The sequence below is a fragment of the Haliotis asinina genome, chromosome 3 (assembly GCF_037392515.1).
Source record: "Haliotis asinina isolate JCU_RB_2024 chromosome 3, JCU_Hal_asi_v2, whole genome shotgun sequence".
Classification (NCBI taxonomy): domain Eukaryota; kingdom Metazoa; phylum Mollusca; class Gastropoda; order Lepetellida; family Haliotidae; genus Haliotis; species Haliotis asinina.
In genome coordinates, this window is record NC_090282.1 from 69,998,453 (window position 1) to 70,102,116 (window position 103,664).

A 103,664-nucleotide genomic window follows, 5' to 3' on the forward strand; every position below is an offset into this window, starting at 1 on the left:
TTTTCAAGTTTATATGGAGGACAAAACTGACAAAATTTAGTGCGAAGAATGTGGTCTTAGAATGGTCGACGTGAAAACCTTTGTCGACTCGTTAAAACTTTCACGTTCGAAGAGATAAATCTCTAATTCAAAGAACTATGATCTTGCTGGTTTCCCTTTGCAAAATCTTCTTCTCCTAAGAGCCAATATTTTTACACACTATAAAGTCAAAAATCCATTTTGGAAAGACTCTCTAGATGCTTGGCATAGATATGTTAAAAGATAGTGAGTAAGTGGGTTAATATTAAACGTCACATCGGCAATATTGTGACGACAACATCCGTGACATAAAAACGAAATATATATGCATATTATGAAAACCAGTTGACAAAGGACAGTACAACCACTAGACCATCACAGTTAGTATTTAATACTAGCGTGAAAACTTAAAAATAGTATCACTATTTGGACAATACAATATAAAAACAGGGCATAGATCGCCAACAACTGAAGGTAGATCACCATACTAGAGGCCATGGGGACTTACGGTACTTCTGCTCCCTGCATGGTCCCTAGCTGGATTTACACCATCCCCTCAGCTGCTGGCGACTGTATGCAAGAGTAGCCACAAATTAAAATGACAGAAATACTACGGCTAAAAAGAAGGAAGATTAAATTTGACTTCAAATGTTTTGGCACTTACGTACCCTCTCGGGAGGACAATAATTTTACGGTACTTCAACCCCCCTCGAGGATACAGCCACTAACAATCACAGTTACTAATTTAACTTCCAATCATAAAATACTTATCTATTTACGAGTCGCTCAACACATCTAATTCTTTTAAAAATGCAATACTTAAATGAGAACTGATGTTGCTAAAAAATGTCCTTCATAGTTCGTGATTTGAAATAATTATCCCTTGTGATGGAATATTCGACACAGTCAAGCAAGACATGCTTGACTGTGATTATTTCATTACAAGGGATGCAGAACGGAGGATCCTCACCTTTCAATAAGTATTCATGAGTATATTTCGTGTGGCCATCGTATGGCCAATACGACATCGTCGCATGATGACCTCTTCAAATCTGGACTGACAGCCCAAGTAGGTATAACCAATATAAGGTTTTATTTCATGTAATTTATTTATACCTACTTGGGTGTCCCACTTCTTCTCCATCAGATCACGGATGTAAGTTCTAATGCTAGCTTTGTAATCAGTATAGGGAATAAGAAGTGGTGTCACAGATTTCTTGACTGCTGCCTTGGCAGCAAGATCGGCCATCATGTTACCGGAAATGCCAACGTGGCTGGATAGCCAACAAAAGACGATATCGTACTGGCCAGTAGCAAGATCATTATACAGTTCAATAATTTCTATTAAAAGTGGATGTTTACATGATAAGTTTTTGATAGCCTGAAGGCAAGAAAGAGAGTCTGAATAAAGTATATACTGTTTATGTTTAGGATGTTTCTTAATATATTTAAGAGCCATTAATATGGCATTGGCTTCTGCAGTGAAAATAGAGCTATATTATCCGGTAATCTAGAAGATATTGTTTTGGATCCAATGACAGTGGCACAAGCCACTGCGCGCCACCGCTCTTGGACCCATCGGTAAATACGGACTTGTAATTGCTATAGTTATGTTTTAATTGATTATATTCTTGTTTGTATTCTATATCATTTATTTCTGATTTCTTTAAAAGTAGTTAAAGTCAAATCGACTTGTGGCCGAACCAATTGCCAAGGAGGAGAAGAAAGAAGACGGGAAGGAGATATATTTTCCAGATGAATGCCGGCAGCAATAATAAATGGCTTAATCCTGAGCCCAAGAGGAGCAACTAGAGAAGATTTCTTATTGTACACATCCTCATAGAGAGGATTGAAAACACATTCATATGCATGGTTTGACTCATTGGAACATAATGTTTTCATATATTGCAAAGATAACTTTATACGGCGTTGGTCAAGAGATGGCTCATCAGCCTCGACATAAAGGCTGTCAACAGGTGAAGTTCTGAAACATCCAAGACAGAGTCTTAGACTTTGGTGGTGGACAGAATCTAATAGTATTAGGCTGCTTTTGCAGGCTCAACCATAGACGATGGAGCCATAATCCAGTTTAGACCGTACCAGTGATCTGTATAAGTGAATTTTGAAACAACCTTTAACAAATCCAGTGCTTTCAGGTTTAAAACCTTGAATAAACTGCTGATCTTAATACTAACTAATGTGACAGACAAAATACTGCCTTGTGTAACACCTTGATTCTAGTTGCCCGAACACCTATTAAAACTTAAATTATCTATCTATCTATCTGATTATAATGGTCAGACAGGGTTGAACCCACTCGGACTTGACATTGTCTGTCTTTTAAAAACTGTGATATAAGAAGAGGCAAACGGCCTCTCAACCCATAGTCATGGAAATCCTTCAAAATACTATGCTTCCATGTCGTGTCATAAGCTTTCACGAGATCAAAGAAAATCGACACAGCATGTTGTTTATTTACTATAGCATTTTTAACGAAGGACTCTAAACGTACCAGATGCTCAATAGTTCTATTCTTCCGAAAACCACATTGAATATTTGTAATGAGGTTATTGGTTTCCAGATACCAAATTAATCTGTTATTTACCATTCGCTCCATGGTTTTACAGACACAGCTGGTTAAAGATATCGGTCTGTAATTGGAAGGATCAGTAGGATCCTTACCAGGTTTGGGTATAGGGACCACAATGGCATTACGCCATGAAGGAGGAAAGTTTCCAGATGTCCATATTTTGTCAAATATATCCAAAAGTGTAACCAGACATGGTTCAGACAAGTGTTTCAACAGCTGATAATGAATATTGTCATCACCCGCTGCTGTGTCATGAGCTTGCTCAAGAGCAGTATATAGCTCATGTAATGAGAACACTTCCTTATAGTTTTCACCGTTATCTGATTCAAATTTAAGTTTTGTCTTCTCCTGTTGTTTCTGATATCTCTGAAACTCAGGGACGTAATTTGTTGATGAAGATTATCACCATCTTTGAAATGGTGAACTGCAGATTTTGAAACTTTGCCTTTAATTCTTTGAACCATGTTCCATACTTTGGACACTGGCGTGCGTGAATTAATTTTGGAGATATAGTTCCACCAAGATTGTCACTTACTTTGTTTAAAGGTACGACACGCCTTTGCATTCAGTATTTTAAATCTGTTTAAGTTATGGACAGTTGGGTGATGACGGAAATATTTCTCTGCCTTTTTCCCTGCTTTTCTAGCACTTTTACAGTCTGTCCTAAACCATGGCTTTCGTACATGTGGAGTTGTAGAGGATCTTGGTATGCACTCATCAGCAATTACATTTAAAACGTCAGAACATACCTGAATAGGATCAGCAATATCACCGAAACATTCGGGTCTTAGTTGGGATGTGCATTGAGTTTGAAATAAGCACCAATCCGCCTTGGAAAAATTCCATCTTGTATAAGATGAAGAATCAGTCGGAGAAGATTCAGATAATATCGTCGGAAAATGATCACTTCCACAGAGGTCGTTGTGAACCGACCAATCGAATTCATTAAGTAGATTAGAGTGTGCAAGAGACAAATCTAGAGAAGAGTAGGTGCCGGTTGCAGGATAAGTGCTTGAATCATCATTAAAAATGCAAAGGTCATTATTTGAGATGAAATCTTCCAGTATTTTACCTTTAGTGTTAGTATTTGTACCACCCCAGAGTGGATTGTGACCATTAAGATCACCCATTATAATACAAGGTTTCGGAAGTTGATCATAGAGAGCTTGTAGATCAGTGAGGTGAAGTGTTGAAGAAGGCGGAATATAGAGTGAGCATAGTGTAAGGACAACATAAAGTGTGAGTCTCACTGCAACTGCTTGGAGATTAGTTGTAAGTGGTACATGGCTGTGGATAACATTCTGACTAACACGGATTGAGCACCCACCAGTGGCCCTATCACCCGAAGGTGAGAAATAATGATATGCATCCTACTGACGTAAATTGAAAGTATCTGTCTGTCTCAGATGAGTTTCCTGCAGACAGAATGATGATAGTGCCAGATCTTGGACTAACAGATGTAACTCATTATAATTAGTCTTCAGTCCTCTACAGTTCCATTATACTATATGTTTGGAAGACATTATCTTTTGGTGGATTGATTGGTGATCTACCCCTCGCTTTCTTGGAGGGCGACAAGCTCTGTGCCCTGTGGTGGATGTTTTCTGACACATTCATGTCCTCGAGTGAACCATATTTATTGAATAATTTTATGCGATTATCTGAACCCTTGAGTTGTCTACCAGTCTTTTTCCCATTATCTGTTCTCGGTTTGACAGTACTTTTAAACTTTGAATTTGTTTCAGAATGAGTCTGTTCTGTAGATCGTTGTTCTTCAGACTCAACTGTAGGAAGCACACGGGCGTTCACATTTGTTTCTGAAGTCTGAGTAGATTGTTAGGGTGTGGAAAGTTTCGGGTTATCAGTTTTAACCCAAGTCAGGTCTGTTTGACACACAATCGATGAAGTGGAAACTTTAGGCAGGGTTTCAGAAGATAATCTGACCACTGATGCATAGGTTGCATTAGGTATTGTTGATTCCACAATCTTTTTAGCATCAGCAAAGTTACCGTTTTGAGTGAATTTTACTTTGTTTATTTCCATTTGCTTATGCCATATTTCACATTCTTTGGAAAACGAAGAATGATTGCCTGAACAATTTGTGCATTTTTTGAAAGTGCATATGCAGTCTTCCGTTACATGAGATGGCTGTGTACAGGCTGTGTACAGGTGTTAACTCCATGACCATATTTTTGGCATCGAAAACACCTCAACGAATTTTGGATATAGACTGCAACTGCGATATTACAGTATCCCACTTTAACAGACTGGGGGAGACTTGGAGATGAGAATGAGAAGAGGTATGTGTTTGTGTTCATCAGTTCGTTATTTTCCGGGTAGTAAAACATGTGACATATGTCACAGCTTGATCTTTCATTTCAGACGCAATGTCCAGCTCCGACATGTCAGCTAACAAATGGTCTCTGTCTCTTATGATGCCTTTAGAAGTGTTCAAGGTTCTATGGGCAGTGACTGAAACAGGAATGCCAGCCGGTTTGCAGTGCCAATAGGTTGGAGGCCTGCTGTTTTCAATTACATTCAATCAGTAGGGAGACTGAACGCAAGCGTTTGATGTTCTTAACGTCGCCCGCAATGCCATATATCTCCTTAGAAATAAGGAAAGGATTCAATTTGAGTGCATTCTTGTCAACAGTGTCAAGAACGAGGAAACGTGGCCAGTTTTCTGTTACAGTGGATTCATTCTCTTCATTGTCGTTGTCAAGTTGTCGCTTGGTCTTTTTGGAGGGAGTTTGGTAAGCCATGGTGAGCTTATAATTGTTTCATCATCCGAGCTACCCACCCACCACGGAGTGTCACAAGGACAATGCTAAAAACAAACGGATCTCCAGTTTGCAGCACCACCAAGGATACCGGGATGATATGCTCCAGCAGAAAAAATAAATGTGTAATCATTCCACCAGATTGGCCCATGAGCAACCGCCTTCTGGGCATACGACTCTAGGCAAAAACATGAAAGTGTATAGTTGAAAGGAAGAAGGTCCAAACATTCGCCAAGACTTAAAAAGATACAATTTTCAATTTTGTAACATTACATAATGTAATGCTCAGGGCTTGGCGTGACCAGCCGATTGGTTGAATCGGGCCCATTCAACCACCCGTCAAGGTGAAGTCAGGGCCGAAGTGGTGTATTAGGAAACAGGAACACGGTTGCTGGCCCCTATTGCCCTCAACCACCAGGATCCCCTCCTCCACCGACACAGGGCCGCAACCCATGGCAAACGGGATGGTGGACCAAATATCCCCCTGGGTCCACAACGGCGGTGTCGGCGAGTTCTTCGCGTTACCCAGCACCCACCACGAGGAGATGGCTCGCCACAGGTGTCTGTTGTATCCCTGCTACTTGAAGAATTTATCCGCCATATTGGATTCATGACGTCATCAACACCTGGACACCTGGTGTGTGTATTTTTAGAAAATGAGTAACTCCTCTCTATTGTATATGGAGATCTATTGTGTGAACACCTGGTGTGTCTATATGTAGACCATGAGTCACTCCTCTCTATTGTATATGGAGATCTATTATATCAACACCCGGTGTGTTTATTTTTAGACCTTCAGTCATTGTCTCAGGCCTGCATTGTGATCTTTAGTGCCATCGCTTGGTGTGCCTGCATTTAGAACATGATATACCTCCACACATTGGTGCAAACAACATCTAAGGAAGAATAAATAGCTTCACATACATGTTCCCGAGTGTCCGTGTTAATCCTGGTATCTTTCTTTTAATGTGCGACAGCCTCCGCGTGAGGTGCATTCGCCCATAACATTGAATTTCAAGTACCTATGCTCAGTGAACCGTGAAGCATGACGGCCCTCGTGCCCAACGTGAAACCAGGTCCCCTAGCCGCCATGTTGAAACCCAATGACACTTTTCATATTATAAAAATGAAAATTTTGAAAATCATAGTTATTATCGTTATCGTTATAATGCAGAATACTGTTTATTAGAATCCCTGTAGAATCGCTATGATGAACGGAAACGCACTCCGAATGAATATAGACATCCTTTCAAACGCTGAGACTCACTAAAGCACTCACTATGTATTATGTATATTTATGATGTAAAATATAAGAATTTACCAGTTTTCACTAAGTTTTATCATGACGATAATCTGTTTCAATTTTACGGATTTACTATACAATGCATTAGTTCATGTGTAACTTTATCTTTAAACAGAATGGAATATTTTGCAAAATCTAGTTTAGAACAGATGACTGGGTGAGCATTCAATAATGTAATTTATGTGAGCTTCAACAAGTGTATTCAGCATACCGTCTGTTGTGAACTGACTGTATAACGAGATGATCGAGTTCCAATTATCGGAAATGTGCTCTGCCTCTTTGATTGTTATTGTCTCTGGATGAGTTGTATGCTTTTTCTGTTATATTTTGTATTCTGTTTGTTGCTTTGTTTTGGTATATCTTAGTGAGTAACGCATATTCTAGTATCACGAGCCAAGTCAACCAGTACTGTTAAGCTAAATATAATTGATTTTTATATACAGTAATGTTCACTATGTTAAACGTTTCTAGCTTTTCCCTACTGATTTTCTTTTCATTTTGGGGGGGGGGGAAATTGTTTTCTTTTTTTCTTACACAAATAAACAATATGACAATTCTCTGCATTCCAACAGAAACGTGTGTTTCTAAAGGAAGAAAGCAAGTCAATGTTCAAACATGATTCAGCTTCAGATTAATTTCTTCCATCTGTTGTTGCTGTCTTCTCATTGATCCACATATCCTACAGACTACCTGGAATATGTGTATATAGGTAGGTCTCCCATTCTCTTCCTATTTTCACTGCAGACACGTTTTCTGCCGAGATCACAGATGGGAAACACTTGACGGTTGTTTACATCATCACGTTTTAACTAGGAAGGGGCCAAAGTCTGCGAAAATCTTGCAGTGTTACGAATTTTGGTGAGTTCAATAACTCTTCCCGTAGTTTCTGGCAGGATTCCTCTTCCATAACCCTACTTACTCGTTATACCGTGAAAATGGGAGAAGGCTGGTATAGTTAATGGCGGCTGGCATTGTTTATCACCGAGCTCACGAATGGTAAGTCACCTGATGGATCTAACAGCTGAAAGATGCAAATGGTAGAGGCGAAGATCCTGCATTAAACACAACAAGCATTCATACGGGAAGAACCATTTGTGATATTTTTCAGCCGGTATCCGCAAGTACCGTGAGAATAGGAAACGCCCTGATATACACGTTTGATAGATAGATGGATAGACAGATAGATAATGTATGTGATTAAATAAATGTAACCACCCTTTTAGCTCAGAGGGGACTCGCGGCTCGTCGACTTATAGGGCTGTTCAATGGGGTGAGGGAGATACCCTTGGTCTCATAGTCTGTATATTTGAATGACTTTTGAGTATCATGCTTGGTGAGAAATCTATTCCACGCAAAACTAAGAGAGAATATTCTGAGTAAAGGAAGTGCAATAATTGTTTGTGTTGAGGCTAACGTGAATATTTGAGATGAGATGTGGTTGAGTGAAGTGGTGAAGTGATTTGATTCAGCTGTGCTTGCAACAGTTTTTTTCACTTACTGGTACATCGAATTGTACATGATTTCATGACATTTACTCCTAACAGCAAGTAATACCATAAGATATAAAATCATCCCTGAGTCAGTCTCAAGTCTTTGGCACCCATAAAGAGCCACCTCCTCGTGGTGGGTGCTGGGTAACGCTAAGTGCTCTTCTCCCGTGTGGACTCGGGACTGAATGTGTCCACAGCACCCCATTGCTTGTCGTAAGAGGCGACTAAATTGGGCAACCTGTTTGCCGTGGGTTGCGTCCCGTGTCGATGGAGGACGGGATCCTGGTGGTTGAGGGCAGTTAAGCTTTTAACTGCATTCCATTTGCCCAACACACCACTTTGGCCCTTACTTCACCTAGACGGGTGGTTGAATTGGCCCGAGTCAACCAATCGGCTGGTCATGCCAAGCCCTGTGCATGGACTGTGTATGTGTCATTGCACAAATTTGATTTGGAATTGCTTTGAATTTCGGCCTTGGCACTACTGGTGATCTGTAACTTTTTTTTATTGTGAATTATGATAACATGAACTTTGCCTAGAGTCTTATGCCAGAAGGCGATGGCTCATGGGCTCATCTGGTTGATTAATTATTTATAATTCCTCAACTGGAGTATCCGGGTATCCTTGGTGCTGCAAGCTGGAGGCCCGCTTGCTTTAGCATTGTCCTTGTGATACTCCGTGGGGAGCTCGGATGATGAAACATATGACACCAATCATGGCTTATGAAATCCACCCCCACCCCACCCACCCCACAAAAAAAAAGAAAAGAAATAAAGAAAGAAGGAAAAAAATAAATAAATAAAAAACAAAACAAAACGTCCACTTGAAATTGATCCTGTTGATACTGACCACAGACCGTCTCTATCGATTGAGTATTGGCCACGCTTCCTTGTTATTGAGACTCCGGACAAGACACCATTAAAGCTGAACCCTTTCGCAGTATCTAAGGGTATTCAAGGTATTGCAGGAGATGTTAAGAACATTAGACGCTTACGTGCGGGTGCGCTACTAGTTGAGTGCGGCAAGAAACAACAAGCAACCAACCTGATGAGTATTGAATCTTTTGTGGGTATTCCGGTCTCTGCTCACAAGACCTTGAGCACGAGGAAAGGTATCATCAGAGATCGTGATCGACTGTTTGCTGACATGACCGAAGTTGACATAGTACCAGAGATGAAAGATCAAGGTGTGCTGTATGTTCAGCGCTTTTCAACCCGGAAAAATAATGAAACAACCCAAACAAATACCTATCTGTTTTTGTTTTGATCGCCAAATGCTCCCAAATCAGTTAAGGCAGGTTACCGCAACATCCAAGTTGAAACCTACATCCCCAACCCACTTAGGTGTTTAAATGCAAGAAATATGGACATGATGTAAATACCTGAAAATTGTCTGTTGTGTGTGCTCACTGTGGTGAGAAGACACACACAACAGAAGATTGTGACGGTGATTTAAAAAAATGCACCAACTGCTCAGGCGACCATTCTTCTTCTTCGAAACAATGTCCAATCTGGAAAGAGCAAATGGCAATAAACAGACTAAAGTTTACCCAAAACATCTCTTTTTCTGGGGCAAAAAAAACTGGTGCAGAGATCTGACCTTACAAAAAGTTATGCTACAGTAGCAAACACATCCTCTGTGCGCAACTCTAAAATAACAAAATCAAGTACAAGCTGCCTTCACTTGGGTCAAATTGCGACACTCCTCAACTTCTATACCCAGCTATGTCACCCCAGACTGAGGAATCACTTGCTGGAACATCGACGTCTTCTTTTGATTATAAATCATCTTCGCAGTCACGCACTGAGTCTCAATCGACAGCTAATAGACAACAAACCGCTAAAGTTAAACCTAAGCCTAAGCCTGATGCTTCAAAACAACAAAGTGGCAGAGTGTCACAAAATAAAATTCAGTTGCTCAATAAAACGTTCTGAAAACGTCCATTCTAGGGCACATAGCTTGTCGCCCTCCAAAAGAGTGCGGGGTAGATCCCCAATAAATCCCCCCAAAAGATAGTATATTCCAATAATATTGTGCAGTGGAACTGCAGAGGACTGAGGACTAATTTACATGAAGTACAGCTATTAGTGGAAGATTTTACACCTTCAGCAATGTCTCCAACATACATACTTAAAACGAACAGATACATTTGACCTTCGTCATTTAATGCATATCATTGTTTTTCCCCTCCGGGTGATAAGGTCACTGGCGGATCATCCATTCTAGTCAGACAAAACGTTATTCAAAGCCCTGTTCCACTTATTACTAATATGCAGGCTGTTGCAGTGAGAATTACTTTACATGTAGCGCTTACGACTATGCTGTCTCTATATTTCGCCGTCTTCGGCTTTTGCCAAAACTGATCTTCAAGCTCTATATGGCCAACTCCCGAAGCCCGGTATTATAAACGGGCACAACCCACTCTGGGGTAGAGTAAATACAAACACTAAAGGTAAATTGTTGGAGGACTTTTGTTCTGACAACGATTTATGTATTTATAATGATGGCTCAAGCACATATTTACACCCTGGTACACGGCTTTATTCTGCTCTCGACTTGTCACTGACAAATTCAGAACTACTAAATGAATTCGAATGGTCAGTCCACGATGACCTCTGTGGAAGTTACCATTTTCTATACCTAAATTACAGCAATATCAAAAACAAGAAAAGAAAACTATTAATTTCAATTCTGATAATGGGGAAGATTATAATGAAACGTTTTCTTTTCATGAACTACATACTGCTCTTGATCAAGCTCATGACACTGCTACAGGAGCTGATGACGTACATTATCAACTCGTGAAACATCCATTTTTGATAATATTTGGACTTCCGGGAAATTTCCATCTTTAAGGCGTGATGCTATAGTAGTACCAATACCTAAACCTGGACGTGATCATACGGATTCATCCAATTATCGACCGATTTCATTAAGAAGCTGTGTTTGCAAGACCATGGAACGCATGATAAATAATCGACTTGTTTGGTATTTGGAAACAAATAACCTTATAACAGATATACAATGTGGTTTCCGTAAAAACAAAAGTACTGTCGATCACTTAGTGCGTTTAGAATCATTTGTGAAAAACGCGCTGATGAAAAAACAACACGCTGTGTCTATCTTTTTTGATCTTGAGAAGGCATATGACACAACCTGGAAATATGGCATTTTGAGAGGTTTACATGATTTCGGTTTGCGAGGTCGTTTGCCTGAATTCATAGCCTAATTTTTAAATAACAGATAATTTAAAGTCCGAGTGGGTTCTACGGCAACTGCAGCTGTGTTTAAACAAAATAGATAAAAACTTTCCACGCTAGTTTTAATTCAAATTGTGATATTCTAGTTGTTTTACTGTCCTTCGCCGACAGAGTTTGCATTATACATATAGTCATTTTCTTTGTATGGCTGAGATATTGCCGATATTAACTCACTCACTAACTCACTCTCAAGTCTTTTCCTTGGCAAAATTTTAAGACGGTTGATAAACATGCATGAACCACCTACTATTAAATATTTGAAATACTTAAAGTATTTGTCCTTTAGTAATATCCGTTTGAAAATACCGAAGTACTTTAATGACATCACTGGCAGAAAAAACACCGTACTGTGTTCGATCAAAACCTTTCTATAACTTTTAACAAGTAGCCTATCACTAGATCCAGATCCAGGTTAGAACTGACATTCACTAACCCACGCTTGTTGTAAGACGAACGGGATGGGATGGTCAGGCTAACTGACTTGGTTCACACGTCATTGTGTCCCAGTAGCTCATGATATTGATCACTGGATTGTCTGGTCCCTACTCGATCATTTACAGACCCCCGCCTTAAAGTTAATGCCATTGAATATTTTCGATTAGAAATATGTATTATAGATCCACCTTATGTGAAACATGAAACTGTTTGTCGTGTTTTGGGTTCGTTGTTTCAGTCTTGGTGAGATTTCAAATCGCATAAAACATAACAGTTATACTATAAATATTTGCTAGGGTTTACCTAATGCCGATAAAAGAGAACAGGCGTATCCTTCAAACACCTTTTGAAACTGTTTTAAAATTAACAGCATAGAAAATAAGGTCTTTGTGTATATCATATCCATTGCTGCTACATTACCAACTGGTGCCACTCATACGAAGGCAAATGAACTAGCCCCATTCACAAATTAGTTGTAAGTTACTATACTATACGAACAGCACGAAGGATATGACTTCATATTGCATACATTTATATGCTCCATATTCTGGTATGTATGGAATACTGTAATGGACATTCTCGCGATCTCGACCTTTGGAAACAGCCTAAAAAGCCCAAAGTGCGAGAATGCAAGAACGCGAGATTTGGCCAAAATCTCGCGTTCTTATCGGCAATGTAGGTTCCACTTTGGACTCGTTGCTTCTGTGAGATGCTCAAGTTGACACTGATGTCTGACGGCCGTAAGGTTATTTTTCTCGGCATAGTCATTGGGCATTGTCATTCGCAGAGGCCCGATGTCTTTCAAGAACTCCCCGATGAAGGAGTGCATTTGAAAATTCTATCCATTTTAGCTAAGATAACTTTAACGCTATTTTCAAGGTATTATCATTTGCAGAAGCACGAGGTCTCTCAAGAACTGCGGCACCCGTGGCGAGCCACCTCCTCGTGGTGGGTGCTGGGTAACGCCAAGAGCTCGCCGACACCCCCGTAGTGGACCCGGGGGGATATTTGGTCCACCAACCCGTTTGCCGTGGGTTGCGGCCCTGTGTCGGCGGAGGAAGGGATCCTGGTGGTTGAGGGCAATAGGAGCTTGCAACCGTGTTCCTGTTGCTCAATACACCACTTTGGCCCTTACTTCGCCTAGACGGGTGGTCGAATGGGCCCGGTTCGACCAATCGGCTGGTCATGCCAAGCCCTGTGCATGGGGTATTATTATATTTATCAATGCACATACACCATTTGGAATTGTTGTAAATTTGGACTTGGCTTTATAATCTAAAACATTTTTGAATTTAAAATATTTTGCTCTGTATTTTGCCTAGAGTCCTATGCCAGAAGGCGATGGCTCATGGGCCAATCTGGTAGAATTATTAATCTTTTAATTCTTCTGCTGGAGTATATCATCCGGGTATCCTTGGTGCTGCAAGCTGGAGGCCCGCTTGCTTTAGCATTGTCCTTGTGATACTCCGTGGTGGGTGGGGAGCTCGGATGATGAACCATATTACCTTAACCATGGCCTACGAAATACCACTTAAAAAAACAAAACGTCCACTTGATATTGACCCTGTTGATACTGACCTGAGACCATCTGCATCGATTGAATATTGGCCACGATTCATTGTGATTGAGACACCTGACAAGACACCGTTAAAACTGAACCCCTTTGCTGTGTCCAAGGGTATTCAGGGTATTGCAGGGGAGGTGAAAAACATTAGACGCTTGCGTTCGGGTGCCCTGCTAGTTGAATGCGGGAAAAAACAACAAGCAACGAACCTCATGAACATAAAATCTTTCGTGGGCATTCCGGTCACGGTCTCTGCTCACAAGACCTTGAATACAAGTAAAGGTATTGTGAGAGATCGTGATCGATTGTTGGATGATATGTCGGAACTTGATATAGGATCTGAAATGAAGGATCAAGGTGTGCTCTATGTCAAGCGCTTTTCAACGCGGAGAAACAACGAAACCATCAAAACGAATACGTACCTGTTTACTTTTTCATCTCCAAATGCACCCAAATCAGTGAAGGCAGGCTACTGTAACATTCCAGTAGATACGTACATCCCCAACCCGCTCAGGTGTTTTAAATGCCAGAAATATGGACACGGTGTGAATACTTGCACATTGTCTGTTGTGTGTGCTCACTGTGGTGAGAAGACACACACAACAGAAGATTGTGACAGTGATTATAAAAAATGCACCAATTGCTCAGGCGACCATTCGTCCTTTTCTAAACAGTGTCCTATTTGGAAAGAGCAAATGGAGATCAATAAAATAAAATTTACACAAAATATCTCCTTTTCTGAGGCCAAAAAACTGGTAAAGAGATCTGAACTTTCAGAAAGTTATGCTACAGTAGCAAAAACATCATTGGGGTCTAGTTCTAAAACAACGTCAACCACAGGCTGTCAAACTACCTTGACTTGGGTCAATTGCGACTCTCCACAACATTTGTGCACTGCTATATCATCACAGACTGAGGAATCACTTCCTAATACCTCAAAGACTTCGTCTGATCATAAATCAGCATCTCAGTCACACTCAAAGTCTCAATCTACAGCTGAGAGTCAACAAACGGTGAAAAGTAAACCGAAGCCAAAGCCTGATGCTTCAAAACAACAAAGTGGCAGAGCTCCTAAAGGATCACAAAATAAAATTCAATTGTACAATAAATATGGGTCTCTTGAAGAAATGGACGTTTCTGAAAATGTCCATTCTAGGGCACATAGCTTGTCGCCCTCCAAAAGAGTGCGGGGTAGATCCCCAATAAATCCCCCCAAAAGATAGTTTATTCCAATAATATTGTACAGTGGAACTGCAGAGGATTGAGGACTAATTTACATGAATTACAGCTATTAGTCCAAGATTTTACACCTTCAGCGATCTGTCTGCAGGAGACTTATTTAAAACAAACAGATACATTTAATTTTCGTCAGTTTAACACATATCATTGTTTTGCACCTCCGGGTGATCGGGCCACTGGCGGATCATCCATTCTAGTCAGACAAAACGTTATTCAAAGCCCTGTTTCACTTAATACTAATATGCAGGCTGTTGCAGTGAGAATTACGTTACATGTAGCGTTTACGCTATGCTCTCTTTATATTTCTCCGTCTTCGACGTTTGCTAAAACTGATCTTCAAGCTCTATATGATCAGCTCCCGAAGCCCTGTATTATAATGGGAGATTTAAATGGGCACAACCCACTCTGGGGTAGTATAACTACTAACACTAAAGGGAAATTGTTGGAGGACTTTTGTTCTGACAATGATTTGTGTATTTATAATGATGGTTCCAGCACATATTTACATCCTGGTACAGGGACCTATTCTGCTCTTGACTTGTCTCTGACAACTTCCGAACTACTAAACGAATTCGAATGGTCAGTCCACGATGATCTCTGTGGAAGTGACCATTTTCCTACTATGTTAAAAGCTGTAACTCCATCCGATGTTCCTCCGTCATCAAGACGAAATTTTAAAAAGGCTAACTGGGCTTTATATGAAACACTGTGTGCTGAAAAACTTAAACCTGAACGTTTTATTGACGTTCCCGATGCTATTAAATGCTTTTCGGATGAACTGAATTCCATAGCTGATGAGTGTATACCAAAGTCCTCTGTAGTTCCACACATAAGAAAACCATGGTTCAACGATGACTGCAAACAAGCTAGGAAGGCAAGGAAAAAAGCAGAACATTATTTCCGTCGCCATCCTATGGTGCATAATTTAAATAAATTTAAAATTTTAAATGCTAAAGCACGGCGTACTTTTAAACAGAACAAACGCCAATCTTGGCAAAATTATGTATCTAAAATAAATTCTCGGACACCCATGTCCAAGGTATGGAACATGGTCCAGAAAATCAAAGGTAAAGGTACTAAATCTACTGTCCATCATCTTAAAGATGGAGATCAATTACTTACTGATAAATCAGATATCGCAAATAAATTGGGCGAAACACTCGCTAAACACTCTTCCTCTTCTAATTATTTACCTAAATTCCAGCAGTATCAAAAACAACAAGAAAAGAAAACTATTAATTTCAATTCTGATAATGGGGAAGATTATAATGAAACGTTTTCTATTCATGAACTCCATACTGCTCTTGATCAGGCTCATGACACTGCTACTGGAGCTGATAACATACATAATCAACTCCTGAAGCACTTACCAGAATCCTGCCTAGAAACTCTCCTAAATATTTTTGATGATATTTGGACATTGGGTAACTTTCCTCCGTCATGGCGTGATGCCATAGTAGTACCAATACCTAAACCTGGACGTGATCATACGGATCCATCCAATTATCGTCCGATTTCATTAACAAGCTGTGTTTGCAAGACCATGGAACGCATGATAAATAATCGACTTGTTTGGTACTTGGAAACTAATAACCTTATCACAGATATACAATGTGGTTTCCGCAAAAACAGAAGTACTGTCGATCACTTAGTGCGTTTAGAATCATTTGTTAAAAATGCACTGATTAACAAACAACACGCTGTGTCTATCTTTTTTGATCTTGAAAAAGCATATGACACTACTTGGAAATATGGCATTTTACGAGATTTACATGACTTCGGCTTGCGAGGTCGTTTGCCTGAATTTATTGCCAAGTTTTTAAATAACAGACAATTCCAGGTCCGCGTGGGCTCTACCCTGTCTGATCATTACAATCAGGATCAGGGTGTTCCACAAGGCAGTATTTTGTCAGTCACTCTTTTTAGCATCAAGATCAACAGTTTATCTAAAGTTTTAAACGATTCAATTGATGGGTCGTTATTTGTGGATGATTTTAATATTTCTTGTCGTGGTAAAAATATGCATACCATTGAACGGCAATTGCAGTTGTGTTTAAACAGGATTAATAAATGGTGTCTAGAAAACGGCTTTAAATTTTCTAAATCAAAAACTAACTGCATACATTTTTGTCGAAAATACAAACCACATAAAGACCCTGAACTGTCTCTAGATGGGACGCCCATTAAGGTTGTGAAGGAAGCCAAGTTCTTGGGTCTAATCTTTGATTCACACTTAACGTTTTTACCACATATTAAATCACTTAAAAGTAAATGCCTGAAAGCTCTTGACTTGTTGAAAGTGGTTTCAAATTCAAAATGGGGAGGGGATCAAGCTACCCTTCTCCATTTATATCGATCACTCGTTCGTTCTAAACTTGATTATGGCTCCATCGTCTATGGTGGAGCCTGCAAAAGCAATCTTAAACTTCTTGATCCTGTCCATCACCAAGGTCTAAGACTTTGTCTTGGGTCCTTCAGAACTTCACCTATTGACAGTCTTTACGTTGAGGCCGATGAGCCATCTCTTGCACAACGCCGTATCAAATTATCTTTACAATATATCATAAAACTATACTCTAACGAATCTAACCCTGCATATAACTGTGTCTTCAATCCCCTTTATGAGGATTTGTATAGCAAAAAGTCTTCTCTTGTTCCACCTCTTGGGCTCAGAATAAAGCCGTTTATTGCTGCTGCTGGTATTGAGCTGAACAATATAGCTCCTTCCCATCTTCTTTCCTCTCCCCCATGGCAGTTGGTTAGGCCACAGGTTGACCTAACATTAACTACATTTAAAAAATCAGAAACTAATGAATTACAGTAAAAACAAGAATATAATCAATTGAAACATACATATAACAATTACAAATCCTTATTTACAGATGGGTCCAAGGACGGTGGTGCAGTAGCTTGTGCTACTGTCATTGGATCCAGAACAATATCTTCTAGATTACCAGATAATAGTTCTATTTTTACAGCAGAAGCTAACGCCATATTAACAGCTCTTAAATATATTCAAAGACACCCTAAACGTAAACAGTATATAATATATTCCGACTCTCTTTCTTGTCTTCAGGCTATTAAAAACATTTCTTGTAAACATCCGCTTTTAATTGAAATTATTGAATTGTATAATACTCTTGCTACTGGCCAATACGACATCGTCTTTTGTTGGTTACCCAGTCACGTAGGTATTTCTGGGAATGTGATGGCCGATCTTGCTGCCAAGGCAGCACTCAACAAATCTGTGACACCACTTCTTATTCCATACTCTGATTATAAAGCCAGCATTAGAACTTACATCCATGATCTGATGCAGAAGAAGTGGGACACCCAAGTGGGCATAAATAAATTACATGCAATAAAACCCTATATTGGTTACACCTACTTGGGTTGTCAGTCCAGATTTGAAGAGGTCATCATGCGACGATGTCGTATTGGCCACACACGATACACACATGAATATTTGCTTAAAGGTGAAGATCCTCCGTTTTGTATCCCTTGTGATGAAAGAATCACAGTCAAGCATGTCTTGCTTGACTGTGTGGAATATTCCAGCACAAGGGATAACTTTTTTAAATCAAGAACTATGAAGGATCTTTTTAGTAATGTTAGTGCTCATTTAATCATTGCATTTTTAAAAGAATTAGAACTGTTACATGACTTGTAAATAGATTACTATTTTATAATTGGAAGTTGAATTATCAACTTAAGATTGTTAGTGGCTGTATCCTCGAAGGGGGTTGAAGTACCGTAAAATTATTGTCCTCCTGAGAGGGTACGTAAGTCCAAAAACAGTATAAGTCAGATTTAATCTTCCACTTTTTAATCGTAGAATATATGTCATTTTAAATTGTGGCTAATCTTGGATACAGTCGCCAGCAGCTGAGGGGATGGTGTAAACCCAGCTAGGGACCATGCAGGTAGCAAACGTACTGTAAGTCCCCATGGCCCCTAGTATGGTGATCTACCTTCAGTTGTTGGCGATCTATAGCCTGTTTTTATGTTGTATTGTCCGAATAGTGATATTAGTTTTATCTTTCCACACTAGTTTTAATCCAAATTGTGATATTCTAGTTGTTTTACTGTCCCTCGTTGACAGGTTTTTTTAGTATCCATATATTTCATTTCAGTATTTAACGTTCTCGTCACGATATGGCTGAGATATTGCCGATGTGACGTTAAATATTAACTCACTCACTCAAGAACTGCCCGTAGAAGACTATCGTATGCGTTTCTCCAACAGTCACCAAAAGTTACGCACAGGTCCTCATTTTGTTGGGAGGTGAAGTTGAAACAGCACCTCTCTACACAGTGATAAAAACAACCTTCTGCCATTGCCTTGGCATTGCTTTAAATGCACACTTTAGTGACATCAAACACTTTCACTCCCAAGATGCTTACGTGTCCGTGTAGTAACGATTATTCTGATTTCATTTTCGCGGCAAGCAGACGTAAGTTTGGCGGGCTCTTCACAATCCACCTCAATGCTGTCAATTATGCCGCAACAAGGTGGCCAATAATCCTGTCAATGCTGCCCCAATCAAGGGGGGCGATTAAATTGAAAGGCGAAGTCACTCCTGCTAGGACAAGTCAACAAATATAGACAATTTTCTGACATTTAAAATGAAACACAGACGAAACTATATGTATTGATAATATGGAGGAGACCCTGCCGACCGCCATATTTGGAAAACTGTCGACTACAGAGAATGAGGATATGAAAACATTTATTTCAGACTCAAACTTAAATCACAAGTACAAGAAATTACTGAATCCATGATACGAACAGATAAGAACGCCCTGTCGGAGAAAATAGCAGATATAGCCAAAAGCGTTGATCTCAACTTTTACAATGATTGAGGCGAACAAGAAAAACATTAAGAAAATCTGAACTCGAAAAGAGTACTGCATCAAGAGAGAGTGAGTGAGTTAAAATTTAACGTCACATCGGCAATATTTCAGCTATATCATGACGGGAACGTAACATTAAAATGGAATATATGAGTATTGTAAAAATCTGTCGACAAAGGGCAGTAAAACAACTAGAACATCACAGAAAAGAATGTAAAACTAGTAATAATGCCTAAAACAATTTATCTATAGAGGACAATACAATATAAAACTGGATTGCTAACAACTGAAGGTAGATCACCATACTAGGGACCATGGGAACTTACAGTACCTTTGCTACCTGCATGGACCCTAGCTGGATTTACATCATCCCCTCAGTCGTCAGCAATTTCGGAAATCTAGCCATACAATAAAAAAACACTTATACCACGATTAAAAACGTGGAAATTTAGAATTTTCTTTGAATGTTTGTGGACTTACGTACCTTCTCAGGAGGACAATAATTTTTCGATACTTCAACCCCCTTTGAGGGTACAGCCACTAACAATGCAAGTCACGAATCTAAATTACCAATAATTAAAATACATCTATTTATAGATAATATTATTCAAAATTCAATCAAGAAATCAATATCCTTTAAAAAACCAATGATTAAATGAGAATTAACAGTGTTAAAAAGATCCTTGACAGTTTTGACATTGAAATATTTATCCCTTTTGATGGAGAATTCAACACAGTCAAGCAGGATATGCTTGACCGTGACTCGCTCATCACAAGGGATACAAAACGGAGGATCCTCACCTTTCAATAGATATGCATGAGTATATCTAGTATGGCCAATACGACTTCGTCTTAAAATAACCTCTTCAAATCTGGACTGACAACCCAAGTAGGTGTAACCAACATACGGTTTTATTTCATGTAATTTATTTATATCTACTTGGGTGTCCCACTTCTTCTGCATCAGATCACGGATGTAAGTTCTAATGCTCGCTTTATAATCAGAGTATGGAATAGGAAGTGATGTCACAGATTTGTTGAGTGCTGCCTTGGCAGAAAGATCGGCCATTGCGTTACCGGAAATGCCAACATGGCTGGGTAACCAACAGAAGACGATGTCGTATTGGCCAGTGGCAAGATTATTATACAATCCAAGAATGTCAATTAAAAGAGGATGTTTACAAGAGATATTTTTAATAGCCTGAAGACAAGAAAGAGAGTCGGAATATATTATATACTGTTTACGTTTCGGGTGTCTTTGAATATATTTAAGAGCTGTTAGTTTGGCGTTAGCTTCTGCTGTAAAAATAGAACTCTTATCTGGTAATCTAGACGATATTGTTCTGGATCCAATGACAGTGGCACAAGCTACTGCGCCACCATCCTTGGACCCATCTGTAAATAAGGATTTATAATTGCTATATTTATGTTGTAATTGATTATATTCTTGCTTATATTGTAATTCATTAGTTTCTGATTTTTTAAATGTGGTCTATGTCAGGTCTATTTGGGGCTTGACCAACTGCCAAGGAGGAGAAGAAATAAGACGGGAGGGAGCTATGTTTTTCAGCTGAATGCCGGCAGCAGAAAGAAAGGGTTTTATTCTTAAACCAAGAGGTAGAACAAGAGAAGATTTCTTATTGTATAAATCCTCATACAGGGGATTGAAAACACAGTTATATGCAGGGTTTGACTCATTTGAATATAGTTTTGTTACATACTGTAAAGTTAATTTTATACGTCGCTGCCCAAGAGATGGTTCATCAGCCTCGACATACAGGCTGTCAACAGGTGAAGTTGTAAAGGAGCCAAGACAAAGTCTTAGACCTTGATGATGTACTGAATCTAATAGTTTTCAAGTTGCTTTTGAAGGCTCCACCATAGACAATGAGCCATAATCAAGTTTAGAACGCAAGAGAGATCGATATAGATGGAGAAGGGTAGCTTGATCCCCTCCCCATTTAGAATTTGAAACCTCTTTCAACAAGTCAAGTGCTTTCAGGCATTTAGTTTTAAGTGATTTAATATGCGGTAAAAACGTTAAGTGTGAGTCAAAAATGAGACCCAAGAACTTAGCTTCCTTCACAACTTTAATTGGTGTGCCATCTAGAGATAGTTCAGGGTCTTTATGTGGTTTATATTTACGACAAAAATGTATACAGTTAGTTTTCGATTTAGAAAATTTAAAGCCGTTTTCAAGACACCATTTATTAATCTTGTTTAAACACAACTGTAGTAGTTGTCGTTCAATGGAATACATATTTTTACCACGACAAGAAATATTAAAATCATCCACAAATAACGATCCAGCAATTGAATCGTTTAAAACTTTTGATAAACTGTTTATCTTTATACTAAAAAGTGTGACTGACAAAATACTGCCTTGTGGAACACCCTGATCCTGATTGTAATGATCAGACAGGGTAGAACCCACGCGGACTTGAAATTGTCTGTTATTTAAAAATTTGCCTATGAATTCAGGCAAACGACCTCGCAAACCGAAATCATGTAAATCTCTCAGAATGCCATACTTCCAGGTTGTGTCATATGCCTTCTCAAGATCAAAAAAGATAGACACAGCATGTTGTTTATTAATCAGCGCGTTTTTCACAAATGATTCTAAACGCACTAAGTGATCGACAGTACTTCTGTTTTTACGGAAACCACATTGTATATCTGTTATAAGGTTATTTGTTTCCAAATACCAAACTAGTCGATTATTTATCATGCGTTCCATGGTCTTGCAAACACAGCTAGTTAATGAAATCGGACGATAATTGGATAGATCCGTATGATCACGTCCAGGTTTAGGTATTGGTACTACTATAGCATCACGCCATGAAGTCCAAATATCATCAAAAATTGACAAGAGCGTCTCTAAACAGGATTCTGGTAAGTGCTTCAGGAGCTGATAATGGATGTTATCAGCTCCAGTAGCAGTGTCATGAACTTGATCAAGAGCAGTATGGAGTTCATGAATAGAAAACGTTTCATTATAATCTTCCCCATTAACAGAATTGAAATTAATAGTTTTCTTGTTGTTTTTGATATTGCTGAAATTTAGGTGTATAATTCGAAGAGGAAGAGTGTTTAGCGAGAGTTTCGCCCAGTTTATTCGCAATATCTGATTTATCAGTAAGTAATTGAGCTCCATGTTTAAGATGATGGACAGTAGATTTAGTACCTTTACCTTTGATTTTCTGGACCATGTTCCATACCTTGGACATGGGTGTCCGAGAATTTATTTTGGATACATAATTTTGCCAAGATTGGCGTTTGTTCTGTTTAAAAGTACGCCGCGCTGTAGCATTTAAAATTTTAAATTTATTTAAATTATGCACCATGGGATGGCGACGGAAATAATGTTCTGCCTTTTTCCTTGCCTTCCTAGCTTGTTTGCACTCATCGTTGAACCATGGTTTTCTTATGTGTGGAACTGCAGAGGACTTTGGTATACACTCATCAGCTATAGAGTTCAATTCATCAGAAAAACATTTAATAGAATCAGGAACGTCAATGAAACGTTCAGGTTTAAGTTTCTCCGTACACAGTGTTTCATACAAAGCCCAGTTAGCCTTTTTAAAATTCCGCCTTGATGATGGAGGAACATCAGATGGATTTTAGTATAGTAGGAAAATGGTCACTTCCACAGAGGTCATCGTGGACTGAATTCGAATTCATTTAGTAGTTCTGAATTTGTGAGTGACAAGTTAAGAGCAGAATAGGTCCCTGACCCTAGGGTGTAAATATGTGCTGGAACCATCATTATAAATACATAAATCATTGTCAGAACAAAAGTCCCCCAACAATTTACCTTTAGTGTTTGTAGTTACACTACCCCAGAGTGGGTTGTGCCCATTTAAATCTCCCATTATAATACAGGGCTTCGGGAGTTGGTCATATAGAGCTTGAAGATCAGTTTTAGTGAACGTCGAAGACGGCGAAATATAAAGAGAGCATAGCGTAAACGCTACATGTAAACAAATTCTCACTGCAACAGCCTGCATATTAGTATTAAGTGAAACAGGGCTTTGAATAACGTTTTGTCTGACTAAAACGGATGACCCGCCAGTAGCTCTATCACCCGGAGGTGAAAAAGAATGATATGCATTAAAATGACGAAGGTCAAATGTATCTGTTTGTTTTAAATATGTCTCTTGGAGACATATCGCTGAAGGTGTAAAATCTTGGACTAATAGCTGTAATTCATGTAAATTAGTCCTCAATCCTCTGCAGTTCCACTGTACAATATTATTGGAATAAACTATCTTTTGGGGGGATTTATTGGGGATCTACCCCGCACTCTTTTGGAGGGCGACAAGCTATGTGCCCTAGAATGGACGTTTTCAGAAACGTCCATGTCTACAAGAGACCCGTATTTATTAAACAATTGAACTTTATTTTTTGACCCCTTGGGAGCTCTGCCACTTTGTTGTTTTGAAACATCAGGCTTAGGCTTAGATTTACCTTTAGCTGTTCGTTGTCTATCAGTTGTAGATTGAGACTCAGTGCGTGACTGCAAAAATGATTTATGATCAGAAGAAGACTTTGATGTTCCAGGAAGTGATTCTTCAGTCTGTGATGACATAGCTGGGTATAGAAGTTGTGGAGAGTCACTGTTGACCCAAGTCAAGGTAGTTTGGCAGCTTGTAGATGACTTTGATATTTTAGAGCTGCGCACAGATGATGCATTTGCTACTGTAGCATAACTTTCTGTAAGGTCAGATCTCTGCACCAGTTTTTTTGCTTCAGAAAAAGAGATGTTTTGGGTATATTTTATTCTGTTTATTTCCATTTGCTCTCTCCAGATTGGACACTGTTTCGATGAAGATGAATGGTCACCTGAGCAGTTGGTGCATTTTTTAAAATCACTGTCACAATCTTCTGTTGTGTGTGTCTTCTCACCACAGTGAGCGCACACAACAGACAATGTGCAAGTATTTACGCCATGCCCATACTTTTGGCACTTGAAGCGTCTCAATGGATTTGGAATGTACGTTTCCACTTTGAGTTGACAGTAACCAGCCTTTATTGATGTAGGAGCAGTCGGAGTAGAAAAAGAGAACAAATATGTGTTTGTTTGTTGGATCTCATTGTTTTTCCGGGTAGTGAAACGTTTTACATATAGCACACCTTGTTCCTTCATTTCTGAGGCAATATCAATCTCCAGCATATCAGCAAAAATGCAGTTTCGGTCTCTCACTATGCCTTTGCTGGTGTTAAGTGTTCGGTGGGCAGAGACTGATACGGGAATGCCGACAAAAGATTTAGTTGACAGGAGATTAGTTGCTTGTTCTCTCTTACTACATTCAATAAGAAGAGACCCTGAACGCAAACGTCTAACGTTTTTAACATCTCCTGCTATGCCTTGTGAAATGGCAAAAGTGTTCAGCTTCAAGGGTGTCTTGTCAACAGTCTCAAGTACTATGAAACGTGGCCAATGGTCAATAGATGTGGAGGGTCTTAGTTCATTAATATCAGGTTCTGTGTCAAGAGGACGTTTTTTCTTGGTGACAGGGGTTTCGAAAGCAATGGCTAGTGCTTTAAGGTTCATCATCCGAGCTCCCCACCCACCACGGAGTATCACAAGGACAATGCTAATAACAAGTGGGTCTCCAACTTGCCGCACCAAGGATACTCGGATGATCTACTCCAGCAGAAGAGTTATAAATAACAAATTCACCAGATTGGCCCATGAGCCACCACCTTCTGGGCAAAAGTCTCTAGGCAAAGTTCAAAACATCAGTTTGAAAAATCGTGAACATTTGATGTAAACAAATGTACCAAGTCCAAAAGTAAAACATTTGCAAATTAAATGTGCGTAATGACATACAAGTCCATACACAGGGCTTGGCGTGACCAGCCGATTGATAGAATCGGGCCGATTCTACCACCCGTCTAGGTGAAGTAAGGGCCAAAGTGGTGTGTTGAGCAGCAGGAACACGGTTCAGGCTCCCACTGCCCTCCACCGACACGGGACGCAACCCACGGCAAACAGGTTGCCCAATTCGGTCACTCCTTGCGACCAGCAATGGGGTGCTATGGACCTAGTTGACCCGGGTCCACACGGGGGTTTGAACGGCTCTTGGCGTAACCCAGCACCCACCACGAGGAGGTGGCCGTTCACGGGTGCCCTGTTTCAAGAAGTTGATTTACATAAAGCCAACCTTCTGATTTACGGTGTGCAGGATGGTGTTGATGCCGAACAAGCTGAAAGAAATCTGCTCTTGGCCATTGGCATTACAAACGCCGAAAAATGTCACTTTGCCAACGTACACCGTTTGCCACACTTATCAACAAGGTCATCACAGCAGCCGAAATCGATAGTCGTCAACTTTGCGGAAGATATCTGACAGGCAAACTATTCTGAAGGCAAGTTGTAAATCTTGTGGATATCTGGCGTGACCTCATTATTGATACAAAGAAATACACCTGGTGGAAAAAGAATCCTAGAGAGCAAGCCAGATTTTATTTTTTCTGATCTCTCAAGATATTTCTCGTACTGCCGTAGACATTGCTATTCTACCAGGATACAAATCAGATCTTTAACCATTACATTAACGTTGTCTTCAAATAGGAAACCTAGGGGAAAGGGCTACTGTAAGTTTAACAAATCGCTTTTGAGAGACAAAGAATATGTTACACTAGTGAAAAACGAAATCTAGGTAACTAAGAGACGATATTCAATGAACTCTCAGACCGATGACATGAACGATGTCGATTATAATCATGATTTGAAACATGATTAATTATATGATGATTAGTTCGAAATCTAAATACAAAAAGAAAGCCTTCTATTGTTGATCGATTTTGACAAAAAGCCGTTCATACCCTTTCAAATTCATTTGTAAATAATATGTTAGAAAAATTTGGATCTGGCCCATAGATCTTGAGACGGATACCCCCACTTTTTAAATTGTCAGGGTTAAAAATTAACGTCGACAAAACTGAAGCTTTATGGATTGGTGCTAAGGCAAATAGCCAAGATGTGATTCGCAGTGGTTTAGTTTGGCTCATAGAAATCTTTGGGGCCTTAGGGATAATCTTAAATGTTACCCAGAGTAACTTCTTGGAAACTTGAGAAAAAGGAAATAGTTAACCATTCTTAGGAAGATTACTGTTATAAAACCTTTGGCTGTACCTGCACAAGTTCATATCTTTACACCCTCCCCCCCCCCCCCCCCCCCCCCCTTCCAAAAGGTTTCATCGACTGATTTTTCTTTCCATTTATGTGGAATGGTAAACCGAATAAAATAAAAAGAGTAACTAAAAGGATTATGGGAGCAGTCTTATTAGAGTGATTGATATAAAGTCCTTTACTGATGCATTGAAGATATCCTCCATAAAGGGATGTTCTAACAATGTAAGTTATAGTAACCCGTTTAATGTTCCCATCAAAGATCTTGCGAGAATTGGGGCTAACATAGACCAAGATTGTAATGTGGACAACCCATTTGGAAAGATGCCCTGCAAGCATGGATGAAACACAGAGGTCTTTACATAACCGATCAGAATATTTCCAAAATACTTTCTGAACCACTCTGGTTCAACCATCAGCTTTCGGAACCATCTCTGTTTATAAAAGAGCGGTTTGATAACGGAATTACAGACATAAAGGACCTCTGTAACTCTAACGGTGGTTTGATGATTTCAGGACAAGATATCCAGTTAGAGGTACGTTTTTGGATTGTAACAGGGTGATAAGAATATTCCATTGGAAAGATGCCGCCAGTAGTCATAAATTCGTACACCAAAATCTGGCGATCAACGATGCAGTATATTTTCTTCTTGTATCATGCAAAGGATGCAGAATGTCTTATTGCAAACTGACAAAAACTGATACATTACCGAAGGTGTGGATCAAATAGAATAATTTAATTACTATCTCAGTACCATGGAGTGATATTTGCACTAACTATAGGAAAGGTACACATCATATAAAGCTATTGGATTTCCAGTCCAGGTTTATTCATAGGCTTATACACACCAATACAGAATTAATGAAATTGAAACTAGTACATGAAAATGTTCGTACATTTTGTAAAGAGGAACCTGAACATACTGTCCATGTTTTTTTATTTCCTGTGAATGTGTACAGGCGTTTTGGAATGGTTTGAGGGTGTTTCTTGGAAACATTCTTAACTGTGATTTAGTATTGATCAATTTAACAATCCTGTTGGTACTTAATTTTGGCTATGATTTTATCAACAACATTATACTGGCTGGTGAAAGATTTATATTTACTTCTAACATTAATAATAAACCTCTATTTGCAGCAGAATTCGTGAAGATATTTACAGTATAGTTTTATAGTCAAACGACACATAGCGAGGACAAACAACAGCATTGGCTAATTTTACAAAAAATGGCTAAACAGATTAATTGTATACCTGTAGTAGAATACTGTCACGCAGCATGCTTTTCCTGTGTTGTGTCAATGCTGTAATGTCAATCTTCACTCCACCTACCATGTACACCTGAAATGAACTGAATAGGAAGAATTGAAAAAATATATATTATTCTCAGTTGGTATATTGTAATTCTAGTTGACAGGGAGAAAAGAAAGTTGGCCATTGAAACTCAAGGGATCACGTCTATCACAACAACTTAGCTCACATACTCCCTGACAAATAGGGTAGTCCTATCTCGTCGAACAGGTACGCAGAATATGCAGCTACGTGACATTCAAGACGAGAAAGTGAAATGATCACTGAATAAACAGTGTAGTGAAAGAGGCTGGTTAAGCAATTTATTTTGTCGAATTGTGATTCACACTATGACATACCGCACAAGGTATATTTTACAATTAAGACAATTTGTAGCTTAGTGGGTAAAGCGGATGTCCTAGGAGACGATTGAAGGACGGTGTTTGGACCCCGAATTTGTTATGCGTCAAAAGGCCTCAGACGAAAATGGGACGAATATTAACATTGTAATTGACATAATGATTGTAAATATAACAATAAATTGACAAAACACCACTCTTTGTCTTCTATTTTGACGGCTTCTAACTGCAACAGCACTACGTTGTATAAATATACTTCACGGTATATTCAGGAGACCCTAGCACCTAGCTATAGAGATGTCCGCATCACGGGATTCAAATTCGAACCAAAGGCTACCTAAAATCGTCGCCACATAATTAGCGACTGGTTGCGTGCACTATAGACAAAAACAAGCAGAGGTAATGATAAAAATGAAAATACACTCAATAATTTTGTTGATAGTTCCATACTGCTTTTACAGTACTGAATTAAAGATGGGCTTTGTACATGGGCTTACCTCCCTCGAAACGAAGCCCTCGGGAGACCGAACCCAGTCATAAGGGGTAGGGTGCACTCAAGTGTAACGGCGGCTTCAGATTGGCTGGTTCATCTGCTGATACACTGAGGGCTGATTGTGTGTACAGAAAGATGATCTGTTTGATAGGGCATTTTAGAAATATGGCCAGTCACAAGAAAGTAAGATTCTTTATGGATGATAACTTCTTTTATTGTACTTGATGCGTCGTTTCAGTATGGATTCATATACCGTTGTCAAACAAAATCATATACACTAGAAGAAGTTGTTATCCATAAAGAACGTATACAGAGATGTGGGTTTTGTAAATACATGTTCTCTGAATTTGTGTTCGATCAAATAAAAAATCATCTCAGTAGAGATTGTGAACTACTGCTTGGCTGGAAACTGTCATTCGTCCAAGTACAGAGTTTGCACCAGTTTCAGATAGATCCATGATGCAGTTTGTTTGCAACCCACAGACATAAAAAACATGTCATTTGTACAAGTATCACACCTGCCTAATTACATAATGTGCAGACAGGACTCGGGTGCACGAGTCATAAATCAATTTGTTTTGTTTATGGCGTCTAGCCTGAAAGGTGTTAAGTTCAAATTGCATGTCGGAAATGATTGAAGCTGTGTATTTCATATTGTCATGAGCAGCAGACAAACAGGCAGACATATAGGTGTCAATAAACCAGACATTGAGCTTTCTCTGTGGTAGAGGCTGCTTTCCACAACTAGCCGTTTTTATGTAACGAATAGATTATTTACTTGTTTGTGTACACAACCAAGATTAGACTACTGCTCACGACCTCATACTCCGGGCATGCATACTGTTTTAAGCTATTCACTGCGCAGGAGTTATGGGCGCAGCGTAGCACAGCTGCTGAAACCACGTTTTCTCCCAGCGCTGGGGAAATTTAGTGAGTCGTTTGAACTCCGATTTCGCGGCATTTTTCTTCATCGCGTTTTTTTCAACTTCATAGTTTGAATTGGCATTTTTGATGATTTGTTTCGGTAAGTGCATAACAAAAGGTATCAGAATGTGCAAAGTTGTGTTTTACGTTTCACGTGACCTTTAAGGATAACAACTGCTTATATTGTACTTGATGCGTCGTTTCATTTTGGATTCATATACCGTTGTCACACTAAATCATGATTATACACTAGAAGAAGTCGTTATCCATAAAGAATGTGTATAGAGATGTTGGGTTTTGTAAATACATGTTCTCTGAATTTGCGTTCGATCAAATAAAAAAATCTCAGTAGAGATGGTGAACCACTGCGTGGCTGGAAACTGTCATTCGTCCAAGTACAGAGCAGGACTTGAAACTGACAAGAGTTTGCACCAGTTTCCGTCAGATCCAGGCATCCGAGAAAAATGGTTGTAGTTTGTTTGCAACCCACACACATAAAAACATGTCATGTGTACAAGTATCACACCTGCCTAATTACATAATGTGGCAGAGACAAGACTCGGGTGCACGAGTCATAAATCAATTTATTTTTTTATGGCGTATAGCCTGGTAGGTGTTAAGTTCAAATTGCACGTGGTCAATGATTGAAGCTGTGCATTGCATATTGTCTTTAGTGAGTCGTTTGAACTCCGATTTCGCGGGATTTTTTTTCTATCTCGTTGTTTTTCAACTTTATAGGTTGAATTTGGCATTTTTGATGATTTGTTTCGGTAAGTGCATACCGAAAGGTACCAGAATCTGCAAAGTTGTGGTATACGTTGCATGTGACCTTTAAGGATCAACTCGGCAAATCGGTATTCAAGGAGGGACCATCTGTACAACGACCGCATCAAGTTTATCGGCAGTCCTGTCAGATGAACCACCATGCAGCTGCCTCCGCTTGGATGAACTTGTCTGACCTGTAAAGTGAACCCAAAGGCTCTCCCTTTGTTGTTCAGTAGTGGTCACATTCATCTCGAAGCAGTGGACAGTTATATAAAATAGAACATTTGACTTGCCTAAACTCATGTTTGGGAAGACCTGGTGTCATTTTTGTGGTGGTTTGTGGTCATGTACATGTACTCAGGTCGCAGATCAGTTGAAGTTAAGGAATGTTGGGTACGAAAAGTCCCTTGATGGGTGGCCGTTTTTGGCACCTTGACTCCTGAGAGTTTGGAGGACTTCAGTAGTGTACAACACATACGAAAATGGGTACCCGATGAAATATGTCGTGAGACTATTAACCTTAACAGCCAGCTTGGATTATCAGGGATGATCATGATGTTATGCACTTTGAGCAGGATGTCTAGGATGAAAAAGGCGCGTTATAAATTTTCTGATTATTATTATTATTACCAAAGTTCAAAGATTGATAATTCACAAAACTATTTCCATGTACTATTGTAGGCGATTGTATGAAACATAGTTATGTTCATGAATCACAATGAAATTGCGATACCAGATGCTCTCCCGAGAAAGGTGAATATTTCATGTTTTATCGGTGGCCCTTACAAAGGTTGGTCATACGTACCTTTGAGAGACTCCACCCCCCTCCCCGAAAAACAGGAACATAGACTACAGATAACAACAGAGTTCAAAGTACAATTCTTTGTGTACACTGTAAGCACACGACCCATCCGGACTCTGCTGTCAAAACGAGACACAAGGAAGTGTATTTGGGTGGTGCGTGTATACAAATATATTCACGAATATTCTGCGTCAACTGGTCAGAAGCATGGCATTCTCATACAATTTCCTGTTTGGAATTGTGTGCCTTCTTCCCCAGGTGGCTGCACAAGGTAAGCGTGATGTGATTTATGTAACAGGTTTGAAAATCTTGAAAATAAAACCACCAATCGCTCTTTTCATAATGAATATGCCCCATATCTATATAAAAACAAGAAATGTCTCCTTGCACCTGTATACCTGTACCTGTCGATTTCGATGTGTTTTCACTGGCCAAATGCCCTCCATTTGTTGCTAATTGCTTGCATTAATTAGTGAATGAGCCAAACAGTATTACCTGTTAAAAAATGTACGGTAGTTTAATATGTAGTCATAGTGCGTCAGAGAAGATGTGCGCATATTTGAGGTTTTACTGTGCTATATTTGCTCAGAGAATATATCCAATTCAGAGAGAATTGTTTAGCAAATCCGTTTAATTCTCGTCCATGTGGTTAAATAAGCTTGAGACAGATATATATCCCACACATATATATGTGCTACTCACTGAACACTGGTACACACGATTTTGTGCTTACCATCTTCAGTCTCTGTCAGTTGAACTTGACACATCTCGATAGCAATAAAATCCTTTTGTTGAATTATTATTGGGTTGAAATCGTGAGGCTACAGGAAAACGTTTTGTAAGAAAAGAATAAGATCAACACATTTACATCTGTCATATGAAGTACTTATCAGCAGCTCAGGTTATGGAATAAACGAAGATACAGAAGCTACATGTTACTCACACTACAACATTCATACCTGTCCCATAGTTCAAAGGAAAACAATGTTACTTCCTTGACTGCCATTCAAGAATATGACTATTTATAAGGATATACAACTTCCTTATTCTTTATGGGCGACCTTTCGATATGGATTCTAATGTCGATGTCTAGCAAGTGATACTTGAGAAGTAATTTGGGCGACATCTACCTATCTCTCCATCTGTCTGTCTGTCTGTCTGTCTGTCTGATACATAGATGTTTGAACAAGAGATGAGGGGTGATGCTTGTTTATACAATAGAAGATGTTGTTAACACAGATTGTATATGTTGATGGAAGCCAGTAAGGATTATATGGGATTAAGGATGCCGATTGGCAGCCAGTAGGGAGCGATGTACATGGGCGTTAACACAGATGATATGGTACTTTGAGGTGTTCCATGTGACGTTGTCCATATGAAAACAATGTTGCATGTTATGAGGCAGTGATTTTCATTGTAAAATAGTGAGTGATTGTGTTACATAATGATTGTTGTTCTTGGTAAAGACTGGTTTGGAGGCTTCTTGAGTATACAGAATATCCCAGCGTATTGCAGAAACATCCAGAACAGAACATTTTCAAACGGACACGAAGAACCACGTCACCTTACGAATCCACATGTGTCTGACCTTTGGGACCGCGTGTAACGGGGATTAGATTCAATCTCCACTTGTATCCACGAAGTAAAGGTCATATATACACTGACAGAATTTATGAAACGTTTGGTGACAACATACGTCCTTTGTGTCCTGATCAGAAATTACGCCATCATTGGTTACAAAATGCTTGTCTTCACTTTGGAAAGAGGTAGAAATGTGACGGCACCTAATCAGGTGAATACGAGTGATATTTAATTACGTCAGTAGGAAGGTCATGCGAGATGGTTTTGTAAAGGTACACTTGTTCAGGTAGAATAGCACTGCAGTGCAATCCCACAGCCACCATCTTGACAGCTAACAGAACTCATAATGCAAGATTTTAGTCCAAGACTTAGAGCTGCGATACCAATACTGATGGTCTCATATCATTAAGAAAACTTTGGATGTTTTGTTTCACACAATTTAAATTTTCACGAGAGACACACACCTGGGGCATTTCCAGTGAGGGTTCCGAAGTCTCAAACTACGTCGAGATGAAAAGTTAGGTTCAGTTCATGCCTCATTATATTCCCGTATATACCCAAGGTATTGGCTATGTGACGTGTGGCGTATTGGCGATCATCTAAAATGGTACATATCTATTCATCATTTACTCTAGTCGCCCGAGCTATGAATGTTTTTCTTGGCTTTCTTTTCCATGTCACCCGTGAGCTCTTTAATCAAAATACTTCCGACCCGTGAAGAGGCGGATTCAGTAGCCCACGTTTGTCTAAAGGTTACCTCTACACCCGTTTATAATCCAAAGGACATAAACTGGCATTGTATGCTAGCCACATAAAGAAATTGTGCATTGTCAAATATTATCCCAGACGATAAGTGCGATTAAAATGTCAAAGGTACCTATAACCTTTAATGGAGGGATCATGAGACCATAACAAGTCTGGAGAATTTCGGTTGAAAAGTCAATGACAATGACGTCACGAGTCCACAAGCGGGGCAGGGGTAAAATGAACATGTCACAAGCTCAATAACAGGTATGTCCACCATCGGCATTGAGAACAGCAGTCCATCGACGACGCACAGAGCCTATCAAACGTGCAAGGAAGGCTTGTCGGATGTCACGCCAGATACTCTCAAGTTCTGTTGCAAGGTCAAGGACGTTATCTGGCGGATGAGGATGACGGCGTAGACATCGATCCATCTCGTCCCAAACATGATCAATCGGGGAGAGATCCGGTGAATTTGCAGGCCAAGTCAGAAAGTCAAGGTTGTGGTGTTGCACGTAATCTGTAGCAACCCTTGCTGTAAGAGAGAGGGCATTGTCCTGTTGGAATGTTAAATAAGGGCCATGACGTTGCTAAAAAGGAATTGCCATAGGTCGAAGAATCTGATCCCTGTAGCCCACGTTACGTTGACCTAAACAGTCACCAAAGGAGTTCTTTGGCGTCCTGCTATTCCACCCACCCCAAATCATCACGGAAGCACAACTAAAACGATTCCTCTCTAAGACACAGGTCTGTGCATAACGTTCTACCAAGCGTCTATAGGCACGTTGACGTCCATCACTATGGACTCTTCTGTCAAAAACAACATTTCTCCACCAAAACAAGCTTTTGAGGTTCTTTTAAGGTGGCCGATCAATGACGTCATTTGTGTTCTTGTACCGTCTCACCAGTTCAGAAATGATGTTCCAGTGGCAGTGGAATTGTGCAGATACTTGTCGTGGAGACATACCCCCATGGACCATCCCAATGGACTCATGATGTTGTACAGACGTTAGCCTTGGCATGCAATGCGTTTAATTTTGGTTATTTTGGTTGGTTACGATCGCAAGAGCAGGGCTTGAGCTTCCCTAAGTGATAGTATTGTGTGGCATTCGTTTGCTCTGTTACCCTTTCCCGGAATGCACGTGCAACAACGTCTCAAGGACAAAACCACTGACGTAACGGAATGTGGCACGTGCATGCATGTTGGATACATGTCACTTATCTCTGAGTTTAAATCCTTATGTGTCTACCCAGGTTTGGCAAATTTAGATTTTAAAAGTTTTGTATGCATAGTTTCTCTATGTGCCTAGTATAAGTAATGCATATGACACCTACAGAGAGGGGCGTTAGAGACATTAACGGTTAACGTATTAATCTGGTAGTGAATTACTTGTATGCATTCAAGAATACATCTTTTCATAACATGCATTTTGTTTAATGTTTAGCATTCTGGATACTGCGATTGTGATAATTCCATTCCTACTCAAACAACTCTGTTGCAGTTCAGGGGTTACAATGTATCAGTAAGATCTATAAACAGATACGTTTAAACAGGGCCACTGTATGAAACAGAACCTAAACCGGCCTGTATTCAACTTCAACCGACCGTGTATGTTACAAGGCTGGTCACACTGACATGACATGTTTATTTTTCTTTCATGTCATGTCGTATCATTTTACGCATCTGTTTGAGGAGACGTTAGACACTTTAGGATTTAGCGAATTACCGTGCAAGCGTGTGAAGGAGGACACCACTGTAAAGGTACAAGAGTACATTCACGTCAACGGGCATGTACGAGTAGATTTTCACGGCTCTAAGAATTCAAATGACGCTTCTTTGAATCAAGCCGATTTAGCAATTGCTTATCTGTAACGTTTTGCCCATAGTATTCTGCAGCCACGCTAAAAAGACTTTACTCTTAAAATGCAAGAACGGTCCAAATAACCCATACCAAAGATTCATGGTTGCGAAAATACGACTATGCGATGGGACAGCCTAGTGGCTAAAGCGTTCGTTCGTCACGCCGAAAACCCAGGTTCTATTCCCCTCGTATAATGTCAACACTGACTAAAATTCCTATTTACTTTTGCGTTGTATACATTTTCCATTTTCCCAACCCATAGGGTATTTATGCATTAAGTTTTTTAATCACATGTTTAAAGCTATTTTTTGGTAAGGCATGCTTACGATTCAGTTTGTTGTTTCTCTGTTGTTAAACGCAGCACTCAGCAATATTCTAGATAGAGTGAACGACGGTTATCACGAACTCAGTGGGACAACTTATTTTCGCTAGTAGTACCCGTAGTTCGTGCAGAGAATTTCCACGAAAGTATGCAGCAAATGTCCCGAAGTGAAACACAGCTTATCATGTCCCTCAGTTTGTTATAAACGTGTCCGTAAAAACCGTATTTTACCATACAATGTTCTGAAAATAATGCACCAGACAATTCGATGTTTGACACCGGAGATCTTGGCAGCAAGGATGCGAGGACACGCATCGAACAAGTCAGCGAGCCTGACTCTTCCGACAAGCACGGAATCCTGGAGACTAATTCTTCCCTGAATTTAAACTTTGGCAATATTGGTTACAATCAAGAGCCGATCAAATGGGTAGCCCGAAAATAATAACTACGTCAGTTGATATGGGTTTCACACACTGTCACCACATGATAAACTTTACAAGTAGATTATATGATTCATTCGGGAAACACAACAAATTGTTTAACAAGATTTTAAAATGAAAAAATGAGTAGGTTGTATACACGTGCAAAGTACAACGCAATTGATATCGTTGTAGCCAAGTAGCAATTACGTTTCACCGATGTTTCCATTGTAGCCAAGTAGCAATTACGTTTCACCGATGTTTCCATCTGAGGTGGGGCGTGGCCTTATTGTTTAAAGCAGCCATCGTCAAGTTGAAGACCCGTTTCGATTCTCCACATGGGTACAATGTGCGAAGAACATTTGTGGTCTGATATTGCTGGAATATTGCGAAAAGAAATGTATTCATTTATTCACTCACTCCTGGTGAGGTAGAACTGAAAGTTTCTTGTGAAACTGCCTAATCTATTTCATGTGTATATGACACATGATGATCTTGTTTAGTATTAATCAGCAACACATGCATGTTGTACGAGTAGACTAACAGGATCGGGTGGTCATGCAGTGGCTGCAGTGGCTGACAAACGCCATCAAACCCCAGTTGAGTCGATAGATGCTTATACTGTTGATGACTAGTTGTGTGGTCCATACTCGACTAACTACACACCATGGTCAATGTATCCCACTTACAAACGACGTACATTGCTATGTACCCCGCTGCCAATGGCAACTCATTCGGTATTTCGTGGTAGTACTTCTTTAACTCTGAATTTGGTTTTCTTCTGTCGTCTGCAAAATCTAGCGGGGACTACGAAAAGATCTGCCTCGCATTCTAATGAATAAATAGTAAGAAGTTGAATTACATCGCGGCGATTTTACAAATACAATACTTGCGGGGAAAACAACAAAATGCAAGGTTCGAATCGTTTGATTCACACAGGTTTGCTGAAGTGTACGGTCGTATACCCAGGCTTCAAGCAGTTTACAATTAACACTGAGGTGTTTGGTAAGAATACGTTGTTTACTGGTAACGTGGGGGTATATTGGTTGATGTACCCTCGTCAAGTAAACACATTGATTACACAACAGTCTCATTTCCTATTGACTTGGTTCAGTCCTATTGCGCAAACACGCCGCACTGCGTTCGCTATTCTATTCTTCGCCATAAAATATAGACAAAACGGTGTTACTAGACTTCAAATAATTCATTTGTAAATACCATCTTCTGTTTCAACAAGGAATTGCAATTTATTGTAACCGGAGTTGTTAATGCGCTCCATATTCACTTTCACCCGAGAATTCGGATCTGCTGAATAGAATGATGAGTCTCATATTTCGGTACGTCCTTCGGGCTCAGGGAACATAAATAAACATCGACGGTACACCAACCTATGTCTCCCCCGTGGCCAGTGAGCAACTTAAAATGTCAACGATGTCAGCGGCCTGGCCACCGGGTCCCGTCAGTTGAATCATACGACAAGCAGGAGTCCCTGAAGACCAATTCTAACAAGGATCATTGAAAAGGTGACCAGTGACTCAATGAAAACCTGATTATAATCAAAGCATCATTCCAACTGTGTGAGGTTTTTGCAGAATCTTTGTTCCAGTAATAAAAAAAAAGTTGTTAAAGAAACTGTCATTAAAATATTGACACAGCTTACTGTTTATTACGAGGGATGAGTGCCGAGAAAGGCACATTAAGTATGTTGTGATTATCAGTTTTCGAACTGACTGTAATTCATCGGTTCGCTTTTCAGCCAAATGGACTATATATGTAAGAAAAACACCGACATGATGTGATAGAGACTGATTTTTGGCTGCTGATGGTGTAATAATGAATGTTATCAAACTTGGCAAAGAGCACTTTCAACCAAAAGATTTTGCAACAAATATTTTAGACATATATCTAGTTTCTCAAAATAGTCTTGCTTCCAAATCCAGTGCAATGCCCATACTTGGGTTAACCTCAGTTGACCAAATGTTGGAACTGTCTCATTGGCTTTATAGTTATTATGTGTCATGAGATCGTTCATATAAAGCAGTCTGTAGGTGATTAAAAGACGTCTACTGTTGAGTCCAAGCATTGTCTTTTATGTTATCCATTGTTTTCACACGCTTTGAGTTCTTGAATTGAACGTTTGTTATGTTGTGTTTGTATATCATGACCATGTGATTGCTGAAATTCAAATAAAGATAATGAATCTCTTGACAGGTGATCCTGAACTGACTATACTAGTTGGAAACTGGAATCCTGGGCAAATATTTCAGGTCAAGTTACCAGCATCCACCATACAAAGTGTCGTCGTAAGCAACCGCCCTGTGGCCATGGACTTCGACCCTGTAGGGAATACAATGTACTGGATGTTCAACTCAAGCAGATTAGTGCCACAGATCTCACCACAATGGCATCACGGATCATCTTGTCTTTGAATTCAAGTATGTTCTATCTAGTCATATTTAAATATCAAGAGAAAACACATTCATATGAATTAAAATGTTCAGTGCTGTTTTGCCGTTTTCGCCAATTGAGTCTGTATTAGGTGATAGTTGAGAATCTGTTGTAAACATACTACAGTGCCCATAGTTATATATGTATGTTTGTAACAGGTGCGGTTCCTGATGGGATCTGCGTCGATTCAGCTGCAAGAATGATATTTTTCACGGACGCTGGAAATGATATAATCGCTGTCATGGGCATGAATAGCACTTACCACGAAATCATCCTCACTGAGGATCTTCACGAACCCAGGGACATTGTTGTTGATGAGGCAAGAAGGTAGGTTACAATGTCTTGTTATTTCCAATCGTCTTGTAAAGCAACAGAAATAAATGTAACATTTACATGTATTATTTCCAGGAAGATGTACTGGACAGACTGGGGAGCAAGCCCTCATATTTCAACAGCTGATTATGACGGAAGTAACATCAGAAAGATAGTCACAACCGGTCTGGGGTGGCCAAATGGGCTAACAATTGATAAGGAAAGTTAGTTCTACTTTTATTCACTATGCAGCTGATGTGTTTCTAATTAATGTGTTTAATGGTCACATGCCACGTAAAACACAACTTTGCACATTCTGATACCTTTCGGTATGCGCGTACCGAAACAAATCATACAAAAATGCCAATTCAACATATAATGTTGAAAAAAACCGCGATGAATAAAAGTTTTCAAACGATTAACTAATTTTTACCCAGTGCTGGGGAAAAAGTGGTTTCAACAGCTATGCTGCGCTGCACGCATAACGCATGCGCAGTGAGTAGGTTCGCGGAGCGTGAAGCATGATGCCTGCCCCTTAGTCTGAGGTCGTGAGCAGCAGTCTAATATTGATTGTGTACACAAACAAGTAAATATTCTACTCGTTATGTGTTGACTGTGATAAGCAGACACTGTGGCAGAGAAAACTCAATGTTCTTTTTGACACCTGCCTGGCTGTCCGCTAGAGACAAAATATTTTGCACAACTTCAGTTACTGACCATGTGCAATTTGAAAGTAACATCTATCGGGCCTGTTTGCCACAAACAAAGTGCCGGCTAAACGTTTCGACAAATGAACCGGTGTCCAACGACAAGGCATCGTTACACAAGAGTGCACACCCACACGACCAAATTGGGTTCGGTATCGCGGATGCTTCCGAGGGAGGTAAACCCAAGTACAAAATATTGTATTTTGATATGCGATTACACGCTTATAATTTTGTTTATTTGGGTTTTTTTCCACAATCACCAGTGCATTTTATATACCATGAACAAGTGATAACTGTGTTTTAATTATGTTTTAATTTTTGGTTTCATGTGACATTTAAGCTCAACATGAAATGTTTATTATCCAATAAATTCACAAACACAATCCAACACCCTTTAAGCGGATGTGCTTCCTTGGCACAAATAGCATATCATATCATGTTGGTTTGTTTCGTTGGTGCTATATATTACTACACCCGCCTTGTCCTGTCTGTGGCTTTGTCTCAGAAGTACGGTACATAACATGTTCTGGTCAGTGACTGGATAGATTCAAGAAAAAGATGCTAAATTTGCGGACCTCTTCTTTGAAGGGTCTCGCTTGCATACCAATTACACTGTCATCAGACTCCATATTAATATCCATGCCATTTGTACGCCTCCTGATCTTTTGATCAAAGGTGTGCCTGGATTCTTGACTGGGGGCACAACACATCGTAAACTGAAGGCTGGGATATTGGGGAGGCTTCATATTCTTTGTTCTTGTTGGCTTTGAGTAGGCGACTATTCCCCGGAGAAGTCCACTTCGCTGTCTTGGTTGCTTGCAGAGGAGCCCTGAGCTGATGATGATCCTTATCACACTGACTGTGCAAGGATCATTCGAATCCTCTGTACAATATTTGATAATAATAATTTAATATCTGTAAAACATAATGACGGAACTCATCTCCTGTTTGCACCGACTTTACGTGCAGTGGGATGCGCAATCACTGATCAGCTGTTCACGTTTCTCTTTCCACGTCAGATGGAATTCTGTACTGGTGCGACGCCAAGACTCACAAGGTAGAGTCCGTGTATGTGGATGGAACACAGAGAAAAGTACTGCTGTCTGAACCTGGTGCTCACTACTTTGGTATTTCATACCATGATGGAGCACTCTACTTCACTGACTGGAGGAGAAGGTAAAAAAAGCAGTTTGCATCAACGATTTTGGAGTATTAGCATTAGGAAAACCGTTATATGTTCTTTCACAATCAGCTTTGCTACCAAAGAGAATAAATATCATCATAAAGTATTAACATTGAATAGGGTACATAAACTTGTTTCCCTTAATGTTGGCGTTTCTTTCCCACAGAGCAGTCCTCAATATGCCTGCAACAGGAGGTAACGTTGGCGCAATTAACACAGTTTCTTTCACACAGCTTGCTGGAATCCATGTCTTTTCTAACAGAAATTTCACAGGTAATACTCTCTTTGGCTTTTTGGAATTATTGTACATGTGAATTTTGATATGAAGTTTCAAAGCATGCAAGTCATTACAAATGTCAAATCATGTTCCATCGAACAGCAAAACCAACACTGATATTATCATTCCACATACATTGATATGGAATCACTACAAACACCATGGTTATTTATTAACTTTGAGGGGGATTTGGATGGCTGAGGGGAGTGCTGAGGTAACAGGTAAGCTTTTTAAAACTGTTTTATCTTGTTGTTGTTGCATTTTGAGGTGTGGGGTACGTGTCTTCTTGTTGAGTGAAACATTCACTATGGTACTATGGTAGGTGTTTTCATACAGGAGAGTTCACACAACCGAGTATTTTCGTTTGTTCAACAAAGCCATTGGAGTAAGTTAAGTTATTGCACGATCGTCGATCTTCACCGCCGGATGAAGGTCAGTCTGTGTGTGTTGATCCATAACGTTCTAAGGCAACATTTGTGTCATCGTAATGCGTATGACGTATGACAAAAACGTAGGGTGCGTTGAAAAGCAATGCAATTCGCCCAGCAACTTCAGATACTTTGGTCAAAGTAACAAGTAACGTCGCATGTGTTAGGTCCATCGACGTACATCGAGGTGTGTTCAGTTTTTCGCCGCACTGAGCAATATTCCAGCTTTATGGTTGGGGTTTGTAAATAATCGAGACTGGGCCAGTGTTCAACAGATCTGTACATCGAGGTAACTTAGTACAACCTGAAATCATTATTTTATAAGGATTTATTTTGTGCTATGTTTATTGTACTACGGAATGTAGGTGAGCATACTGAGATTGGTTTATGGTTACTTGTATTTTGGTGGATTTGTTTCAAAAGAAGCATCAGAAGGACTCTTTTAAATACCATCCTCTTAACTACCATCCTCTTTATAAAGGCTTTGACGTCATCCCACGTCTCAGAAACTACTTCACAAATGCTGTGAAGTATAAATGATGGCTAAACAATTTTATTAAATTTCAGCGGCGGTAGCACGTATTTGTACATGGTAAGTTAACAGTGCCTCAAAGCTGAATGTCTGTTACAGGATGTCCTTCGGGTCAGTACGGAGAGGACTGTAGGGATTGTGGAAACTGTAGGGAAAGGTCTGTATGTGAAAAGACCAGTGGCTTTTGTATCGGTGGATGTGACCCTGGTTACCAAGGGAAGAAGTGCTTGCAAGGTAGAAACTTTTATAATAATTTTGATTTTCCAAGAAAACCTGCCATTCAGTGGATATTTACCGAGGTGGAACAGAATGAAAAACCCAAGAGGTCCAAAACTCAAATTAATTATATCCATAGCCAGAATAATTTTGATACTCACAACACGTGTTCCATGTTTACAAATATATACATGTGGCTCTACATTCATCATGACACAATGTTCCACTAACTTTAATTCAGTTAACCAGTGGAGTTTTTAAGATATCTTGTCATTTACCTTTCATTTTGGGAGATTGCAGATGAAGGACAGTATCCCAGCAAGTAGCATCATAATACTACCTATTTCAACTATAGTCTTAATTCTGCTAATTAATTTATTTTCCATTGTTTAATGTTCAAGTGTTTTTTTGTTTGTTTGTTTGTTTGTTTTTTCAAATGAATTAAAATGTACCTACACGCGTCACATAGTTATATCAACTTACTAACTTTATTTAAACCCATTTACATTACATCGTTATCAAATTAGCACGGCCATGGAAGAAAGTACAGTTTGGGACAATTGACGAGGGTATTTTCATAAGCTCAAACTGCTTGATTGGCTTTAGTATGGAAGTTAAATACAAGCAAGCAGCATGACATATACTTCAACTTATAAATTACATCGAAATGAAAACGTGTTCGCGGGACCTCGACCACGCTTTACAGTGTAGCAGTGTCTTTTTCGTTTGTAAACTAGTTCATCACCACCCATCAGGCAATATCCATGTTCTCCAAACTTTGAAATGTTTTGAGGAGTTTCTATATTTTGCGTTGTGTTCGTACACGAAGGTAGCTGACGAATACCACGCTTCAAAACTAAACCTGAGGATTATATTGGGGGAAAGAAAAGAAAAGAAAAGAGACTCGCGAAGGGAGGTTTATCTGAAAAGGCATCCAGTTGATGAGCACAGATTTGGATGAACTCTACCCAGACCCAAACACAATAAATCTTTAGCGTCGAATTGATAGGCCAGATCTTTGAAATTGAAGCCATTCGAATGAGCTCGTTAGTGTGGCGGGCAAACTGAAGGTTTGCAAAACTCATTCATTTTCCTTTTCAAAATGTCTTGCTTCGTATGCCTATCTTTGGAACAACAAACCAGTCGTACATCCAGAAACTGCGGTTTATAAAGTGCTAGTATTTCCAGAGGAGACGTGTCTGTACCAGTAACTTGGGGCGTGGCTACATAGTTTTACACATTGTATATTATGCTCGTTCTTTGTACGACTGTCATGACACAGATGAAATGAGTTACCATGTTAAGTTACATCGACAATACTTCAACCACACAAGAACGACAGAAAATCATGCATTATCATAAATATATCTACACCATAAACGTTGTCATGTATGAACAGTAAACTAACTAGATTATATTTAAACATGTTTATATCCTTTTAAAATACTAAGTCATTCTTCAACGACTCATTATTAAAAGCGGGGCACGGATCGCCAGGAACACAATTTAGGCTACAATATGGGCGTTTGTAGGGACTTACAATACTTCTGTTTCTTTACTGTTCACCAGTATGATTTGCATCTTTCCCATTTGGCTGTGAAATGTACTCAAGTTAAGCCATCAACCAAAATTCACTAATGTAATGCAAAAAAAAACAACAGTGGAGGGTATAACATTCCTTCAAATAATGCTTTTACGGTGACCAATATCTTTAAAATGCCTCAACCCCTTTGTGGATACATACACAAACTGTCGTTTATTATATACAATCAATTTATAGGGAACCAAATGAGTATGTATCTCAAAAGATATCAATGAGACCAATTTGCTCTGACAAAACAATAAGAAAAGAATAACTAATAATTTATAATAAGTAATAGTTAAAAGATCCCACTCAGATGATTTCTTGATATATGATCTCTTTAGAAGGCAATTTTGATGCAGTCAAGCAGGACATGCTTGACCGTAATTCTTTCATCACAAGGGATCGAAAATAGAGGGTTCTCATCCTTTAGTAAATATTCATCAGTATGTTGTGAATGGCACAGGGGATATCGTCTTAATGCGCCTTCAAATCTGGACTGACAACACCTACAACAAGTAGGTGAAACGGTAGTTGGTTTCACTGGATGTCATGAATTAGAATCTACTTGGGTGTTGACGACTTTCGCATCAGATCATGGATTTATAGATCTAATCGGTGTATGGAAGGGGAAGTGGCGTCAAAGATTTGTTGAGAGCTGCTTTGGCTGCAGCACTACCATTCTGTTTCTAACGACTCAAACATAACTTACCGAACAAAAGACGATGTCGTATTTGCCAGTGGCAAGGGTGTTCTGTAATCCGATGATGTCGAGCAAAACTGGATGGTGAAACGAATCAATGTTAGAATTCTGGAGACAGAAGGTTTTTTTCTGAAAACATAATGTATTCCCAATGTTCAGACTGCTTGCTTACATTACTCTGCTTCCCTCTCCCTAAGTTTTCTCAGTGGCCCTTCATGTCAGTTTATCGTTGCATTGTGGTCAGTTTGTTCTCCGGGAACCTACGGCGAAGGATGTGCGTTGACGTGCGGCAATTGTACAAGAGCAACGTGCAACCACGTCAATGGTACCTGTCCACTGGGTTGTATCGCCGGGAGCACTGGACACGACTGTAAATCAGGTTTGCGCATTCTGTACGAGAGCTAACTGAAACACTGAGTTACTTATTAAGCCAACTGAAATATTCATAAACGACCCAATTGTTAACGTTGACACACAAGAGTGAGTGAGTGAGTTTTACGCCGCATTCAGCAATATTCCAGCCATATTGCGGCGCTCTGTAAGTAATCGAGTCTGCACCAGACACTCCAGTGATCAACAACATGAGCATCGATCTGCGGAATTGGGAACCGATGACATGAGTCAACCAAGTCAGCGAGCCTGACCACTCGATCCCGTTAGTGGCCTCTTACGACAAGCATAGTCGCCGTTTATGGTAAGCATGGGTTGCTGAAGACCTGTTCTACCCTGGGACCTTCACGGGTGTGACACACAAGACGATCATGAATATCTATAAAATGAATAATCAAAACTATATTTGTATAAAGAATTTCAGTTACCACATAATAGTTCTCATGCACTTATATAGCACACAGTTTCTTTAGATTGAGAAAACGGTTATTGTACACGTGTTTGACTGTCCACTGTTGCCAGTCTGCCCGACCAATACCTATGGCCCCGGGTGTTGTGGGAAGTGCGCCGGAGGCGTCTCTTGTAACCGGTTGTCAGGTGTATGTCCAGCTGGATGTGAGTCAGGTTGGACAGGGGACAAGTGTGATAGAGGTAAATCACCTGCACAATTCAATCCCGCCATTTTCCCGTGTTCTGTTATCGATTAACAAATAGGTTTATTGACTTTAACGTAACGAGGACATTTCTTTACGTGTTTTTCTAAACTTCGTTGATGTGGATTTTGATTGTTTTTCCTTGTGCTTCTTTTTCTTCAAAATACAATTTTTCTGTTTGCTTTGCTTAATACTCTTTTTTTTGTTAGCCTGTCTTCCAAATACCTACGGCGCATCTTGCGAGTCTTGTGGTCTGTGTGCATCTGGTGTACCATGTGACAAAAGCTCCGGGCTTTGTCCGGCTGGATGTCAAGATGGCTGGACAGGATCCCTGTGCAAAATAAGTAGGTTATCATTTTGCAAACGTCTACTCTGTATTTGGATAGGCTGTTGTATTTTACATGCAATATCACTCATTGTAAAGATCAGCTGACATTGTGCGGCTTACACACTGGATATCGAGACTTGATTAGAATTTATTATCACAAAGCCATACTTGGTCCTCATAGACCATTCTTAATTTTTATGCATGTGACCTTTGACCGATATCAAAACGAGGTTATACCCGCGAAATCTGCGAATCGTGATGGCGACGAAATCTGGAAGCGATCTGACAGCTGTACCGTCTCTCACTTTTTCCTTCGTGGAGACTTATATTCAGATGAACAGCAGAAGTGCCGGTACTTCCCAACTGAACAAAGGATTCAAATATTACAGTGAAGGTTTCATTTTCAATTTGCGAAGTAAGTTTCATTCATCAATTTCCATCTGTAAATGGTAACTATCGCACTGGCTGTCAGTGTCATTATGTCATTGCCGATTTATGACTGAAGATGTTTTTATTTTCACATAACATGTTATCGTATAAATACGGAACACGCGTTAATTATTATGATGTGCAACGCAGAAGCTCTTTTGGGACTTCTTTTAGTTAGATTAATGACATTTACAATGTTTACATGTTACTGTGACCTACATTCAAGCATGTCAATAATCAAGGTCGTAATTGTCAGATCATATTACGTTAAATTCATATAAAATTATTCCAAGTAATTTCTATTTTCTTGTCTTGTATCCTTTTTCACTTGTAATCGTTTTTTTGCAGCATTATGTGATGACACATCTTGTGTAATAACAGCTGGCTGTCACCGTTCCATGAAGAAAAATGAATCGCCACATAAAGTGACTAAGTTGGGTACATGATATTGTCTGGAAACAGTGTGTGTGTGTGTGTGTGTGTGTGTGTGTGTGTGTGTGTGTGTGTGTGTGTGTGTGTGTGTGTGTGAGTGTGAGAGTGAGTGTGTGTGTGTGAGTGTGTGTGTGTGTGTGTGTGAGTGAGAGAATGCATATTTTGTTAAATGTCTCACTTGTGCTTATTAATTGTGATAGCCTAGTTGATTCATTTCATAAAAGTACATGTACTATTAAATGCAGGTCACCTTAGAGATCAGTCCAGTGGTCAGAGTGGTCAGTGCCAGCTGCAACTGTGCTATAGGTCAGAGCCAGTGCTGTGGTCATGTGACAGGTATGTCATGAGCCTATTTCTATCAGGGATGGCAATTTTCCACGGAAATCAGGTCCTCCTGTTTCCTTTCGTGTTCTATGTATAATATTAATATATGTCTGGGTATTTTTAACTCAGGATCTGATTCTGTCATTCCTATTGTTTGAAAATATGTTTTTTCTTCCACAGGTGTTTTATACCTGATGGCCCACTATAAGCAGCAGGATTGAAGTCCATCCCACGGGATGTTGCCAAGACCTCCATGCCACAGACATGGCACATCCCTCGGCTGGATAAAATTGCCGGTATGTCTGTACCAGAGATAAAGGTGTCTGGTTACAAGAATGATGGAGAGGACCGGCCTGTGAAATCAACCCTCTACAACCCCATTAGGTCTGCCCTTGCACTGTTGGAACCGTTTTTGTCATCTCTCAAGTTAAATTATCCTGATTTGTCATTATTAACAACAGTTCCACAGACTGATGAGCCTGAACCACTTCTTGTAAGAACCAATTTTGGACTGTTTCTTAAGGGCAGTACCATCAGCCATCAACAGAAGTTATCTGGGAATTGTCTGATAAACATTGTAGATGGATTTTATCCTGACTTACCCCTTAGTGTTGGGCAGATTGGGGACAACAACTACAGCAATGTGCTGACAGCCAGCCAGACAACCCTGCTAGACTCCCTCAGTGTCAGTCAGGAGGATGCTGTGGAGATAGAGAGAGCCACCAGACTACAGGCACAGGACAAGAAGTGGGTGCGTCTCAGACATCACAGGGTCACAGTTTCCAAAGTTGGAGAAATTTCAAAGCGTAGGAAAGGTAAACACAGAAAAACCTTACTTACATCAGGTTTTCTGTCTTTAGTTTCATTAACAGAAAAGTTTTGACCCAAATCCCCAATGTGTGTAATATTTCAGAACCTGAGAAGTTTGCAGAGAGGCTGAGATCTTCTTCAAGGACCGTCCTCACAGAGGCAATGAGAGAGGGTGTTGCTAATGAACCTGTTGCAGTAGAGACATATGGGAAGGTAAATATTTCCAACTGATTAACTCATATGTGTTAATGGATCAACTAAAGTAATGTGCATGTGTACATGTACTTCAAATTGTATGTTAATATTTCAGATAAGGAGGCTAATATCAACATACATAATAATGAGGTGTACACGTATAGTGGTATTTAAAAATAGTGTGTTGATGTTTCAGGTAAAGGAGGGCAATGTGAATATATATTCCTGTGGGATTGTGATAAGTCCCAGAGCAGCATGGATGGCTGCTTCTCCAGACCGAAAGGTGCTAGACCCCAGGTCCAACCCTCCTTTTGGCCTACTGGAGGTGAAGTGTCCAGACCTGCGGAACAAGGACCTCCATGATCTGCCCTACCTCAGCCGGAAGACAATGGCCAGCTTGCTCTTAAGATAACATCAAACTACTATCATCAGATCCAGATGCAGCTGGCAGTGACTGGTTTGAAGTGGTGTGATTTGTTTGTATGGTCTGAAAGGCAACACCATCTTGAGAGAATCGACTTTTGTCCTGAGAGTTGGCAAAGTGTGAAAGACAAGGCAGATAAATTCTACTTTGATTACATTCTCTCTTAGGGTCTGTATCACTCTGTTACCAGTCATTTCTCTGTCTATTTTAATTACCTATATAATCAGCATTATTCTCAACATCAAGACAGATGAAATTAGATCATGTTTAATGCATTCAGAAAAATACAACAAAGGTAAACCTCTTTCATTGTTTAATTGTGAGGTAAGCATGTCACATATACATAAGACATATTACCTTTTCATTTTGATATTGTAATTTATCCTTTTTGAAACAAAACCTTACAATAGTATGGTATGGGCTAAGGGGAGATAATCACAGTTCCAGGAAATAATTTTGTGCATTTGTACTGAAGCTGTTATGATACATTCGCATATTCGGCGAATTGAACCATAGCCTTTCATGAATTCAGTTCATTATTCAGTCCCCAGTACCAAATATGAATGATTTACATTTGTTTTAATGGAGCATGTTTTACTTGAGCCCTTATGTCTATTTTCAAAGTGAAATATGCAAAAATGTAATATGTACTAGCCTTGCAGAAGTGCAAGTTATGTTGGTTTGCAATTGTTGCACTTAGTACTGTGGACTATGTCAGATCACTGGTTATTACTACAACAGTTAGTATTGGGGTTCCGTATTATTCATTAATCACTTAATCAGGGCTACAGATAAGGAGCGTACAGGCGTAATGTACGCCTAAAACTCAATGACATACGACATAATATAAGATTTCAAGCGTATCATGTATGCACATAAATACCTTTCTATGTCAAACATAAATGAAGTTTAATGAAGTTTAAGATGAAAAGTTGTTTAATATTATAAATAACAAACTATTTCTCCGGCTTGGTGACTCAAAAATATATCAATACTCTTTCAAATGTCTCAGTACACTTCCACTTGCAGCATGAGGGGTAATTACACACACACACCGAAAAGTTTTCTAGAGCCCAGCTTAACTAAATTATTGCATTCATGAATAATAATTTGTTACCAAATAGTTGTGATACATGTCATATTCAGCACTTAGAGTATCCATTGCAATCCTTACTTTTACCATCTTCTGTTTCCATTACAATATACTGACACCTATAAGCCTATAAAATTTAATAGATCTGTATATTCAGAAATTTTACATTTTATGAATATTACATATTTCACCATTTGTCAAAAAAGTTTTCTTATATTACTGCAGCACTGATTCAACGAAATGTAATTATGACATATTTTTAAGGTTTGAAAAAAGATATGTAAAACCACAGCATATCATCTGTAAGTACAAATTTCCGCTGTCACTATAGTTTCATTATGTGCACTGAATCTATTACAGACTGATGAAAACTAACACTGTACATAAATACTCTCTTATAGCATTAATGTAAATATGATGTATATTTTTTTATCTCATAAAAATAAATTGCACATTTCTATTAATGAACATGAACACTCAATCAGTTTTTATTCATTTCTTTTTTATCAATGGTCCTTGAAAACTTGAAGTAATGCAAGCTACAGTCCACAGCTGATTGATGCTGCCCAGCTCTGCAAGAGATATTGTAGAATCAAACAGGTGATTCTCTTTAACTCTTCTGATCAATCTTTCCACATGAATCTTAAGTGATGCAATGGACTGGGTCTCCTCTACTTCACTAGGTGTGAACTGCCCAGAGGAATACAGAAATGGAGGAATGTTAAGACCAACACCTCTCTCACTCAGTATACTGGCAATAGTAAAACCTTTGTCAGTCATAACACTGTCCCCTGGCTCCAGCAAATCTAGAATGCCAGACAATTTTGTTATTTCAACATCTGACATGACACCTGTGTATAGATTAGATACAAAGGTAATAGCACCATTTGGAGCAATGCCAATCAAGCCTTTCAGAGTGCAGGAGCTTTTGTAATGGGAATAAAACATGGAATTTAACACCAAAGCTGAGGGAATTTGGATCCTGAGCTCCGTACAGTCTAAAATGACTCTAGTAGATGGGTATGTTATCTGAAACTCAGGAGGCATGTATCTGTCTACTGTCACTCTGGAGGGCCAGATAGGAATTGATCCTAGAACAAAATACAGAAACTTTGACCAGGTGATAATTTTTCGACTAACAGTCGAAATGTGGCAATTAAAACGAACAGCAAGATCCTGCTCTGGTAAGCCAAGCCTCAGACGTACAAAAAACATGAACATTTCATCAATAAGGGCCATGTTTCTTGGCCTACCTGCAAGAGAAATGGCATTTGCACATGCGTAATACATACTGCACATATTGGAGGCACTTGGCTTTACAAATTCAAAAAACTGTCTGAACAATTTATAAGAACGAAATGATGTGTAGTACTGGATGAGATCATCATTTCCAGCGAATCTTTCTAATCCAAATCTCCCAATGGTGAGCTGTTGTTTTAACAAATCTTTCTCCTTCTCCAGCTCCAGAATTCTTTTTAGAAGAAGCTGTGTATCTGGCAGGCTGACATCTGTCTGGGTCTGAGCTGACAAACTGTCCTCCTCTTCTTCATGGGGGTCACAGTCTAACAGGGAGCTTGTAGGACTGGAAAAATAAAGAATTTTACATACAGTGGAAATCAAGAAATGTGTGTGTGCATGTTAATGTGTTTGCTCATTTCTTAATATCATGAAACACAGACGTCCAATTAATGTTTCTTTCAAAGGAATCAATGATTATGATTATCAATGAGGTGTTGCAGATACTAATCAGATTTAATGCTTTAAAATTAAACAATGCTACTCCAAAAAAACAGACTTTGGTTTGAAGAGCATTTGAACTGAAGTAGAGCTTAAAATAAGAATGCTTTCTTATCTACAAACATGTTTCTAACTTTAAACCGACCTTTCTGATGAATTTGGATTTTTCGGCATAAGTGGATGACGGATGGCTGGTGCTTTCCTCAACTTCATATTTTCCAAGTTCCAAGGAAATATGGATGGCACAGATCCTTGCTCGAGGGTCCTCCTTACTGGTGTGTACTTGTAGTCCTCGGGCCGGAAATGCTTCGAGCATACAACACTCTTCCTTGTTATCTAAATACAAGTGAATTTAAAATAAGCCCATTGCCATTATAAAAATTTATCAAAGCTGTAAAAAGAAGCAAGTCTTTTTTCCGAATGGTTACAATAAATAGTTGTAACCTCGCGCACGCAACACACTTGCTTCTTTGAGTATATAATCATTGTTCTTGCGGTCTATCTGCCACTTTTTTAACTTTTTCAATTACAGCACCACACTGAGCAATCGTTACCATGTGTTGTTAATTAACTTAATTTATCGTTTAGGCACCATGACATGTTGTTAAGGAATAAATATTATTTTTCTGTTGTATGCGCTGCTTGACAGCTGCAGCTCCGATAGATTGATTGCAGTTTGAATTTGGCGCCTCAAATAACTCGAGATTTAATTCAGAAAATTCTGAATGAAAATTATAGCCTACCGTAAAGAAGGGTCCTTCGTCTCGTCGAATAGCAACTTTCCACCTCTTTCGAAGAGCTTCGGGCTTTGGAAACGTGTGAAATGACAGTGAACCGTCGTTTCGTGCGTCGGATGTACACAGAGGTACACAACAATGGTCAGCAGCCATCGTTGCGGGTATAACCTCGTTTTGGAATCGGTCAAAGGTCACATGCATAAATATTAAGAATCGGCTATACTTCACGTCTGTAAATTGCATTTGTCCTGGTCTTTCGCTCTGGGAAGTTGTCTCCCTTGATTCGTCTCCTGACAACTTCTCTCTCACTCAGCTCAGTTAAACAGCAGACGCGTTTATGGCATATGGTACATAATGATACGTGACGGTTTGAAACAGTTACTTTATGCAACAAAGTAATAGCTATTGTTTGACTTAGGTTCAAGAAATCCATGAAACGGACCACCGATCTTTGGAACGATTCGCTGCGGTGTTGTTTACACGTATCAAACCCCGCATTGGTGTCACAGCGTTTGATAATGTTTCCTCTGCTTCTGTACTGAATACTAATAATAAACGATGAACGTTAAAAACATAGATCGATGTATTATGCCAGTGATGGGTTTTTTTCATAGTTTTCACTGGATACTGTTTTGTGCACAAGCCACTTAGACATCTGACGGTAACTTAATGTCAAGGCTGCATTTTGCCCAAAACTGTATAATGAATAGAGTGTTTCATCATGCTAGTTAAACACGATGTTTTCGTTAGAGCTGAAAACCCAGCATAAGGTTTTGCAGTTGGGTCCTCAAAGTTTTCAGCTGCATTTACATGACACCTATTTGCCCCCGGGGTATTTCACCTACCCAGGGCTAATTTACCCACATGGAGAAAGGCAAAAGAACCTGCGTTTACATGGGTTTTGAGACGGGTGGGTATTCATCATTCTCATTTCAATCTGACCATTTACAAGTACAGGTAGACTAATGTTTAGTCTCTGAATATATATAATCTGGATAGTAACAAGCTAACACATATAAATGACAATGAGCCCCAGGGACATTCAGAACCTGAGGAAATCTAGACTTCACTGATGTCTGCATAGGGTGGCCAGGTCGAGTTCACGATGCAAGGCTGATCTCAGACTCTAAGCTTCAAGACTTTGGCAGACAGTGGTGAGGTATTACCACAGACTGCACAGATGATCAGAAAGTGGCTATCCCCGTTGTAATCATCGCAGACCCTGCGTATTCCTGGCTAACGAAACCATAACCACAAAGGGCTTCTGTCAGAGGAACAGTCTTACTTCAATTACAGACTGAGCAGTACACACATAACTATTGAACACACATTTAGCATTCATAAGGGGCGTTGATGTGGATGTGGAGTTTGTGCCAGTACTCACTGTTACCTTGCAGTGAGCACATAAGTCACAGGTTATAAAAACAGCTGCCATCAGTGTTGTGGATAGATAACACCACAGCTTCTCCTGGGATCTTGGATGGGGGGTATTTCTACCTCTGAGTAATCTGAGTCGCCTGGTGGAATCTATATGCAGAAATAAGACATAGTGAGTGCATTAAGGGAAATTAATCTTTTGCAATGTAATATATATGAAAGAGATATATAAAATATACAACATATTTGTCGTTGTTATTTGTTTTGAAGGTCAGACAATGATAGGATAAGATAATGACAGATGTCCCGTTCGTTGCATACATTACTCACCATTATCTCTTTGTGGAACGTCTTCACCCTTTTCATACATTCATATTCATATTCAGGGATCCATTCATACAACTGTCACCACTGTTTGCCATCTCCGTCTAGTGTCTTGTGTTTTGGCTGATAGATGGAAAATTCTAAGTTTACATTTTATACTCATTCAACAATACTATTCCACATTTTATTTAAATTTCAGAACTGAAGAATGACGAAAATGAAGGAAAATCCAATGACACTCATCTTGGTTCGTTTTTTTGTGTTAACTACACTTCATATGGTCCTGTGCTTTGTAAATACCCAGCAATTTTACATTTTAAGCCTACAAAGGTTTCTAATAGTTTCTACAATAAATATGCGGAATATGTACAATCAATCTAACTGGCATGCTGATGTTCGCGTTGTAAGTGATTTAAGATTAACTCCTGAAACTTACACAATTTCCTTGATATGAAGAGTACAAAAACAACCTTGTGGCGTTCGTGTTCAACAAGCCTTCAGAGAAACGTGATCCCTCTGGCCATATTAACTGAATTATTACTTGAAATATTTGTGAAAATAGCATATGATTAGTTTGTAGTCTATACAGCCAAACAAATGTGGCTTTGTAAATATATTTCTATCATATCTTATTTCAGTTATTATTGGAGCTTCCGTTGGGGTTGCCCTGCTGTTGATAGTTGTCATCGTGGTCGTTGTTGCAGTTGTGCTTGTCAGGTGATTACCGTGCACATACCCGGAATACATGGCACGTTGTTAAGGATAACAACTTGTCTGTATTTTTTATTCGACGTTTCAGAGCTAATTCTTGCCCCATCATCAGGTGACGGACTGTCGGATGGTCAGATTCACCTGATGCATCAGCTCTGAAACATCATTTAAAGAATAAAAAGAATCTGTTATTCACTGAAAAACGTCTCCTGTATTCATGTGGTTCGTCCATCTACTAACCGTCTTTCAAGAACTTTGTACTTTGTACCTCACTAACATTACTAGCTTCAAGTTTGACCTTTAAATAGCATTTTCGTCATTTTCATTTTAAAGTGAGACGTTTCAAATTAATAAAGACATGACTTAGAACACGGACCTGCAAATTTAAAACGGGTCTCTCTGTAACACAATCAAGTGACAGAATATGTAAGTTATATGGGTCTCAATGTTGTTGTAGGTGACATGTTATATTGCTTACTTGTTCCTTTCCTGCATTGTCCCAGAAGCCATAAACACCAACAAATACCACGTACATAAAGTGTACACTAACTGAACAGACGCCATGTGCATGGAATGTACACTATCTGAACATTTACCTCGTGTATAGAGGTATAGAGAGTGCACTAACTGAACATATACCACGGCCATACATATAAGTTATATGAGTGTCAAGGTTCCTGTAGATGAGATATTATGTTATTTACTTGTACCCTTCTTGCATTGTCCAAGAAACCCTGACCACCAATTAACCCTGTACATTAGGTGAATAGATACCACGTCTATAGAGAGTACACTGAACAGATAGCACGGACATGGAGTGAACAACCGAATTATTCTTGGATAACACCGTATGTTGCTCCTCTGGTATTGTGCTACTTTATATTATTCTGAATACAATAATTCGTATTATTGTATTATTTCCAGGCGGAGAAGACGTCCTCGTGTCAAGAATACCGGCCCATACGATACACTCCAGATGGTCAACCAAGCCATCTATTCTGTGGCGACAAATGTCCCTTCAGATTTTGCTACTGTCGCCGACGCTCACGCTCTCAACTACACTACACTTAGACGACTAGGGGTCCCCATGGACCAAGACACCGATGGGGAACACGTCTATGCCAGACCATTGTCATTCACTGACAACGGCGAGAGCATAGATTAATCAACACACAGAAACTTATACACTATCCATGCTTGAGATGTGTTTGATATATCCTAGGTTACAAATTCTAATCTTCTACAATTTCTAACCACCATAGTTAACTCTTTCGTTAGACAGATGTTAAGCCTAGAACATTGCTTTTTCTCCTTGTGCGTACTGTATGTATTGTGTATTGTATTACTCCAAATGATGATATGGTGAAATAGGTGGACTGACCAATTTAATAGGACATCGATATTACCGCTAACTATCAGGTAGATTGAAATCCACAAGGAAATAAATCTGAAAACATGCTTTCTAAGTCACTGGGAGTCCCCGTTTAATCACCAAAATCTTCAAACAGCCCGATTTCAGTCCTTTCAAGGTTTAGATGTGCCTGGAATGATATGATGCAATATCACCAAAGTACAGTTTAAAATGAAATAACAATTCCAAATCCTAGGATCCTTCGAATGTTATATAGATACAAATCATGCCTTGTCATATATAATCTTTCTTGTATACCCCTGAGAGTATATCACAACCAACAGCTACTCAGACCCAAACTCACAATCCTATGCTAACCGGACGTCAATTCTAACAGCCTACACCCATCGGATTCCCATCCCTGGCAGCCCGTAGTCACCTCTTTCCCATCCTTAGCAACCTATCCTCAGCCCTCTCCCATCCCTAGCAACCTGTACCCATGCCCTTCTCATCTATAGCAGGCCTATACCCATCGGATTCCCATCCCTAGCAGCCCGTAGTCACCTCTTTCCCATCCCTAGCAACCTATCCTCAGCCCTCTCCCATCCCTAGCAACCTGTACCCATGCCCTTCTCATCTACAGCAGTCATCGCCAATCCCTTGTAGCCAACAGTCAACCCACCCCCATTCCCAGCAGCTTATACGCAGTCCAGACCATTCACACTGGAACATCGTCATCGCTCAGTCGCACTCTAACCTGTGGGTTCCCCCATGGATTAGCTCTTGGACTCATTCTGTTCTGCCTGTATACTCAACCGCGTGGATAACTGTCTGCTTACCATGTGCACCATCATTTCTATGCGGACGACAGCCGACTGTTTGACAGTTTGAAGTCCTCAGAACATAGTCAGCTATAGCTAGAGTACAAGTCCAACCTCGAAGCATGCCGCACCAGCACAAGATCATGGATGTCTGCTAACAAGCAGAAACTTAACGATGAAAACAACCGAAACAATGATCATCTCCGCAGTCTCAAGACAACAGAAATTTGTCAACACAGATATTTCCAATGGGCAGTCTTCGATTCCTTTTTATTCTCCTGTGAAAAACCTTCTTTTGGATTCAAACCCCAGTATGGACAAGCAGATAAATCATCTAGTATAGACCCGCCACTACCATCTGAAGAGCATTGGCAGCATCCGCAAAGTTCTGACAAAAGATGCCACTGCCACCCTAGTGCAGACATTGATTTTATCCCGCCTGGATTACTGCAACAGCTTACTGTTTGGCATCTCCTCGTCTCAACTCCATCGTCTTCAGAAAATCCAGAACAAAGCTGCACGCATTATCACTCTCACCAGTACACGCTGCCACATCTCTCCTATTCTGAAGTCTCTACACTGGCTCCGTATTCGGGAAAAGATTGATTTCAAGATTCTCTGCCTCACCTATCAGCTTTTCTATAACTCAGGACCTTCCTACCTTCAGGACCTCCTTACACATTACTCTCCAGAAAGAACTCTGCGTTCTTCACAACAACTGTTACTTGCTGTCCCAAGCTATAATCTAAAATCATTTGGCTCAAAAACCTTTTCATATGCATCAGCGTCTCTGTGGAACTCTCTCCCACTTGAGTCAAAATCATCTCCTTCCCTAAGTACATTCAAATCACGACTCATGACTCATTTATTTCTCCGTTACAAGTGACTTACAACCATTTGTACCTGCCAGCTCTGTATATTTCAAATGGAGCTCAGGACGCGCTTTGAGCATATCCTTGTGACGTGGAAAGGCGCGATATAAATAGCCTGTTATTATTATACTCATATGTTTTCTCGTGCAAAGAGGTCATGACTTTCCCATCCCTTGCAGCCTGTACTCATCCTCCTCTTATCTCCTCTTATGCCTTCAGCAACCCATGTTTGCCATAAAAGGCTTGAATGTTGTAAGATGCGACTAACGGGATTGGGTGCTCCAACTCGTGGACCTGGTTCACACATGTCATCGGTTCCCAACTGCGCAGATCGATACTCATGTTTTTGGTCACTGGATTGTCTGGTCCCGAGTCGATCTTTTACAGACCGCCTCCATATACCTGGAACGTTGCTATCTCACATTATACACATGAGTATAACTTTTTTATATATTCTTTATATACATACCTCAGTTTAATCCCCATCTATCACATTCTCCCTAGAATTATATAGATACAATATGTATAGCATATAGTAAAACATATAGCAGTTTCACTAAGACTAACTGTGACTTAATATTTTGTTTCGATTTTTGTTTAGTTTCTAACACGGAACACTTACAGAGACTAACTCCATAAACCTATCTCGAGATAATGTCCACAATACCTTCGATAACAGGCATCTTCACTTCAAATCAGCACAAAATTGAAGTTCCGTAAAACAACTGTTTTCCAATCATAAAACGAATGCGCTCCTTCATATGCCTTCGCAATTTACGATGAACTTTTGTTAAATAATGTCATGTGACACTATTCCAACTAGTCACAGTTGGAAGAGTGGATTTGATTTGAGTACCTTTATTTGCCAGGTTCCCGTTATCAGTTGTTCCTATCTTGTACTGCCTATACGTCTACATAAACCAACTATACGTCTACAAAAGCACATACTTTCTTCGACGCTTTGGGGTTTCTTTTCTTCATTACATCCAAAAAAAAGAAATTGGGTTATAAAATTAACATTACATCATACATGTAACTTATGCACGTGCATATGTTTCCAGTATTTTTAAGACAATGATTGTTTTATGCGCCTACGTGTAGAGAAGAATGTATACAAATAGTAATAATTATTGTTTTATGACAGGCTTCGTGATTTGTTATTTTTTTTAAAAGCTGTGTTGAGGCTTTCTCTCCAGAAAATTTCCTGATGCGCGTTGAACTGAATACTTGTTTCCACTGTGATTTTTTTGTGTTGTGTTTTGTTTTTGCCTGTTTTTGTTTGTTTGTTTGTTTTGGGTTTTGTTAGGGTTTTATAGTATATTTTGTTCAGCTTTGATTTTAATCTTACTACGTGATACAAACTAACATTATTAAAGTATCTTTCTCTCACGCTTACACGATATTTCCACATGCTTACATGTATGTCCACGTATTTCATATCAGATATTTACCTTTTCTATAATACACCGATACATTTGAAAAGGTTGTTACCATTCTCAAGACCAGGATCTACTCGAATTCTAGGTCAACAGTATTGCAACACATGAAAGTTGTTTTGTTTGAAGTGAAACATTATGAGTGTTTGACGTCACATTGTTTGACGTCACAGCATATCTGCTTGGTGTTTTCAGTCCATGAAGTTGAAAACACATGGCTAAATATATCAGCTCGTAGCGCATCGGCATTGTTAACATGTGACTGAGTGAGTTTGTGATTACACCACACCCAGCAATATTTCAGCCCCCTGAAAATAAGTGAGTCGGGTCTAGACAATCCAGTGATCAATATCATTAGCATCGATCTATGGCATTGGAATACGATGATATTTGTCGATCAAGTCAGCAAGTCTGACTGCCCTCTTACGATAACCATGGATTGATGAATATCCGTTCTTACCCGGGTGTTCACTGGTTCATCATAAGGCTCTTCAAGGAAAGGAGGTTACAATATAGTGGATTGTCTTTACAAAAGGGCTTTTGCTGACACAATCATATAAATTCAGTCGTTATTCTGCCCTTCGCACTTAATGGAATCTGTTTCAATGAGATACTGTTTTTATCAAGAAGACTCTGATGGTGTTATTGATCATTTGATTCCCGGATATAGATTCGCTTATGAAACGATTATGTGACCCGAATGAGTTATTTATTTATGTGATTAACTAAAGCCAACTAAACAGTATAAATAAACTGTATGTTGTCTTGATAATGTATGTGATTCCATATCCAGGTTCCTAAGCGGGAGGACCGGTGGTGGCCTAATGGTTAAAGTGTTCGCTTGTCACGCCGACTCGGGTTGTATTCCCCACATGGGTACAATGCGTGAAACCCATTTCATGTGTTTCCCAGCAGTGACATTGCTGGAATATTGCTAAGAGTGGCGCAAAACTGAACTTACTCACTCTCCATCCATGAACTCACATAAAACATGGTGTCATTCGGCAATACTCCGACATTACCATGGACTACAATGACTCCATGATGCAGTGTTAATTAACAAACCCTGTAACACAACAGGAAATGCGGACTTAGATAGATCTTTATCAGATTTAATATTCATTTGTATGGTATAGATTATAGCGAACGGCACATATCCCATCTATCAATGTTTTCTGCCAATCAATGTACTGCACCATCATTCATTGACAAAAACAAATCACCTTACACATCTTGTGCACTCACTCTTTTTGCGTTTCTGTACATTAAATAATAGGCGATCTTCTGGGAGTAATGGATGTAATCATCTCCATTGTAAACAAAAAAGTAAACCAAAGGGTGTTACTGTCTGCACTCGTTTACATCGAGTGCGGGTGCAGCAGTGAAGTGTCATCAACTGGCCGTTTCAGCTGGCTCCAATGGTCGCATCTGGAATTGCTCATTTGTGACGTCATTCTAACTTTACGTCACAATATGACTTGAATGACGTCACCACTTTTGATGACACAACAAAACAATTGTTTGCGGTGTTTCTACGTGTCAATACGCAACGAATAGTCTTACAGATTCCGGGAATAAAAAAAACAGTTGATCATGTTTTTTAACCAATCAGATTACAGAACACATTGACTTTTGGTTTACAATGAAGGCTACAGGCATTTTTTGCACGAAGTTACACAGGTGCACATCATTTTGGGCAAAGAATCATTTGTGAGGTGTTTTTCGACTCTCTGCAAACATGTACGTCTAAACAGGCCCATCGGATCTCTTTCACTTTTATTGTAGCCACTGGATATATATGGTTGCCTGTAAACTTTATTCGCTGCATGTTCGAACTGCTCATTCCCAGATGCTTCTGAATGACGTTGTTGTAAACAAATATTTGATACCAAGTGGAACTTACCCTTTTTTAATTCAGACAAGGTTTCTTTGCTACGTTCCTCGGTTTAAGTAAATGAGACTTTACCTAGATGTCTGATGACAGATTGTCGACGGGCGCTCGTGTGGTGTATATATCCTTTTAGATACAGACGAATAGCAAAGTCTATACATAATACACGTATTCGTTTTGTCTTCGGTTGGGCAGTTATTGAGTAATCGCGACTGAGTTGAATAAATAGCCTCCACTCTCTTTCACGGAACCCTGAAAAGATAGCAAGGAAACGTATCCGTCATATTTCCCCAATCCTTGTCGGTAATGGCAGTCTGCTGACGAGGGTTGTTACATGCATGTCAGTTATCACTTCAATTATTGTTTCTCCTTGTACAAGTCACCTATCGACTGACACTAACATGCACTCTCCCAACATGGTTATAGTAGATAACATGTTCCAAAATGGTTACTTTTATTTCTGCTATGAACAGCGCGTTACAACCAGACTGTGACACTCTTGCCAAGATTTATTCACACACTGATACCTGCAGCATGTGCTATTAAAGGACCTGACCCCCACTCAAAGAAACAAATTAAGATAACATCTCCAGTGTAGTATCAATGTAATATTAACCACAGCAATGGGACTTTGCCCAAACCGTAATCTAACTTACTTTCCAGATAACCTGACCCGTAAGGAGTAATTTCATAGTTGCAAATCTTCTTTGGGTAACATTTTTAGAAGCTGGAGAGTCAGATACAGACAAACTTTATAGATAAAGAACTTGTTTACTCTTGTAATGCGACGTTTCGATACAAATTCTTTGTTCTTGCACTTGAATTGTACAAGAATTTGTATCGAAACGTCGCATCACCCGAATAAGGGTATTGTTTATCATAAAGTATGTCCTTACATGCCATCATTACATGAAGCACAACAGTATATTCAGAGATGCAAACTTGGCATAAAATGTACTCCTAGTGTAATGCTGATACGTGAGTTCATATGGTGGCTGTTTCATCCATACAATCTGAGATGACAATACAATTATGGATATGCTTGAAAACAGTATAAGAATTTGTACCGAAACGTCCCCATTGTTAAAACATAGAACTGAAGTTAATCATCCATAAGTCTTGTCTTCCCTATACCAGTAATTTCTAGGATGCTACTCAAAAAGTTAAATACGAGTAACCTAACATAATGTCAGTATCTGGTGTAAACCAATATTCCTTCTCTGCATTGACTGTATCTGAATTTGGCTGTAAAATTGATGTTTAAAAACTGCATTCCATTCCTCATGGGGGACACGCACTGGAGAATATGTTTGGCGTATTCTGTGACTCGTCATGTCAAGGTCTGGACTCTGGGCACGCCAAGCAAGGTCCCTACTACCTCCTTCCGTTCATCAACGAGGCAGACAAAATGTGACAGTTCACAGTCGTCCTTGAAACCTGCTATTGAGGTCAGACATGTGATGCAAAAATCTATCTAGGATGTCAGTGATGTACCTATGACCATTCACGTTTTATCTGAGGTCAAGGCCAGATTGTAGTCATGTGAAAGGCAACCCCACACCGTCAGTGAAACCCCACCAAACGACACTTGCTCCAAGACATTCTTTGCCCATATGCAATGTTTCTGTGAACTGAACTATCAGTCATGAAGGAAATAAATCGACCGTAACTTTCGACCGCGCACTTGTCCCTTCCCTATGAAATAGTGACGTGTGATAGGTCGCCTGGTTCTATATTAGGCAAGTGTGTTAGCCACTCTGTTTTAACCTACAACTTGAACAAAAGAAGAGTTGGTACTGTGTAATGGGCTGAGTCCAAGGAGTTAATTGTCCTGATCGTCCTTCGTGTGCTGATGCTTTCTGGACACTCGACTAATAGTTGATGGGTCAACAGTTTTCGCAATAGCCCTCGTTGGCTTGCCAGCATTCTGTATACCATTAATGTCGAGTCACTGACCACTTTTTCAGCTGAGGACCCCTTATTCTGTAATCAAAAAGCAAACGTCGTTACTTATGCATACATACAGATCAATGCATGCTGTACCCGAATCGTCAATATAGTCCTACAGACAAACTTAATTATGGAATGAATATGAATGTCACAAACTGTAACATGATACCAGTGCATATGTAACATGTAACCAGTGAGTTACATGTCCCCGTGGTGCAAGTTCAAGATCACGTTTATTTCTGGGCAAAAACAAAACAGAGCATAGTGAGTGAGTGAGTTAATATGTAACATCACATCGGCAGTATTGCAGCCATATCGTGACAGAGCAGTCTAAAACAGAGTATAATGTTTCAAATCACAACTGTGGGTTGCTGGTGTGTTTAGATATTTCAATAGCCCAGGCACATTGTGTTACATTTTGTTTCTGTAATCTCATGAGGTGGTACACACACACACACTTTGACAAACTGGATGGGTGGATGAATTATTCATCAACATCAAATAGTGGGCATACTAATAACACATGGTACCCCTCTTCAACGTCATTATTACAGTAATGACAGAGTCGCCTGTGAAGGGGAAGTTTCATATTACTTCATGTTACACAAGCTTCAAATATTTTTGAAAGCTAATGATTGATTCACGGCAAGTTTCAGTGTGGGAATTCCGATAGAATCGCCAGGAGGAATCTGATACCTGCATATCCATAAAAGGACATATTGGGTACTTGTTGTTTCACTGTGGGAAATGAAACATCAAAAAAGAAGGATATATGAATGCATATGTCACTCACAATACTTTTGTATACTTGACTGGGTTACAGAATTATGCCTGACTGTTTGATCAGAATGGGATTAAGACGTTATTACATAATTACTGCTTTTGTCACCCTTTACATCTCCGGTGAGTATAACGGTCTATTCACAAAGATTGTTTATCATATCACACTCAGTTTCACTGGTGACCACTGTCAATGACCCAGAGTGTAGTGCTTATAAACCTGATATCACTATGATATGACTAAGACCAGTCTGAGAAAGGGCATTTTGTTTAAGTTTGTTTAACTTAGTGAAATACACATTCTACGCTAGGCGTGAGGGAGACCTCGTATCGAACAGAAACATTCTTCAAAATATGGCAACAGCCGTACTGATTCTAAAGAACGTTTCTACATATCGAACGAATATTTCACGTCCTGAGTGGAAGCTGTGGTATTTTCACATCACGTGATCGATACGTTTCCCAGACAGTGTCATACGGAGAAGACATAAAGTCAGTGGTTTATGCTGTTAAAGCCCTTGCAAAGGAACGGTACATGATCATTTTTAACAAACGGTGTACAGTAATGATACTGGGATGCTCACAGCCACCCAGCTATTTATTCGCATACTTTTCACCGTTTTTGCGTATCCTCGCAACATACTAAATTTCGGTAGATAACCGAGACTGATTATTTCCGTGATGTTTACTGTTCAAGTTCATCGCATTGACCTACACGGAAGTATTCCTGAAGGTCACATGAGCTTTCTGTTTCCACAGTATCGCTATTCATATACAGTGGTAGCTGTCTAAACCGGCATTCATTGGGGCTGGAGAAATATTCCGGTTGAGACAATGTCCCGGATCATAGAGATAAATGTACACGCCAAGGATGGGACTGAGATTATATGTTGGTGTTCACAACTTGCCGGATTGGGCAGATGCCGGTTTTGACAGCTTACACTGTACTGAACAGCAAAACAAAAGCAACTTTGTGTTTTTGTCAACTTTTTAAATAGAAGGCACAAACATGACAGCTTACTTTCGTGAGATTTCATATTTTTGAGACCTAACCCTAATCCCGTTTCTTTAGCTGTTCAGTATATGAGTCACAGAAAATTAGAAATGATCAAGATAGAACCCTCAAGGTATCGTATCTTAATACTATGACTATCGTAAGCCTAGGCTAAAGAGACCCGTGAAGATCCCACTGTAGAATAGGCCTTCAGCAACCCATGCTTGCCATAAAAGGCGACTATGCTTGCCGTAAGTGGCGACGAACGGGATCGGGTGGCCGGGCTCACTGACTTGGTTGACACATGTCATCGGTTCCCAATTGCGTAGATCGATGCTCATGTTGTTGGTCACTGGATTGTCTGGTGCAGACTCGATTATTTAGATAGCGACCGTATGGTTGGAATATCGCCGAGTGCGGCGTAAAACTAAACTCACCCTCACCCTAGGTTAAAGAATGGGAGTTACAATCGTTGTAGCGCAAAGATCGCTTTGTGCAAGTGAACCCTGATCCGTATGTCCTGCCTCAGTCATAAAATGTTTCTGAGACCATTTGTCAAGTTCCACAAAACCAACGCATCTGATTTCTGTTAAGGGAGGAAATCACCCACGTCATAAAACTACTAATCCATGTACTTTCTTGGTCTGTAGGACAATTCTATTCGTCCTGATCAGTTGAGAGAGTATACGATAGTTTGTATACACTTTTACAATGTTTGTAAACAACATGTTTGTGTGGCAAGGAATACTAATGGGTGAATGAGTTTAGTTGCACGCCGTTTTTATAGTAATATTCCAGCAATATCACGACGGGAGACGCCAGAAATGGGCTTGACGCATTGTACCCATGTGGGGAATTCCAGTGTTCAAAATGACGAGCAAACACTTTAATGACGAGCGAACACTTTAACCACTTGGTTACCCAAACGGTCCTACAACTCGTGGATAACATACTGCATAGCAAGTTACTACTATTTGTGGTACGTACATCACGTCAGGCTGCCTAAAGCTTTCAGAGGATCGAGTATTAAAGGGGCAAGAGTTCTCCTGCTATGCTATGAAGATATTTTTGATAAGTTGTTCTTTTCAAATCCATTTTGCAAATATTTTCTGTCATGTTTACGCATCTTGTGAACAAACGTTTTTTTCATGTCGTGACCAATCCAATAAAGAAATGTTATTATATGAGACGTGGAAAAAACTAAAGCACTCGAGTTCGACAACCTTTAGCTTTATTATTCTACAGTAGATTGATGCATTTCTTTGAGACGAAACGATAAGCAGAATATCGACCAAAAGTTTTACATAATATTATGTTAATTGTTTATTTGCAGGGGGTGATTCTTGTTCACTAGTCTGTGGCTTGGGGAAGTGCAGGAATGGGTTACATGGTAAACACTGCAATCAGGAATGCCTCGTAGACGGACATTGTCGTGGTAAATGCCAACACTGTCACAGTTTGTCGTGTAACCATAACAGGTGTTCATTTGAATGCGATAACACATGGTGGGGTCCGAGATGCGAGCACAGATGCAGCCACAGATGTGTGAACCAAGCCTGTAATGGTCACAGTGGACGCTGTTCACTGGGATGTACGCCTGGGTTTTACGGTAACGACTGTGGAGAAGAATGTAGTGATAACTGCCACAAAGGTCATTGTGATCAGAATGACGGCAGTTGTAATGGGTGCAAGGTAGGATTCTACGGCCCCAAATGTACACAGACATGTTCCCAGTATTGCGGATACGTACAATGTAATGGCCAGACAGGACTATGTAAGCCATGTGTCCATAATCATGAGAGTGGTTTATGCCAAGAGGGATGCTTTAGCACCGGTTGTTCTGCTTGCCACCAGGTCACTGGACGATGTAGTGAATGCGAGCAAGGGTGGCACGGCGATGCTTGCTTCTTACGTTGTGCAGAGGGGTGTCTCAACAACATTTGCACCATCGACGGTAAATGTCAGTGCACAGATGGATACTATGGAGCCATGTGTGACCAAAAGTGTCCCGTAAACTGCTACCAGGGAATCTGTGACATAAGGGGATTTTGTATGAACTGTACCCTTGGGTTCAGTGGAAGTCGATGTGTGTCCAAATGCAGCCTAAACTGTAAGAATGATGAGTGTTCTCAACGATCGGGCGTTTGTGTCCGAGGTTGTATAAAAGGTTATCATGGAGAGTCCTGTAACTTGACATGTAGTAGAGGCTGTGCGAAGGGGGAATGTGACCAGACTACCGCGTTGTGTCGTGGTGGATGTAAATCAACTGTTTATGGAAAATATTGCGAGAACACATGCAATACTACATGCCCTCTTCAAATGTGTCGCGCTGTTGAAGGGGAACTGCAAAATGTGACATGTAGTTTGGATTGTCCTGACGGACGTTGGGGCTCTATGTGTGAACACGAATGCTCCCACAACTGCCAATCCTGTAACAGATCAACAGGTGTGTGTACGAAATGTAAGAGTGGGTGGTACGGTTCTTCATGTTCTCTGAACTGCAGTCTGGTTTGCAAGAACACACTGTGTGAAAAAAACGGAACATGCACTGAAGGATGTAGAGAAGGGCTTTACACGGATGACTGTTCAGACCAGTGTCCAGAACATTGCAGAAAATGCGAGAGGATGAGTGGATTGTGTATTTCGTGTATTGCAGGATGGAGCGGTGATTCTTGCACAGGTAGGTGAACACAAAGGTATTTTGAGAGCAGAGTAGGAGAACCAAGGGAAACTATGCTCTTCCTGCATCCTTTTGATCATATCAAGCGTATGAACACATAACCTTTTAATCCATACGTCCACTCTGACGGCTTGTTAATGTACAGGACCCATTTCAAAAGATATGTTAATAAAAACAGGCCCCAATTTCTTGAAACAAACTTAAGTCTGATTTTTTACTTAGGTTCGAGTTTTTACTCAGATTTGAGAAAATACATTGTACTGTACTGAAATTGATATTAAACTCGAAAATAGTAGACAGTTTAGTTTGAGTTTTGTGAATATATTGTTTTAGGTGTTTGGCCATTTTGTGTTTTATAAATGCGTTTGAGTTAAAAATTCAGCAGTTTCAAACTGTCAAACTCAGTTTGAAATTTGAGTAAAAACTTAAGTTTGTTTCGAGAAATTGGGACCAGTTGTGTGTACAGACATGTACAAAGCTTAATAATATAGATACGTCCACTGATGTTGCATAAGGTTTGGGTGAGGCTGTGACATTAATGTACATGATATAAGTACAGCAGTTTACTCTGTATGTTAACTTTGTATGTTAAATGTATGATTACATTAAATATTCCTCTTAATTCTTAACTGGAATTTCTTATTTCCAGAACCGAATATTTCATCCCGGATTACGGTGGTTGTCCCTGTAGTTTTAGGAGTCACTGTTTTCATGCTGACGTTCATTTGTTTATTCAAAAGGTATGTTTCCAAAGACCTATTATGACCACTACCTATGTTGAACGCTAAGAATGATAGGGGATATCGTATGATAATATGCTTGTGTAACATTTATGTAGATGATTTAGCCTTAGAGAAATTCCTTTTGTGCACACAACATCTTGGCGTGAATACCTGTTGATATCACACATACCCTATTTACCACTCCCATCGTGATAATACGCCAAGTACTCTGTCTGACATCTCGATGTTTCAGGTATAGACGGCAGGTTAACTGGTCACTTTATCTCAATCCCATCGACCAATATTCAATTCACCATCAAGCAGTGATGACTGAGAATGTCGATGGGAGAGAGGAACCACACTATGCAGTGATCCCTGATTCCAATGAGCACCATCACAGTCCTGGCATGAATGATCCATACTACGCCGATATACCAGCTGAAGGTCACAGAGTGTCCACAAATGAAGAACACTATGCAGTTATCCCCGATACTCCGCAGGGGCATCCTACTGCAGCCAATGACGAGCCACATTATGCAACAGTTTCAGATTAGGCAACTTAAGTACAGGTATCAAAGATGAGCAGTTATTGGCAATAATCCACAGACGCATCGACTAAATGTTCAAAGAATGTCCCTAGATCTATGCAGAGAGAGGAACCACACTATGCAGTGATCCAGTGAGGCACTATGCAGTTATTCCCAAAGCTCATAAGTGGAATCCCCCTGCAGCTGATGAGGAGCCAGGCCCTGCTGCAGATTAGATATTTGAAGTGTGTTTATTCCACAGTTTAATGCCTACATCACGACTTGGATGTATACTTTCCTTTACCCACCCGTGAAGGTCCCGGGGTAGAATAGGCCTTCAACAACCCATGCTTGCCATAAAAATGTCTTCGGTTCCCGATTGCGCAGATCATTGCTCATGTTGTTGATAACTGGATTGTCTGGTCCAGACTCGATTCTTTATATATGCCATATGACTGGAATATTGCTGGGCGCGGTGTAAAACTAAACTCACTCACTCACTCTCCTTTACCCATCACATGTGTTTAGTTTCGTTTTTTTCATATTTCCATGAAAGCTTGTTTAACGCTTCCTCCTTTATGTACAGTGTCTTTTTCCTCAATAAAAAAACAACCACACGCATTTCTTTGGGCTTGATTTCTTGAGAAATGATTTTGAGGTTTCGACGTGACTTATAACTCTTGCAGGACGTTTTTATTCTGGACCTTTCTCTACACCGAAAACTGATCTCGCGTCAATGCATAACAACAGTAATGGCCGGGTGAAAGGGCAACAAGGAAACAAGTGAATGACACTGTATATTGTGGATGTTTTGTGAATATGTTGTATTGCGATCGAAAGTAAATGCAAGGATAATATATGCCTCTAAACTGAGCAAAGTGCAGCGAACATTGCAGAGTTGAAAGTGTCCGCTTGAATGTAAATGTGCTGTGGTCTTCGGAGCTGCCTCTCCTTCCAGTGTAACAATACAATGGCGTATGATGAGCATGATGGCATTATGATCATATGTGTTGTAATTTTCATACAGTTGAGTAGTGGTAAGTATAAATAGTTTATTTTTGACGGCATCAAATTTGATCATTTTAATGTCAAGTTGTGTTTGGCGTGTAAGGTTCAATACTCTGTCGAAATACCTTAATTTTCTTCCGATGTATAACGGGAATGATCTGAGTGGGGATAATTGTCTCAGTGCTAGTAATAAGACATCACAGAGTGGTGATTGGGTCTGTTGTGTTCACACTTTGTGGGAGAATCCTAAAACACACTACAAATACAGTCCATCTACATTTTTAACGAATGAGTGAGTATGATTTTACGCGACTCTACAAATATATTAGCAGTATCACCAGCGGTGGGCTTCACACACCGTACGCAAGTGGCGAATCGAGCCCCCAGGCCATCACCGTGACAAGTTAATCCGTTATCCCCAAGGCCCTATAACCACAACGGTGTTAGTGTATGTTTATATGTCACCTGCATTTGACTTCATCTGAATTGTTGGATAAAATACTTGCTATAAATGGTGAATACATTTGTTTAAGATGACGGTTTTACCTATTTACTTATTTCATGTGTGAATATGTGTGTGAGTGTATGTCTGTGTGTGTGCGTGTGTGAGTCTGTGTGTGTGCGTGTGTGTGAAACCTTGTGAGCGTATACGCGCGTGCCTGAGAGCATAAGAATGTATACGTATACATACCCTATAAAAAATGTTAATACGTTCATGCATGCGTCAGTGTACGTGTGGTGTGGTGGGGGTAATCATGTACTGTCTATAGTTTTCCTCTTTGTTACTCATAGCCGATCCATTATGCCGTGGAGGGACCTTCTACTCTGATGACGGCACATGCGTGCCTTGTTCAAGACAACCAAAGACAACAAAAGAAAACTTCACTTACAGCATCTATTGTGAAGGTGTCTGCGGTAAAGGCAAAAGAGGGCTTTACTGTGGACAAGACTGTAGTGATGGATGCAAAAATGCATTCTGTAACAGATGGACCGGGGAATGTATCAAGGGATGTAGGCCAAATCGTTATGGTACGAAGTGCAATATACCTTGTGAGCACTGTTCCTCCTGTGTGGATGTGAAAGGAAAAGATTGTGTTTGCAATGATGGTTATTACGGTAGCCAGTGCAAGCAGAAGTGTCCAGTAAGTTGCAAAAACAACCTATGTAATTCTGAAGGCTCATGTCATTTGGGCTGTGCGGCTGGTTGGATAGGAGACAAATGCGACCAACAGTGTCCGAACTGCGCGAACGGTCCTCACTCAAAGTGTCTGATCGGGTGGTACGGACAAACCTGCAACCACAGTTGTCGGGGTAGATGTTCAAAAGAACTCTGCAGCGTAAATGGATCCTGTACTGCCGGGTGTCTTGAGGGCTTATTCGGAGACACCTGTGACGAGACGTGTCCTGATACGTGTGAGTCCCGTTCCTGCAACGCTGATGGCACCTGTAAGTCTTGTCGTGATGGATATCGAGGCAGCAGGTGCGATAAGACGTGTGGCTTACACTGCAGAGCTTGTGAGCAGGCCAGGAATGTGTGCAAATCCTGTACATTTGGTCATTTTGGGAACTCGTGCCAGTTTGAGTGCAAGAACTGCCGTACAGGACTCTGTGACAAAACAAATGGTAGATGTTCAGGTGGTTGCAAGAATGGAATGTACGGGCCATATTGTGACAAAAGGTGCAACAGGAATTGTAGGATGCTTTCGAATGATACATGTTTGATTAACTCGGGATGGTGTAACCACGGCTGTTTAAGAGGCTGGTTCGGGATACATTGTGATCGAAAATGTGCCACCGGATGCAAATACACATGTGACAGAGTGACGGGAGAATGCAAAGCTGGATGCAAACCATCTCTCTACGGCTCCCTCTGTAACATCAGCTGCAGCGACCACTGCCTAAACTTGGACTGTATGCTGACCATTGATGGGTTCACTGTAGTATGTGTTCACGGATGTACAGCCGGATGGTCAGGACCCTATTGCACCCGTAGGTTAACGTGACAACATTTTAACGTAACTATTACAAATGTGGGTGTCATTGTATAAAACAGCCTTAGCGCCAAGTCGGTCGTAAAACTTCGCACGATCATCTTAATGTTAAGATAGCTTTGTACAACGTTACTTTGTCCAACATTGTCAGAAGAAACTCATGTATACACGTATACAGAGAGGTATTTTCTGTTTCAGGAGCAGACTCGAGCACCTGGATTGTCATAGCGATTACAGTCGTTCCTGTTGGAATTATATGTTGTCTAACTGGCTTTGTCATAAGGTATTATTTTGCTTTATACATTAAAATGCCAGTGGAAATCAGAAACTGGGCTCTTCATAAAGCGGTGTGAATGTTCTGTTGTTGAAAACAACAACGCGATGTTTTATCAATAGTTTACTCGAGGTTGATAAATTAAGTGATTCATCCCATCGACAATCCCTGTTTGAGTGCGACTCGCTGTTCCCTTTTATTATATACGACACCCTCTAAAACGTAAAACAGAGATCGTATATACTCAGTAATTACTGTCAGTTGCAATAACAACGATCCCTTCAATCAGAAACTCACAGTCAGCATACCGACTATTTCATACTGCATAAATTCCGTTCTATTTTATCACTCTCCAGGAAGATGGTGCTAAGATGGACTCGGAGACAACAGCAGAGACAATACTTGACCGCTGCGGACGGTGTCGTGTATTCTGCCGGTACCGACACCACTGGAAACGCAGATGGATGCCGCGATGTCGATGTGAACAGTTACGAAGACATTGTTGAGGTGGGGGAAGTGAACGAACTCCACCATCCAAAGTGCAGACAGCTAAGAACAAACGACCAGCATGAGGCCGTATATGAGCACGTCCAGTAGTAGACAAGTGTCACTGGACACAGCATTGTTTCCTGTAGTGTACATTCCCCAGTATGTACATAATTATCCTTTAAGTGTACATTCCCCTACACTACTGTTCATCCGCCCACACTGTGTACTACCCTACTCCCCTGCAACATTGGATTTCAGAGCTCTGTACATTCCCCTGCATTGTGTATTCCTCTGCATTGTGTATTTCCCAACACTGTGAATTCCCCTGCATCATGTATTTCTTAAAACTGTGGATTCCCAGACACTATACATTCCCCTGCACTGTGTAGTCCTTAAAACGGTGCATTCTCCAAACTCTACAATCCAATGCACAGTATATTCCTAAACCTGTGCATTCCCCAACACTGCTCTGCGTACTCGTTGAAAGTGTAGAATTCCAAACACTGTACATTCCCCCGCACTGTGTATTCCTTAAAACTGTGCATTCCCCAACACTGCACATTCCTCTGCACTGTGTAGTCAACTATCGGGAAATTTCAACGCGACATATGTTCCCGAAACTATGCAGTGTCGTAATGCATAACAAACCTAATCGGCCGATAATGTGTCACTGTTCCCCGCCAGAGCTGATTATTACTCACTCAACTGTACGTTGACCGGTCTGTCTAATTGTCTATGGGCTTCGTGATGTCGCCTTACTTGTATGAAAACGGAAAACGAAATGTTACGCTGTTCTGTATCATCTCCTGCACTCAGATGTTGTTTGATCCATTTGTGTAACACGGAAGTTCTGTCACAGTGCAGTTTGGATTCCCCGAAATTGTTTGAGTCATGCGTACACCCGTGAGAGAAAACATCGTACAATTAAGATGGAATATACACAGCGTGGGTATGTGAGTGTGTGTTAGAATGTGTATGCGTGTGTCTGTCTATCTATATGTATGTATGTATGTATGTACATATGTATGTATGTATGTATGTATGTATGTATGTATGTATGTATGTATGTATGTATGTATGTATGTATGTATGTATGTATGTATGTATGTATGTATGTATGTATGTATGTATGTATTAAAGGGTTGAAACTATACGTGAACCTTCATTTTGCCCCCATATATGTGGGTATGTTTTTACACCACCTTTAGAAATATTCTTACAGCATCAGGGCGGGCGGCACCAGAAATTCGATTCACACATAAGGGGGATCCAATCCGGTGTGTGTATCTCTATGTGTATACTTCGTTACTGAGTTTATATATCGAATTTGACAGTATAGTATAATTTCCCTTACAAAGTTTAGTACCTTCAACGAAGTCAGTTTTCTGTTCTGCGCGTCTATGTTCCACTGCAGATGAATAAACATACATAATTAAACAGACAAACCGCCATTACAGAGCTCTAGTCCAACAAAAACACATATTAAGAACAAAACACAAAACTGTGTAATATAATAGTTTAACGATTAAGATGTTCGCCCTTCCAGCCATATGTTTCTTCGATATTAGAAACACACCAAGTTTATTCTGAAGCATATTCTTTGTGTTTAAAGTGTTGTTTAATTTCAATTTCAGTTTTCACCCAGTATACCGATGTATGTATTATATACTAGTACATTTGCATATGTTTGTACTATGGGCCAGTGACCTATATTATTGAAATATAATGTCAGTTTATCTGTCCTTGAGTTTAGGTGTTGTACACTTCCAAGGTATGCGCATGCAAATAATAGCTTGCAAGCACGTAATGAAGTAGTCGTTGGGTACCTTACCTTGGTTACCTATTGTCATCCATAGTGTAAAACAATGTTATGGAGAATCAACAAATGATAAACACACTCATTCCATGAAAGCTTTATTCTAATATACAGGTATTAAAGCAAGCAAATACACACTGTATAAAATCCTTACCAAAATGGAATTAAGTCTTAAGAACAATACAGGCCGCCATACCGTCGAGCGTTCTTGAAGCGGACATCAAAAACCCTACAGAAAAGCACTTCAAGATGATGTCGGCAGTACCATAGGATACATATAATGCTATTAGTATTTTAAGACTATATGTCAAGATTTCGCACGGCGCCATGAAGTATATCATAACTTGGCAAGGACACACGGAGCAAACATCGGACAGTACATGAAATCTAAACACATCTATCTATGATCCTTTGATTGGTTTACTAACTGTATTGATCTGTGTTGCCATTACCTACGGCAACCAAAATGTAACCTGGTATAATGGAACGATACTAAATTTCATGTCAAAAACGCACATAATAAAATGTTAGAAGTATAAATGGTTAGAAAAGTCGGCAAATACTGTTAAGTTAATGCAATAAAGAGCACCTCTTGACGGACTGATGATATACCAGACTGGCATAATGGGTGCCAGATGGCATTGGCATAGCTGAGTACCAGTCAGGATTGACATAGCTGAATACCAGAGAGGGCACGTGGTGTGTGGAATAGCCCTATGGCATATCCCTCTTGACAACGATAATAACATCTGTCGTTTTTTGTTTTGGGGGTGGTATATTTACGTGCAATACAATACTGCAGAATGATACGGTACCCATTCTGGGAAAAACATTAAGTGTAATGAAAGCATTCGTAGTGTGAAAATCAAGTTCTGTGGATAGTCAACTTGTTTATTGCAATGAGTGAGCCGTTTGGGTATAGGTACTTACACCGTTATCAAGCAATGATGGTATCAAGCAAAGGTACCTACATCAAACGTCACACTCATCGCAATGAAGAGGTTGACTGTCTATAGCACATGGTTTTCTTTCGCCTATATAACTTCTAACATATCTCTAAAAGAAGTGAAAAGTTTCGTTTAATAAATTATAAGATATCAGACAGAAAGTGTTTTTTCAAGCCTGTCAATTCGTTAGTTCAATATAACTACCAAATACAATGTAGAAAATATCACTTAAAAGACACAGCAAATAGCAGTGTGTACACGTATGCAAAATATCAATGTCGAAGTGACAAAACCAATATCACGTACTAAAGTGAATTGCTGATTGTTCATGGTGTGTTTATGATAATCAGCTCATGCTATTTCCAACCCATTCTGTATCAAAATACCAAACATCCTACAATTTGATTTCGGAATTGAAGGTAAGGCACCGACAGCAATCAGAGATGCTCAAATACATGATTTGAATATCGTGCTCAGAGGCTGTGCGTTATATTACACGTGTAATGTACATACAGAGTCAACACTACATAACGTCACTGTGTAATTATGTCAAAACATGGGTCGTCACACAACACATTTGACGCTTTATGATATAGGTGACACTTAACAAAGTTACCAGCTTACACATGGTTTCATACTAATCATCAGAGACCATTTCATGACATTTATATTGTTATTATATCATTTACGTACGATCGAAAATTTCATGGGAAAATCGGTCTTCATATTCGCTTGCGTTCATATTTTGTTTATAACCCTACAGTACGTTATGAAATTTAGACTTTGATTTTTTGGAATATCATTGCATGATTTAAGTTTTACGCCGCTGTAAGCGCCTTTACAGAAATGGGCTTCACACACTGTAACTGTGGAGAATCGAACCAGGGTCTTCGGCGTGACGAACGAACGCTTGGATACCCTACCACCCTGAGTGGAAATATCAGTGTTCTATACTATGGTGAACGCTTTTTTTCTTACATTGACCATTTCCATATCAGAGAGCATGTACTGGTAGAACCTGACAGACAGGGTAGCAGTACCCTTACTCATTGTATAGGGTGCACAGTGGATGACTGTTGTTTGACGCAAAAGCAGGCCTGCAGCTATTCGCGACAGTATCATTTTTGTGTCATACAATTATCAGTTTATACTTGATGTCATATCCGTCAGACGTATCCCTCTGAAGCGGGTGAAGTTGGAAACGGGTGGATGAAAACCCACGCATGCATGAGCATTCCTGTCCTGTGTAGAAAAATACATTACCTAAGAAGTTTATTGCTTCCGTTTTCCAATGACATGGATTCGATTATACATCCTTAAATGGTTTTGTTTTGTTTTGAAATTGACCGGGAAATGTTACATTCATGCTCAAAATAATGTAAACTGGTTAAAAAATATGAAACACCAAAGGAAACAAGAGTGACGCATGGCCGCTCTTTTAGACATGTTTCAGGGACATTGCTTGAGGAAATACATCATCCATCTTAGTGTACTGACAAGTATTCACTTGCCTATTCCCTATACTCTCACCCTAAAGGAGGTTGAATCTTGCAGCTCAACACAGTGGCCGGTTATGCATCAAATCACCTCGGTACAAGTAAAACAAATGCTGATGTTTTAAGACTTCTAATGAGACGACCTGAGCGGCAAACAATTGTTTCCAGAAGCAGTACATATTAGTACAAATATGCTGAACACTGACCAATATCTGAGACAATTATCTGATACTTGCATAGTGGATGTCCAACAAATGTAGCTGCGTGTTGAACAAAATCATAAAACCTTTACAAATTACGCTTTACAGTATACCTATTGCTGACGGAAGGCTGTCCGAACTATTTTGATGTCCTGAGATAGATTATCATCTAAGGCCACCTTTTGAAATATAATGCTAATTCAAATAGCAAGAATGCCATAAAAATAATTCTCGAAAATACTGAATTTACAATGTTTTGATACCAACATACTAAAATAACAGGCACGAACTTTACAACGAACAAAGAGCGAAACAGTACTACTGCATGAATATTCAGGGATAATAAATTCTGCACTGGATATATATATAAAATTAATCATATAGCAGGATACTGTCTTATAGTCGAATACTGGGTCGTTAAAGGCCAAAAAGACAAACCTGTTTTAGAAGTTGAGCAATGTTTTTAAACTGGATTGATAACCGCCGGCGTAAAAACATCCGAGACATTAGACTAGATGACACACAATATACTAATTACTATAACATTACGGTATTAATTATTGGAACTTGAACATGCACATGCACACACCTAAATGTCATACTTGTGCTTTCAGTTCTTCAGAACAATGCCTTGGACATAAACAAGAAGAAGATCATTAAACACGATCTGACATTATTCATGCACAAATGCATTTAAGTAGTAGTGGAAGTTAATAGATTGGACAAACCGGATTCAGCAAACCGGATTCAGTTTACAGATTTAGTAAAATGAAGACCTTGCGCGCCTAATAGTTAGGCTAGAATTTCAACGTCTGGTATTTCGAAGTGAATTTATACCACCGAAATATTTTCCCCAGATCCAAAACATGTCATCCAATTCAGAGTTGAAGCTTCTGTTAAAAACCTCAGCTGTATTAAGTGATCTTGACATGCGACTAGGACGATGACCAGTTTGACCTCGTAGACCAGTTTAGACCGGAACTGCTCGTGGATCACCGATGTATCGGATGAGGCATATGGAGAAGATGATACCAACGAGCTGCAATGTAAGAAAATGATGCGTATGTACAACAGTCTAACCCTTCATTACGAATCACCTATGGGTCACTAACCACAGAGCATTTCCTCAATATTGAAAATGTTTCTTGAACAGTTCATACATCATACGTTTTTTGTAAGAATGTCTCCCGATACGCAGAGTAAGTACAACCATTAGGCAAACTACATAATTGTGTAATACATGACATACCCGACCAGCAGGTGTGAAAATATGACGTTCCCGTGACCACTATCGATCGTGTATACAACGTAAAGGACGTTCATGACGATCAGTTGATCTGCTCGCCCTCGGTGATGACGTAAGGAATACCCTGACAAGTTTTAGGGACTATTTCATGTCTCTTTACAACCCTCATATAAATAGTTGAATGTGAAAGCTTTCTGTTTTGCTATGTGGCAGTGACAGGGCTGGGAATGTTCTATGTGACAGAGACAGGACAGCTAAAGTTCTATGTCACAATGACAGAACACCGGAAGTTCTATGTGACAGAGACAGGGCAGGAAAAGTTCGATGTGACAGAGACAGGACAAGGAAAGTTCTATGTCACAATGACAGAACATGAAAAGTTATATGTGACAGAGAAAGGACAGGGAAAGTTCTATGTGACAGAGACAGGACAAGGAAAGTTCTATGCCACAGTTACAGGACAGGGACAGTGCTGGGTCGCCGTTACAGGAAAGTGAAAGTTCAATGTCACAATGAGAGTACAGGAAACGTTGTATGCCACATTATTTATAGCGCAGGGCACGTGTTTAGCCATAGTGGCATTACAGGGAAAGTTCTATGCCACATTTATAGGACAGGGAAAGTGTTTAGTCACGGTGGCATGGCAGGGAAAGTCTTGAGTCACAGTAACAGGACATGAAAAGTTCTATGTCACAGTGACAGGACTAGGAAAGTTCTATGTCACAGTGGCAGGACAGGGGCATTGCTGAACCACACTGACAGGACAGGGAAATTCTGTGTCACAATGACAGGACACAACGTTCTATGCCACAATGCCAAGACAGGGAAAGTTCTACGTGACATTCCAGGACAGGGAAACAATTATGTCACAGTGACAGGATAGGGAAAGTTCTTGGTAACACTGGTGGGAGTAGGGATATGTCAAGTGGATTTACCTCGACTGCTATCAGTCCAAACACAACGCCGATGATACCAAAGAAGAATACCCGAAATAGGCCGCTAATGGGACCACCTTGCTCATTGCATGCCTGCAAAAGAAAGCGAAAACATACTCACCAAACAAGACAGCAAAACGATATCGTTATAGTTTCACAATGCCACTAAACAGCATGTGTCAGAAACGATAAGTACGTACCCTGCCTATGTACGAATTCATGCGTGTTGGTCGTGTGGGACATGTGCGTTCCTGCAGGTTGCTTTCGGTTATTCTTGCATCAGGGTCGCGAAGTTTGCAGCAAGACAAGGGGACTTCGTAGGCCTTATTTGTCCTTTCCCACTCGGTGGCATATTCTTTGAAATCAGTCCAGTGATCACCACCGCAGCATTGACTCTGCAATATCAAGTACGTTCATCATAAAGCTTTAGATCACATGTTGTCATTGCAGCAGCTATTGTCGCTGGTGCCTCTACCAAGTCCAAAGACATATTGCCCCTCAATTTTGCTTCTATTGAAAGGACACGATTCTCTGCTTTAACAGATATGCATTCCTGTGATGTACAAATTAACAAAGGAGTTTCTCTCTGCTACTCTGGGTACTTATGGAACCCACGACGTGTACCACGAATGATATCCGGCAGACAAGAGAGCAGCTATACGTTTTCACTCTAGAATGGCATCGTTGTAGCATCGAACTGAATATTTTTTTCACTTCTCATGGGTGAGTGGGTGACTTTAGTCTTACGCCACCTCTAGCAATATTCCTCCCATATCATGGCTGGGCAACCCAGAACTAGGCTTCCACGTTGTATTGGCACGAACTGTGCCAGGCAGACCATTCAATCTCGGTAGTCGCCTCTTAGGACAAGCATTCTCACCTTGATATTCATGGGGTCGATAATGCGGTAGAGTATAATTATGTGAATTTGATGTGGTTCGTATTTAGCTGATATATCTACATTATGACAACCAGAAAGACTTAGTATAATACATGTAGTTCGAAAGTTGAATGTCCATTGTGCCTTACCTTTTGCATCATATTGTCCAAAGTTTTATCACTGTCACTGTTACTGCCGTACTGTCGGATACTGATACGAGTTGCTTCTTTCCCAGCTTCCAAAAGACCATCCAGCTGTAAGAAACATATATATAAAGGGACTATTCATGTCTCCATTTGGAAAATGATAATGTGTCCAAAAAATACCGTAAATGCATGGTATTGCCTGAAAGGGTACAAAATATCATGCATGGTGGACATGTTCAGAAATGCTGTCACGTCATTACACACCAATAATATTAAACTTTTGGTATAAAAAAATACGCCGTTTTTAGCATTATTCCAGCACTATCACTACACGGGACAACAGAAACAGGCTTCACACACTGTATCCATTTGGGGAATCGACCACGGACCTTCAGTGTGACAACCAGACGCTTAAACAATTAGGTTACCCCCATGGACCCAGTAAATAGAGCATATCCGTGGAATAATACAGTCATAGTATGTGTTCTCATTAGTACACCCTTCATGGCTGGTGTACTTGAGAATACGTACATGAATCAGAGCTTTAGATAAATTTTGGGTCATTGAGTTATTTACTCGCTTGTGTTCATCTCAACTTGGAGTCCTAATTTTCCAGTGAGTAACCAAATAAAACGCACCCATCTCACTCAAAGCTGATTTGGTGCTTTGCCATTTTTTCCCATTAATTGTAAAAATATAATTAAGCTTACGTGTTTGATCTACAGTATGTTAAACTATAAGACAGACTGCCAAGTTTCGTAACCTGTACCTGTAACACTTGGGTCGGCTTACTCCAAATTCTAATAGGTCTGGAGACTAATTCACACGTACGCAAGCTAAGATTTAACATTTTTGCGTGTATGTATGTAAGATAACATTTGTGTAATTTACACAGATACGCAGCGTATCTGTACCTCTGATTTATTAAATGCCTGCAAGGTTCATAAGCCCTGACAAAAGTAACTATAGTCAATCTAGCGCAAGGTCGGCATTCCCATTATTTAAAGCTTCCATAATAACAAGGGCCCTGAATAACGAGTCATCATTACAGACTAGAGCATTTTCACAAATGTGACGATTTTCACAGAAAATAATATGTCTTCATACGTTTTGTTTCATTTTAGTTTTTGTTATGTCATTAATTGCGAGTGGGTTTCATCCAATTGGATTTCCCTAAAAATTAAACTTAAACTACATTCAACATGCACTTCCGAAGATCCGATATAGCATGCTTACACTACAACTTACTTATTCTACTTACCGTTCCTTTGAACATGAATATCCTGATGGCAACGATCAACTCAGCAATGATGACAATCCCGATGAGAACTGCATACTGGAACACAGTAATGACGGCTGTGTACACAGAAGCGACGAAACCATGTCCTTCATCATACAATATCCGATTCCATTGCACGATTTCGACTATAGTGCCGGTGTTTAGAACGTGAATACAGGGATAAGTAACTTCTTTATGTGGCATTTAGAAACTGGCACGAAGGAGAGGGACACTTGTTATCGCTAGGCAACTTCTTGTTTTTGCAATAAATGAGACGTTTCGGTGTAGATGCTAATGCCATCATCAAGCAAGTGACACTTCATTATTATAATAGATGCGATGTTTGGTGTAGATGCTCATGCCATTATGAAGCAAGTGACACTTCATTTGTGCAGTAGATGTGATGTTTGGTGTAGATGCTAATGCCACCATCAAGCAAGTGACACTTCATTTTTGCAGTAGATGTGATGTTTGGTGTAGACGCTAATGCCGTTATCAAGCAAGTCACCCTATCGCTCCTTGGTCTTGAAGGCTGGTTTTCAAAGAAATTTTCACTTTCAAAGAGTTTCACTTACCGTTCCAAGCATGCATTTGATTTCTTTAATAGCCCCACAGCATCCGAAGAAGCAGATGACCACCAGGAGGAGGCCTGCGACGATGAACACAATGGATGCAAGTTTGATCAGTTGTGCAGACCCTGCTGCAGAGTCGTTCTGTTCAATGCTGGCTGCCAAGGCGTCAGCTGTGAACATCACGTACCCGCCGACAGCCGCAAGCACCACCCCCGCCAACTGCAAAGAGCAAAACACTTTATTCACAGTGGCAATCAGGTGTACAGACTTAATGTTGAAATCTTTAAGTGGCATTTTAGACGATGTAATTTCAATGATTCTCAACATCTCCGGGAACAATCTGACATCTTCAACGAATACTCAGACATGACAGGGCATGGCTATAGAACTACGAACCCGTGAAGATCCGGATTAGAACTGATCTTCTGAGACTCATGCTTGTGGTAAGAGGCGAACAACAGAATTGGGTGGTCAGGCTCGCTGACTTGGCTGATACATGTCATCGTATCCAAATTGTGTATGTTGTTGAACATTGGATTGTATGGTCCAGGCCGCCGCCGGTATAGCTGGAATGTTGTGGCGAAAATCTTAACTCACTCACCCATTCATTCTTGATCTACAACTAAGATCATAGGCATAAAGTAATCTATGCAACTTAGGAACAGTCATGACAGGAGATTACCTTTGGCCCGACGTATGTAACCACAATGTGGTTCAAATCTAGTGTGGTCCTAGTTGGAGAGATGAGCTTATGAAATAAACAGATCATCGACCCTGTCACAGTCCTCTTGACGTGATATTAGAAATCATGATATATGCATGCATAGTATTCATGATTTACCACAACAACCCAATAATCACTGTTTTTATTCGTTCTTTTTTCTTTCCTTTAGGGAGGCGGGTGTAGTTAGAGTCTGGAGTGACACTGCCTTCTCTTAATCTTCAAGCACAGATATTGCACGACAAGAAGAAGATGCCTGTAAGGTGGAACAGAGGGCCATCCAATGATGCAGGCACAAAAGCGCTCATAAAATATTGCACCCGGCATTCTTAATTTCTGATCATCTTCGTGGTTTAAAATCTGAAACATCAACATAGCACACCCATTTGAGTTCTTCTTGAGTGTTGTTATCTTGTTCAGAAGAATGTTACTCAACCAAGGATGTTATTGACTATCAGTGTTCCAAGCTGAACATGTAGAGACAGTACATACATCCCCGCGTTTTCCATAACGCATTGGTGTTGTCACTCGTATCTCTAATGCTTCATGACCCGTGAAGGTCCCGGGGTAGAATAGGCCTTCAGCAACCCATGCTTGCCATAAAAGGCAACTATGCTTGTCGTCAGAAGCAACTAACTGGATCTGGAGGTCAGGTTCGCTCACTTGGTTGACACATGTCATCGGTTCCCAATTTCGCAGATCGATGCTGTTGTTGATCACTGGATTGTCTGCTCCAGACTTGATTATTTACAGACTGCCACCATATAGGTGGAATATTGTTGAGTGCTGTGTAAAACTAAACTCACTCACTCACTCTACTGCTTCATACTTACGAAGAAGAGGATGTTGAAGATGAAGAGCGTATATTTCATGCAGTTGGCACCGCATCCTGCAACCATCTTGAGTTATCTGCAAGTGAAAAGGAAGCGCGTGAATTGAAAGCTTTACTGATGCTATTATGTAAGGCCGTCCAAGGAAAGCAAACATATCGACATCCTGTTGAACAGATGAGATGGCAGAATCTTTTAATCGATTGAAACGTTCATAAAATGACGATACGATGTTTACGTGGAAATTATCTTTTCTTGACACATTTAGTAACGGACGAAATCATTTCACAACCCAATAACATATCTTTAACTATCTGCGCAGTCCAAATGGCGTCATAACTATTTCGCACTTGCATATGTTCAGAACAAACAAGCACAGCATATCTTGTAGATACTGAAACTGGAATTATTCATTGTACATTGCCAAATTTTGTCCAAATGTCAATAATTATACCTAGCTAATCTAAAAATTTTAAACAGGAACAATATCATGTGAAAAAAAGCTCGACTTGCCGTATAATTGCTACTCACATCGACATAGATACGTTGATCCAACTTATGACAAGCATTTGATTGTAATTCTGAATATATTGAATATTTTAAGTTATCATCATCTGACCATATAGACACGAGTATTAATAAATATACATAGTTAGCCAATTACTATGAAACCCGTGTTAATTGAAGTTACGAAGATAGTTAACTCCCGTCATACACATGGCACAATACTGGCTTAGCACTGACAACCTTAACAGGGCCTCTACTAAAATTTAATCCGATTATGTTTGATGATAATGAGCATACAATCTCTTCGCTATACAGCGAGATACCAGGGCGTTATAAGGGCCGTTCTGAAACGATGCGTTAGGGCGAAGTAGTTCTGGATTAACCATAGGGTTTCAGGTTGAACATCCTGCAACGAGTCTTATTACAAGAACATGATGTTGGGGGACTGTAATGCTGCTACACAGAGTCACAAAAAATATCATAATATATACAGCTAACACATCCTGTTATATATGGACATACACTATTTATTGAAAACGTAACGCAGATTGTTAATATTTTTTCATTTAAACTTGGAAACTAATCTGCCAAAGATATCCTGATGAAGGCATGTCAGCACATCCCATGTATACCGATACCGAAAAGTGTCCGTGGAAAGAATGCACACACAGCAGTATTCAGTCTCTCATCCCTCATTACGTTCAGGTCGGGTAGCCTAGTGGTTAAAGCTTTCGATCGTCACACCGAAGACCCTGGTTCGATTCCACACATGGTTCCATAAAAAGATAATTCTGGTGTCCCCTGTCGTGATATTGCTTGAATATTGACAAAAGCGGCGTAAAACTAAACTCACTCTGTGTAAATTGCGACCCCGTGTTTCTTGGGACGTCAGGTGGACGTCAACCCTTGTGAGATACACATTTACATCATGCATGTAATAGCGCGTGTTATAACAGTATCATAAAATGCACAATAATTCCAGAAACATATATGTAGGGTGAAAGAAAAATAAAAGAATAGCGAGGATTAATCAAACACTGTTGTTTACTTTCATTTGTCTGTAAGGCTAAATTGTTGGTGTTTGACCAGAACATATTTTTCCAGCCATAGACTGAACGTATAGAGATATTGTTTTTCACAGCTTCCTGTGTATATCAACATATATCTTAAAATCAAACAAGTGTTATGTAAATAACCTGGACGTCATATGGCCGAGCCGAGTCATTTTGTCCGATATACAGATTTAACCGTTGCTATGATACAAGACTCCTGTGATTACTGCAGCGTAAGCTGCTATGAGAGCACTTGCCCATTGTGCATGGGGACGCTGCTGCAACAACAAATTAAACAAACGGGAAGCTAATATTCATACAGCAAATCAACACAGCTGAGCTGTCACTAGACTGCCTCAATCATGAAGTAGATAATGCGTTATATTACCCGACAGAGCTGGGCATCATTCTAGCACAGCTATCACTGTATGCGACAAACTCACACAACATGAAGGCCTTAGTGAGTAGACAATGAGTGGTGACTGAGCGACTGACTGTGCATTGGCGATTAAGTGCCTGAATCTGAGAGTGTGGGTTCGCATCCCGGGTGGGACTCAACCAGAACAAAGACTCGGAGTCTGTGCTTTGCTAAGAATGTGTAATCCAAAACGTAGCATATTACCTTCAACCACTTTCTAAATGGCATTGTGTATTCCTGAGTAAATTTGCCTGCCACTGACCACTGTGTGATTATCTACCTCACTTTTCGAGATGTACATTTTTGTTAAAATTATTGACCTAATATGAGTTATTGCTTCACTTATATAGACAGAATATGTATACTGATTTACTTTGACCGATAGAGTTGAGGACGACAAGATTATCATGTAATATAATCCGGATGCATACGAATTACTGCTTGTTCAGAAGGACTGCATGGGAGTTTTGCATGAGAAAGTGTTTTGGTAACTGACAAAACTGTGCACAATACACGCTGCAGACTGTGTCCGATATCACTATTATTGCTTCTCTTCCTTAGTACGTAAGATATTGGAACGCAGGCCTTAATGTTGTAATATTCCGGTTTCCAATGATGTGTCATGTAATGATCCACTTAGTCTACCTCACAGTCCCTTCTCAGTCTGTCACACAGTCCCGGTTTATTCTGCCCCACAGTCACTGCTTAGTCTGCCCCACAGTCACTGCTTAATGTGCCCCACAGTCACTGCTTAGTCTGCCTCACAGTCACTGCTTATTCTGCACTATAATCACTGCTTAGTCTGCCCCACAGTCACTGCTTAGTCTGCTTCACAGTCCCTGCTTAGTCTGCCCCACAGTCACTGTTTAATCTGTCTTACAGACACTGCTTAGTCTGCCCCACAGTCACTGTTTAATCTGTCTTACAGTCACTGCTTAGTCTGCCCCACAGTCACTGCTTAATCTGCCCCACAGTCACTGCTTATTCTGTCTCACAGTCACTGCTTAATCTGTCTCACAGTCACTGATTATTCTGTCTCACAGTCACTGCTTAATCTGTCACACAGTCACTGCTTAATCTGTCACACAGTCACTGCTTATTCTGCCTCACAGTCACTGCCTATTCTGCCTCACAGTCCCTGCTTATTCTGCCCCATAGTCCCTGCTTAATCTGCCCCACGGTCACTGCTTAATCTGCCCCAAAGTCCCTGTTTAACCTGCCCCACAGTCACTGCTTAGTCTGGCTCACAGTCCCTGCTTAATCTGCCCCACAGTGCCTGCTTAATCTGCCCCACAGTCACTGCTTAGTCTGTCTCACAGTCACTGCTTAATCTGTCACACAGTCACTGATTAATCTACCCCACAGTCACTGCTTATTCTGCCCCACAGTCACTGCTTAGTCTGGCTCACAGTCCCTGCTTAATCTGCCCCACAGTGCCTGCTTAATCTGCCCCATAGTCACTGCTTAGTCTGTCTCACAGTCACTGCTTAATCTGCCTCACAGTCACTCCTTAATCTGCCCCAAAGTCACTGCTTATTCTGCCCCACAGTCACTGCTTAGTCTGGCTCACAGTCCCTGCTTAATCTGCCCCACAGTGCCTGCTTAATCTGCCCCATAGTCACTGCTTAGTCTGTCTCACAGTCACTGCTTAATCTGCCTCACAGTCACTACTTAATCTGCCCCAAAGTCCCTGCTTATTCTGCCCCACAGTCACTGCCAAGTCTGGCTCACAGTCCCTGCTTAATCTGCCCTGCAGTGCCTGCTTAATCTGCCCCACAGTCACTACACAGTCATCTACCCCTCAATCCCTGCTTAATCTGTCTCACAGTCTCTGCTTAATCTGTCTCACAGTCATTGCTTAACCTTCCCCAAAGTCCCTGCTTAATCTGCTCCACAGTCACTGCTTAATTCCCCACAGTCACTGCATAATCTGCCTTACAGTCCCTGCATAATCTGTCACACAGTCCCTCTTTAATTTGTTTCACAGTCACTGCTTAATCTGCCTCACGGTCCCTCCTTAGTCTGCCTCACAGTCCTTGCCTAGTCTGCCTCACAGCCCCAGAGGCTATTAGTTTCCCCTCGAGCAGGCACCGTCTATTAACAGGACAACCAATAAAGATCAAGTCTACATGTTCTTCGGGTATGATCTCTCCTCTTAGTGTGGTCTATTGTCAATTCCAATGGCGTTTAACTCAGTGTTACATATTTTCAGAAACCCTCGTTAGTCTTTGACACATTATGCATTATTGCAATTTGTGAAGTATTTCATATCGTAACTGTCCTGTGAGAGAAATCCGGAACTGAGAAAGCGCCCACAGGTTCAGCATGTTAATGAACCCTAAAACAACGGCCATATATATAAGCTTACAAACAAAGATTCATAACCTTGGTTTTAGACCTTGGGTCATGTAATCCCGTGACGTTTACGAGACTCATTTAAGGACAGCCAAACCATTTGCGATGTTTTATACAAATTTCATGCATCCTTGTGCACATGACAACAGTCACCGTTACATTCCATTTCAAACACTTAGGGCTGATTGACGTTTGTGCCTGTTGTTCAGTTCAGCACTCAATATTTCAACTATGATGGCGGTCTGGTAATAAACAAGTCCGGACCAAAAATCCATCCACTGACGTGTTGAGCAATATTTGGTTGACGACCAGTTCTGACCAGAATTTTAACGTGTCGGTGAGTGAGTGAGTGAGTGAGTGAGTGAGTGAGTGAGTGAGTGAGTCAGTCAGTCCGTCAGTCAGTCAGTCCGTCAGTCCGTCAGTCAGTCAGTCAGTCAATCAGTCAGTCAGTTTAGTTCCTCGCTGCTCATACAAAGCCATATTCCGCTTACATTGTGGCGGTCTGTATATAATCGAGTCTGGACTAGACGATCCTGGGATCAACATCATGAGCATCGTTCTATGCAATAGGGATACGATGACATGTGTCAACCAGGTCAGGGAACATTACCACCCGATATCGTTAGTCGCCTCTTAGGGCACACACAGGTTGGCCACTGATAGCCAGTTCCAACCCGGATTTTCTCGAGTTTAAATACATCTTCCAATTGGTAATTTAATGGCTTTCAGTAGTGAATAATGAAATTGGACGAAATGGACACAGTTTGAATCTACCATTTTTTTAATGCTTGCAATCATGGAGAAAAAGACGTGTTTTCAACAAAATCATTGAATGTGATTCCTTAACACATGACTGTGATTCCTTAACACATGACAGTGATTCTTTAACTGTGATTCCTTAACACATGACTGTGATTCCTTAACACATGACTGTGATTCCTTAACACATGACTGTGATTCCTTAACACAAGACTGATTCTTTAACACATGACTGTGATTCCTTAACACATGAATGTGGTTCCCCAAGTGGTGCTGAATTGTTTAGAATCAGTTGTTCACACTGGTACGTCATATCCACTGAATATATAAAGCGAGGCATCAGTATGTTACGCGAGTGGTGAAAGCATCTACTCGTCACTCCAAAGTACCGGGTTCGATTCACCACATGGATACAATGTGTGAAGCACATTTCTCTGTCACCCCGCAGCGACATATATGACTGAAATATTGTTCAAACCGGCGTAAAGCTAAAACTCACTCACTCAGTCAGTATATGTGTGTCATAACCTTACCAAATTACAAAAATCCATTTAGAAAGTATACTCTAAACACTGAAAAACGAAAATATTCAGCTGAATAGAAAGTGACATTCTCCAATCGCTGAAAAAAACATGACTCTAGGGTATGAACGTTTCAGTTTTCATTTACATTTTGTCGATGTGTACTGCCTGCTTACTGTTGTATTGATCGGAAATGAGTAAATATCAGCCAACTATCAGTATCTCCGGGACGTAGAGGTTCATGCGAATACCGATATCGATCTTCCCTCACAGAGAAGATTAAACCATGCAATCAAATTAGGTCATTCTGCTTGATAGCGGCAGCTCTTTGAATCGAACAAGTAAGTGCATGTTCCCCCTGCCATCAACAGAATACATAAGTGTGGGCTTATTGTTAGAACTGTCAAACCTTTTCATACAGAAAATATGCAGATTTAACCACTTCCTACATTATTCGAACACGGCTTATAATGGACCCATGCCAGTTATTAAATGTGATCCTGAAATGCTTCTCTATAGCGTGTTGTTACTGGTATATCGCACTGACTCAATACGGAACATATGTACATATATTCATTCCTAAATATTATTTGGAAATCATTTAAGACAACATCGATTCACAATGGATGCAAGCCAGTTCTTAAATCCGACTCTGCCCTGGATCTGAAACTTTATCTCAATATGCAACGATTACACGGAATCTGAGGGAATGCGTTAAAATTGCATGCTACACCATATCGGCATCAGTTCGTCCATACAGCGACGAGTCAAAGGTAAGAGACACTCTGTTCATGCTGCCTAATGTCAGGTGACAAATACCCTGGCGACTGCATGTATAAAGACTGCCGTGCAACACGAGGCACACATTTGGAAGCTGGATGTGACAAAAAAGGGGGTCATGAAAGAGGTTGTCAAAACGTTGTTGGATTGAGACGATAATCTCAGGTACAAAACGTAACCATGACCTTCGGTTACATTTTGCCCACCATCAAAAAATGGTCATATATCGTCTTTTGACCAACAGTTCATATCCTGTGTTGTGAAATCGGCCATTGTCTAATCTAACATTTATCTAACCCCACATTTTGCCCCAATCTCGACTAATACCCGAAAGCAGATAATCTGCTCTATTATATGAAAATCATCCAATCCTGCAATGTTTTTACCAAATACACTACTTCCGCGGAAATCAATATTAGACTGGCTGTTGATAAATGGCACTAGCAAGATTTAGTCCTATGAAACTCATAGGCCGGTCAACGTCATGTCTTTGGCATTCATTCGTCAATATTCCACATGCAATATTCACAAGTCGTAATGACCCACAGGCCAAGGGAGATGTCCCAGCCCTGGCATCAACAGAGGAGCAACAGCACGCATGTGACATATACCCATTTGTGAGCTTATGTTGTCGGGAATGGATTAAGTGCTAGAAGCTGAAATGTATGAAGAGGACCATTAAATGCACCATTATGACGGTATGTGCTTGTAACATGACTCTTTAGTGCACTGGAACAGAGTTGTATGAATTGCAAAAGTATATGCACTATTATAATAATCATATGGCTCTTTGGTGCACTAGAACTGAGTGGTACGGACTGGAACAATAAATGCAGCATTTTAATGGTACTTGCTTAGTCTCTCATTATAAATAATTTTATCAGAAACAAACAATTCTGTTTAAACTGAAAAAGAGGTCAGTGATAATCCAGGCTTGCTTCGCTTTGGCTTTAGCATTACAGAAAGTGATAGGCAGAATGAAAGTAATGTTGCTACAGGATTGTGAGACAGAATACGGTATGTGACCCTTTGTGAATGGGCCCAGGTTGTATCGATTGCAATAATACTGCACCATTATAAAGGGTATTCGGGAGTCACAGGACTCTTTAAGGCCTGTAATCAAATCGTATGGATTGCAACAGTATTTGCACCATCATAACGGTATTTGCCAGGAATATGACTATTTAGCGCCAGAAGCTGGCATGGATGGGTTGCTATAACAGCAGTTGTGTTATATCGGAAGATGAGGGGTATCTGACTTTTCAGAGTGGATTCTTACAAAACTTACATATGTAATCAAGATATCAACCTTATGATATGTATTTCTATTGAATTCTTGTGTCGAGTCCTACGGCTTGTCTCCTAAAGCAACTATGCTCATATTTGGTTTGAATATTAATGCATAACGCCCATCGTCGAAGCCATACCACTCAAAAGAACACATCTGTTTGTTTGGATACTTATTATCAAGTAGACCAATTAGTATCTTCATGATGGCAACTGTGCAGACACCGGAGACTTTGGTATAGTACGCCAAGTTATTGAGACCGACAGTTCATGTCTATAGCTACCAATACTCCAGACATAATAGGATTGACAACCCTGTCAGAGAATAGGAACGATGCTCGGTTCTTCATGACGAAGTTTCTGACGCATTTAGCAACAATTTACCTCGCAGTTGGGTAAACCAGTTGAGAGAGCGTTCCTTAGACACGTTGGTAATGCATCGTCGAAAACATGACTCGACGATCTATCCAGGTACACCGCGTGCAGTATTGCTCCATCCATGCTCTCAGGCAGATGAAGACGGTTAACTTGGGACCAAATGGACCGGATTTCCTCTATACTAATACTCGTGGTTTGGTTGATTTCGTGTCCGAGATCACACCTTTATAATCTTCCCTCCATGTTGCATTGACAATTTGTCCTATACAGAGGTTCAAGAAGGTTTATTGTTCAAACGAGATCGCGACTGCCAACATCTCCCAAATCACGATCTGTGGAGTCGTTAGGTAATATGCAACACATTCTATGTCTTCAATATCATCAAACTAATAAATAATGCACTGAGACAAAGTATTCACAACCACTCAGCAAAATCTCATCTGGACGTCGGTCACTAAGCACAGACGGCTTAATTTGATGTCTTCATTGGTATATACCCGCACGAATCGATTCACTAACATTGTACACACATCATCACATCTGTGATTAGCTGCCACTGTTCCTCTTTAAGGGTGATACGGAACCTATCGACCTTTTCTGATGCATTCAACGATTAAAAGTTCGTGTAGTTCTGTTAAGCGTTACAGTGCGCTCGCATTCCTCTTTAACGCGATATGCATACACGAACGCCCGTCCTGTAATAGGAGCCTAACTTCGTCCGCACAGCTGAAGTTATCCTGTTTAGTGCGCACCGAGCCCATCTAGGCCTGCCCTTCTGTAAAATCCTTACTAGCTATCATCATCAGATAGTAAAAATGTATAGCATTATTTTTCTTGACGATTATGCTTTGTTGTCTAGTGACATACAATAACAAAACCTGAAGCAAAGTGTGATGTTTATCTCATTAATGTTACGACATGCACATTGCGAGGGCTCCATTTCCCGAAGGAATGGTGTATTTCCCGGAAACACATGACTGACCGGTTGTTCCTCTCAATTTGTGGACAGAGAAATGGCACACCTAGAATCAGTACATGCCTTACTGCAAACATCGTATCAACGGGCATCATACACCGGAATATGGTTTCCGTTATCAGCTAGTAGTTTTGATACAGCCTGGGCGTGCACGCTTTGCGTGAAATACGACCTGCTGTGTATAAACTGCGACGTGCGTGAGCTATACTTAGGCACCAGGGGAGTTCTGTGACTGCGCGCTAAGCGAGGCAGGTTATTTACGAGGATACAAGAAGCGGCTTGCTGGGTCCGTAATCGGGAAATCTTGAAGGACGCGAGACAGTAGGCTCGGACAGCAAAGAGGACAGTGAATCCCCAGTACTACAAACCGGCACACTGAGAGGCAAATACATTACAATAAGTTACTTTAAAATACCTTTGACAAGAAACGAACTTACAACTGCCTGTTGTAAATAAATATCAATGTCGATCAAATGCATGTGGATTACTGAGTAGACACGCAAATGGATATGCCGACGGTCGTGAGAGTTGTTGTGTTGTATGTCCCTGGCTTACCGAACGGATCTATTTTTACAAAAGGTAATCCAAGAGTAACGACCTTCCTGAATGAACAACATCGATCCTTGGAGATCCTTAATTAAAGTAGTCCCAAATAGGTCATGAAGGTAGCGAGGGTTGTCTAGTAGCGATAGATTCCCGCCAACGTGAGTTGGACATGCACAGATACGGCAGAAGATAATGCGGTTCCAAGCAGTTGCACAGGTGGCTTCCTATTTTATGACCTTTCGAAACTCAAGTAGAGTTCGCGTTTCCCGGACCTTCGTATAACGAACATGTAACATTGTTCAATGCCCAATGCTAAGTATGCTCAATGTACAGGTTTTAACTTTGTGGAAACAAATTCAGTAATAATTAGAAATATTGCACGATGTTGTAGATGACTGGTGTGCCATATAACAGACTCAGCTTCGGCATGAGGAGGAAGGAGGTCGATTATGATTAATTTTCATTACATCAATGTTGATTCCAGTACTGTAAGATAACAGCAGCAGCTAGTGAGTATCCCAATATATCACGAGATTATAATTAAGCGAACAAGACAGGCATCATTTATAACAACATGGTTCTATAAACGTTGGACAACACCTCTTGTGCCCAAATGCCTCTCTTCAAAGAGTACAGCAGCCTTGTTCCTACTTAACTCTCCAGAAATAGTACAAAACAAACGATTCTAACACTTCCCTCTAGAAATAGAACGGCCCCCTGCGCCAATAATTGAAACGAATCCTTGTACTTGCAAGAATCTTCATGAACTGGACCACATCTAAAGCCCTACACAAGGCACATATAAATATCCTTGGGCCATAAAAGACGACCATACCTACAGTTTTCTATTCAAATGATGAAAACGCCTCATAGATATATACTCAACTGTCTAGGACACAAGGGACTTTGAATGTCTTACATCCTTTAATACCACATCGTTATGTAGTTAGCTACATCCCATACCCGTGTCATACTATTAAGCAAAATAATAATGTCATCATCCTGGTTGTTGTTGCATGGTCTTGGCTCCTAGTACCTATGTTAATAAAAGCATCGAGAGCTGACAACCAATCGGCGGCAATCTAGTTGGTTGTGGTGACGTCCAACAACTTTCATCTAGTGTACTTTAACACATGCATTCTTTTAGTGAATCACCAGCTCGGGGTCCCTTCTTGCGTAATCCGAGCAACAGTCATGCAAAAGCATTTACGTTGCTCCCAGTGTGATGTTGACGATGCACTCCGCCCACATATTTATATTGCTGACATAAAAATCATTTCGTGAGGTCATGGGTAACACACTGGGAAACCATGTGCTTGATACTCAATATCGATCGTTGAACCATCCGTCTCCACCACAGTCTCAAGACGTACGATGCGCACAGACGCCACAACAATCGCATCATAAAATCGATAATCGCGCCATGGCTCAGAGACAAGGGAAATGTATGTGTATAGTTAGGGGATGGTAAACACTATTATCCGTTCGAGATAGATTTAGCACAGGCTGCACCAAGAGCAGTAGGTCAAGTTAAACTCGACTATTTATCTCAATAACAAACACATGGATGATCTTTCCATTGTCATGTAACCTTAAGCTATGAAGTGGTGAGACCAGGAAGTGAAGTTAGAATGAGGTTTTGTGACCTCGAATCACTTTCATTTAACCTTTTTTCGTAAGAACGTAAGAAACGTTCATTCAAAGTGATTGCAGCATAGCTACCTTGAATGATTCAGAGGGAATCATTTGATTACCTCACCTCCAGGGTAAAACATGCCTTATTAAAGTATTATTACATTGAAATCTGTCACCGTAAACTTCACACTTAATATGTAATCGCCACTAGATGCCCGTTTCGAATACAACACTTAAAAATCAATGTTTTGCTTGTTATAGTCTTATCTGGTCTGTCATACAGACCCTGAAGCAAATATATCCGAGAAAGCACCTCAAGTCAAGCAAATGTGTTTGGTGCAAAATATGTTTGTCCAGCAGTTCATATCAACCAGCTTCGCATTACAGGAACTTAACAGTGAAAAAGAACACTCACTAAGAACACGCATTTTTTATGCAAGATTGTGGAAATATGGAATCCATTAAATATGTGATTAGGAAATAACTCGCAGCATTCGACATCGTAAGTAGCCCTCCTGAGGGATAAAGATAGTTTGGCACTTGTCGGCTTGTTATTAAAGTCGCTATGTGCGGTTAGACATATCTCTAATTATAGTTTTTAAATACTCTGACATTATACCGTAAAGGCACATAGTTTGATAATTGATTGACTATTTAACGGTAACTGATTCAGTAATTATCATGTGGAGATGCTGAATGGTTCATTTGATAGCAACTGTTACATTATTTCTTTAGCGATATCCAATAGTCTTTTGAATGCTCAGCTAGCGATAGATTTCATTCCTTCATTTCATACCCATGTGTCACAATTCACAGAATACATGTTAACCATTATAACCTCGGTATTTATACTGACACAGTACTTGGCGATGTTGAAGTCAGTCGTAACAACCTCGAGCTCGCCCCTTCATCCTCCTTGGGCCGGTGGAGATAGTAGGCTCAGAATTCGATCAGCACACTGCAGACCCAGGTTCGATTCCCCACATGGGTATAATGAGGGAAGTCCAGATCTGCTTTCCCCAGCTGTGAACAATATTACTTGAAGCGCCACACAACCCTACTCAGTCATTTGCGTCAGAGTTTATCTATATTACGCAATCCTGTTCTTACGTTTTATTACCCTCCAAACGTGCACAAACCCATTCCTTTGAATTCATATAAATAGATTCTTCACAACAATAACTCCGCAGACATAAAGGTTTGTGATCAGAACACTCGACAAAGCACGACATCCGTAACATCGTTCAGCAAGCACCTAACAATTCAGTTTTCGGCAAACCAACATTGGTTGGTGCGATGTTTAACGCCGCACTCAGCAATAATCCAGTATTCCGGGTGGTCAGGTTCGCTGACTTGGTTGACACATGTCACCGGTTCCCAATTGTGCAGATCGATGCTCATGCTATTGATCACTAGATTGTCTGATTCAGACTCGATTGTTTACATAAAGACCGCCATCCAGCTGGACTAATGCTGAGTGCGGCGTAAACCTAAACTTACTGACTCACCATATGGTGGCGACCTGTAAATAATCGACCAGATGACCAGACAACCCATTGATAAAAAAATATGGCAAACCAAGAACCGTTCTCAGTTTGTATGATCTACCGCTTTCGGTATGCAGGAAACAAAAATATGAAATGCATTGATTGGTTAGAGACGTAACTGCCCCGGAATCGCTTATAAAATGTTCGTGGTAAGTAAACTCCTGGAATTATCTACTTTCATAAACTAGCTTCCGATTTTGTTACGTTCACATATCACTGTATAGTTGTAAAGAATCTAACAATGGTACAGCAGGATTAGAGTGTTTGACAATAATATATGTAAGCTGGGAGTACCTGACAATATACAATAGATTGACCGTGAGAGAATCTGACAATATTGCAAGTAAGCTGAGAGTATCTGACAATATTACAAGTAAGCTGAGTGTATCTGACAATATACAATAGATTGACCATGAGAGAATCTGACAATATTGCAAGTAAGCTGAGAGTATCTGACAATATTACAAGTAAGCTGAGAGTATCTGACAATATTACAAGTAAGCTGAGAGTATCTGACAATATTATTATAGACTGAGAGTACCTGACAATATTACATGTAAGCTGAGAGTACCTGACAATATTACAAGTAAGCTGAGAGTATCTGACAATATTACAATAGACTGAGAGAATTTGACAATATTACTAAAGGCTGAGGGCATCTGACAATATTACAGCAAGTAGAGAGTTTCCAACAAAATTACAATACTTGTAGACTCGGGTATCTGATATTATTCCAACAGACCGAGCGTATCTGACAATATTACAACAGGCTTAGGGCACCTGACAATATTACAACAGGGTCAGAGAATCTGACTATGCTACGAAAGGCTGACAGTATTGGACAATATTACAACAGGCTGAGAGAATCGGACAATGTTACAATAGGCTGAGGCTATCCGAGAATAGTACAATATACTGACAAAGCCCGACATTGTTCACGGGTATTGACCACTTTGTACCTTATAACGAGAGAATAAAGACTTACGCGATGATTCATGTGTTTACCGTACTGTCCCCTACGTCGGGATATTGTATCATAGAATAGGATGCAATGCCCGTCCCTCGGGTTGCTTCGGAAAGCCGTAGCTCGCCCGTTCCTCCCAACCGTACCCCGTTCCACTATTAGTGAATGAAATGAATCCAGTGCATTCACCCGTACTATATATTACCACCGAAGGTATATTTGCATAATTCTTCTTTAACAAAGGAACACCTTTCGCAAAACCATCCAGTGCTCAGAGGTTCCCTAACTCCGCCTCATCAATGCCAATAATGAGGCTGCTATACTTCAAACAATAGTTGCAGCGTTGACTGAAACACTTCCACCCTTATCCCTATGCATGCCCTCGGGTACGAAAACGGCATAGTCCCCGGGACCAACCAAGGAGATGATCAATAATGCATTGTTTTATTGAGTACTGTTGTTTGTCGGCAGATGCAGGTGCTTCACCAGGCAAAGTTATGGATCGGCGCTAGCTGCTGGAGCGCAATGGGTCGTGTTTGTCTAACTTCTTTATCCTGCAACGTTTTAGTGCACCCAGTGTACCGTTATGAAAAAATAATCACTATCGATGAGACGACTTGGCATTTCAGTGACACTACAGTCGGGTAATCGATATTATTGAAAAGAAATTACAGCGCTTTGTTTAGACGGCTTTGTCTTCGTTTCGTGAAAGAGAGTCGAACTTCTTTGTCTCGGGATATAAATATCTTGAAATGTAACAAGTAGAGTGTCAATGTCAAACCATTGCGTCCATAACGGTTCTCCCGGGGTTAAAAATCATCTGTACAATTTATCAACATATAATAAGACAGTGAGATTATTAATGTCACGGGTTCTCACATGGGTATACTGTGTGCAGCCCATTTCTGATGCCGTCCGATATTGCTGGAATGTGACTAAAAGCGTCGTAAACTCTCTCACTCACTCACTTTTAATGTCAACTGATCCATGAAGATCCGGGCAAGAATAGGTCATCAGCAACCATGCTTGCCACAACATGCGACTATGCTTGTCGTTAGAGGCGACTAACGGGATCGGGTAGTCAGACTCGCTGACTTGGTTGACGCATGTCACGGGTTCCAAATTGTGCAGATCGATGTTCAGGGTGCTGATCACTTGATTTTATGGTCCAGACTGGATTATTCACAGACCACCGCCACATATATGGAATATTGCTGACTGTGGCGTGAAACAAAACTCTCTCACTCACCATAACGGCAACTTCTTTCTTTTGAGGGCCTCGTAATAAAATTAAAAAGCTGACATCCAAAAAACTCTATCAATTACAAATGCCAGTAAAAGAATAACATATTACATCGAAACATGAATTAAAATGAATTTTCCTCCTCTGTACCAAATTGTCATATTTGGGAACACACGTTCTCAGTAAAGTAGCGATATTAGTACTTTTGGTAGGCTGAGTCCTATCCGGGATTCGAACCCAAAGTCAGGTACCTAACCGCCAGCACTCGGATACACGGTTAACGCTCATTAGCTCCAAGTTTACATCCACATGAAGCTCCCAAGCAGTCATGTAACCCAAACGCTGTTGGAAGTGACGTTTAGCAAAACTCAATCTCTCGCACAAGCACACATCACTACACACGAGGTTCGCTGAAAAGCCACATAGAGAAGATCAAGCAGAGCGTGATCAAAGCTGGAAATCATGTTATCGGTGACCCATGAATCATGTATCATGGATGTGTAAATACATACATGAAACAGATCAATTATTGCCGTGCCATGAAACTGCACAACCTTTCTACGAATGTGTAGTTTCATGAGATCAGGTACAAATTTACTTTTTCACAAAAGTCCATGTTTATTGAAAAGAGCGCCAAGGGTTGTCAGAAAAGATTGACATTCGATCTGATATAGATCAGATATAAAATCAGTGTAACAGGTGTATTTACAGCAACGGCTTTGAGGTACGCCTACTAGTTTCTGTCCGATATCAAACAGCCTTTCGTTTTATATACACTCTATCACAGGCAATCGTAGAGACGAGGCACGCGGCAAGCAATGTCTGAGGATAAATAACTTCTGTCGCAATACCATGAAAGGTTGGCAGTTGTAACATGCGAATAACAGTCTGAAACAAGAGCATTTTGGACATTTCAAGTAGGTATAGAGCGGGAAACCTCTTGATTGACGATGTCATATTATCGTCATATCCCACATACATGTTACGTTACACATTCCCAGAAGACATATTTACATATCGCAGTGCCCGGATGGAAGAAGACGCTCATAAAGAATGGAGAGTGAGATGCAATACCATCGCCCGTCCGAAGTTCACCCCGCACCTTATATAGAGCGCGACCTTGACACACAGCTGTGTAAACGATTGCCATGGAAATGGGAAAGTTTGTTTCTTGGAATACCCTGCCGTTGTTCCGAGTCAGCAAGCCACCCTGACAGCGATACTTTGTTGTTGAGAGTTGTGAAGTGAGGCCCGTAACTATAAACGCCCATGCCTCTATTGCTATATATGCATCAAGACTCAACAATATCAGCGCTGCTTCTGTTCGCTATTTCCAAGAATACATCTCTTTAAACACTAACCAACAGGAGCACTGGATTTAAATACGTACAACGAAAGTAACTGACCTGAACTGTCCTGCTTCTCAAAAAATGTAACTGCTGTTGAATCTAACAGGTTTTCTGCGTCCTGTTGCTTCCGCCCCAGATACAGCTAATGTTAATGAGACCTGGCACCAAAGATGCTTCTCTTTCGCCTCGATTGCTGATGCGGGCGTCACGCTAATGTGACTAGGGGAGGTAACTCGTGACAAGGAGGCCCTCTTAGGGTGAGAAGAACGTATTGCCGCTTTTGCAACGAGTTGCGTTCTAAACTGAAGAGTTTCGCATTTCCAGAGAAGCAGTATTGGCATGCCTAGTGCCTTCTCGCAGTTCATCCTACCATCATCATATCATAATAAGTAAATCAATACATATAGTGTAAGAAATTCATAACTGAACCTCTATCTTTGATCTTAGTATTTTTCGACGAATTGCAAAGGGTCTGGTAATATACCATTTGTCATTCGGGGTGGTTTAAATTGGTTTCAGGATTGTATCATAGTTTGATGAACACCCAATGTTAAAAAAAAAAATGCTATGCCCACCGCCGGTGTAACAGACCATTATTATACCCGAGGTATTTATAGGGAGACTGGCGTTGAGGTGTTATGATATGATTTTACGACGCACCATCAACTAATTCTCCAACACATGAAACTGTGGTTGTGAATCATGTCTATTTCCTCCTCGGGAGATTCCAGAAAGAATGTCAAAGACTGGAAAACACTACAAGTTGTATTCTTTTCACGAGGGTAATGCGGTCTGATGTATGTACGCTTCTCTTTAACAGTGTCACCCGAGCCGGTAGTCGAGAATGATGCCAATGAGTATCTAGAAATATACTTCCAGCCAAAAGTTTAGACTCACTCGTGTGACTTTAGTCGCTTGCTTCAAACTACTGTTCTAAACTACATTTCGCAAAATATTCCATACTGTTGATAAGCTACTGTTTGCACGTGAACTGATGCATTGTAAAACAAATTCGTAACGTTGAAAAGACATTGTCATGAGTTCCATGATTAAGATGAACGAAGTCTTAATAAAACTTTACATCAAAGGCAGCCGTTCAAATGCATGGTATTTGCACATGCTTTTCAGCAATTTTAAACATGATCCCCATGTTCCTCCCAAGTTAGTGGAGAAATCTCAGTCTTCGATATTACCATTTACACAGACAGACAGACAGACAGACACACACACACACACACACACACAGACACACACACACACGCAAACGCATACATGAACACACACACACAGAGACACACACAGACACACACACACACGCAAACGCATACATGAACACACACACACGAACATACACACATGACATGAAATTATTTGGTCAGTATTATTCCATGAGAAATGAACTTACAAAGGTTTAGTTAGCACTAAGATAATACATCTTTTCTTAATTTTGTAGAATACACCTTTTGTTTGTTTTATATCTGTCTGCTGTCAACCATGTTTTGTTGTAGCCTGGCCACAGTATCCCCGTATGTTGTAACAGCCCGTGCAGTTCATGCGTGTGGCGCGCTAGCGTCTGTATTCCGGTAGCCACGTGTGGTGGCTGGAAAAATAAAACGACTAAGGTTTCACGGTGTTGTGTCCCGTGTCGGTAAAGTTAGATGAATGAAAAGACTTCATGATCAGATTTGATTAGCCATATTTGACACACTGAAAGATTATATCACGTAATACACATACACTAAAGCCACTAAATAGCTATCTTATTCGTCTTGTCAGTTTTTGTACTGTGTAAGAAATCAGTGGCCATTGTCTTTCAACGGATATATTCCATTTGTACGTTCACTTTGAGAATTCGACAGTGTATAGCAATGTGGAAATAAACAACAGAACAGCATTTCAACACACATGAGGAGCATTGACTAAGAACATTTTGTTCTGTTGTGATTATAAACGCTCGCTCATGTTGTGACGCAGGTTGGCTTGATTTGGTCATTTTAATAGTTTTAAGGCGCCTATAAGAATCCTGTTTGAGCCCACCATATTCACTTGCCTGAATATAAACCACGAATTGTATTATAGCCAAAAGGAATCGTTTAGATAAAATAAAAGCAATACCACTGTGACACAGGTTAGCGGGTGTCAAAAATTGTGAGACAAATCATCAGAGTTGGTCTGTTGATTTCATGAGACAGCGCAAAAGTTTGTTTTGTGGCAATTATTACATTTTGTGTAAGTGACCAATTCACCGGTCTCAAATGATATCAAACAGACGGGAGTGAAAATTTACTGTAGGTATAGCCGAATTTTGCGTGGATGAATATGGAATTATCAATAACTCGTGATCCCAACAATAAAACAATAGCTGACAGCAGACTTTACCTATATCTATTTTGTGACATAGCTGTAATTAATTAATTACATTAAGAATATGTGTTTAAGCAAAATATCGATCTCATTCTATTTTGCACTGGAAGAAATACGTAGGGCTTTGTGCATAAAGGGATATAACTCTACACATACTACACCTACTCTATGCAAACATCACGCGAACTCTATTACGGCATTTCCATCTTGAGGACGGGACAAGATTTTATCGAAATGTTGCTCTCGCAAAATAAAAGAAGATGTTATACACAATGTTTGTTCAATGTGGCATGATATGGTTCACTGATGTATACCTTTAACTGCACTGTGACCCAAATATGGCAAATATGTGAATCTCCTATATGAAACGTCACCTCTGCATCAGAGGTATGACAGTGTCCTGTTCCCCATTGTTCCCGGTGTCTTCTTAGTGGTGTTTTCCAGCGATAGTGCAGCCCCCGACAACCTTGGTAATGCTTGAGGTAGCCTTAGTGGGGGGAATCCCCTTGCCCTGTATGGGATGCGTGATGATCATGACGTCTTGCGGGTCCGACTCTGCCAGTATCACACTGCTGCATTAGACGACGACGATGATGATGATGATGATGATGATGAGAAGGAGGAGTGTATACTGATCACTATATTATAGTTACTTTTCATACTCGCGGTCAATGTAGTTGAGACATTCATAGAATGGCATCTGTCTGAACCCTATTATCCTACCACAAGTAAATTTATCACTTGAAATGTATATACAGGCAGTGAAGTAGTAAATGACGCTTTCAGTATTAAACGTTTACACAGGCAGTACACTGTTCAGTATGCGCCTTTCCATCAGTATATACAGACAGTATTTTAACATATATGTAAAACTGAATATTTTAGAAAACATTGTTTAATAATACAGGAATGTTAAGTTAACTTAAACAAAACCAAGATTATTTTCTTAAGAAAAGGGGGTCTTTTCTTCATTATGAGGAATGGTTTTATAATGGTTCCCCTGTTGAAACAGTTTCTTTTCATAGGTATTTAGGTTTAGTGTCTCTGGAGTACAGCCCCGACATGCCTTGCATCTCAGGCCTCTACAGCTATAATGTCTTTAAATTGTTTCCAGATGGAAATTGGCAATACACCTTCCACTGATCTACTTAATATTTTTATGCAGTGGTTGTGCCTATTCTTTGTCATTGCCCTGAAATGATGGAAACATGTCATTCCAAAATAATGGAGGCAGTACAAATAAAATTTTGTAAACAATACTTAAGGGTTAAAAAAATGACATCAAATGGTATGGTTCTTGGAGAGTGTGGCAGACTCCCATTACAGCACTTGTACATGTCAAGTGTGATCAAATTCTGGTGTAGACCTATTCATATGCCACAAAATAGACTCACATCAATGCTATTTAATGTTAAGAATACTAGATGGGTTAAGCTCTAATACTTGGGTAACAAAAGTTAGACACATACTGTTTCAATGTGGATTTCTTAGCCAAGAAATGGGAAATGTGGAATACTTTGTGTATTTATTATTTTTTAGTATATTTT

At 40.1% G+C, this 103,664-nt stretch overlaps 1 protein-coding gene and 1 pseudogene across 1 annotated transcript; one reads left to right on the forward strand and one right to left on the reverse strand.

Moving 5' to 3' along the window:
- The first annotated feature begins 31,509 nt into the window (after positions 1-31,509).
- On the forward strand, positions 31,510-55,747 carry LOC137278997 (prolow-density lipoprotein receptor-related protein 1-like; annotated as a pseudogene).
- Positions 55,748-74,269: 18,522 nt separating this feature from the next.
- On the reverse strand, positions 74,270-99,988 carry LOC137278384 (tetraspanin-18-like). Its single transcript, XM_067810678.1, has 8 exons — positions 99,811-99,988; positions 83,440-83,515; positions 81,889-82,104; positions 81,296-81,370; positions 80,038-80,142; positions 79,209-79,403; positions 79,009-79,101; positions 74,270-77,866 (listed from the first exon to the last, which is right to left on the reverse strand). Exons 2-8 carry the CDS (start codon positions 83,503-83,505, stop codon positions 77,798-77,800), a joined length of 819 nt encoding a protein of 272 aa, XP_067666779.1. The 5' UTR covers positions 83,506-83,515; positions 99,811-99,988; the 3' UTR covers positions 74,270-77,797.
- Positions 99,989-103,664: the final 3,676 nt, after the last annotated feature.

Excerpts from the sequence above, each read along its gene's own strand:
- LOC137278384 (XM_067810678.1), bottom strand. The coding sequence starts at position 83,505 with ATGGTTGCAGGATGCGGTGCCAACTGCATGAAATATACGCTCTTCATC. Across the intron at positions 80,143-81,295 it reads TATTCATGTTCAAAGGAACG|CTGGATGGTCTTTTGGAAGC; the intron begins GTAAGTAGAATA and ends TGTTTCTTACAG. Across the intron at positions 77,867-79,008 it reads TTGGACTGATAGCAGTCGAG|CTCGTTGGTATCATCTTCTC; the intron begins GTAAATCCACTT and ends CTTACATTGCAG.